Genomic DNA, 144179 nt, shown 5'->3' on the forward strand with positions numbered 1-144179 from the left:
AAGCCCTCGTTGCTTTGTATTCCTAAAAATAAAAAAGTTAAGGCTTTCACGATATGATGCAAAAAATGTCTTTTTTTTAATTTTTTTTTTTTTTTTTGTTCAAAAGTAATCAAACAAAAATTGATTATCACTGAAATCATATCAACTCTTTAAATAAAAGTGGATCTTTATCCTAAACAATGGATGGCAAAAAAATGCAGGAATTACTGTTTTTTAGTTTTTTTTGTTTTTTTTTATTTTTCCTACCCAAAAAAGTAATAAAAGCTGATTTTAAGTCTTAGGGTATGTGCACACATAGAATGATCCTCTGTGGATTTTTCCGCAGTGGATTTGATAAATCCGCAGGGCAAAAACTGCGCGTTTTTCCTGCGGATTTATTGCGGATTTACCGCGGTTTTTGTATGGATTCCACTGCGGTTTTACACCTGCAATTTTCTATTATGGAGCCAGTGTAAAACCGCTGCGGAATCCGCACAAAGAAGTGACATGCTGCGGAATGTAAACCGCTGCGTTTCCGCGCGTTTTTTTCCGCAGCATGTGCACTGCGGATTGTGTTTCCCATTGATTTACATTGTATTGTAAACTCATGGGAAACCGCTGTGGACCCGCAGCTGCGGAAACGCTGCGGATCCGCAGCAAAATCCGCAGAGTGTGCACATAGCCTTATATACCCAAAAATAATACCAGTGAAAACTACAACATATCGCTCTAAAAATAAGCCTTTATGGAGGTGTTGATAGAAAAATGTTTAATTTATGATTCTCAAAATGTAATCACACAAAAACAGATTTTTTTTCAGAGTAGTTATTATACAAAAGTCATAAAGCATAAATTGGGTATCACAGTAATTACGCTTACCCACAGGGTAGAGTTCGTACCTTTTTTGTGCAAAAAATGAAAAAGTGAAAAACTTGAAACATGTTAAAAAGCAAAACTATATATATATATATATATATATATATATATATATATATATATATACACTCACTGGCCAATTTATTAGGTACACCTGTCCAACTTCTTGTTAACACTTAATTTCTAATCAGCCAATCACATGGCGGCAACTCAGTGCATTTAGGCATGTAGACATGGTCAAGACAATCTCCTGCAGTTCAAACCGAGCATCAGTATGGGGAAGAAAGGTGATTTGAGTGCCTTTGAACGTGGCATGGTTGTTGGTGCCAGAAGGGCTGGTCTGAGTATTTCAGAAACTGCTGATCTACTGGGATTTTCACGCACAACCATCTCTAGGGTTTACAGAGAATGGTCCAAAAAAGAAAAAAAATCCAGTGAGCGGCAGTTCTGTGGGCGGAAATGCCTTGTTGATGCCAGAGGTCAGAGGAGAATGGGCAGACTGGTTCGAGCTGATAGAAAGGCAACAGTGACTCAAATCGCCACCCGTTACAACCAAGGTAGGCCTAAGAGCATCTCTGAACGCACAGTGCGTCGAACTTTGAGGCAGATGGGCTACAGCAGCAGAAGACCACACCGGGTACCACTCCTTTCAGCTAAGAACAGGAAACTGAGGCTACAATTTGTACAAGCTCATCGAAATTGGACAGTAGAAGATTGGAAAAACGTTGCTTGGTCTGATGAGTCTCGATTTCTGCTGCGACATTCGGATGGTAGGGTCAGAATTTGGCGTAAACAAGATGAAATCTTTGGGATGTGGTGGAACGGGAGATTCGCATCAGGGATGTGCAGCCGACAAATCTGCGGCAACTGTGTGATGCCATCATGTCAATATGGACCAAAATCTCTGAGGAATGCTTCCAGCACCTTGTTGAATCTATGCCACGAAGAATTGAGGCAGTTCTGAAGGCAAAAGGGGGTCCAACCCGTTACTAGCATGGTGTACCTAATAAAGTGGCCAGTGAGTGTATATATATATATATATATATATATATATATATATATATATATACAGTATATATGTAAACTTCACATAAAGTGTTAATAAGTTAGTTATTATGTTGCATTCATTTCAAGATGGTGACAAGGACAAGTACAAATGAAGCTGTAGAAAATAAGCAGTTGAAGAAATGGCTCCTTTTGAAGTACAGAACAGAAAGAGGTGTAGGGATTAAGGCCTTAAAAGGGGTGCTCGGCAGTAGCTTTCTGCAGATGATTCTTCTACAAATCTGGGTCGGATTTTTCCGTCTGTACAAAGAATGCGCAAGGACAGATATTTGGGAGCGCTATGTACCGTAATTTGTGTTTGCTGTATTTAAAAGTTGGCATTGCAGACTGGTATGAGAAAAACCCAAGATGAACAATTTACTAAACGTTCCTTTGCTTAATAACATAGAACATAGTGTGTAATGTTTTTCTTATAGCAGAATAACTTTAGAAAAGCTAAACTTCAGTGTGCGTATAATGAATGAGGAGGACGTTGTTCTCACAAACTAGAATGTGGAATGTCACTGATTTTCACGCACTAATTACTGCTTGTCTTACAACACGTCCCACCTGTCGGCATCATATAAGTACGGGGAGCAGCCCCCTCACTAATCATCATAGCGATGACTGAGAGGAGATCTCGCAGTTCTTCCAGAGAGCCCCCTCAAAAACAGAGGGACTCCACTGGCCGGGGGTCTAAAGGGCAAAGGAAACTAAATCAAAGCTCAGGAAGATCCAGAAGCGAAAGGGTCAGAGAACCCTCAAAGAATACGGCTAAGGTATCTGCTGTCGTTGATGTGGACAACGTAGTGGCCTCAGATGAGGAGACCGAAATTATGGCTCTTCTGGAGGGCGAGCAAAAGGATGAAGGTACGGATTATGATCAATCTGGTAACTGAAATCATGAAGAATAAATGCAGGTTTGCTTTACACGGCACTGAATGCAGAGGGTCAAATGTAGTGGTTACTGCACAGTCATAGCGGGGGTCAGATAAGACAGTATGTGCACATTGACTGCTTATTGTTAACGGCCACAAGGTTGCTGCCAGCGGCTATAAATTCCACCCACTATAACAGATGATCTATAACTAAGGTTGAGTATGCTAGTTATAGCCCTGGGAGAGCATTTGGCCAAGATGTTGCCTCATCAGGACATGAGCAGCTTTTCAACTGATGAGAAATCCTCATTGCCTTCAATATGTCCAGTTCACATTTTGTATTATAAAAGTGCTGTCCCCTTTTTTTTTTATAGGGCTAAACATAATTTTAGCAATTGGTCTTCATGAAACATTTTTCGCCGTTTGCCTTTGTGTAGCACTGTCTATTACTTTCTACAAAATCCGTTAGTGAGCTCGTTCTGACAGTCTGATAGGAGCGTTTATAACCCTTTTATCATTTTCTGAGCTCCTCTCGGCTGATTTATGGCCACAGACCACATCAAAGTTGAATGTGCACATACAAATCTAAAAATGCAAAGGGAGCACCATGTTTAATTAAATCTAATTGCAAAAATAAATTCAAGCCCGAAATACATGCATTTAAGCCCCCAAAAATTGAAATTACTGGTTCTCCAATTACCGTATATCCCCCTTTTTCATTCAGGGTTTTTGAAGTCAAAACTAGGAATAGATCTGTAAGCCAAAGTCTGACAACGCATTATATTATATATTGCTGCTTCATGTAGGATGTACATGTGATGTAGATCTAATGTTGTATAGCTGATATGTACCTATAGCATCCATGCCCCTCTGCTTACATTCTGCTACCTTCATTCCTCCTATCATTGTGTATTTCCAGCTGTGAAGCCTACAGGTCTCGGACTATGTGAAGTGTTGCTCACATTCTGCTGTGTGCTGCTGGTCACCCTCACCCTCCCTCTCTCCATCTGGTTTTGCTTTAAGGTGAGAGTTAATAGCGGTGCTAGTCCTACAGATTTCAGGACATTTTTGCATTTCATCATTCAACAAAATTGAATCCCAGTATATATGACACCGTGTGCATTTTTTACTTAATCGTCCTCTGTGAACTGCTGCAGCCTAGAGTAGGACTCCCACCGAACCAGTATTAATGGTGTTTTTGGGGGTCCTATGTTACCAATAAAAGGGATAAAAAAAGCTGGTATAATTCGAAAACAGACCACACTGCTGTATTTTTGTGTATGTGTGTGTGTGTGTATATATATATATATATATATATATATATATATATATATATATATATATATATATATATATATATATATACAGTATATATACAGGTCCTTCTCAAAAAATTAGCATATAGTGTTAAATTTCATTATTTACCATAATGTAATGATTACAATTAAACTTTCATATATTATAGATTCATTATCCACCAACTGAAATTTGTCAGGTATTTTATTGTTTTAATACTGATGATTTTGGCCTACAACTCCTGATAACCCAAAAAACCTGTCTCAATAAATTAGCATATCAAGAAAAGGTTCTCTAAACGACCTATTACCCTAATCTTCTGAATCAACTAATTAACTCTAAACACATGCAAAAGATACCTGAGGCTTTTAAAAACTCCCTGCCTGGTTCATTACTCAAAACCCCCATCATGGGTAAGACTAGCGACCTGACAGATGTCAAGAAGGCCATCATTGACACCCTCAAGCAAGAGGGTAAGACCCAGAAAGAAATTTCTCAACAAATAGGCTGTTCCCAGAGTGCTGTATCAAGGCACCTCAATGGTAAGTCTGTTGGAAGGAAACAATGTGGCAGAAAACGCTGTACAACGAGAAGAGGTGACCGGACCCTGAGGAAGATTGTGGAGAAGGACCGATTCCAGACCTTGGGGAACCTGAGGAAGCAGTGGACTGAGTCTGGTGTGGAAACATCCAGAGCCACCGTGCACAGGCGTGTGCAGGAAATGGGCTACAGGTGCCGCATTCCCCAGGTAAAGCCACTTTTGAACCATAAACAGCGGCAGAAGCGCCTGACCTGGGCTACAGAGAAGCAGCACTGGACTGTTGCTAAGTGGTCCCAAGTACTTTTTTCTGATGAAAGCAAATTTTGCATGTCATTCGGAAATCAAGGTGCCAGAGTCTGGAGGAAGACTGGGGAGAAGGAAATGCCAAAATGCCTGAAGTCCAGTGTCAAGTACCCAGTCAGTGATGGTGTGGGGTGCCATGTCAGCTGCTGGTGTTGGTCCACTGTGTTTCATCAAGGGCAGGGTCAATGCAGCTAGCTATCAGGAGATTTTGGAGCATTTCATGCTTCCTGGCACCTGCTCACAGTGCCAAAACCACTGGTAAATGGTTTACTGACCATGGTATTACTGTGCTCAATTGGCCTGCCAACTCTCCTGACCTGAACCCCATAGAGAATCTGTGGGATATTGTGAAGAGAAAGTTGAGAGACGCAAGACCCAACACTCTGGATGAGCTTAAGGCCGCTATTGAAGCATCCTGGGCCTCCATAACATCTCAGCAGTGTCACAGGCTGATTGCCTCCATGCCACGCCGCATTGAAGCAGTCATTTCTGCCAAAGGATTCCCGACCAAGTATTGAGTGCATAACTGAACATTATTATTTGATGGTTTTTTTGTTTGTTATTAAAAAACACTTTTATTTGATTGGACGGTTGAAATATGCTAATTTATTGAGACAGGTTTTTTGGGTTATCAGGAGTTGTAGGCCAAAATCATCAGTATTAAAACAATAAAAGACCTGACAAATTTCAGTTGGTGGATAATGAATCTATAATATATGAAAGTTTAATTGTAATCATTACATTATGGTAAATAATGAAATTTAACACTATATGCTAATTTTTTGAGAAGGACCTGTATATACCATACAACATGTGAGCTTGATACATGCGGCATCTGGCAGCATTCATCTTTTATTTGTCACTACAGTTTAAAAAATAGAGCACAATTGGGAATAGTAGTCACAAACAGCTATGATACTCTCACATTCTCATGTAAATGGTTTGTTTGTCTCTGCATCGTATATATATATTACAGTACGACCCGCAGTGATCAACATTTCAACGTTTCTCTGCCCCTTACAGGTTTTGAGAGAATATGAACGTGCTGTAATTTTTCGACTGGGACGCTTGCTGCAAGGACGGGCCAAAGGGCCTGGTAATAAAGCCTTCCTCTTATTATTTACCATACATTGTATCACCGCACTTACTGTTGTTACAGTATGTGTTATATGTATAATTCTTACAGTGCCTGGGTGGCCAGGAATCACCATGTAGAAGAGAAACTCTTCGGCTTCGCTCACATGAGCGTATAACACGGCCGAGTGCTATCTGATGTTTTATTGGATAGTACCGTATTTTCCGGCGTATAAGACGACTTTTTAACCCCTGAAAATCTTCTTAAAAATCGGGGGTCGTCTTATACGCCGGGTATCGCCTTGTACGCCGGTGTATATATGGTGGGTGGGGGGGGAGTGGGCCTGATGACGACGAGGGGGCGTCTCACAGGAAAGTGAGTATCCCCCATTACCTCATTGTATCGCTGCAGCGTGGGGTCTCTGCTGGGAGCGGCGGCTGTGCTGTGGGGCGGCGGCTCCTCTTCTTCAGTGTGGGGCCTCTGTGCTGCTGGGCGGCGGCGGCGGCGGCTTATCTTCAGGCAGTCGGGGCTCCTCCGGTATCTCCTTAAAGCCCGGAGGCCCCGCTGGCAGCTCGGTACAATGCGGTGGCCTCCGGGAACATGGCCGCTGCTCAGATTCAGATCTCGTCCCTAGATCTCGGGAGACGAGATCTAAATCTGAGCAGCGGCCATTTTCCCGGAGGTCACCGCATAGCAGCAATGGAGCTGTCTCCGGGAAAATGGCCGCTGCTCAGATTTAGATCTCGTCTCCCAAGATCTAGGGACGAGATCTGAATCTGAGCAGCGGCCATGTTCCCGGAGGCCACCGCATCGTACCGAGCTGCCAGCGGGGCCTCCGGGCTTTAAGGAGATACCGGAGGAGCCCTGACTGCCTGAAGATAAGCCGCCGCCCAGCAGCACAGAGGCCCCACACTGAAGAAGAGGAGCCGCCGCCCCACAGCACAGCCGCCGCCGCCGCTCCCAGCAGAGACCCCACGCTGCAGCGATACAATGAGGTAATGGGGGATACTCACTTTCCTGGGAGACGCCCCCTCGTCGTCATCAGGCCCACTCCCCCCCCCCCCCCAAAAAGGCACAAAAGTCACCGGCCCTATAAGACGACACGGTTTATAAGAAGACCCCCGACTTTTAAGAAGATTTTACATTTTAACTGGAAAAGTTGGGGGGTCGTCTTATACGCCCAGTCGTCTTATACGCCGGAAAATACGGTACTTGGCCCAGTTTTATAGTATGGGACCGTGCAGATCTGCAATTATTTTCTCATGCCGTTTCGGCATGATGGGACAACCGCAGCATGCTTCAATTGGCAGCGAGACTCTGCTCACACACACTCATAGAAGTCTATGGGTGTGGGTGAAACATCGGATTGTACTCGGATATAATCCCAATGTAGTCCAATATACGCCAAGACAGGCAACGGAGTAGATGGAGAAATTATTTTCTCCATCGCCTCTGCACCAAATGATATACGCTAGTGTGACTCCAGCCTTAAAAGGATTATCTGCACAAAAACATATTGATGATCTGTTGGGGTCCGACTCAGCTACACCTATTGTACTTTCCAGCTCCATTCACAATATTTACTTTCGGCCGCTGCCAGAGTAAATAACAACTGATAGGTAGGAATCCCTGATATCTGACACCCATGATCGGATATTGGTGAAACCTTACTACCCTTTGGATGACCTTTGGATAGGTCATCAATATGACCTGCTTGAATAACTCCTTTAGGGGGATGCAGCTCTACACCAGGTCTGCATCCCCTTTATGCACAGGATTCATGAGAATCCCAGAGGTGAGAAAACAACAAGCCACACTTTATAAGAAAAAAACACTTTAACAAAAGTCGTCATTAAGGTTTAATTTGTGGCATTTCTTGTCTTATAAATGGGGTTGAGACCATCAGTTGTGTTGTGCAGAAGTCTGGTGGATACACAGCTGATAGTCCTACTGAATAGACTGTTAGAATTTGTATTATGGCAAGAAAAAAGCAGCTAAGTAAAGAAAAATGAGTGTCCATCATTACTTTAAGAAATGAAGGTCAGTCAGTCTGAAAAATTGGGAAAACTTTGAAAGTGTCCCCAAGTGCAGTGGCAAAAACCATCAAGCGCTACAAAGAAACTGGCTCACATGAGGACCGCCCCAGGAAAGGAAGACCAAGAGTCAGCTCTGCTTCTGAGGATAAGTTTATCCGAGTCACTAGCCTCAGAAATCGCAGGTTAACAGCAGCTCAGATTAGAGACCAGGTCAATGCCACACAGAGTTCTAGCAGCAGACACATCTCTACAACAACTGTTAAGAGGAGACTTTGTGGAGCAGGCCTTCATGGTATAATAGCTGCTAGGAAACCACTGCTAAGGACAGGCAACAAGCAGAAGAGACTTGTTTGGGCTAAAGAACTCAAGGAATGGACATTAGACCAGTGGAAATCTGTGCTTTGGTCTGATGAGTCCAAATTTGAGATCTTTGGTTCCAACCACCGTGTCTTTGTGCGACGCAGAAAAGGTGAACGGATGGACTCTACATGCCTGGTTCCCACCGTGAAGCATGGAGGAGGAGGTGTGATGGTGTGGGGGTGCTTTGCTGGTGACACTGTTGGGGATTTATTCAAAATTGAAGGCATACTGAACCTGCATGACTACCACAGCATCTTGCAGCGGCATGCTATTCCATCCGGTTTGCGTTTAGTTGGACCATCATTTATTTTTGAACAAGACAATGACCCCAAACACACCTCCAGACTGCGTAAGGGCTATTTTACCAAGAAGGAGAGTGATGGAGTGCTACACCAGATGACCCGGCCTCCACAGTCACCAGACCTGAACCCAATCGAGATGGTTTGGGGTGAGCTGGACCGCAGAGTGAAGGCAAAAGGGCCAACAAGTGCTAAGCATCTCTGGGAACTCCTTCAAGATTGTTGGAAGACCATTTCCGGTGACTACCTCTTGAAGCTCATCAAGAGAATGCCAAGAGTGTGCAAAGCAGTCATCAAAGCAAAAGGTGGCTTCTTTGAAGAACTTAGAATACAAGACATAATTTAAGATGTTTCACACTTTTTTGTTAAGTATATAATTCCACATGTGTTAATTCATAGTTTTGATGCCTTCAGTGTAAATGTACAATTTTCATACTCATGAAAATACAGAAAAATCTTTAAATGAGAAGGTGTGTCCAAACTTTTGGTCTGTACTGTATATGTTTGGCATTTCTGTACTTGTACTGACCTAGAGAATCATAATGGGAAGTCAGTTTTAGCATTTAGTGAGCATGGTAAAAAAAAAAGAAAAAGAAACAATTGTGGAATTGCACTTTTTTAGCAATTAATTCGCACTTGGAATTTTTTTCCCATTTTCCACTACAGTATATGGTAAAACAAATATTGTTCAAAAGTACAACTCGTTCTGCAAAAAACAATCCCTCATACTGCCATATTGACAAAATAATTTAAAAAAGTTATGTCTCTTGGAGGGGAGGAAAAAACGAAAGTGCAAAAACAGAAAATGGCGACGTCACGTAAGGGTTAATTTGCACCTGTTCCATGTCAACATAGCCATAGGCTGGTTTTCAAACACTTTCTCTGAAAACGACTACATTTTTCATGACCTTTTCATAGTGTTTTTAAAAGTGTTTTTTTTTATTTTTTATAGGAAATACTGTACTTCTTCAACAGTCATTATAACTTTATATATCATTTTATTCCAGAATACCTTTTTATCCGTGTCTCCTGGTACTATGAAGAAACTATTGACAACTGTAATATAATATGATATACAATATAATTTCCTAGTAATGGAAGGCGGTGTCACCATTTTTTTCCCCAGGGATCTTCTTTTATCTCCCTATGTTGGACAAATTTACCAAGTTAGACTTCCGAATAAAGACTTTTGAGGTTCCTTTTCACCAGGTAAGTCTTTGTTGGCACTTTGCTTAGGATATATATGTATACATGGCAGTTTTTGGTAACATTTCTAGAAGTTGTCTGCATTGTTTATATTTGCTTTGTGTTTGCTACCCGTTAAAATGGTTTGTTAAAGTGGATCTGTTACCTAAATATGCAGTGATGGGACAAAATACTACAAGAAGACCATTGTGCTGTCCGGGCATCAGTGGTGCCTGAAGGATCCTCTTGGGTATAATGAGGCCCACTGTGTTTCTGCTGTGGTGTCATTATACTTTTTTTCCTGCTTTGTTTGACAGAATCTGTGATGGCGCCTTCAATTCAAATCTGAACCTGCAGGGGTAGTAAAACTCCTTTTTTTTTTCTTCTATCAAACCATTTGTCTAAATGTTTTGGGTTTTTTTCCTGTTGTTATTAGATTCTCACTAAAGATCTCGTCACCTTGGAGGTGGATGCAATTTGCTACTATCGCTTAGAAAACGCTGCTCTGTTCTTAACCAGTGTGAGCAATATCTCCAGTGCCCTGCGGCTACTCATCCAGAGCACTACAAAGCGTCTCCTGGCACACAGGGCTTTCATAGATATCTTACTGGAAAGAAAAAGCATCGGGGAGGAAGTGAAGGTGAGAACATCATCTATAGGTTATACTAAACAGATCCGGCATATTAATGTCATAAGGAAAGTAAATCTGCACACTTAGATTCCTGCATTTCCTGTCTTTATGGGAAACGTGGCCCATATTCTAACACACAGATAACTATGGATTTGTGACAATATTTAATACAGGAAAGATATATATCTTGGTACCGTGTTAGCCAATAGATAGAAAAATATTTAGAATTGAGAGTCTTCAGTGGTTGATACCTTTTAATGGCTAACTGAAAAGATGGTAACTAATTGCAAGCTTTCGAGACTACTCAGGGCTCTTCATCAGACATAGCCTAAAAGAAATTCTGGAGAATCACATATTTATGCACAAAACATCACAGAAAAAAAAAAAAACCAGGGCAGAAACTGAGAACAAGAATGAATTCTCACCACCATACAATAAGAGAAAAAAGAATGGATCTTCCTGTGGCAATACATTTTTGTCTCCACAATCATAACATTATAGACATGAAATTACTTGTTTTAAAAGGTAACTTCAAATCTCAAAGACACAGAAGAATATGGGAATATAAACTGATGATGACCTTTGACAGTCTTAGTGCAGGAATGAATGTGTCGCATGGATTTATATCTTTTTTACATCAACTAAGGAACTAAGGAATTTGCCCTTCAGACCATGTGGGTCATCACAACAGAACCAGACCTCAATCAGAGGACAATAAAACATTCCCTATCTAAGAACTGGTCCAATATTTATGGACATAACTGTTTATCCCCCATGGTAATTCTGCTTCATGTCACCTGTCTTATCCATGTTGTTTTTTTTTGTTTTTTTTCTGTGATGTTTTGTGCATAAATATGTGATTCTCCAGAATTTCTTTTAGTCTATGCCTGAGGAAGAGGCCTGAGTAGTCTGGAAAGCTTGCAATTTGTTACCATCTTTTCAGTTAGCCATTAAAAGGTATCAACCACTGAGGACTCTCAATTCTACATATTTTTCTAACAATATTTTAAAAAGTTTTACTTTAGCTTCTTGGAAAGGGTGTTTTAAGATTCAGAGTAAATGTGTTTTTTTTTTTCAAACTAGAGCTCTGTCAGGTGCCATGTAGATTATATTATACTTGAAGGGTATAGATGATGGCGGAATGGATGGAAAGGAGCTAATAAAGCATTTAAGTGAAAAGAGCTGAGTTTCAGAGCCAGATACATCAGTAAAAAAGTGATTCAGCACTGCTGTGTATAGAGAAAATCACAATGTCCTATGAGCGCCAGCCACGGGCTGGGCTTTTACAGGAGTATCATAATGACAGGCATGGGGGTTATCTGCAGACCCCCAGCTGTCATGACAACCAATCGGTGCCCTGCGATCACGGAATGACGCACCTCCCTGACGAGGCATGTTGAAGGCCGCTGTCAGAGCTCTGCTCCACTCGTGGCTGTTAAAGGCACATAATGGCTGATTAAATCAGCCATCATCTGCCAGGAAAGATGCATATGAGGCAGGGTTACATATGACATACATGTATGTGGTGAGGGGGTTAAAGAGTAACCATCGTTTTAAATTCAATATCATGTGAAAATATGCAATGTCTGTAATGTATCTTATCAAAGAAATTTGCCTCTTTCTCCTCCTGGATTGATCTTTCATCATCAACATTTGCAAGAGTAAAATGTGTCTTCAATAAATACAGATTTTCCAATTATTGAGATGACAGTTAGTGCTTATAAAGTTCTATGTAGAGCTGGAACTGTTGTTTCAGAAGGACTTGCAGCAGAATGTCTGTGCAGCCTCTAGCTCCTCCCTCCTCCTAGCTGCATAGATTTGTAAAAGCACCAACTGTCATCTCCATCGTCTTCCATCCTTTCTGCCACCATCTATACCATTTGTAAGTAAAATGCATATTGCATGTCATCTGACAGGGCTCTGGATGTAAAGGCATGGATGCAATAGACACATCTGCAACTTCCCTGTACTCTACTGCACAATCTTTTAGAATAAAAAAGAAATTCTGCAGAAATATCACTTTATGCCTAGAAGTGCAGCTACTCACTATTGAAGACTTACAGTAGTGTGAAAAAGTACGGTATTTGCCCCCTTACTTATTTAATTCATTTTGGGATGTATGTTACACTTAAATGTTTCAGATCACCAAACAAATTTAAAGACCAAGAAAACACAAGTAAACACAAAATGCAGTTTATAAATGGAGGAAATCATTTTCATGTGTAGAAAAGTTATCCTCCCCTTTAAAACATAAATTAACTGGTTTATCACATCTTTTGGAAGCCGAGTCCCAAAATTCCCTAGCTATACCCAGGCCTGATTACTGCTACACCTGTTCTCCATCAAGAAACCACTTAAATAGGACCTGCCTGACAAAGTGAAATAGACCATAAGATCCTCAAAAGCTAGACATCAATCCAAAGGAATTCTGGAACAAATGAGAAACAAAGTAATTGAGATCTGAGTGTGACAGACATGCAAGAGAATAAGAAATCAGGAAGGGGCAAACACTTTTTCACACCACTGTATCCTTTGCTTTCAGTATCTTGTGGGAAGAATGCCATTTTAAAGCAGAAATAGATTACAATGGTGTTGAGAATTAGGAGTAAGGCTATGGGCACACGTTCAGGTTTTTTTGCGGTTTTTAGCTATAAAAATGCTATAAAAACTCATTAAAAACGCATACATTATGCATCCTATCATTTAGAATGCATCCTGCATGTTTTGTGTACATGATGCGTTTTTTTCGTGGTAAAAAAGCAGCATGTTCATTAATTTTGCGGATTTTCCGAGTTTTTCCCGCTATTCTATGCATTGGGAAAAAACGCAAAAAAAAAAACCGCACAAAAAACACGAAAAAAACGCATGTGGATTTCTGGCAGAAATGTCCGGTTTTTGTCAGGAAAATTTCTGCAAGAAATCCTGACGTGTGCACATACCCTAAGCTTAAGTCACACATTGTGGTAATTATATAAGTTTAAATAACTTGTGGGAAAAAAATGATGTTACCTCCTTACAGGTAGCACTGGATGCTGTGACTTGTCGTTGGGGGATCAAAGTAGAGAGAACAGAAATGTAAGTGTGAACAAGGGAAGTACTGGGGAACAAAAATAAATGTTAAAACTCCAGAGGGGATTACTAGAAGCCAGGAGCAGGCCATACCTCCTGAACTGTGACATTTTTTGTGAATTTGTAAAGGATTGAATGGCCATCCATCCCATTAAATGTTTTAATAAAAGTAGATATTCAGTGAAAACATTTTTCTCTCTAGTTGATAATTAGTCCGGACAAATTTGCAGAATTTACATAGTAAAAAAATTAATTGAAGGGAAACAGTCTTACTGAAAATGCAAATGACAAAAAAACTGACTGGCACATCCAGACTAGTGTGAAATGAATAGGTGTATACCAGGAGGAGGTCATTTATATGTTAAGGTACCTTCACACTCAGCAACTTTACAACGAGAACGACAACGATCCGTGATGTTGCAGCGTCCTGGATAGCAATCTCGTTGAGTTTGACACGCAGCAGCGATCTGGATCCCGCTGTGCCATCGCTGGTCGGAGCTAGAAGTCCAGAACTTTATTTGGTCGTCAGGTCGGCGTGTATCGTCATGTTTGACAGCAAAAGCAACGATGTCAGCAATGTTTTACATGGAGCGAACGACCTGTGAGAACGATAAGTGAGTCACCGTTACGTCACAGGATCGCTCCTGCATCGTTGTGGAGCTGCTGTGTTTGACGTCTCTACAGCGACCTAAACAGCAACGCTGCAGCGATCGGCTCGTTGTCTATATCGCTGCAGCGTCGCTGAGTGTGACGGTACCTTTAGTTTACTGACTGAGCACTCCGCCCTTCACCAGGTGGTGATTTTAATTACAGCAGGTCCCTACTTACCCATAAAAGCAGGCATTGCTGAGAGAGGTGTCCATATTCACGCAGTAATTCGGATACTAACCGCCAAGAGCAAGCGACACTACTCTGTCCTCCTTCTCTTGGACCTGTCTTTTGCCTTCAACACTGTCGACTATTCCCTCCTGCTACAGATTCTTTCATCTCTTGGCATCACAGACTTGCCCTATCCTGGATCTCATCATATCTAACAGACTGAACATTCAGTGTCTCCCTCTCCCACATCACCTCCTTACCTGTCTGTCGGTGTTCCCCAAAGCTCAGTCCTAGGGCCCCTGCTCTTCTCCATCTACACCTTTGGCCGGGGACAGCTCATAGAATCCCATGGTTTGCAGTATCATCTCTACGCCGATGACACGCAGATCTACCTATCTGGGCCTGACCTCACCTCCTTACTGACCAAAATCCCACATTGTCTGTCTGCTATTTCAGCTTTCTTTTCTGCTCGCTTTCTAAAACTGAACATGGACAAAACAGAATTCATCATCTTTCCCCCTTCTCACTCTACCCCTCCAGGAGACCTATCCATCAATGTCAATGGCTGCTCACTTTCCCCAGTCCCGCATGCTCAGTGCCTCAGGGTGATCCTCGACTCTCCCTCTCTTTCAAGCCTCATATCCAAGCCCTTGCCTCCTCCTGCCGATTCAAACTCAAAAATATTTCCCGGATCCATGCATTCCTTGACCATGAAACCACAAAAACGCTAGTGCACGCCCTTATCTCCCGCCTCGATTACTGCAACTTCCTACTCTCTGGCCTCTCCTCTAGGACTCTGGCACCACTCCAATCCATCCTACACTCTTTCTCCCCGTTATTCCCCAGCCTCTCCTCTCTGCCAAGCCCTTCATTGGCTTTCTGTTGCCCAGAGGCTCCAGTTCAAAACCCTAACTATGACATACAAAGCCATCCACAACCTGTCTCCTCCATACATCTGTGACATGGTCTCCCGGTACTTACCCACACGCAACCTTCGATCCTCTCAAGATCTCCTTCTCTACTCCCCTCTTAATCTCTTCTTCTCACAATTGCATACAAGACTTCTCCCGTGCTTCACCCATACTCTGGAACTCTCTACCCCAACACATCAGACTCTCGCCTACCACGGAAACCTTCAAAAAGAACCTGAAGACTCACCTCTTCTGACAAGCCTACAACCTGCAGTGATCCTTTGGTCTGCTGAACTGCCGCAAGACCAGCTCAACCGTCCCCAGTGTATCCTCACCCATCCCCTGTAGACTGTGAGCCCTCGCGGGCAGGGTCCTCTCTCCTGTACTTTTGTGTGCCTTGTTTTGCTCATGCTTATTGTGCCTGTCTATATCTACCCCTTTCACATATAAAGAGTCATGGAATAAATGGCGCTATCAAAATGTATAATAATAATATCAGCCTTAGAGAGGTATTCACACACGTAGGGATCCATCAGACTTTGAGACCACCTTGACAATGGTTGATGGGAGATAGAATTTGGCCAAATGTTATGCTAAGCGTCTCATATTTTTCCTAATACTCAAAGCTGTATTGAGATTCAAATTTCACATATTTCACATTGACATGCTTTAGCACGATAGAGTGCAACCCTTTTTTTCTATCACTGAAAATGCAGTCTAATTTTCAAGCATTATGTTATAGAGCAGGTGGAAGCAGGGTAGATTGTTTTCTTACAAAACTACATAATCAGTCACTATAACCTGTGATTTAATCATTTACACCTCTGCTGTTTCTGGGCTTTTCAGTCCAGTGGGCGGTCCTATCAGTGACTGACAGCTACCTCTGCATGCACACTTGTACAAAATAGCTGTCAGTCACTGGTAGGACCAAAAAACCCAGCGAAAGCTGAGGATTAAATTGTTTAAACACTGGATATACTGGATGTCTTCTTAAAAAATATGTATCGATCTGTGCAGCTCCCCCCTGCATGGGTCCTGCAGATTGGTCTGCATTTTCATAGTGACGGGTTCCCTTTACATTTTTCCAGTACTGAATATTAATCTTAAACAAGTATTTACCATAAATGTGTTCTCAATGTAAAAAAAAGAATGAAATACAAAAACTATGTTTTAATATTGATTATTTGTCAAAATGTATAAAATCTATTAAAATTAGAAAGGTTCTTGGAAAGAAAAAAAGGGAACATATTCCAAGGTACGCCATACATATAGTGGCAGGTCACAGTTTACTATCCAAACAGTTCAGGAAGCAGTAAAGGTATTACCTATGTAGATACCTGTAATAAAGTGCCAACAATTAGTGATGGGTTTTCCCCGAGCACCCTCGGGTGGTCTCCGAGTATTTGTGACTGCTTGGAGATTTAGTTTTCCTTGCCGCAGCTAGATGATTTGCGGCTACTAGACAGCTTGATTACATGTGGGGATTCCCTAGCAACCAGGCAACCCCCACACGTACTCAGGCTAGCAGCCGTAAATCATGCAGCTAAGGCAAGAAAAACTATATCTCCGAGCAGTCATAAATACTCGGAGATCACCCGAGCATGCTTGGGAAAACCCAAGCAACGAGTGTACTCGCTCATCACTACCAAGAATCCTTCGCAAAGATTAACCTGCCCAATTCCAGCCTTTCTGAAGCATCCCCAGATCAACACCTGGTCGTCTAATGGTTTGGAAAAACAGTTCATTCCTTCTGCTCAGGCAATGTTCCCCAACTCTGAGAACTGTTTTTTCCAGCAGGACAATGCGCCATGCCACACAGCTAGGTCAATCAAGGTGTGTATGAAGGACCACCACATCAAATCCCAGTTATAGCCAGCCCCTCTCCAGACCTGGACCTCATTGAAAATCTCTGGAATGTAGTCAAGAGGAAGATCGATAGTCACAAGCCATCAAACAAAGAACTGCTTACATTTTTGTACTAGGAGTGGCATAAGGTCACCCAAAAGCAGACTGGCGGAAAGCATGCCAAGATGCACGAAAGCTGGGAATAAAAATCATGGTTATTCCACAAAATATTGATTTCTGAACTCATCCTGAGTTCAAACATTAGTATTGTTGTTTCTAAATTATTATGAACTTGTTTTTTTTTGCATTATTTGAGGTCTGCAAGCAATGCATTTTTTTGTTATTTTGATCATTTCTTATTTTCAGAAAATAAATACAAAATTTATTGCTTGGAACTTCGGAGACATTGTCAGTAGTTTATAGCATAAAAGAACAATTTACATTTTACTCAAAAATATACCTATGAAGAGAAAAAACAAACTGAAAATTTTGCAGTGGTCTCTTAATTTTTGCCAGAGCTGTATTTCCCTATAATATTTTGACATTTTTGCTCCTGTCTTTAGTAAAGATATTAACCTTCCTGAAGACGTTAAGCAGTCGCTGGCTTCAGAAGCTGAAGCACAAAGAAATGCTAAAGTAAAGGTAAGGAAAATGAGGACCAATGAAATGTACACATTTTGCATAGTCCTTATTTATATTAAAAACTTTTTTTGTGCGACAGATTCTTGCAGCAGAATGTGAAAAAACTGTGTCAGAGTCTCTGAAACTTGCAGCAGAGAGTTTATCGGGATCGCCTACAGCAGTTCAGCTGCGGTATCTTCACACATTACAATGTATGACATCTGAAAAACCCGCCACCTTCCTTGTACCGTTTCCTTTTGACCTCATGAACCTCAATATTCTGCCAAACTTGCAGGCAAATAATGCGAAGACAGATTTGCCTAAGTCTGACACTGATGCAGACCAGGATACTAAGAAAGATTCTCCAATGCTCTAAACCAAGGAAGTAATTTAATATTTAGGGACCTGTAAAGAAACTAAAGCAAACAGCGGAGGCGCTGAAATGAAATCCGTTTTTACATATTGTTATTAATAATGCCTCCGCCTTTTTGTCTTGCAAGTTGATGCGACAGTCTTATTCTTGTCTAATTTTTAATTAAAATATATATTATATACTGGTGCTTCTCACAAAATTAGAATATCAAAAAGGTAATTTGTTTCAGTTCTTCAATATGAAAAGTGAAACTCATATCCTATATAGAGTCATTGCAAACACAGTGATTCTCTATGGGGTTAAGGTCAGGCGAGTTTGCTGCCAATCAAGCACAGTGATTGTTGTTTTTACACCAGGTATTGGTACTTTTGGCAGTGTGGACAGGTGCCAAGTCCTGCTGGAGAATGAAATTTCCATCTCCAAAAAGCTTGTCGGCAGAGGAAAGTATGAAGTGCTCTAAAATTCCCTGGTAGACGGCTGCTCTGACTTTGTTCTTGATAAAACACAGTGGACCTACACCAGCATATGACATGGCTCCCAAACCATCACTGATTGTGGAAACTTCACACTAGACCTCCAGCAGCTTGGATTGTGGCCTCTCCACTCTTCCTCCAGACTCTGGGACCTTGATTTCCAAATGAAATGCAAAATTTACTTTAATCTGAAAACAACACCGTGGTCCAATGAGCAACAGTCCAGTTCTTTTTCTCCTTGGCCCAGGTAAGACGCTTCTGGTGGTGTCTATTGGTCACGAGTGGCTTGACACAAGGAATGTGACACTTGTAGCCCATGTCCTGGATATGTCTGTGTGTGGCGGCTCTTAAAGCAATGACTCCAGCAGCAGTCCACTCCTTGTGAGTCTCCCCTAAATTTTTGAATGACCTTTTCTTAACAATCCTTTCAAGGCTGTGGTTATCCCGGTTGCTTGTTCACCTTTTTCTACCACACTTTTTACTTCCACTCAGCTTTCCATTAATATGCTTGGATACAGCACTCTGTGAGCAGCCAGCTTCTTTAGCAAAGACTTTTTGTGGCTTACCCTCCTTGTGGACTGTCAGTGACTGCCTTCTGGACATTTGTCAAGTCAGCAGTCTTCCCCATGATTGTGGAGCCTACTGAAAAAGACTAAGGGACCTTTTTAAACGCTTAGGAAGCCTTTGCAGGTGTTTTTTGTTAATTGTTCAAATTTACTGAGATAATGACTTTTGGGTTTTCTTTGGCTGTAAGCCATAATCCTCAACATTAACACAAATAAACACTTGAAATATATCACTCTTTTGTAATGACTCTATATAATGAGTTTCACTTTTTGTATTGAAGAACTGGAAAATTAACTTTTTGATTATATTATAATTTTGTGATAAGCACTTGTATGTCATCAATCTATACTTGTTTTATACTGAGATTTTGAAGGTTATATAATTTGTCTGTTACTATCAGAATTTTACTGTATACACACACACAACACTTCAGCAAAACCTTTCCTTGAAAGGCTTGTCCTCTCCTGCTGGATAATACAATAAAAAAAGTTCTGCACCTTCCTGTACTTCACTTCCTAGATGGTTTCAAATTCTCAGTTTGCTTTCAGTAAAGGGAACATTTTCCAAATCACAGACATGTGAACGACACTATTCACTATTACAGGTACGAGTGCTGTCCATAAAGAACACAGATAGCATTCGTATGCACAAAAATAACGTCTGAATGAGCCCTTAGTCTGTGGATGCAGCCACTGCTGCAGGGAGCCTTGGTTCTTCTATTCTTCCAACCTATCAGACCTACTGTATGTCATATACTCTGGTTATGCCATAATTGATAATAACCAATTTAAAAGCTTCAGAAAATACAAACAAAAAGTACAATTTATCACATACAATTGTTATATTGTACAACCTATTTAATAGGTAAAACCTTTTAAGACATTTCTTAATACAGTTGTTTTCAATATCAATATTAATTACCGTAATTGTAAAGTTGAAACCCTTGTACTTTACAATGATACAGAACAGTACTTGTGTGTTATCTTATACAAATATGTACAGTTCCAATCAAAATGATTCAAGCCCCGTTGCAAATTAGGTTTATTAGCAAAACTTGCAAATATTCAGCTGTTTGTTATTGTTTTATTGGTTTAATGCAATGTAAATGGTCACTGCCTGTTCAACAAATTGCTTAAATAAATATTCCAAGCAAATGTAAGAAACTTAGTAATTTATCTTAAAAAGCAACTAATTTATGTTAGTAAGGTCAGGTTCACATTGCGTTGGTACAGTCCGTTCATTGCATGCGTTAAACGGATTGCACCAATGCTAGTGCCTTTTAAAGATCGCGTTATGCAATCGCGATAGCGCAGGTGCTCACCTACGCTCTCGGTGACGGACCCGGAAACGCTGCAGACTGCGTCCATGGGTCCGTCACAGAATGACGGCACATCGCTAATCCATGCCGATTATGACATGCGTTAGCGATGCGCTACATAATGGCAGTCAATGGATGCGCTAACGCATCCGTTTCATAGCGTTAGTGCCGCTGTGTAACGGATGCCGTCAGCGCATTCCTATTGACGCAATGTGAACCTTGCCTAAAAGTAAGATGGACTGCAACCACTTTCTTGAAATCCCATAGAAAATGTGACGCCAGTGAAGAATATGCCAAGACGTCTTCTGAAATGAGGCCTCGGTGGACTTTGAGGTTTGATTGGGATCATCTTCCTGTTGCAAGATCAAATGTCATGCAACCTTCAGATTTCTCACAGAGGGCATGAGATTTCCTGATACTTGAGTAACTCCATCATGCCCGGGTCATATAATATAGCTGATAAGATATTACAAGGTTTACTATATTTACTGATTTATACAAAATTAGTTGAAATTCTAGTTCCCATTTCAGGACTGACAATAGGATTACATTACACAATTTATATCAATGCAAACATGTAATCTTATTCAGGATAAAAGGATTATTCTAATATTCCTTAATTATGATCGTTCTGCGAATATAAAGAGAGGGGTGAAGGCCAGGCGCGTTCCAAGGTATCGTGTACACACCTACTGATGCCACTAGAAGCTCTTGTATCATTTGTGATGCTTTGCTTTACTTGATTTGGGTCTCTTTTTTGTTGGTACAGGGAGACTTAGTTGTTCACTTTGAACTTCAATGTGCGCTGGAGTTTCTATTAAGAAGAAAATATATGTGTTATGGATACTGGGTGGTACCAGAATCACAGTCAGGTACATTATAGCTTATTTATACAGAATGAGCAATATATACACAGTATCTTGGGGATTGTGTATAAGGGAGTTTTGGTTTTGAAACCCCTCAATAAACAGTAATGTAAGAATAGCTGACAGGGCCTCTTTAAAAGGAACCTGTCATGTCGTTAATTCTATTAACCTGTAGATATAGGCTTAATCTGCAGGTTATTAGCATCACAAAGCTGTCCGGCTGCCTTACTAAAAGTACAGCTATGTAGAGAAAATAAACTGTATTCCTCTCGAGAGCCGCCGGCTTTAAGTCATAGAGGCAAGCTAGGAGTGTCTGCAGTCATTGCTCACAGCATTGTGAGTGGAGTCTACAAGCATGATCTGGCACTTTAACAGCTTGCTTTGCACAGATGTGCTGCAGAGCGAGCTGTAAATTAACATAGTAACATAGTTATTAAGGTTGAAGGAAGACTTTAAGTCCATCTAGTTCAACCCATAGCCTAACCTACATGCCCTAACATGTTGATCCAGAGGAAGGCAAAAACCCATGTGGCAAAGAGTAAGCTCCACATTGGGGAAAAAAATTCCTTCCCGACTCCACATACGCAATCAGACTAGTTCCCTGGATCAACGCCCTAACAAGGAATCTAGTGTATATACCCTGTAACATTATACTTTTCCAGAAAGGTATCCAGTCCCCTCTTAAATTTAAGTAATGAATCACTCATTACAACATCATACGGCAGAGAGTTCCATAGTCTCACTGCTCTTACAGTAAAGAATCCGCGTCTGTTATTATGCTTAAACCTTTTTTCCTCCAGACGTAGAGGATGCCCCCTTGTCCCTGTCTCAGGTCTATGATTAAAAAGATCATCAGACAGGTCTTTGTACTGTCCCCTCATATATTTATACATTGTAATAAGATCACCCCTTAGCCTTCGTTTTTCCAAACTAAATAGCCCCAAGTGTAATAACCTATCTTGGTATGGCAGACCCCCCAGTCCTCTAATAACCTTGGTCGCTCTTCTCTGCACCCGCTCTAGTTCAGCTATGTCTTTCTTATACACCGGAGACCAGAACTTTGCACAGTATTCTAAGTGTGGTCGAACTAGTGACTTGTATAGAGGTAAAATTATGTTCTCCTCATGAGCATCTATGCCTCTTTTAATGCATCCCATTATTTTATTTGCCTTTGTAGCAGCTGCCTGACACTGGCCACTGAATGTGAGTTTGTCATCCACCCATACACCCAGATCTTTTTCAATTAATGTGCTGCGTCGTGTTTATTGCCACCACTTACTGTGTACTGAACGGTGACTGAATCCGCATCTCTATGACTGAAAGCCGGCGGCTATAGGGAAGAATAAAGTTAATTTTCGCCTTGTAGCCGCACTTTTAGTAAGGTGTTTGGTTGGGCAGCATTGTAGTGGTGTTAATATGCAGATTAACCCCATTTCTGAAAGCTAATAGCCATTTGGAGACATTCAAATAATTGTGGAGAACCTAATCCTTTGTTATTCCTCCCAGAAGTTTATGAATAAATTGATAACTTTGTTACCATTCCTCTTTCAATGGGAAATATCCCCTACACAGTCTGACACAATTACTGCTGATACGGTTTATTTTGTGGTAACTGCAATAGTTTACAAAAATGGACATATCAGGACATGACAGGACCTCTTAAAGGGGGATTTTCTGAAAATTAAAGTTATGAAATATATCAATTGGAAATATTTTAAATATGTGATCATAGGAGGTTCCAGCTATGAGACCCCAATGCAGTCAACTCATCGTCCGGAGATCTGTTAAGTGTTACGAGTTTTTCCTGTTTATAAAAGTTGTCCTAAAATTAGTTATCAATATATATATATATATATATATATATATATATATATATATATATATATATATATACTGTGTATATATATATATATATATATATATATATACTGTGTGTGTGTGTATATATATATATATATATATATATATATACTGTGTGTGTGTATATATATATACTGTATATATATATATATATATATAATATATATATATATATATATATATATATATATGTCATGGTTCAAATGCTTCCCAAGCCTTCATCAGAAATCTCCGGTCCAGGAAGGTGCTGTGCTGATTGTGCCTAAAATATACAGAATTTACCATTTCAAGCAAATACTCAGAGCCAAGTGTGAGGGGGGCTGTCTGACTGCTCATTTCAATACCTAAGCCTGTCACAGCTGATCAATAGACACTGTGCAGTTACTGGGTTACATATTGAAATGAGCAGTCAGAAAGTCCCCTTCACACATAACATCGGTAATGTGCTTGAAATTTCAAACCCAGTACTGTATTATTTCAGAACCCAGAAAGGGCTCTTATAGGTGAAGATTGGGAGCACATTTGAGACATGAAATATATTAATAAGCTGAGTAACTTACTAATTTAAAGGGATTTTCTGAGAAATAAGAAAAATAAATTAGACCTTTACATTTTAAACATTTTTCTAAATATCTTAATTTACGGTAGCAAAAAGCTATGCTTTACCTAGTAGGTAATTTCATAGTGGCACCCTGTTTGCTGGAGACAGGTCACAACAGAGCGGCATCCTGTCTGCTGGAGACAGAGGTCACGACAGAGCGGTGTCCTGTCTGCTTGAGACAGAGGTCACGACAGAGCGGCGTCCTGTCTACTGGAGACAGAGGTCACGACAGCGGTGTCCTGTCTACTGGAGACAGAGGTCACGACAGAGCAGCGTCCTGCAGGCTGGAGACAGAGGTCATGACAGAGCGGTGTCCTGTCTACTGGAGACAGAGGTCACCACAGAGCAGCGTCTTGTCTACTGGAGACAGAGGTCACCACAGAGCGGTGTCCTGTCTACTGGAGACAGAGGTCACGACAGAGCAGCGTCCTGTCTACTGGAGACAGAGGTCACGACAGAGCAGCGGCCTGTCTACTGGAGACAGAGGTCACGACAGAGCAGCGGCCTGTCTACTGGAGACAGAGGTCACGACAGAGCGGCGTCCTGTCAGGCTTCATGAACGCACATTCCACTGTCCAGTCAGCCTGACAGAACACAAAGTACAGCGGATTGTAGGAGAAGATAAACCTTTTCTTTAGCCCAACGTACTGTGTTTCTTCTGAAATCTAGGACGGGCTGCACAATGATGTATGGCAGGTGCCATCTTTGAAATCTTGAAAGAGTGCACTAGATAAAGCATAGCTTTTTTACTAAATAAAGGTATTTAGAAAAAATTTTAATATTTAAATGTGTATTTTATTACATTTCCCAGAGAACCCCTTTAAGCACACTTGAGGCCTTTTTTTTTTTCCTATTACACAGTAAAACGTAAATAAGTTACTCTTGTACGTAAGTAGGAAGTTTATGCTACTTTGTTAAAGGGGTTTCTCTATTGTTTCACTGGGGGACACTGCTTCTTTGTTAAAGGGGTAATGCCAACTTCCAACAATCAAAGCAGTGGCACATCCTAGTGATAAACCATCACTATCAGATAGAAAGACCCTTTTAATGGAAAGCTGTACAAATCAAACTAGCACTGAGCTCCCATTAAATGGTGTCCAATATTTGGGGCACTGTCTTGTACAAATCTACTAATCTAAGTTATCTCCTGTATCTTGGGAGAAGCAGTATAGCAATCTCTCCATGTTATTTAGTGATCTTCTTTAGTGATGAGCGCGTAAAATCGTTGCTCGGGTGATCTCCGAGTATTTGTTAGTGCTTGGAGATTTAGTTTTTGTTGACGCAGCTGCATGATTTACAGCTGCTAGCCAGCCTGAGTACATGTGGGGGTTGCCTGGTTGCTAGGGAATCCCCACATGTAATCAAGATGTCTAACAGTCGCAAATCATCTAGCTGCTGCGACTAAAACTAAATCTCCGAGCACTAACAAATACTCGGAGACCACCCGAGCGAGCTCTGGAAAACCCGAGCAACAGTCTACTCGCTCATCACTAATCTTCTTACCATCAAATTCCTCTTTGTTCTCTTTTTCTACGGAGGATTTTACTTCTCGTTCCTGTATCTTTTGCAATGCTGCTTTCAGTTCTTCCTCGAGACTTTCGGACCTTTCTTCAGATTTCTGAGCTCTCAGTTCTGCTTCCCTAGCAAGGGAATCAGGCTTGTAAATATTGAAATAAAAACAGTTGGTAAAAGCATACACTGACATCTTATTATTGTCCCTGAACGATTTCATTGCTGGCTGCTGTGGTAGTGAAGGATTGTTCTCGCAGGACTGTTGAAAAGCTATTGGAAGGTGAGAATAAAATACTGCATAGTAAGATCACTTTAAAAATATAAGTGTCAAATAGTTTTATTTTTATCAATTAACAAAATACAATGTGAATAAAAGCGAATTCTACATCAAATCAATATTTTGTGCTATCAACCTTTGCCTTCAAAACAGCATCAGTTCTCCTATGTCCACTATAATAATAATAATCTTTATTTATATAGCGCCAACATATTCCGCAGCGCTTTACAGTTTAACTAGCACACAGTTTTGAAGAAACTCAGCAAGGATTTGAGATCGAGGCTCGGTGGGTTCATATCAACACTTTCAGGACTCCTTGTTCTTTACGATGATGATGGTTCTTAATTCCATTGGCTGTATGTTTGGGGTCTTTGTTCTGCTGCAAAGTTGTAACACACCTGTGCAGGGTATCCCGGGCTTCGTTTCCTTCACCTGGATCTGCTGCTCTCGGCTCTGCATCGAGTTTTGCAAGTTGTCCGGAGAGGATCAATGACAATCTCCATAGCCTTTTTAAGGAAAATTTAGACACACACACACCTTGTTTTGGTGTGTTCCACCTTCTGTCCTGGTGGTGTTTGTGCTTGTATTCATCCCCGCAGGGTTCCACTTCATTTGTCAGGTGCTCCTTAGATTCTTGTGTGTGTCAGATCTCACATGACTTCCTGCATCAATACACAAGGTTCGTGTGTCCACCTGGAACTAAGGCTTAGAGGATTCACCTCATCTCATGAGTCTAAGGGTACCGTCACACATTGAAATTTCCATCGCTACGACGTTACGATTCGTGACGTTCTAGCGATATCGTTACGATATCGCTGTGTCTGACACGCTACTGCGATCAGACACCCTGCTGAGAATCGTACGTCGTAGCAGATCGTTTGGAACTTTCTTTCGTCGCTTGATCACCCGCTGACATCGCTGGATCGTTGTGTGTGACAGCGATCCAGCGATGTCTTCGCTTGTAACCAGGGTAAACATCGGGTAACTAAGCGCAGGGCCGCGCTTAGTAACCCGATGTTTACCCTGGTTACAAGCGTAAACGTAAAAAAACAAACAGTACATACTCACCCGTCGGTGTCCTTCATGTCCCTTGCCGTCTGCTTCCTGCTCTGAGTGCCGGCCGGAAAGTGAGAGCAGATCACAGCGGTGCTGCGCTCTGCTCACTGTACGGCTGCACTCAGAGCAGGAAGCAGACGGCAAGGGACATGAAGGACACCGACGGGTGAGTATGTACGGTTTGTTTTTTTACGTTTACGCTGGTAACCAGGGTAAACATCAGGTTACTAAGCGCGGCCCTGCGCTTAGTTACCCGATGTTTACCCTGGTTACCCGGGGACTTCGGCATCGCTCCAGCGCCGTGATTGCAACGTGTGACCGCATTCTACGACGCTGGAGCGATGATTATACGACGCTGCGACGTCACGAATCGTGCCGTCGCAGCGATTAAAATTTCAATGTGTGACGGTACCTTAACAAAAATAAATTTTGGGCCAACGAGATGCCTCGCTGATGGTATTTCATGATGGAAAAGTATCTGCTTGTATTTATTAGCATTGAAGATATCAGTCTTGACCAAATCCCAAACCCTTTTTGCAGAATTGCAGCCCCAACTTACTAAGAATGTACACCATGCTTCACGGTTGCCTGCAGACACTCATTATTGTACTGATCTGTAGCCTTTTTGTGAAGAAACTACCTTCTTTTACAGCCAAAAATGTCACATTTTGACTCCTCAGTCCAGAGCACATGCTGCAATTTTTCTGCATGTTTTTATGAATAGTTGACTCAGTTGGCTTGTTTCTGTGTCAAAGGTATGATTTTTTTTACCACAATATTTCCATGAAGACCACTTCTGGCCCGTCTTCTCTGAACAGTAGATGGATGTAGCTGGGCCCACTGGTTGCAGCCAGTTCTAAGCTGATGGCACTGCTGGACATTTTCCGATTTTGAAGGCAAAAAATCATAATGTGTCTCTCATCTGCTGCACTAAGTTTCCTCAAAAATCTTGAAGAGCACATATTGATACCCCAGTCTACTTTGAAATCTTAGCCTAGGAGAGACCTTGTTTTTGTAGTATAGCTACCTTGTGTCTTGTTGCTGCTCAGTCTTACTATGGTATATAACAAAGTCATGGAAGTGATGACATAGCCCCCACAGAGCCCTGATGTCAACATCACTGAGTACTATTATACATGAATAAATAGTCAAAGATTTGTGCAAGCCGAAATCCACAGAAGATCTGTGGTTAGTTTTTCCAAAATGTTTGGAACAACCTCTCTGCCGGGTTTCTTTAAAAACGGTCTGCAATTATTCCTAGGATTGAACCTTGTTAATTGATAAAAATAACACTTTAAAATGAATAAATGTAATAAATCATAAAAATTGTGGTATTTTGTAAAATGTGGGCAGAAACTATCCTGATTTTTTTTTCTTTGTAAACCATTTATCACAAAAAAAAACAAAGAGTACGTACAGGAGACGCTTTTCCAGTTGCTCCAAAGATGTCAGTGACTCAAATGCTTGTATGGAGCGTGGGGTGCTGGGCCGGCTAGCTGTGAGGACACCCTACATTAGAAAGAGTTACTGTCTATTAATTGCACAGCACTGATGCGTAACACATGTACAGTTAGGTCCATATATATTTGGACAGAGACAACATTTTTCTAATTTTGGTTATAGCCATTACCACAATGAATTTTAAACAAAACAATTCAGATGCAGTTGAAGTTCAGACTTTCAGCTTTCTTTTGAGGGTATCCACTTTAAAATTGGATGAAGGGTTTAGGAGTTTCAGCTCCTTAACATGTGCCACCCTGTTTTTAAAGGGACCAAAAGTAATTGGACAGATTCAATAATTTTAAATAAAATGTTAATTTTTAGTACTTGGTTGAAAACCCTTTGTTGGCAATGACTGCCTGATGTCTTGAACTCATGGACATCACCAGACTCTGTGTTTCCTCCTTTTTGATGCTCTGCCAGGCCTTCACTGCGGTGGTTTTCAGTTGCTGTTTGTTTGTGGGCCTTTCTGTCTGAAGTTTAGTCTATAACAAGTGAAATGCATGCTCAATTGGGTTGAGATCAGGTGACTGACTTGGCCATTCAAGAATATTAAACTTCTTTGATTTAATAAACTCCTGGGTTGCTTTTGCTTCATGTTTTGGGTCATTGTCCATCTGTAGTATGAAACGACGAGCAATCAGTTTGGCTGCATTTGGCTGGATCTGAGCACACAGTATGGCTCTGAAGACCTCAGAATTCATTCGGCTGCTTCTGTCCTGTGTCACATCATCAATAAACACTAGTGACCCAGTGCCACTGGCAGCCATGCATGCCCAAGCCATCACACTGCCTCCGCCGTGTTTTACAGATGATGTGGTATGCTTTGGATCATGAGCTGTACCACACCTTCGCCATACTTTTCTCTTTCCATCATTCTGGTAGAGGTTGATCTTGGATTCATCTGTCCAAAGAATGTTCTTCCAGAACTGTGCTGGCTTTTTTAGATGTTTTTTAGCAAAGTCCAGTCTAGCCTTTTTATTCTTGATGCTTATTAGTGACTTGCACCGTGCAGTGAACCCTCTGTATTTACTTTCATGCAGTTTTCTCTTTATGGTAGATTTGGATATTGATACGCCGACCTCCTGGAGAGTGCTGGTCACTTGGTTGGCTGTTGTGAAGGGGTTTCTCTTCACCATGGAGATTATTCTGCGATCATCCACCACTGTTGTCTTCCGTGGGCGCCCAGGTCTTTTTGCATTGATGAGTTCACCAGTGCTTTCTTTCTTTCTCAGGATGTACCAAATTGTAGATTTTGCCACTCCTAATATTGTAGCAATTTATCCGATGGTTTTTTTCTGTTTTCACAGCTTAAGGATGGCTTGTTTCACCTGCATGGAGAGCTCCTTGGACCGCATGTTTACTTCACAGCAAAACCTTCCAAATGCAAGCTCCACACCTCAAATCAACTCCAGGCCTTTTATCTGCTTAATTGAGAATGACATAACGAAGGGATTGCCCACACCTGTCCATGAAATAGCCTTGGAGTCAATTGTCCAATTACTTTTGGTCCCTTTAAAAACAGGGTGGCACATGTTAAGGAGCTGAAACTCCTAAACCCTTCATCCAATTTTATTGTGGATACCCTCAAATGAAAGCTGAAAGTCTGAACTTCAACTTCATTTGAATTGTTTTGTTTAAAATTAATTGTGGTAATGTCTATAAGCAAAATTAGAAAAATGTTGCCTCTGTCCAAATATATATGGACCTAACTGTATATGGCTAAATGTTTTTTTACTAGGGTGTAAAATACAAGTGTTCATGAAATACATGACTGACCTGTGCAAAAACGGCAATTTCCTCTTCCTTCAATGCTTTCTTACAAATGTTGCCATCGTAACCGATGATCCTCACGACGTCCTGGGCAGACGTGTCTGTAGTGTGAGACTTCCGGAGCCGAGCGCTAAACTAGAACATAGTAGACACAAATTGGAATGTAAGATGCTTTTGTGGTCTCCAACTGATTCGTCGACTACGATCTTATGCCCCTCTGAAAAGATGGACACTGCCACAAAGGAGCACAAACGAAGTCCATTAATCACTCCTGTCGGCGATTCAGCTGATCCATGTCAACAGAGCATCTCCTTTTCATCAAGGCTGCTCTGTCGATAGCCAACATCATGCTGATTAACAGCCAGCTCCCCACAGTTAGGCGGTGGGGATCCTGGCTGTCAATCAGCATGACGTAGGCAGTCGTGGCCTGTCAATAGAGCAGAAGAGAAGCTGCTGGTCTGTCGACATGAGTCCAGCGGAAGCTCCTGAGAAGTGGTCAGCGACAGATCTGTACCGGCAGAGGTCGGCTGTGTCGGGCACAAAAGTCAGGTAGGTAGCAACTAGCTGTCAGTTTTTAGGTCCATAGTGAAATTGAAAAAATAGTCCTGGATAAAGTCTTTATGCTTGGAGCCCCAGTCTTTACAAGTGCAAAATGTATCCTAATGGTAGATCCTGCAGGACACATAAATCATTTATTTTAATTGTATTTTGCGCCAAAACCAAGGCTAGTCTATAATAAATTAGTATAATTACCAAAGTTTACCTAATAAGGTATGAAGTGACAAGAAATAGAATAAAACAATTTTTTATTAACAAAAATGTTTAAAACAACTAATTTAGTAGAAAAAGACAGGGAGATGGAAAAGGACTTGTAGGACCTCCAAAGAACTAACCAGGATGTGACACACGAAGGTGGTAATTTTTCGATAATATGTCTGCTCCCAGAAAGTGTTCTCCAAAGGAGGTTGAAAGGGTATATCACAGAAAGGTGATGGACGCCAAGACGTCTCAAAAGTTTCACCTCATAATCCTCTATCCCACGGAGAACAAGGAAAAGCCTAACACCACAGGTATTAGCCTAACACCACAGGTATGCAATTTAAAATTGCTGACAACAGCTCACAAAAAGATGAAAAAATGAAAGAACTGAAACGAATCACAATCTATATTAGAACATAGAAATATCCTGTGGACTGTAATTACACGAACAACCACCAGATGGCAGGCACGTATAGGATAACATGCAATGCATAGAAAATCTAGGATTCGGAGACAAGCATGATGTAATTGAGCTGATAAAACATGGTCAAAGATTACCTGGGTCAAGAGGCTGGAAAGGAATGCAGCATAAAGATGTGGTTGCATCAGTGTCCTGACGAGCGCCGTTTCGTGTTTACCGCTTCTTCATAAAGGGGGGGGCGTGATATACCCTTGCAACCTCCTTCGGGGAACACTTTCCGGGAGCAGACATATTATCGAAAAATTACCACCTTCATGTGTCACATCCTGATTAGTTCTTTGGAGGTCCTACAATTCCTTTTCCATCTCCCTGTCTTTTTATACTAAATTAGTTGTTTTAAACATTTTTGTTAATAAAAAATTGTTTTATTCTACTATTTCTTGCGTCACTTCATACCTTATTAGGTAAACTTTGGTAATTATGTATATTTTAAGTATTACCGCCATTTATATGTCGGACCATGGGATTAATTAAATAATATAATAAATTAGTGCTGCTTAGCAATGTGTTTTCCTCTATATTTATGTACAAATCTGAACGCAAGAATAAAAGTGATGTACGTCTATTTATAACTATGACCCACTTAACTTTCACACAATGTATGACATTTTTATTACACATTTAATTTGAATTCTTAAAATAAAAACCTAAATCTGTCACCAGGTTTTTGCTACCCCATCTTCGAGCAGCATCATATAGGGACAGAGACCCGTTTCCAACAATGTATCACATATTGGGCTATTTACTGCAGTGTAATATAATCACTTTTATCTGCTGCAGATCTAGCAGTTGTTTGGCGGAAGGTTTGCTAGTCCTCTAGTGATAATCTCCTGCTGATAAACCTGTTATTTTATCAAAACTATAAGAAAGCAGCTCGGTAAGTGACACATCCCTGGAATCAGGGTTTCTATCTCTACTTTATGCTGCTTTCAGATTAGTTTGAAAAAACCTGGTGACAAGTCCCCTTTAAGTTCTATTTATTTTTTTAGCTAAGTTTTCTCACATGAGCTGAAGAACATATTGCTTGAAAACAGGTACCGACTAATACCGCTATATACTGGTAAATAATACAGGGAGGTTTTAGTTTGCAACTGCAGTTCCCTTTGCCAAAAACTGTCTCTGCTGATATTCTTTCCCTATGTAACAGTTTCACTGTATTTGCTGAGTAGTCTCAAGTACATGATGTGTAACCTCTTTGTTTTCTGTGTTTTGTGATTCTTCGGATATCTCTGTTGGAGCAGCATAGTCTGTAATGTTTGTGAGAAGCATCTGGCACGTTTCAATCCATTCACTGCAAGAGGTCTGAAGGACAAAGTGAAAGAAAATTTTCCATTATGGTTTTGGAATGGAACCTGCAGGATGTATAAAACTCAAGAGACCAATTATATTTCACTGTGTTAAAGCAGATCTGTAGCCAGATTTCACAATATAAACTGCATAAATTATTAAATGTAAAAATTAGACCTGACAAAGCTGGTGTACTTACTTTGAAATTCCATGTCCGAATATATAATTCTGATTTGAAAATGAGCATTTTTTTTTTTTTTTGGAGAGACCAGGTAAAAGCAAGAGCTGGACTCATAAAATGTCCATCGTAACAGGCTGGAAAACTTTCAAGGGGGAGCTATTTTGACAAAGACAGCTAAAAAGTGTTTGTATTTTATACCCCACAGTCAGCTTCTTTAGTGATTGAGAATTGCATTAATTTCACAAACTTTTCAATCATTTGACAAAAGAGTACAGTGTTTCTCCAAGTAAAGACTGGATGTGAAGTTGCATAGTTAGGATGGTTGGAAAAGACACATGACCATCAAGTTCATCTGAGGAATGGGAGAAGCTATAGGCAAGGGGTATAGGTACAACCATAATGCATGAACCATGTGTGTAACCCCTGACGAAGGAGAGGAATTTTCCGAAACGTACGTAGGGTGTGCAGGAAGAGCCTATTGTCCCCCCAGGTATTTATGCATGTGATATTGCTGCAGATATATACTTTTTCAAGCACTCCCTCTTTTTTTCACATTGGTATCAGGTTGGGTCTTATACTGCTGAGTGAGCAACCAACACCTGAGTGTGTGACACTATTTGCACTTTAATATGCTCCTTATAGGTTGTTTGGAGCTGGTCTATTGAATGATTCTTTTATAAATTTATAACTTTGATGCACTTGGTCACTTTTATGTATCATTAATTCACATTTTTTAACCATTTATAATTTTTATTTTACATGTATTATCATATTGCAGCAATAACTTGCAAGCATTTTTTCGCATTTTTATGGGGACTTAGCTAGTATTTGAGTTCTTTACCCTGCGGTTTTAATATTTATGTATATTTTAATAAATTTGTTTAATAATATTGATTCCAATAAAAGATATATTTCACAATTCCCATGGGTGTATAGTTGTCTCTATCTGGTATCCACTCTGTATTGCTTTGTTTTTCATGTGTGTATCCAGGGTACTACTGTCATTGTGAGCTCATATAACAGAACAGCTATTTAGCCCTTATTTCTCCTTAATGTGCATTACTCCTTTTCATAGCATTTTTTCTCTTCACTCACTGAGGCTGTACATGCTTTCTTCCCTGTCCATACTATGGAGATCTGGGTACAACTCCCACCCTAACCCGTTGCTGTCTCTAAACTGAGAGAAGATCCTGAGAAACCAAAGAGAACCAGGAACTCTGCCAGATTTGTAACATTTATACAAAGCACTCAGCTAGATAATGGATTTGCAGATCCTCTGCAGCAGGAAATTGGTAAACAAATAATGAAGACTATTTAGAAAGGAAATTAAACAATAAAAAAGGATGAAGACCTAGATTAGTTGCTACTGCAATTCCATCAGTAGCCATGGCAATAAATCGCCAAGACTTTCAGCCTGTAAAGTACTGACGTTTCTCAGTATGCTCTATCTTGTTTCAGTTTTTAGCGGATCACAGGGGGGGATTTGTCTACAGTTTCTCCCATCCTAGATGGAAACTACTGCAACTATTTTAATTAATAAATGTTCAATAGAAAAACCATATTAAAATAGATTTACATTAATCATATAATTATTTATTTATCCTTTAGTAACCTGACAGCTGATAATTGCTGCCCGATCAAGGGCAACGGGTGGGGAGAAAGCGCAGGGGACTGAGCTGCACAGGAACACTAGTTGGACAGGCAAATCCGCGGCAGCTTCTCCCTACCTGCTGCTCTTGATTGACAAGTCTCTCTCTACATGTGTGTATAGGGAGAGACCTGTCACTCCACGGCAGTGGGCGGGGCAGAAGATGCTAGGGAACCGCCTGTCTGACTAGTCTCAAGTGCTGCTCGGTCCCTGACAGTTCTTAAAGTATGCATTTCTCTGAAAAGCCGCAGTATGCCTGGCTGAGGTCACACAGCCAGTGTCTGCTACATGATGTCCTTGGCTCTGGCACCATGGATCCTGTAGTATAGGACACCGTTACCTTAATTGACTGCAGCTGTCTCAACTCATAATCATCTTCGTCCACTATAGGGTTGTGTTCCACCAACTCCTGGCAACATCTGTGATAGCGAGAGAATTATTGCTTTACATGCTGCCATCTGTAATACAGTAATTTATGCTAGTTACCATATACTTCCACTCACTTTATAATGTAAAAAGAGAAACTGTTCACTTTTTCAGATAAGGAAAAAGCATCTTTTTGCATTTGCTGCAAAGTAACTGGACCTGAAAACGCTCCTTCTTCAAACCCAGCAGCAATCGTGGTATCCAAAGGGTCAGAATCAGAAGGGTAGTCGGGCGACAGCAGCATGAGGACATTCACCATGTACTGCACCATTGCTGTATGGAGACCTGTGACCTGCGGTAATAGTACAAAGTTCTACAATGTTGTAGTATAGTAAGTGTAAAGTATATTCTCATGATAACTGCTCCTTCACCCCAATCCCACTGCCACCCTCTGTTACCCTCCCTTCCTTTGAGGTGCACTCTGTGCGCATCTACTCCCCCTCCAACCTCCAACTGGCTGTCATTTACCGCCCCCCAGGGCAAGCCACCACCTTCTTTGACCACTTTACCACCTGGCTACTTCATTTCCTTTCTGCGGACATCCCCACTATCATCATGGGCGATTTCAACATCCCCATTGACACTTCCCTCTCAGCTGCCACTAAACTTCTATCTCTCACTTCCTCCTTCGGCCTCACTCAGTGGTATTCTGCAGCCACTCACAAAGATGGTCACACACTGGACCTCATCTTCACCCGCCTCTGCTCCCTATCTAACCTCTGTAACTCACCTCTTCCTCTCTCTGACCACAACCTTCTCACATTCTCATCTCTCTCCACTCCATGTCTACAATCCCCACCCCACAAACTTTCACACCCTCGCAGAAATCTTAAACATCTTGACCTACATTCATTCTCTGAATCCCTCCTCCCTCTCACAGACATAAGTTCCATACACAATGCGGATGACGCTGCCGCTCTATATAACACCACAATAGCTGTAGCTTTGGAATCTGCTTCCCCACTTACACATACCAAAGCACGCAAAATCAACAGACATCCCTGGCACACCAGCCTGACCAAAGAACTGAGGCGAGCTTCCAGGGCTGCTGAGCGCAGATGGAAAAGATCCCAATCCAACGACCACTTCATCGCATTCAAACAGTCCCTCACTACTTTCAAGACCGCACTCGCCACAGCTAAACAGACCTACTTCTCATCTCTCATATCCTCCCTGTCTCACAACCCTAAACAGTTATTCAACACCTTCAATTCTCTCCTCCGTCCCCCAGCACCTCCTCCCTCCCCACTTATCTCTGCTGAAGACTTTGCCTCATTTTTCAAGCAGAAGATTGATAGCATCAGAGACAGTTTTGGTCAACAACCCCCAGAGCCCTTCCTCCCGACTTCCCTACCCTCCACCTCCAAATTAACTTCTCCACCATTACAGAAGATCAACTCGCCACTCTACTCTCAAGATCGCATCTCACCACCTGTGCACTTGACCCGCTCCCATCCCACCTCATCCCAAACCTCACCACAGTCTTCATCCCAACCCTAACCCATCTCTTCAACCTATCACTAACAACTGGTGTTTTCCCCTCAAGTTTTAAGCATGCCTCCATCACACCTATCCTCAAAAAGCCCTCTCTTGACCCATCCTCTGTATCTATCTATCGCCCTATATCACTTCTCCCTTATGCCTCAAAACTACTGGAACAACACGTCTACCTTGAACTGTCCTCCCATCTCTCTTCTTGCTCCCTCTTTGACCGCTTACAATCTGGCTTCCAGTCACACCATTCCACTGAAACTGCCCTAACTAAGGTCACCAACGACCTCTTAACCACCACGAGCAAGTGACACTACTCTGTTCTCCTCCTCCTCGACCTGTCGGCTGCCTTTGACACAGTGGACCATTCCCTATTATTACAGACCCTCTTATCCTGGATCTCCTCATACCTAAGAGACCGGACATTCAGCGTCTCCCACTCACACACCACCTCCTCACCTCGCCCCCTATCTGTCGGAGTCCCACAAGGTTCAGTCCTTGGGCCCCTGTTCTTCTCCATTTACACCTTTGGCCTGGGACAGCTCATAGAATCTCACGGCTTTCAGTATCACCTCTATGCTGATGACACACAGATCTACATCTCTGGACCAGATATCACCTCCCTACTAACCAGAATCCCTCAATGTCTGTCCACTATCTCATCCTTCTTCTCCGCTAGATTTCTCAAACTTAACATGGACAAAACAGAATTCATCATCCTTACCCCATCTCACGCGACCCCCCCAACGAACCTAACCATTACAGTAAATGGCTGCCCACTCTCCCCAGTCCCACAAGCTCGCTGCCTCGGGGTAATCCTTGACGCTGATCTCTCCTTCAAACCACATATCCAAGCCCTTTCCACTTCCTGCCGACTTCAACTCAAAAATATTTCACGAATCCGTTCATTCCTCAACCAAGAATCTGCAAAAACCCTAGTCCATGCCCTCATCATCTCTCGCCTTGACTACTGCAACCTCCTGCTCTGTGGCCTCCCCTCGAACACTCTCGCACCCCTCCAATCTATTCTAAACTCTGCTGCCCGACTAATCCACCTGTCCCTCCGCTATTCCCCGGCCTCTCCCCTCTGTCAATCCCTTCACTGGCTCCCCATTGCCCAGAGACTCCAGTACAAAATCCTAACCATGACATACAAAGCCATCCACAACCTGTCTCCTCCATACATCTGTGACCTCGTCTCCCGGTACTTACCTGCACACAACCTTAGATCCTCACAAGATCTTTTTCTCTGCTCCCCTCTTATCTCCTCCCACAATCGTATACAAGATTTCTCTCGTGCATCACCCCTACTGTGGAACCCTCTACCACAACATATCAAACTCTCGCCTACCATCGAAACCTTCAAAAAGAACCTGAAGACCTACCTCTCCCGACAAGCCTACAACCTGCAGTAACCACCGATCCACCAAACCGCTGCACGAGCAGCTCTACCCTCACCTACTGTATCCTCACTCATCCCTTGTAGATTGTGAGCCTTCGCGGGCAGGGTCCTCACTCCTCCTGTACCAGTTTTAACTTGTATTGTTTAACATTATTGTACTTGTTTTTATTATGTATACCCCTCCTCACTTGTAAAGCGCCATGGAATAAATGGCGCTATAACAATAAATAATAATAATAATAATAATGTCAGAGCAGTATATTTAACCCCTTAATGATGCGGCCAATTTTTGTTCTTTCCACTTTCTTTTCCCCTTGCCTTCTTCCAAGAGACGTACGGTAACTTTTTAATTTTTCCTGTTTACATAGCGATATGGAGTCTTGTTTTTTTTTTTTTTGCGGGTCGAGTTGTAGTTTTGAGTGACACCGTTCATTTTAACAGAACTGGAAAAAAAACTAAGGTAAATGCAATTCCGCCATATTTTTTTTTGTTTCATTATTACGGCATTCAATGTCCAGTAAAAATGATCTAGCTACATAATTCCACAGGCTCGCTATGATTACAATGATACTAAATGTGTACAGTTTTTTTTTAATTATTTTAGTAGATTAATAATTATGAACTTTCCTCCCCCCCGAAAAATCGGTTCGTGTCACCATTTTAGGAGACCCATTAGTATTAATTCTTCCTTTGTTCCATAACCCCTTGAAAAAGCGAACTGCGAAACATGAGTAGGGATTGGATTTGTGATCTGGTGTCTTGTCCTTGAAGGGGGTTTCCAGGACATAAATAAAACTAAATGAAAAAATGCATTATTACAAAAAAAAATCATAAGTACTTCTAATTATTTATTTACGCTTGTCTTAGGGGGTAATAAAAAGGTTTTTCAAAATAGCTCCTGTCACATTACTAAACACAAAGCCTGTCCTAACGAAACAGAAGGAAGACAGGAAGTACTGACCCCGATTCATTACTTGTTTTTTGTCTAATTTTGTGCCTAAAAATACTGTTTTATATGCGCTCGCCCTTTTTGTTTTCCGCTTTATAGGCGGAGGTTAGTGTTTCCAAATGTTTTCGTCTGACTCATCGATTGCAACTTTTTAAAAAAAGTTGCCAAATTTGGCGTAATGACAGCAAAGAAGTCATTTGTTTTAACTTTGTGCCAAATTTGTAAAGCTTATGTGCCATTTTGATGAATTTGGTGCAATAAACATCAGCAAATACCTATAGACAGAAAAAATACGTGGCCTCAAAAAAAGTGCAAATGATAATTTGGGACTACTGTGTGCATATCAAAGCTGAGATAACATCTCAGCTGAAAGAGGTTGTCCACTTCTTTAACATCAATGACCTATCCTTAGGTCAGCAGTGTCTGATCAGTTGGGGTGCAGCACGCGGTACTGCCGCCCATCGGCTGTTCCCAGTGTCGGCTGGAACTGACCAGTTACAGAGGTGCACAGCACATCACCTGTATAGAGTATTCAAATCAATAGAGGCTGGATGTGCAGTACCTGGCTGTGGCCACTAGACAGGGCTGCGCTGTGCAGGTCCGTAACTGAGCAGCTCTGCCCGACACCAAGAACAGCAGATCAGCGGGGGTGCCGGGTGCCGCACCTCTTGATCAGACATTGATCACCTACCCTAAGGATAGGTCATCAGTGGTAAAGTAGGGGACAACCTCTCGAAGCACAGGCAGTTACGTTGGAAGTTTATGAGGAGAGAGGTGGAGCGACAAAACAAGGCGAGTAGCAGGCTGTAGGACATGTTGTTTTCTAACAGAGTTCTACTGTCTCATATAAACTATTAATAAAAAACAACATCTCCCAAAGTCTTCATCTCGTGCAGTCCGTCCTCTCTCCTCTTGATTACCCTTTAGGGCAGGTGCAGATGACTGTAGATCTGAGAAAACAGGGTTGAATACGCATCTGACACTGATCAAACTCTGGTCGGAGTGTGATTGTAGTGTGCTCCAATTCTCTCGGATGAGGAGAAGATGGAGAAAAAAAATGTTTCTGCCTTCTCCATTCTGTCAGTCCACGACCATCGGACAGTATTCAGATGCCATCTGAGTGCAGTCCAATGGTTTCCACGCACTCATTGACTTGCATGGCAGAGTGCAATCTGAATACCGGCTCAAACTTGGGGATGTTGCGATTTTTTTTTTTCTCTTAGGGCAGGCTCTGTCCAAACCAGGAGCAGCAACAGAGACTTAGTACTGGACCAGGGGAGGGTGAGTGTTTTTTTTTTCCAACAAATTGCAGCCACTGGACATGAGTTTTCTGAAATTGGAAAAGCCTTTAACATGTTGGACATCACTTCTGACGGCCATCAGCTCCAATGTGCAACATGATTTTGGGGTGCTGACTGACTGTTATGACAACAGGGTGACTACTGAAGGCCTCAATGTCTGCCATATTAGAACTAATATGTAGTCTCCAGCCTGTGGTTGGACGTCATAGGAGATTGTCAATTTCATAATACACTGCAATACAATAGTATTTCTATGAGAAATATAAGAGTTATGGGTGTCAGAGGATGGTGACACAGGACAAATTTTGTTATGTGTGCAACCTGTAGAAACATGTTGACAGGTCATTTTTACCAAACGAAGAAAGTCGATAAAATCCTAAATAGAAGAGTGTGGAGGGTGGGATGGGGCGGTCACCATTTCACCCCATCTGATTTTTTTTCTTTACAGTTTTTCAGTATATTAAATAATAAAATGAGTGTTATCATTTGAAACTACAACTTGATCTGCAAAAAAAAATCACCATGTAATAGTAATGGGGTATTATAATATTGAAAACATAACTTTTATTCAATTCCTTCCACAAAGTAGACCAGGTGGAAAGCAAGCAAATATAACAATAAAATACTCTAGCGCTAGTGGAGACCTGCTGAGTTTATAGCTCCGGCTGTCCTTGTGGGATCGCGCCTGTGGTGGTTCTCCTCTTTAGGCCTCATTCACACATCCGATTTTCTCAGCTGGTTTCTATTCCTGATTTTTACATATAGAACATGTTCCCATCGTAATCTTTCAAACTGTCCATGTGCCCATGATTTTTGTGGATATGGAGACCTGTCCGTTTTCCATCCATGTGTGGAATAAAAATTACCCAAGTCTAAGGGCCAGTGAAGGTCAAGAAAAGCACATGGACGGTATCAGTGTACAATCTGCCTGCTTCCATGACTAATGGATACAGAAGCTCTGGAATTCATTTATTTTTACATACATGAAAAACACTGATGAAACAGTGACTGTAAAATGAATACATGGACTCTGATCCAAAACACTGATGAAACACAATCTGTGTCTTTACATATGAGAGAAATCAGGAACATCTGAATGAGGCCTTAGATTTCAAGTTTCCATACTATGTGCTATATAGAAGCTGAAGTATAGCTGATAACTAGACATGGAGCATGAGATATTCATTGTTTTCCTCTAGATTGTACTAAGCATTCGGACCTCTTGTGTGAGCTGCAGATCGTCTCTCTCTGTTCCGCTCGTAGTGGTCAGTACCCAGTGCTGCAGCAGGCCCAGGACCTCTTCCATTTCCACTCTGCATAGATACAAGTGACCGTACTTAATCACAGGAATAATGAATGTTTCTAAACAGATCTTAGAACTAGAGTTGAGCAAATATGTTCGGGTTCCCTCTTATTCAGCAAGCTATAGCACTTACCGAATAATCTGCAGAGGGAACCCGGCTTCCTGGATCGCGCCGATCAGCTGTCTGGCGCCGATGTCACAGTCACAGCACACGCATGGAAAGCCCAACATACAGGCTCTTCACCCCTGTATTGTGCCTGTGACACAGCTGCGACACATGCAGCGCCGATCAGCTGATCCAGGAAGCCGGGTTCCCTCTGCAGCTTATTTAGCAAGTGCTATAGCTTGCAGAATAAGAGGGAACCCGAGCAAATTTCGCTCATCTCTACTTATAACACTCTGCCATGCAGACTATTCAGATTGGTACTTTTAAATATCCAAACAAAGGTAGATGTGCACAGGTGTAGCAAAGCTTACAGGGAATCTGTCAGCAGGTGTGTGCTATGTAATCTGAGAGCTGTATGATGTAGGGGCCAAGACCATGATTCCAGCGGTGTCACTTGCTGATCTGCATGCAGTGATTTTAGTACAATAACTATTGTCTCTGCTACACGCACTATACAGAGAAGCGTAGAAAGGCATTGACAAAAGCAGTCCAACCCTCTTAGTCTGTTTCTTTTATACTTCTATGTGGCAATGTGTAAATCAATATATATTCGTGTGCTGCTCTTACTTTCTAACTGTAATCTCACTCGATGCTTCCTCCGATTCTGTGTTTCCAATTAGGTCCAATATCCTTTCCGCATGGGCTGTCCATTCAGGAAACATATGATAGAGGTTTGACCAATCGGATTCCTTTATTTCATTGGGGGGGTGTTTGAGAGGATGCATGGGCAATGACCAGCTCTCCAAACTGCTTAGAAAAGACGTGAGGCCTTTGGCGACTCCTGTTGACCAAAGTGATGGGGAAAAGCATAAAACAGTGACTATATAATAATATACTGGATTCCTTCTAAAGTTACTGATGACCCACTCCTTGAATAGATCAAGATTGAGCTCTGACACCCGGGACCCAAACCAATCAGTTGTTACAGGCTTCACCCGAGGCCGGATGCAGCTCCTATTAAAGCAAATTTTAGCTGTTCTGCCACATCCGTCTGCTGCTACACATTGAAAGGATTTATTAAACGAGCCGTTCTACGTTATCCGCCACCGGGCGCACCACAGTTCCGCATTACTGCTTCACTATATTGCATTTCCATCTTGCCACCGCTGAAGCTTATAACAGCTGATTGTTGGGGGTGTCGGGCCCCCCACCAATCTGATATTGATGACCTAACCTTAAGGTAGGGAATGTGTCAACAGGATTTGACTCCCTCATATTATTTCTATGCTGTTGTAACTTGCAAAGACAAGTACCTTTAGCTAGGAAGCCTGTTCATTCGTTAGCGAGAAATCTGCAACTGAATCGATAAAGAAATGAGACTGAATTGCTTTCTGCTAATGGAGGCACTCTCCAACCATCTACTCTCCACATCTCTCTTTCCTACCCAGCGCCATCTTCTTCTGCATGATTGACAGGTCCTTTTCCTTGAAGTCACACAGCAAAGGAGTGATCAAGTCAAGCAAGAGGAGGCGACGCTGGGCAGGGAATAGAGCTGGAGTGACAGAGGCTTGTGAAAAGCCTCCATACGCCGAAAGCACTTCAGCTTCAATTTAAACACAGATTTCTCGGAAATGGAGCAACGGACTGTCTCGCTAAAGGTATGGTGAGATATGTCTTTGCAAGGACTTATAAATAGTATGAAGGGAGAAATGCTGCTGATGGGTTCCCTTTAGAGCTCAGTTTTATTTTTGCTTTATTTAGATCCAAAATAAAACAAAACGTTATCACATATCAACAGGAAGAACTCAACGTAACTGGGATACTATGCCATAAAAAGTATAGATCACAGTAATACAGGTATGGACAACACAAATATGGTAACGTTCGACTGGAAATAGCAAACTGGAGGACGTCTGATAGACAAAAAAAATGTGAAGGTTTGGTACTTTAAATACATTCTGATCGTATCCCAGGCTGATATAGCTTGTGCCATACCAGAGAATATTTCTGGTATTATCAGATGCAAATAGTCATTTACGGAAATTTCTGTGATTGTTCCATTCATCTGAAGGCTGTAGAAATCCAAGTGCTCTCCAATAAAATTCCTTCATTCATTCAACTCCAATCACAAGTGAATGCATCCCTACTTATTTTCTTTACTTTTCTAAATCCGTTTGATTATCCGGCATCTGTTGATTAAACTTGTACCGGTATCGTAGAGTCACTCACCGTTTTCCCCCTCGGCTCTTCGTCGGTGTTGCTCACTGACTTCCTCTATGGTGTTGTTCAGGTCTTCCATGTCTTTTTGCTCCGGAGCTGGGCTCCCATCTAAGCCTTGATGCCTTTTTAATAATTTCTCTCCCAAATGAGACCATTCCTTCTGAATATCAGAGGCAACTTTAAGAGATTCCTGACTGTTTAGGACATTATTTCCTTCAAACCGTTGTTGTTCTTCAGCAAGCATCTACAGGTATATCGAAAGCAGAACGGTAAAAGAAACCTTCTCACTGTGCTAAGGTAACTTACTATTGCATGTTCTTAGTTTGTATGAAAGCTGTTGTAGGAAATAGAGCAAAAATAGGGTCTTATCTGAGAGATAAATGGTTAATACAAAGAATTGCACTCACCAGACGTAGCTGAGATCAAGCAACGAGAAGATTCACTGCAGGAGATCCACAGGTCCAAAAAGGACCGACCATTAGAAATAAAATTGGGAGAACGTGGTCCTATTCTGCGCTGCTGAATAACTGATAGTCCAGACGTATTAATAATTTTGGTTTTTATTCAACGCGTTTCAGAGATTCACAGAACTCCTTCATCAGGAGGTGAACAAGACTTTCTTGCGGTATTTCCTGATGAAGGAGTTTTGTGAATCTCTGAAACGCATTTAATAAAAACCACAATTATTAATAGGCCTGGACTATCAGTGATTCAGCAGCGCAGAACACGACCACGTTCTCCCAATTTTTATGTTCTTACTTTGTAAAATGCATTGCTTTGCAACGATTTCCAAAATCACGGCAAAAATTGTTGCAGTTTTACCACAATCGCGGAAACATATGAACGCACCATTATGATAGATGGAACCAGTGAGGGTAAAAAAAAGTTTTAATCAGCAAGTTAGCTTAGGGGCTAAAAGCAGAGCATTACGTTGATCAAACGATGGAAAGTTTTCAGTGAGCGTTTCAATTTATGCAAGAGGTATTAGGTTATGTTCACAAAGGACAGAATTGCTGCAGAAATTCTCTGCAGCAATTCCATCACAAACCATAAGTAAATAAATAGTACGTTTAAATTGAACAGGGTACCTAGTTGACACTATTTTGATCAGAAAAGTGTAAAAACCATCCCATCCCACTATGGCAAGCTGCACCCAATCTGGATGGTCTAGGGCAGGGGTCCCCAGCCTGTAGCTCGGGAACCACATGTGGCTCAAGGTCCCATGAATTGTGGCTCGTGGCTGTCTGCCAGCTTGGTGCATTAGCTCCAGATTTATTAAACTGGTATGAAGAGCACATCTCAAAATGGTGACCTTTGTGAGTAGCCCGGCACAGAAGAGCAGATTTGGGTACACTTCTACTGGTCTTGGGGGTTTGGAGATAATTTAAGTATGGTACGCTGGAGACAGGATGATACTACCGGTTAGAGGAGGTGCTTGAAGATGGATGTGACTGTGGTGGGAGTGCGTGATGGGAGAATGCTGAATGTGGTGGGGTGTGGTGGGAACCCCTGGATCTTGGTATACTGCTTCGGGGTGATTTGTGTGGAAAAGCTTTGGTTATCATTATACCCGTAATGGGGGCTTTGGTTGCCACTACTGTGAGGGGGTGGGCAGTAGCTGGATGTGGCTCGCGACCCTCTTGCAAAGCTGAATGTGGCTCTCAAGGTAAGAAAGGTTGGGGACCACTGGTCTAGGGACTTCAATATCTCACTTCTGTAAGTGCCAGCAGGTCTCAATACAGACGGAGGTTTGGGGTGGCAGATCAGGACCCAGACTTGATTATTTTACATTTGCCATGTAGACAAGATGCACAGCCCAAAAAGGAGAAGCTACACCCCTGTATGTACAAGGAACTAAAGCAAAACTGAAGAAATAGACCGGTACACTTTTTTGATCAAAATACTGTCAACTAAGTACCCCATGTTATTCACATGTACTATTACTTATTTATGTACTGCAGGGTATTTGCTCATTGTTTTTATCCTAGGTTTTGTATGTTCATCACTTCAGCAAATTCCACTTTGGAAAGCCACACTTTATTTCCACTGAACTTCGCTGGAGCTAATCCACAAGTTGCAGTTAGAAATCTGCTGCAGAAATCCTGAGCTTTCTGAATATCCACAGCTAAATGTGCCACTTCATATTCTAAACGTGACAGTAACTTAATGGCCATAAACAATACACTTGCCTAGATGAAATATATTTAGTTAATTCTTATCATGCACATTAGAAGAAAAACAAACTTCAGCATTTGGGTGAGTTTCCTCCCACAGTTCAAATACATACTGATGGGGTATTTAGATTGTGAGCCACAACGATGCTGTAGAATATATAAGTATAAGCGATCATAATAGAATAAACAAAATAATTAACAGTAGCTGGATACTCTAAAATATAGGCTTTCTGAGTCTGGTTTGAGTATCTAAGAGCATACACCCCAAAATATAGTTTACTTCTTCAGAGCTGGTGTTGTAGCATCACTTTTCCCCACAGAAATAACCGAGCAGAATTTCTACTTTTTAACAAGAATTTATGTAACATTATTACATCTAAAATTCATTTTAATAATAATAACTAATTTGGGCATTTAGAACATTAAACAACTAAAAAAACACGCACTGTATAACTTTAAGACACATTTTATGTAATGGTCAAACCTTCGTACATTTTCCCAGTTCTTCACATCCTGTAGTATCGCTAGTGTGACTTCTTCTTGCAGCTTATAGTAATGGCAATCCACACTGGTATAAATAAAAAGAAAAGTTAAGAAATTAATTACTTAGGGTAGTTCTGCTTTACATATTTTTACAAAAATTTCTGAAGGATTTCTGTAATGGTGTAAAGATTATAAAAAGGGCCAATTCTGCAAAATTGGAGTTAGGGCATTTGAATGTTAAAGGTTTCTCTCTAATTAAAGTGAACCTGAGAGCTGACTAATGCTGCCCCAATCAGGGTTAGTATGTATCAGATATTTGCTGTAGCATTTCACCCAGTTTTGGTTTATTCTGAAAAACTGCGGCATTTCAGAGTAAATTGTAAATGTAAAAGCTGTCCGGTGACCATGCTGCACAGGTGACTACTCCAAGAGGCCGATCCCTCGAAGCTTCTCCCGCCCGCTCCTCTTGAGTGACAGGTCTCTCCCTAAACACAAACATTTTTTACATAGATGTCCGTATGTGTTGTTCCGGTGTCTTGTTAATGTGCTGCACTTATCATGTCACGTTGTGTGAGATGGACTCAGAATTGAAACATTGCTAATTTATTTTTTTGATGAAAGAAAACATGTTTTATCTTCTGGGATGTTGCAGTAATCTTTTCTTTTTGGAGTATATGCTTGAGGCTGTTTTGGGGATGGAGCGTGATACCGCGACACGTACACCCGATTTGCATGACTGATAACTGGACTTTCATGTTTTAATGCAATGCGTTTGATTATTTATTTTTCTATTCACACATAGGGAAAGAGCTGCCACTCAGGGCTAGTGCGTGGGGTGAAACAGCTGGGGACTGGCCCTTTAAACTTGCAGCATCATCTAGTGCAGAGGTGTCAAACTGCATTCCTCGAGGGCCGCCAACAGGTCATGTTTTCAGGATTTCCTTAGCATTCCACAAGGTGCTGGAATCATTCTGTGCAGGTGATTAAATTATCACCTGTGCAATACAAGGAAATCCTGAAAACATGACCTGTTGGCGGCCCTCGAGGAATGCAGTTTGACACCTCTGATGTAGTGTCTGATATATGCTGTCCATGGTTCAGGCAGCATGTATCAGCAGTCAGGTTCCCTATCATGGAGGCCTGTAAGGCTGGCCATACACATGCAATAGTTGTCAGCCGTATGCTGACATCTACCATATGATTGGATATAAAGTACCAGATGTGATATAGCCTGCATATAATGATAACAGTATATAAGAAACAAACATACAAAACGTTTTCCTGAAAATGTAGCTGCCACTTTTTCATGTCTGTGCGGATAATCTGCAGCTTCTCTCTGCTGGACTCCTCACTGCGCCGCAGCTCCAGGTGAAAGCGAGACATGTGATCTCGCCATCGCTCCGTAATCTGCTGGATTTCAGAGAGGTCTTTTGTGTCCTAAAGTGGGATGATAATCCATGTGATACATTATTTTACATGACAATGAAGGAAAATTTTACAAATGATTTCTACTGAGGCTTATGATCTTTTTTTCAGTGTATTTTTTTTCCCTCTTTTACATTTTATAGCCTGCCGGCCTGCTGGAAACCAGTGTCCAATGCTAGCTTCTAGTAACATAGCAAATGAAAGACAGAATAGGAAGGCTAAACTGAATTGTAGAAATCGATGAAGTTTCTGTTGTAACAGTATAGTGATTTCACACAGTATTTTTTGGGGGAAAAGATTGCAATGTTTAAAAAAATCAAAATTGCAAAGTAGATCCGGTATGAGAAATGCATGTCCTCCTTTATGCAGTGTATCGAAGAAATATTGGGACACGTCTTAATCATTCAAGACAAGTTTTTCATTCAGTCCCATTTCTCCTGGTTTATAAAATCAAGCCCCCAGGACTATTAAGAAAATCACTGATACCAGTGCAGCCCTTAACAGAAGGTCACCATGGTAACAAGTCAGTTCATGACATTTCTTCCTTTCTAAATAGTTCAAACCTCCTCTGAGGATAACTGTGTTCTGGGAGTTTCATTTCATGGGTTTCCATGACTGCGCAACTGCAACCAAGCCTGATATCACCAAGCACAATGCCTAGCATCGGATGGAGTGGTATAAAGCCGCCCCTAGACTGTTGAGCATTAGAAATGTGTTCCGTGGAGTAACAGATCTTCCTGACAGTCTGATAGAGTAAGCACTGGTTTTGGCAACAGCCACCAGGAAAACATTACCGGCCAGACTGCATTGTGCTTGTGCCAACTCTAGAGTTTGGTGGAAAAGGAATAATGCTTTGAGGATCAGGAGTCAACCATAGCCCCTTAGTTCCAGTGAAGGTAAATTGGCATATAAGACATTATGGAGCTTCCATCTTCATGAGAACAGTTTGAAGAAGGCCCTCCATTGTTCCCCATGACTGTGTTCAGTCCAGAGTCATGTCCATAAAGACATGGTTGGGTGACTATGGTGAAGAAGAACATGACCGGCCACAGAGAGCCTTGACCTCAATCCCATTCAACAACTAGAACTTGAACTAGAGCACAGATTGTGAGCCCGGCCTTTCCTTCAAAATCAATGTTTGACCTTTTGGATGAAGGGGCAAAAATTCCTACAGACTCCTTCAAAATCTTGTAGAAAATCTTCCCAGAAGAAGATGTAATAGCTGCACGTCTACAGTGATGCCTATCAATTGAGAATGGGAGATCATAATAGCTCTTGTACATGTAATGTGGAGGAGTCCCAGTACTTTTGTCCATATAAAGTATTTCTCCCTTGTTTACATTTACTTCTGGTTTTGGCTCAAAAAATTAAAGGGGGGGGGGGTTGTAAAAACTGCAGTTTTAGACAAATGGAATAAAGAAAAAAAACATACGTTAACCTCTTCCTGCCAAACAAACTACCATTACATCATGCAGCTGGTGCGGGTGAATGAATTGGGCTCAAGGGCTGAGCCCACACTATACCCGGCATATGCCGGCTGTGCCATGCAGCCGGCATCAGTGTTAGCAGCAATTGGAGATATGTTCCGATATCTGCTTAAATGCCACTGTAAATCTCTGTTCCGGACACTCATTGCCCCTTCGACCCCAAAACCGCAAAGCGATTGCAAGTTGCCGAAAGTTTGTAATCGGACAAGTAAAAGCCCCCATGTCAGTACTCTTCTTACTGCTCAGATGGTTTTACTTCCTAAAACTAATTGCAGTATGTTCTATAAAACTTACATTTGATGCGAGGAGGACAATGAAATGCCGGACAATCTTGGTCCAGGTCTTCTCACTGATGTACAACCTGCGAGCCAGCTGCAACTGATTCTCTTCTATAACCTAATAGAAAGGTCATAATAAGATTTGTTATGGAACTAACAGCTCTCCTCCGGTGTACAATCCTACATTACAAGGATGTCTTTTATGTTCGCCCATTTTACTTTTTATATAGTTTTAGAGCACCTGCTGGATTTTAAAACTATTCCACTAGTTTTATTTTCTTAAATGGACCAATGGTGGTCTTAAAATAATTAAAAACTATGGTATGTAGAAAACTATGTTTTCTTCTAAACCCCGGAGCGATTCAGGAAAAAAAATATATACCTGACTGTAGTCCTGCAGCGAGGATCTGATTCATGCTGACCATGGTTTGATTAGCATGAATCAGATGACACGTTCCCTTTAAAATTAAGAAATAATCCTTCTGAAATGCTGATGGTTTTGTAATTAGCAGCAATCAACTCACGGATTCAGTAAATCTGCATAAAACATGCAGCGTTTGCTAACAAGCCGTACCTTTCTTGCCAATCTGTAGGTTGCAGAATTCCAAATATCTCTTTCCTCAGTGAGGTGAACTAATTGTTTCTCCAGGCGACATCTTTGTAACTCATACAACTCACGGTACTCTTCTAAAAGACTGAACAAGTCAGCAAATATTTGATTACACTATAGACATGTGTTTATATAGCGATGTCAAGATTTATTCGTTTTTCTTTTCTGGCATTTGTCCACGTTAGTTATAATAAATATATTTTGCGGAATAACGATTATTGCTTGTATGAAAAATTAAATGGGAAGCTCTCCATCAAGTGCGTGTAGTTGATCGTTAAAGTGTGTCATAAGAAAAAACAACATTGTTTATGTTACATGTATGTTTTGCAATGTTTGTTTTTCCTTTCATATTACAATTTTTATTAAAAAACGAAATTAGTAATTGTCTAATTTTTGCACTGACCACCGGGGTTGTTTTAGACTCACTCTCCCTGTCTTTTCAGGAACAGTTTTCAGCAGTTTCATTATCATCAGAGGTATCATTGCAATGACTGGTAATATCTCTGTACACAGCTGATAATACAGAATCTATAATTCACAATAGGTGATGGCACGGCTCCCGCTACTCCCCCTTGTGTCACAATGACTGTGGATTTTTTGAAACAACAGGAAATTAAGAGTCTAAAAAGGCCCCTGTGGCCATCACGAATTTCTAATTTTCATTTTTAATGTGTTATGGAGTGCTCATAGACTATCAAAGCAAAGCAGTCCACACTTTCCTCTGCACTGACTTTATAAAATGTCAATGCAGTGTAAGCAGCTTGCAGTGTATGTAGTCAATGCAGTGTAAGCATTGTCAGACACAGCCAGACTCCTCACAGAGAAGATAAACAGGTTTTATTACCATGATTGCTTTCTACATTGTTCTATAAACAAGCTGAACTAGGGCTTGTGTATACAGATTAAGAAGCATTAACAAGGTCATGTGATTGCAGGCTGTAATGAGGGAATAGGAGCTGCTGGGTCCTAGGTCACCCAGTCAGATCTGCTATTCAGCCAGGAGGCTGCACTTTCACTGTAACTGGGACTAATATACCAGCTCTAGTTACAGGGGAAATCAGCAATAAAAATTATTAACTTGCATTGAGAACTCGTGACGCAACTTGGCTTTTTACAGGTTCAGATTGTTGACCCCATTGCTACAGTGGACAATGCTGTGTACGACTGTCTTTAGAGAGAATAGTTAGGTGGTGTACTCTTACTTGGCGTTCTTCTTTGCATTGTTCAAGGCCTTAGCCAGTTCAGCCTGTGCTTGCTTTGCGTCTTTGCTCACACGTAGGTCATGTTCTCGTACTTGATATAACTCACTGAAATACACAACAACATTACAGCGTTATACAGATTGCAGTAACATCAGATTCCACAATCCCAGGGTATAAGGTCACTACAAAGAAGCTATAAGGCAAACATCCCAAAGTGATACCTGGAGGTACAGCTCATGATTCCCAGACCAAGGAGTTATGTGCAGAGCATGTATAGAGGGGGCTCTAAACTAAAAAAGGGCTTGGCTCAAAATTATTGATGGATGCTGATATCTATAAAATTAAATACAGACCAAGGAAACATAGTGAGAAGCTTTATTATTGCCCTTTGACACTTTATAATTAACATTTAAGCATAAAGCCAGACACGGTTAAATATAGAAACTGAAAAAAAAGACACTTATGGGAATTGTCCCCTACTCGGACAACCCCTTTTGAATCACCATATTTCCCCATGAATAATAAAAACATCTTATACCTCTATACAAGTCACTAGTGCGACCACACTTAGAATACTGTGCACAGTTCTGGTCTCCGGTGTATAAGAAAGATCTAGCTGAACTGGAGCGGGTGCAGAGAAGAGCGACCAAGGTTATTAGAGGACTGGGGGGTCTGCAATACCAAGATAGGTTATTACACTTGGGGCTATTTAGTTTGGAGAAACGAAGGCTAAGGGGTGATCTTATGTTAATGTATAAATATATGAGGGGACAGTACAAAGACCTTTCTGATGATCTTTTTAATCATAGACCTGAGACAGGGACAAGGGGGCATCCTCTACGTCTGGAGGAAAGAAGGTTTAAGCATAATAACAGACGCGGATTCTTTACTGTAAGAGCAGTGAGACTATGGAACTCTCTGCCGTATGATGTTGTAATGAGTGATTACTTACTTAAATTTAAGAGGGGACTGGATGCCTTTCTGGAAAAGTATAATGTTACAGGGTATATACACTAGATTTCTTGATAAGGCGTTGATCCAGGGAACTAGTCTCATTGCCGTATGTGGAGTCGGGAAGGAATTTTTTTCCCCAATGTGGAGCTTACTCTTTGCCACATGGGGTTTTTTTTTGCCTTCCTCTGGATCAACATGTTAGGGCATGTTAGGTTAGGCTATGGGTTGAACTAGATGGACTTAAAGTCTTCCTTTAACCTTAATAACTATGTTACTATGTTATACTGTCCTAAAGTGCCGGCACTATTCCAGTGTCATCGATGCCGGGTCTCCTGGGGCTTCAATCAGCAAGCGCTAATGGTCCGCTTTACTATTGCTTCCTTTGGACGTAACTAACATGAGAAGTCAGAGAGAGGCAGCAGCTCTCACTTCATCTGTGTTTTTATTCTAAGTATTGTAATTGAGATGGGGTTGTCCGTGCAGTGGAAAACCCATTTAAAGAGAATCAGTCAGCAGGATTTTGCTATTTAGGCCGGCGTCACACTGGCGTTTTAAACGGCCGAGTGCAATGTGATAAAAAATCGCATTGCACTCGGACCAATGTTAAGCTATGGGGCAGCTCCCAGCAGCCGACTTTTTGTCGGCCGTTTTCTTCAGTCCGAGACAATCGCAGTATGCTGCGATTGTCTCGGACCGAGGAAAACTCTCGGCTCACTCGCACCCATATGAGCCTATGGGTGCGAGTGAGACAGCGCACATCACTCGGATATCATCCGAGTGATGTGCGTTAAAAGCGGACCCCGGCAATGGATGAGATGGAGAAATTCATTTCTCCGCCTCCTCCGCAGCTGTGCTCCGATCCTCCCTGTGCGAGAGAATCGGAGCACAAACGCATGACACTCGGCTCCTGCTCTGCTGTGAGCAGGAGCCGAGTGTCATTAGCATATCGCATCTGATGCTCTTGCATCGGATGCAATACGCTAGTGTGACCCCAGCCTTAATCTGAGAACAGCATAATATAGGGCACAAGAGCCTGATTCCAGGAATATGTCACTTATTAGGCTGTGTGTTGTAGTTTCAATACAATAAGTATTTTATCAGCAGGAGATTATCACTACAGGACTACATCTGCAGTCCCAGGCAGTCAGGCTAATCTATGTTACCACGCCCCCACCACTGATTGGCAGCTTGCTGACAACTCACACATGACACTGCCAGTCAGGGGTGTGGGCGGGGTTATACACAGCCCAAAACTCTTAGCTCTGCTTCATTTACATCAGGCAAACAAGGATTCCACCAAAACTGCATCAGGCAGTCCAGTAAGTGATACATCACAGGCTTTCTTGCCCTATATTATCTCAGATTATATAGTGATGATGTGTCGTAAATGTACATGAGTGCTGCAGCCAGACACTGGTCTCAGTGGGGATGCTTGCATTTACAGAACAAGTCCGCTTAGGGTAGTGATTGGGTGTAGCGGTCATTTAGATCTACTTGACTTCCATAGCTAAAAGATCAGTGGAACTGCCCTGTTAGGGCTATTGGCATTGTATTTATTAACGTTCCTGCTATTTATATTTTTAAATCTTAATAATGTGTAAATATTACATCAGAATGGCTTTTCCACTCTAAGAGTAGCGAGAACATGTAACTCTGTGTCATGGCTAATTCATTCAAAGTATTTATTGGAGTTTTATTTTGCTCTCCTATATATAGCCATTGATTGCACAGCGTCTTACAAACATCATTGTTTGAAATTTATTCCAACTACCTCAATCATCAGATTATTGTAAAACAAGGAAATCTTTATTTCTACACTATAGGGGACATCTATTGTCAAAGGCAGGAAGTTGATTGAAACTTTGGATGCAAAAAGCCAGTCCTGTACCATTATTTATTTAAGCAAGTCTCTCAAAAAATTTCAAAATAGAACCTGCAAACATTTTTTATATAGAACTCTTAGACCTGATGAGACTGGTTTACTTACTTTGAAAATCCATTTTAGAATGTCAGTATAATTGTTTTAATGTTTTCCACACTTTAAATTATTCATTCTCTGAGTCCAGATTTAGGCCTATCAGGATTCTATATGTCATTGTAACATGGATTTTCAAAGTAAGTACACCAGCCTCTAAGATATTTATTCAATAGTGTATGCAGTTTAATTAGTAACTGGTGACTGATCTGATTGAAGGTGATATTATTTTCCAGATCCAGCTGCTTTATCTTCAAACGTAGCATATCTTCTATACTGGAGAGTAGATTCCTATATTCAGATGGTGCAGTGATCATGTATGTGTAACACAATTTCCAGATTCATTATTGTGACCGCCATTTGTCACACATACATCATGTTTACCTCCTTACATCTGCTGTATCTAATCGAAGAGAACCAAAGGAGACTTTGTTTTTTTATAAAAATAGTTAACCTTTATTATAACAATAAATATATAAAAACCAACTAAAAACTATCAGCATATGACATGGTAATGTAAATGCACAACACACAAAAGTGCAATAAAGACACCAGAAAAAAGTGTAATGAGACACCCCGTATGGATTAACCGTATCCTATATCCGCATAATGCCATTATCCACATGGTTGAGACATGTTGCTCATATAGATGTGTTCAGAGAGTATGGGGAGCAACTGCTCTATGATGTCCATAAGTCCATTGGAGGGGTTTCTGCTCACCACAAGTATGGCAGAAATTATTTGGGGCACCTAAATTTACTTATGCTATAGCTATAACTACACTGCGGGATTTATTTACATCATAGAGCAGTTGCTCCCCATACTCTCTGAACACATCTATATGAGCAACATGTCTCAACCATGTGGATAATGGCATTATGCGGATATAGGATACGGTTAATCCATACGGGGTGTCTCATTACACTTTTTTCTGGTGTCTTTATTGCACTTTTGTGTGTGGTGCATTTACATTACCATGTCATATGCTGATAGTTTTTAGTCGGTTTTTATATGTTTATTGTTATAATAAAGGTTAACTATTTTTATAAAAAAACAAAGTCTCCTTTGGTTCTCTTCGATTAGATGATCATGTATGTGCAGTACAGCTCCATTCACGATCAATGGCGGTCCAATGGTTCAGACCATTGGCAATCATATGCTTATACATTCCTTAAAAGATAAAAGTACTCACTCCGTTAATTCTCCTATGGAATTCTTAAAATAAATGATCTCTTCGGTGAGACTTCGGTCTAATGCCCGCTGAGCCAGCAAGTCATTGTAGAGGCTAAGTACTTGATGTGGGATCTTATTCAACAACATTACATATCGTTGTCTGCAAAAAAAAAAAAAACAGTAATAGAATATATTTGACTTCACAAATGAATCCAGAGCACACAGAAGTGACAGAATCTTAGACATACAGTGCGTGTTCAAGGCTCATTTACTTTGCTGGTTGCACCGCTATGCCACTTTTCTTTTAAAAATATAGTAAATTATATAATGGGCTGATATTTTTGTGTTGTCCTATGGAGGACTGTGATCATAAATGATGTCTTCAACTTTACAGTGGAAATGGATGCATCATACATGTTGCGGGGGAGGGATATACATTTGTCCTATACTTGGTCTGTAGCAGATAAATACATATATGTCAGTCTCTGGGGGCTTTCGCAGCACTACATCAGCCAGCTTTGGATGGGAGATCACGCCATTATCCCAGCCTCTATACAGAGATTTCTGGCTATGATTCTGTTGCCAATATCTTCCTCATTCTTCCATACAAATGAAAGCTCTTGTTGGGTTTCGCACATTTATCAGGGGGTAACATAGACAGATAGACACGGCACTCATGTCAACCAGCGTTCAATTTTAAAGGTAGAAAATGCACGGAATTATGAAATCATCAATAATAAACATTGAGATATTGCATTTGAGATCGACCTGAGCTTAGCTAGTAGTTCCCCTCTCTCCGCACATTCTACGCTGACCTGTCGAATCAACTCATGAAACACGATGTTATAGATGTTTTGTTCTATCTTCAGCAATTCCAGCAGATTGTGAACCTAAGTAACCAGAGAGGAAATAAATCACATACCCATTATATAACACAAATTTGGAGCAAATTAATCAAAACAGGTGTACAATCGAATTTATTACTTATCCCCAAAACTGGGTTCCCCTGATCCCCAACCCATTCAACTGTGAAGGGAGAGGTGGTCCTGCATTCATGGCTCTCGTCAGTCACTTCTATGGACTTTACAAAAACAGTCAAGCATAAGAGTCCTCCCTTGCATTCACGCAGGGACAATGATCAGGTGACCCACATTTTGGAGATACGTGAGGGTTGCCGAGTTAGGACCTGCATCTATCAGACACGTATGGCAGATCCTGTGTATATACCACTATTGCCCAAGGAATTCTCCTCCAAGTGCTCAAAATTTCACTATTAAAGGGGAAGAGATCCTGACTAAACAGGTTTTCCTTTTTTAACTAACCCTTTAGTCTAGGAATAACACTAAAACTATATTTCATCCCCTTCAAGATCGTCCTTTTTTGTGTGTATTTGTTCCCCCTTTTCATCCAAAAACTGTAACTTTGATATGTTTTCAATAACATATCCATATGATGGTTTATTTTTGATAAGTAAGATATCGTTTACAATTCCAGCATTCTCTTTACCATAGCATGTACTGCAAAAATAGGTAAAAAAAATCCAAATGGCGCAAAATGGTGAAAAAACACAATTCCGCCAATGTTTTCTCTTTTTTTTTTCTTCATCTTTACAGTATTTATTTTGTGGTAAAAATGCCTTGGCAATCTGATTCTTCTGGTCAGTATGATTACACTGCTATAAAACATTACATTTTAGTGGCTAAAAAGAAAATTCAGAACTTTGTAGAAAAAAAATGTATCACCATTTTCTTTTTTTATTGTCCCATTTTGAGATACGTAGACATTTTGCCACATTAAATTGCATTTTTGGGGAGAAGTGAAATTATATTAAATGGTAATTTGATTATTTTTCTGTTTGTTTACCTTTTGACATATAGGTTAATTATTTTTTTGTTTGTTTTTTTATAGATCGGACTTTAAGGGTGAAAATTGTAACAAATATGTTTATTTTTTTTTATTTTTCGTTCTTGATGATATTTCGGTCTGATATGTTTACCTGAGTTGGCCCTTCCAGTTTTACATCATCTTCATCGATACCTGCTTGCTTTAGCATGGTGTCCATCACCTTCATCAACTGAATAACCTCGGCTCTTCCACTTGGTTTCCTGCAGTCAGTACGGCAGATTTAATGTTATTAAACCTATCTATTAACATGGCTTTACAATCATTGTCGGATAATGAGGGTACAATATACTTACATAGAAGGAAACAAGCGCAGCTTTTCATCATCTTCTAGCAGGGTGGTGTACTTACTAAAGGTGAAATGTTAAGACAGTAAAGTAAAAACTAAAATTTTGTGTGTTTACATTTTTTGTCACTTAAGCTGTGTAAGGGCTTGTTTTTTGCACGGCGAGCTGACATTTTTATTGATCCCATTTTGGGGTACATACAACTTTTTGATCGCTTCTGATTGCATTGTTGGAGTTGCAGCAAGAAAAAGAAACACAGTTCTCGTGTTTCAATTTTTTTTTACAACTTTTACCATTTGGGTTACGGTAATTTTACATTTAATTTTATACTGACATAACAGGCCAGCTGTGGAAGCCCTGCACAGTCAGAATCTGCCTTTACTAGTAACAATCAGAGCTCAGATTGCTGCTGTTAACTGCTTAAAGGGAATCTGTGAGCAGGTTTTTGCTACTTCATCTGAGAGCAGCATAATGTAGGCAAAAAAGAAGCTGACTCCAAGGATGTATCACTTAGTTTACTGGGTGCATTCTGACACAATCAGAGTTTTTAGATTTAGCAATGAAGCACAGCTGAGGAAGCTAACCCCTCCCACACTAGGCTTTGTATATACAATGTCCATAGACAGTGAGCTATCTATCACAGGAGGAGGTGTGCCGGATTAGCGTACAAGCAATGATAAGCTCCTCGTGCTAAAACAATCATTGCAAGAAAACAAAACCATGGAAATTGATAAGAGAGGCAACCATGAAATCTGTGTTTTACCACCTACCTCATGCTGCCTTCAGATTATATAGCAAAACCTGCTGACAGATTCCCTTTAAATTGCCATAAATGTAGAGAAAAACATTGACTGCACATCCAAAAACCACACATTCATCTATTGCTGCTAAGGAAAAATTTACAAAACTGAACATGAGATTTTTAGTTTAACATATTGGTCAGAGTGTTTAAAGCCCACTGCCACGTCACGGTGAACTTCTCAGTGGATCCCTAACCATTTCCTAGCCTTAAAGGTGCGGCTCTGTGCGGTGTTGGTGCTGTGTGGTGGCCATTGTTTCTTTCATGATGATACTGTGGGGTGAGGCGGCCTGTAGTCATGGGGAGGCACCAGGTCACCCGCCCCCCTGGTGCACTGTTGCTGCCGCAGTGGTTGGTGCTCATCTGATCAGAATGTTACACTAAGAACCTTATTTTCAGTTTTGTCAATTTTTGCTTAGCGGCATTAGATCAAAGTATGATTTTTGGATGTGCAATCCATGTCTTTCTCTACAGCTATGGTACAATCCCTTAAAGGGGTTGTTCTCTTTCAGGACAAGTTCATCCCTGGGTGGAGGCTATTATAAAGAAACAAAACACCCTGTGCTCACCTTTTCCGAATCCATCAGTGAGTCTCCAAGCTTAAACCCAGTGAGGTCATTGAATGGCTGCCTCGCATCACAGGCAAAGCCAGACACTAGAAGCGGTTTGTTTCTTCATGATATCCTGCAACCAAGGACGAACTTTTAAAAGTGAACAACCCCTTTAAATGCTGATGTCAATGTCTAACAGAGATTAACAGCAGCATTTAAAAGGTTAACAGCTGAGCTCTGATCACTGCTGTTAGAGGCAGGTGCTGACTTCTGAGCCCGCTCCATACACAGGCAGCTGACATTGGACAGAGCGGAACATCCAGCTTCAGTAAGGGGTTAAAAAGAGAAAATATTTTACTTACTCTTCATAATACTCAAGTCCCAAAACACCTTTATTCTTCACGATGTAAAACTCGTTTGGAATAAGACTTTCCTCAATGCTTCGTTCCTAGAATAATACAAGTATTAATTAGAGATGTGACAGACAGGCCACCAACACTCCATAACATGACATCTGCTACTGTCACCAGGCGCTGCCATATTCACTCTACAGGCAGCATTGGTAATAGGAGAGACATCAGAAGCCAAAAGCTGTGGATCACACAGGCTCAGTCCAGCCACTTAGTGTAGGGTGACTGGGACCTGCAGTGCCGTCCAGTCTGACAGTATGAGTGTGTTCTGTCCAACTGGAGTTATCAGCGCCTTGCTTCAGCTAATTGGGAAACACCACACGTGACATTACTAAAGCTTCCAGCTTACTGCTGGAGGCAGTCAGATATAGCCTTGTGCTCCTCTGGTTAGGTCCTGTCTGTTTCTGTTCCTGTGTAGTGTATTTGTTTCCTGTTTTGACCTTGGCTAGTTTTACGGACTATTCTTGCATCTTCTGATTTTTACTTTTCCTGCCCTCTTGATTCTCACCCAGCTACCTGACCAATCTTGCCAGCCAGTACCACCATAGAGCAGGTTTATCTGTGTCTCCCACCCAATGGTCCCCTGTTGAAGCCCAGATCCCTTTACAGGGGGTTAAAGGGTGAAGGCCAAGGCAACCCTTGGGATCTGGTAGGCGGAGTGGCATGTGCTAAGCCTGTCCATGTTAGCTATTTTAGAGCTATAAGGTGACTATTCTAGAGATTTTTCATTCATAACAGGTCAGTGAGGGGTTTGATATCTGGTAGGCCCACCAATCTGTTACTATTAGCTTTTGTGGCGGCCAGTATTTAACACCGAACGGAGCTGAACAGCTGTTGGGCACTGCAGATCATCTCATATTTTCTTAAGGACAGCCAGGAGCTAAGGATAAGACATTAGTATCATATGCATGGACAACCCCTGTAAGTGATGTTTCACAAAATTAGGAAGTGTGTAGTAGATAAGAGATAGTTTGCAATAGGGCCCGGCTGCTGGAGGGGGGAAAGAACAGTCGGCGCTCACTTTTCCCAAATATTTCTGCCTTGAACTGTCTAAGAGCCAGATTGGAAAGCTCTTTAAAGGTTGGGTTGTAGGCCGCATGTTCATGGTTAATGATTGTGCATTCTATTGTGCCGCTATGAAGGGCCTTACCCTAAATAATGTGTTAGCAGCTCAGTGCTGTATGTATCGGAAAGACACGAATTGCCAGCACACATATTCCAGTGGTATGTGTAGAATAGACACTGGGCCTCATTCATCACTGCTTTCACGCCAGAATTCTGCCATAAAAGCATGAAAAGTTGCCAAATTTAGGCGCAACTCAGAGTTGACCTAAATTTTGCAAGTTTGGGCATCTTTATGCCAGTTTCTCCCAGCTCTGCAGAAATGGGCATAACTGTGGCGGGACGGGGACATCACAGATGCCCTAATTCATGATGAGCTGTGGTGTTCTCTACGCCACGTACTGGAGTGAGATTTCTGGCGTAGCGCATGGAGGCGCACACTACTTGTCAGACACTCCAGATTCATGAAACACAAAGTGTAGACAGCGTCAGATGCAGGATGTTGGGTTTATTCTGCCATAAAAATAACATTTCGAGCTAAAATGGGTCTTTTTCAAGTACATTCTGGGTCAAAACATTGTTATTTTATATGGCGGAATAAACTTCATCTTTTTAAATTCAACCCCCCTGGATTGGACGTTGTCTACACTTTTGTGCTTGCTGCAATATTTCCAAATGGGTTCGTTGGTCAAGATGGACATGTTCCCTACACTGTGTAGGGAGCACGTCCATCTTGACCAACGAACCCATTCGGAAATATTGCAGTGAGTGCTGCCAGCCGCTTTGTTTGATGTGACTCCAGGTTCATGTAGCATGCACCTCATCATGAATCGGGAGCATCTGACTGCACCACGACCCCTCATCTAGACTGGCATGAGCAACGCCGGTCTTCATGATTCAGGCCATAATTGTGTAGAGGTGCTGGGCAGTACGTCTAGAGCCTGGTAGCAAAAGGTGTTATTATTTTTAGGTAGTGACCAGCTGCTCTAGGATTTATTTTCTACCATGATTATGCGAAAATTGCTTTAGAGGCATTTTGCCCATTTATTAACAAATCTGCCCTCAGCTGCCAATACACATAAAATAAGTAAAAAATAAAAAGAATGCTCGCTCATTGACTGACCCAATCACCAGTTCTAGTGGTCTTCTGCCATATACTGCTGAGGCCAGTGATTGCCTGCAGCGGTCATATGGGGTACATGGAATGCCACCCCTGCAGCCAGATTGACAAAGGACCATCAGGGTGGAATGGGAATGTGGAGGTGGAACAGCAAGGGTTATATGGATGATTACCTTTTTTTTTACTTTTACTGTATGTGTTAGTGGCTGGGGACAGACATTTTTTTTTAAATGTGGAAAAGCCTTTAAACGCGTGAGATGGAAGAGAACAAAGTCAGCTATGGGAGCTTAAATTCTTCACATGTCAATCATCTTACCTGGAAGTCGGCGACCGGTGAGATGGTTTCTCCTGAAAAGCTTACAGTATACAAGCTCCTGACATTTTACTATGTGTGAAGGGCAATATGTCACTGCAGCTTTATGTAGGCAAAACAGAACCTGATCCCCGAATACACAGGGGTGTAACTGTAGAGTGTACTGGGGCTGCAGTCACACCAGGGTCCTAAAGCTTAGGTGGGTCCAAAAAGTCTCTTTGATCCATATGAGAAGACAAGCGATAGTTGGGGCCCTGTAGGAAATTTTGCACTTAAGCCTATGAGCTTCATATATTTTATCTATTTCACATATTTGCCGCTGGAAATACATAGATGACAAAGTGTCATGTTATTTTGTGTCAATTATTTTAGCCGGACAAAAAAGGTTGCACTTCTGTGTCTGGCTAAAAAAAATAAAACTAAACTGATCGCTGCTGGATCCTCATGAAAGGATCAGTTTTTCATCAAGTTTTAAACAGAGTTAGGATTTTCGTTCACTGGATCCGTTTCAAAGAGACGATCACTGGACTTGTGAGATCGATCACTGCTGACAAGGGAAACGAATGCTTTTGTATGGGGCGTGCGGGCACAGACATACCATTGTTCTTGGTGTCTTATCACTTCCACTTGTCGATGGTATGACTGCTGTGTTCTTTTTCTCCGTAACTAAAGCATCGCAGAGGAATGAAATATCCCTGAAATGTCAACATAGAAGGCTTTATTGTGCCAAAATCTCATTTCACCACAAAGATTAGTAACAAATTCCATCTCAGTCCACTATTATCATGCTGTACTATACCAAGTTTTGGAAACCATAGTCAATGACTACATGATGAGGGTTAGTCTTGGCATACCAACCCTATTCTATACTACGGGGCGTGGGAACACCTGCACGTGAAAACCATCAGACCATACATCACTAAAGTGGAGTAACTTACTCAAAAAATGTACGCCAGCCCCCGCTGGGTAACGAATGTGCCTGATTTATTAGGTGGCACACGCCACTTAATACATCAGGTGACTATACCCCAGTGAGGACTTCGTTAAGACTTCATAACGCCCTGTGAATAGAGGAATCGGGAGAGATAGCTGCCAGCCAAACCATCAGCTGAAACTATTATTTGACCAACAGCTGTCCTTTGTGTATGAGGCCACTTACTATGGCCTGCGGAACAAAACATGCACCGTGTTCATGGAAGACAGATAGGGGGCACTATTTTATTTTTGAGGTCTATTTTCCAGAGCCCCATCTCTTGTATGTTCTTCCTTCCATGTTTCTGGTACATTCATGAGATGCAGATTTTTACATGACTGTTGTGTTCATAGACAACGTTCTTTATAAATGTGAATCATCGTTGCAGATAAAAAAATCATTTTCCGACTCTCTTACCTCCCAGCACCTGTCAGACAGACTGGTTGGTCAGTCAGATGCTTGAACCTGTTCCTACGTAGAGGATGATGCCAGACCTGATCTGTGCCGCGGACACAAACCTAAAGCAAACACAAATCAGCATCGAATTTAGCAGCCGACAATGAAGTTATAAACTTCCATATACAGAATACAGTGCGTCGTCTGCATCAGAGGTACTGGAGATGTGAACTCTCCCTCTCTCCACCTATGGAAACCATAAAAACAAATCTATAGGAGCTTTAGTACAGCGGCGTGATCCTCGATCCTGGCTGTTGGAGCAAATTGACAGCTGTAAGTTATAATCTATAAGTATCTGTTACAGATGGTTTGGGCACAGCTCCCAGGCCCATGCCGTACCCGCACCAATAGAGGTGGGGTGACAACTACTGACTGCCCATGCTGTACAATGGAATTGAAGATGCTTTTAGCAAAAAACCAAAACAGTTCTATCTCTAGGAAGATCTGCAGGCTCTTATTATCTTTACTACGTTGTATAAGCAGAGCTCATTAAAAGGATTGTCAGCACAGAACGACTGTTCAAACCAAGCACAGGCGCTCGGTGCACCCTTAGGCCAAACTTTCAAATACATCTTCACACCTACTTGTTTTCCCTCTATCTACATGCAGCGCCCCAGAGTCCTGGTCGTTGCAGTAATGTCACTCTGCCACTAAGGGGAGTGATGTTACGTCTGACTGCACTAAAGGAGTTCACCTGACCAGGTAACACTCACACTACACTTCACACTCCGGCCACCAGGGGGAGTGGTTCTATCTAGTAGGCCACTCCTCACACTCTGGTAAAACTGGGGGTTGGACAGGAAGACAGAGAGAAGTAACTAGGAAGAGCTAGAGAGAGGACCTGTCAGGGATGGGATCCTGACAGATTCCTAAGAAAGGACAAAAAGAGAGAAAAACGGGAATACAGCAAAGAGGCGATAGGACCAGAAGGAGTCGTGCTGTAAGATCGAGGCAACATCCTTCTGAGGCGCAAACAGTCGGTGGCCGGAACGCCGAGAAAGTAAGAGACTTTAAGCATTACTTCAAACCACGGCAGGGCAGCCAATTATAGGTTGGCTGTCTCACTAAAACACCTAAGCAGACAACGGAGGCAGCTGTGGGAGAGGGGCGACTCTAGAGTCCCGGAAGAACTCCAGGCCTACCCCGTCATACGGGTGCGTCCTAACCATATCATCTGGGGGACGGAGAGAGAACGAACATCAGAGACAGACAGAACCAGTTGTGAGGACTATCCTGGGGAGCTCAGCAAGGAAGGACTACAACACACAGGCGCTAGAAGGTAGACACTGATTCCCACCTGCAAAGGGAACTCTGGATGTGCCGTCGGACCGGCCGGTCTCAGCCAGCCCTGTTAACAGTGCTCTGGATTGGGTACCTCCAAACCTTCAGTAAAAAGGTAAAGAGACTGCAACCTGGTGTCCTCGTTACTTACTGCGACCTGCACCGCACCACCACAACATCATCACCATTCCCTCCACCTTCATTGTACGCCCCTCAGCAGGGTCACGGACCGGGTCTAGCCACCGTGACAACCCCAGAGCAGAGACTCAGAGGCCCGGTACCGGGTACCCCTCGGCCCTGCGGCAGTGGGGGCGCTGCATACACCCTTCGATGGCCCTATAAAGCTAGAGCTGTCAATCAAAGAAGAGGAGGGTGGAGATAGAGGGAAAACAAGCAGGTAGAAAGGTGCATATAAATGACTGGCACCGCCGTGGTGCACCGAGCGCCTGTAATTGGTGTGAACAGTCATTCTGTGCGGACAAGAGTAGCTTTAAGTGCTGCAGATAAAATGATGAAGCAGACAAAACGCAAGCCTTCTAGAGATGAGCAAGTCGATTCGCAGGGCCCTGGCACAGAGGTCACATCCGTGTTTTGTGGCCACCAGACAAGACCCTTACAACCACCTCTTACTTGCTGCGATCCTCGGCTCAACTCTGAGTTAGTTGCCGTGTGTTACACACCACAATGATGACATCAAGCCAGGCCGGCTAATCAACAGAGGAGCCATGGATGCCGGCAGGTAGGAGGTAATTTGCAGAGCTCCCACGTCCGGCGGACATGGAACACTGAGGGTCCTGCAACTCAATCCACTCATCTCTATGTCTGATCAATTTTGAAGACTGACCCTCAAGATGCAGCTTTTATTATGTAAAAACAACGTATTTTTGCCCAGCACTGCAATATATTGGGGGAATATGCACCTTGGCCTCTTTAAGATGTCGGGTTTTCTTTACTTGAACCATTTCAGGCTTCTCTATTCCTCGTGCCGCTGAAGTAAGAGCTTGAATAATTTCTTCAGGGATAAAGTCGCTCTGTTCATATAGTTCTAGGGTGTCACATTTGTCCTGGACATGGACTAAATCTACAGAAAAACACAAACAGGTTAGAAAATATTATTTGTCATAAAAAGTTCATCAGATTTTACCTGCAAAATCCGCATCAGATTCCTGGAGCAGAGAATGTGATGTTACATAATCTCACCTGCGAGCTGAGGACGTCGGGAAGGAAAGAAATATATATGCAAAATGAAGATTTAACAATCAGCACCATGCGGCTTATGTGACAGACTTTCAAAGCAGATTTCTCCTCTTTCAGTGTAGCCCAGTGGAATTCTTGATGAATTTGCAGATTTTGTATTTTAGTGAGATCCGGGGAAAATTCAACTTAACAAGACTTTTTAAATAGGTTCACAACAGACAAAAGCTCCAATTAATGCTACAAAGAAGCGATTAGGTGCTTATTCCAATGGAGCAGACCGCATTACTCACTGCTTCATCAGAAAATAATATTCTATGAAGGAATAACACTCCGAGACTAGGCACAACATGGAATGGTTTTTGGATTATTTTAATTTTCTTCCCTTATTTCCACATAACGTTATTACTCCTCAGGGTGACGTACAGCAGCGTTCCGGGTAATGCACCCTTCATCGGTCGTGAACAGGGCATGTGTGGAATCTCTTTCTTGGGCAAAAGAAAAAAAAATCTACTTGTACCAGAATATGAAGGGATGGAATCACTGGGCTGTCTAGGAATCCAGAGAACGTGAAAATAACTATTACCCGAAGGAGAAGGAACCTAGCTGTACAACAAGCAGTGGCCAGAGAAGAATGTGGTGTGACCTCTATATCTACTCAATGTTGTACCACCGGGTTCCTTGTACTTTGTACATACAGGGGTAGGGACCCCCTTTTTGAGCTGGCAATTCATCTACATAGCTTCACCTGGACCGGTGTCTGACCAGTCAGGCCCGATCCTGCTCTGCCCTTATTCACATTGAGGTCGGCTGACACAATGTTTGTTTTAATCCTAGAGACAGGATAAGACGTCCCGATGGGTTCACCTTGTCGTGGTGGGATGGCTTTTATACTTTTTTGATCAAAATAGTATTAAGCACTGTATGTTATTTGCATGTCCTATTACTATTTACCTTTTACGTACTATAGGATATATGCTCATTTTATTTTTTCTTTTCTTTTCTATATTGAGGTCGGTTAACACAAGGTGAGATTTTAATAGTAGAGACAGGATAGGACGTCCCGATGGGTTCACCTTGTCGCGGTGGGATGGCTTTTATGCTTTTTTTTAAATCAAAATAGCGACAATTATTTAGCCTATGTTATTTACCTGTACTATTACTATTTACCTTTTTGGTTACTACAGGGTAAATGCTCTTTTTTTCTTGTTTTTTTTTCTTTTAATTCTCTGCAACTTGACTGCTTTACTTACAGAAAACACATCTCTAAAATAATCATGTGTCAGAAGCTGCACAAATGCTTGTGTAGTGTAATTTTTCAGTGAATTGGTGTTGAGCAGCACAAACATCGTGTAGCCTCCATCTTGACAGTGCGGGCTACACAGAGCCCCCATAACAGTGTCAGATACCACAGGACCCCCATTTATATTTATCTGTCCCTGTTCTCAGTTGCTGTCCAGCTATATTACTGGTGCTGCTGTAAATGCTGGAAGCCAAGTCAGTAAATTACAAGACCTTCCCATGAGTTTAGTTACTCGGTGTTATCCAAGGTCATCCATAGGCTGCCGTCACACTAGCAGTATTTGATCAGTATTTTACATCAGTATTTGTAAGCCAAAACCAGGAGTGGGTGATAAATGCAGAAGTGGTGCACATGTTTCTATTATACTTTTCCTCTAATTGTTCCACTCCTGGCTTTGGCTTACAAATACTGATGTAAAATACTGACCAAATACTGCTAGTGTGACGGCAGCCATAGACATAAGACTGTTATAAAGTGACATCTCATCGTGATACGAAGGATCAGGGCCACTAGTAATGGCTTATTCAGAAGTCAGTGATTCTTTACATATGCAAAAAATGGCTCAAGGTTTATCAGTGTCTGGTCGGTGCGTCCATTTTTCCCATCTGTGTTTGGTCAGTTTTCATCAGTGATTTTCACGTATGAAAAAACAAATTTGAAAACTTCTACTCATTGCAAAATTAATGACGGATTGCAGACTGCTGAGATTAGTGCTGTTTGTGATTTTCACAGACCCATAGATTGTCAAGAATGGCTACATTTTCTACCCACGGAAACCACAGTTCTGACCAGCGTGTGCATGAGGACCGTGATGCATTACATAGGAGGTTTAGATAACGTTGGAAAAAAAAATGTTTTCCTATAAAACTCTACAATGGCTGGCAACTCTGGCATTTCTTTGGGAAGAGTCTTGTTTTACTACCCAGACATATTGCAACAGTTTATCAAAGAGATGCACAAATGAATTACAAGACACAGGTGCACAATGGGAACCGTCATGGCTAGAGATGAGCGAACACCGTCGGCTCCCTCCATATCCGAACAGCTATAGCGTTTACCGAAGAAGCTGCATTGGGAACCCGGATACCTGGAGCGCTACCGATAATCAGCTGTTCAGCGCCGCGGCTGTGTGACAGTCACATGCATGGAAAGACAAACACACAGGCTCTCTGTGCATGTGCGGTGACTGTGACACAACCGCGCTGAACAGATGATTATTGGGATCGTTCCAGTTATCCAGCTTCTTTGGTAAGCGCTATAGCTGTTCGGATAAGGAAGGAGCCGACGATGTTCACTCATCTCTACTCATCTCTAGTCACGGCACCTATACGGTGTCAGGGAGCTAAGTGATGTAGCAGATTGTAGCCTCCCTGACCATGACAGGCCACGACGTAATAGTGTGACAGTGTCAGGGTCTACAGAGAGCCTGTGCCACACAATTATCGTGTTTTAATTGCGTGGGCACACCAATTTAGCCTTATGGAAAAGAGTCACGGCCCTGCTGTAACACAAAGTCACGGCCCTGCTGTAACACGAAGTCACGGCCCTGCTGTAATACAAAGTCACGGCGCTGCTGTAACACAAAGTCACGGCACTGCTGTAACCCAAAGCCATGGCGCTGCTGTAATACAAAGTCACGGCGCTGCTGTAACACAAAGTCACAGCTCTGCTGTAACACGAAGTCACGGCCCGGCTGTAATACAAAGTCACGGCGCTGCTGTAATACAAAGTCACAGCTCTGCTGTAACACGAAGTCACGGCGCTGCTGTAATACAAAGTCACGGCGCTGCTGTAATACAAAGTCACAGCTCTGCTGTAACACGAAGTCACGGCGCTGCTGTAATACAAAGTCACGGCCCTGCTGTAATACAAAGTCACAGCTCTGCTGTAACACGAAGTCACGGCGCTGCTGTAATACAAAGTCACGGCTTTGCTGTAACACGAAGTCATGGCGCTGCTGTAACACAAAGTCACGGCGCTGCTGTAATACAAAGTCACGGCTTTGCTGTAACACGAAGTCACGGCTCTGCTGTAATACAAAGTCACGGCGCTGCTGTAATACAAAGTCACGGCTTTGCTGTAACACGAAGTCACGGCTCTGCTGTAATACAAAGTCACGGCTTTGCTGTAACACGAAGTCACGGCTCTGCTGTAACACAAAGTCACGGCCCTGCTGTAATACAAAGTAACGGCTCTGCTGTAATACAAAGTCACGGCTCTGCTGTAACACGAAGTCACGGCGCTGCTGTAACACGAAGTCACGGCGCTGCTGAAATACAAAGTCACGGCGCTGCTGTAAAACAAAGTCACGGCCCTGCTGTAACACAAAGTCACGGCGCTGCTGTAACACAAAGTCACGGCGCTGCTGTAATACAAAGTCACGGCCCTGCTGTAATACAAAGTCACGGCGCTGCTGTAACACAAAGTCACGGCACTGCTGTAACACAAAGTCACGGCCCTGCTGTAACACAAAGTCACGGCCCTGCTGTAACACAAAGTCACGGCCCTGCTGTAATACAAAGTCACGGCGCTGCTGTAATACAAAGTCACGGCTCTGCTGTAATACAAAGTCACGGCGCTGCTGTAACACAAAGTCACGGCCATGCTGTAACACAAAGTCACGGCGCTGCTGTAATACAAAGTCACGGCCCTGCTGTAACACAAAGTCACGGCCCTGCTGTAATACAAAGTCACGGCCCTGCTGTAATACAAAGTCACGGCGCTGCTGTAATACAAAGTCACGGCTCTGCTGTAATACAAAGTCACGGCGCTGCTGTAATACAAAGTCACGGCGCTGCTGTAATAAACCGAGAGATCCCCGTGATCTCCAGCATTTAACCTCTTGTATGCCACAATCAAACTAAATCACATTGTACAAGAGGGAAGCAAAGGAGGGACCCGGGACAGGACTACATCACAGGGGCGTCCTCTGTCGGCAGCGCCGGCAGTTCAGGATTCCTAGGGCTTATTGCACCTGAGCAAGAATCATATCTGTGTATTTATATGGACTTTACATAATACAAACAGTGAGAAAAAAGTAAAAAAAAAAAGAAAAATATCAGTAAAAAAGGGCAAAAAAATTCTCATACATTTCATTATATAATGGCTACGAAGTAACGATCGTAACAACCTGCATTTTATAGTAACTGGTGAATAATGATGTAAAAAAAACACAAAAGGTAATATATTTATTATATTGATCAGGTTAAACCCTGCTACGGTGCGCAGTGGTGTGAATGGCGCGGTTCCGGTACCTGCACGGCGGTCCATGGCTTCCTCCAGATTGTCACCGCCAACCTCTCTGTGTCCTGCGGGCCCCGGCCCCACAGATAGTGGGGGTCTCTCAGACACTGACATGGTGGGCTGCAGCTCTCCTGCCTGTGCACATCAGCACCCAGATTCCAGCACACAACTCACTGACAACTCCTCCAACGCTACAGTCTCCATGACAACGTTGTCATAGTTACCACAACAAGCAGCTCGCTCAGGAAGCGCTTCACACTGCTGCTGCATCTCTGACTATCCGCCGCCCGGAGGAACATTATTATCCTCCGAATATTCCAGCCCAATAATTCCTTTATAAATAACTGGAGCACAAAGTATAGGGGGCGATCCCTGCAGAAACTGTGCAAGAGCGGCACCTGGTGGCGGAGGACGGATACTTACGTGCATGCTGCATATTATATATTTTCAGCTCGCCACCTGCTGGCAGAAACTAAATAGTAACTATATTTATATTTTACAGCTCATAGATCGCCACCTGCTGGCAGAAACTGAATAGTAACTTTATAATATTTTACAGCTCATAGATCGCCACCTGCTGGCAGAATCTAAATAGTAACTTCATAATATTTTACAGCTCATAGAGCGCCACCTGCTGGCAGAAACTGAATAGTAACTTTATAATATTTTACGGCTCATAGATCGCCACCTGTTGGCAGAAACTGAATAGTAACTTTATTTATAATATTTTACAGCTCATAGATCGCCACCTGCTGGCAGAAACTGAATAGTAACTTTATAATATTTTACAGCTCATAGAGCGCCACCTGCTGGCAGAAACTGAATAGTAACTTTATTTATAATATTTCACAGCTTATAGATCGCCACCTACTGGCAGAAACTGAATAGTAACTTTATAATATTGTACAGCTCATAGAGCGCCACCTGCTGGCAGAAACTGAATAGTAACTTTATTTATAATATTTTACAGCTCATAGAGCGCCACCTGCTGGCAGAAACTGAATAGTAACTTTATAATATTTTACAGCTCATAGAGCGCCACCTGCTGGCAGAAACTGAATAGTAACTTTATAATATTTTACAGCTCATAGATCGCCACCTGCTGGCAGAAACTGAATAGTAACTTCATTTATAATATTTTACAGCTCATAGAGCGCCACCTGCTGGCAGAAACTGAATAGTAACTTTATAATATTTTACAGCTCATAGATCGCCACCTGCTGGCAGAAACTGAATAGTAACTTTATTTATATTTTACAGCTCATAGATCGCCACCTGCTGGCAGAAACTGAATAGTAACTTTATAATATTTTGTAGCTCATAGAGTGCCACCTGCTGGCAGAAACTGAATAGTAATTTTATTTATATTTTACAGCTTATATAGCGCCACCTGCTGGCAGAAAGTGAATAGTAACTTCATTTATAATATTTTACAGCTCATAGATCGCCACCTGCTGGCAGAAACTGAATAGTAACTTTAATTATATTTTACAGCTCATAGATCGCCACCTGCTGGCAGAAACTGAATAGTAACTTTAATTATATTTTACAGCTCATAGAGTGCCACCTACTGGCAGAAATTTATATGAGTTTTACTTATATTTTATATCTTATAGGGCGCCACCTGCAGGCAGAAACTGAATAGTAACCGTATTTATAATATTTTGTAGCTCATAGAGCGCCACCAGCTGGTAGAAACCAAATAGTAATTATACTTATAATATTTTAGAGCTCATAGAGCGCCACCTGCTTACAGAAACAGATAGTAACTATCCTATAGTGGGTATCTGGGGAATCTGACCGTTAACCCCTTCACCACCTTGGGTTGTTCGCTTTTATGAGTTTTTCTTTTTCGCTCCCCTCCTTCCCAGAGCCATAACTTTTTTTTCCGTCAATATGGCCATGTGAGGGCTTGTTTTTTGCTGGACGAGTTGTACTTTTGAACGACACCATTGGTTTTACCATATTGTGTACTGAAAAATGGGAAAAAAATTCAAAGTGCATTGAAATTGCAAAATAAATGCAATTCCACAATTGTTTTTTTTGTTTGTTTGTTTTTATCTTGTTCACCGAATGCTAAAACTAACCTGCCATTATGATTTTCCAGGCCATTACAAGTTTGTAGATACCAAAATATGTCTAAGTTCTTTATTATCTAAGTGGTGAAAAAAAATCCAAAGTTTGTAGAAAAAATAAGGTTGCCATTTTCTGACACCTGTAGTGTCTCCATTTCTTGTGATCTCGGGTTGGGTGAGGGCTTACTTTTTGCGTGCTGAGCTGACATTTTTATTGATATCATTTTGGGGCAGATACGATCTTTTGATTGCCCGTTATTGTATTTTATTGCAATGTTGCAGCAACAAAAACACTTATTCTGGCCCTTTGATTTTTTTTCTCGCTACGCCATTTACCGATTGGATTAATTATTTTTATACATTGATAGAGCGGGCGATGCTGAACGTAGTGACACCAAATATGTGTATTTTGTTTTATTGTTTTATTTTGAATGGGATGAAAGGGGGGTGATTTAAACTTTTTTTTTTTTTTTTTTAATATTTTTTTTACTGGCTTCAATAGTCTCCATGGGAGACAAGAAGCTGCGATCATTAGTGATGAGCGAATATACTCGTTATTCGAGATTTCTCGAGCATGCTCAGGGGTCCTCCGAGTATTTTTTAGTGCTCGGAGATTGTTTTCATCGCCGCAGCTGAATGATTTACATCTGATAGCCAGCATAAATACATGTGGGGATTCCCTAGCAACCAGGCAACCCCCACATGTACTTATGCTGGCTAACAGATGTAAATCATTCAGCTGCGGCGATGAAAACTAAATCTCCGAGCACTAAAAAATACTCGGAGGATCCCGAGCATGCTCAAGAAATCTCCAGTAACGAGTATATTCGCTCATCACTAGCGATCATCCGATCGCCTGTGCGGCACATACCAGGGATTCAGCATCACCGGAGCCTGCATCAAACAGGGGAGGCAATCTTGGATGTACTTATATGTCCAAGGTCGCAAAGGGGTTAAAAAACGAAGCAGAAAAAGAGAGGAGGAAGGAATAGAAAGAGTGAATAAGGTGAAAGGGGAGAAACTGACTAAGAAGATACTCAGTGACTGACATAAACAGACCGCAGCTCATTCATGGCATTTTAGCAGGTTTTGTTCCTTGTCTTTCTGTTCCATTTACTTTTTGCTTCTTATACATACTAATAAAATGTATTTGTCCTTCTCTTTCCTCTCCTTGCCTTTCCGTCTTGCTTATACACACTTTTTCAAGTTGATGATGTTGTCACCTGGCCATATTGCTGTTTCTGCGCTCCCTTTTGCCAATTACGTTTTCTAGTTATACTCGTATCCTGGAGCTGCACCTTTTCTTCTGTGGTTTGTGTTGATGGAGAAGCAGGTGTGCTTCCAAACATGTTGACAAACAAATAAAGAAACGCATTTATACCTTTGTGTTTTTTCTACTGCATCTTTTACAGTTGTCGGCCCGGGTTTATCTCTTTCTCCAGTTACACGTCTTCTTCTGTGGATCTGCAGCAGACAATTTCTTTCAGCCATTAGAGGATTTGTGTCTTTCACAAACCTTGAAGGTGAGAATATTCTTTGCTTTACTTTTTGTTTTTAACCTGGATAAGACCCTATTGTACTCATTATCTTTCCAGTTTTCATCATAATTGCAGAAATAACTTGTATGAATTGTTTCCCAGGTTATAGTCTGGTGCATGAATGTATATACCATATTTTTTAAGATGGACCAGACCATAAGAGGCACCTTGGTTTTAGAGGAGGAAAATACAGAAAAAAAATGAAGCAAAAAATGTGGTTATGATGCACTGTTATGAAGGGGTGGGATCTGCTGTTAACACTTCTATAGGGGTAACATCCTCCATCCTCATATATATATAGAGAGAGAGCTCTGGCATAAATAAAGAGACCACTGCAAAATGTTCAGTTTGTCTGATTTTTCTCATTATAGGTATATGTTTGAGTAAAATGTAAATTGTTCTTTTATTCTATAAACTTCTGACAACATGTCTCCAAATTTCCAAGCAAGAAATTTTAGATCAAAACAAAAAAAGTCCTTACATATAGAGATAACCCATCAAATACGGGCAGCACTTCATGAACCAATAAACCACCTTATTTTTTGCACATTCCATCAAATCTGGGTACAAAAAATGAATTGAAGTGACTACAAAATTCATATAAAACACATTTTTATTAATTCTTACAAAATAATTTTGGAGCATTCAACACGTAATCTACATTTTTAATTTTTCCGTTTCCATACCTTTTAAAAAAGTTTTAAAAAGTTTTTCTCTATCGCCCATATACGTGTTTGTTTTATTTATTTTATTTATTTTATCTTACCCACTGTCATAATTTTCAGCACATGAAAATATAGGGAGGTTTATAGAATGGGTATTCTCAATTTACTTTGTATAATGGAATATATATTTTTAATTCAGCTTCTCAGCGTAATGCTTTTAATTTATTTACTAATAAAAATGGTTTTATTATCAATATATTTCTTTATTTTAATTTCCATTATTATTTTATTTTTATATTTATACGCAAATATGTAACCACTGGCCCACCAGATATCTCTAATCCAGCTCAAATATATAGGATCTGTGATGATCTAATCAATGGGTCTACACCTTAAAACTACAAATTGAGATCTACATATTAGGCCGGTTTCACACGACAGTTTCCTCACGTACCGGAGACACTGACACACGTAGACCCATAAAAATCAATGCATCTGTTCAGATGTCATTGATTTTTTGCGGACCGTGTCTCCGTGTGCCAAACACGGAGACATGTCAGTGTTCGTGGCAGCGCACGTATTACACGGACCCAATAGAGTCAATGGGTCCGTGTAAAACACGGACCGCACACGGACATTCTCAGTCTGGGGTCCGTGTGCGTGCAGGAGACAGCGCTACAGTAAGCGCTGTCCCCCCCACATGGTGCTGAAGCCGCGATTCATATGTTCCCTGCAGCAGCGTTTGCTGCAGAGAAAATATGAATAATAGTGTTTAAAATAAAGATCTATGTGTCCGCCGCCCTCCCACCCCCTGTGCGCCCCCCCCCCCCCCCCGCTGGTCAGAAAATACTTACCCGGGTCCCCCGTCGTCTGTCGCTCCTTCCTGGTCTGGCCGCGGCTTACTGTATGCGGTCACGTGGGGCCGCTCATTTACAATCATGAATAGTCGGCTCCGCCCCTATTGGAGGTGGAGCCACATATTCATGAGTGTAATCGACCGCATACAGTAGAGAAGCCGCTGCCAGACCAGGAAGGAGCGACAGCCGACGGGGGACCCGGGTAAGTATTTTCTGACCAGCGGGGGGGCGCACAGGGGGTGGGGGAGCGGCGGACACATAGATCTTTATTTTAAACACTATTATTCATATTTTCTCTGCAGCAAACGCTGCTGCAGGGAACATATGAATCGCGGCTTCAGCACGATGCAGAGTGGGTACCACACGCTCCGTGTGGTACCCACTCGCCATACGGGCGGCACACGGACACGGATAACTCCGGTACTGATTTATTCCGGTACCGGAATTATCTGGACATGTGGGACAGCCCTTAGGAGTCAAGGACAATACTGAGGCATTACCATGATAATTACATTATTAGCAGTCAGCTTTTTTAGGTGTTTTCATCAGCTTGAGTCATCGGCAACACATATTGTTGCTGCATTGTAGCCTTCACTCTAATTAACTACATATAGCAGCCAGCGATAAAGCAATCACAGCCTGGCAGTCTCAGCTCCATCCACAGATGGCTAATTCACAGTTAAGGGTTCCTGTGTGTGTGTGACCAATTAGTGGAATGCTTAGCAGCTATTTAAAGACTGGTGCCAACAACGGAGACATAGCTCTGATGAAGAGGGGAGCCACCCCTCGAAACGCGTTGGCAGCTTGTCTCTCTCGCGCACCCGTCTTAGTTTTTTTGTGACGTCACGCTAACTCCGCCCCTAATTTTTGGCGCCGCGTCCTCAGCGTTTGCTTCCGGCTCGAGCACGCGAGGTGCTGGTGCTTCTCCGCTACTCTCTGGACCGCCACTGTCACCATCCAGGAACCTCAGCCGCAGGCAATCACTGCACCACAGTCCACTAGGTTGAGCGGCTCAATTAGTACCGCATCCAGCAGACCGCCTTGCCACCTTCACCGCAGGTATTCCTTTAAGCAGAATATGGTGAGTGCCCGTTGATATTCTATTAACATGACTGTGATTATTGAGCACTCATTGATTTAGAGTGCGACTTGCAATACCACTCTACCCTTATTCATATATTTATCCATATTTATATTTATCAGCATCTGTCTGTGGAAATAAAAGAAAGGAAAAGGAGAAAACACCAGAGCCCATATATGAACATTGTAGGTGCTCTCTATCCAAATCTATAAATGGAGTAAGTGGATCCAAGGATTATCCTTGTTTAAATCCCTGAAAATTTATTGGGACACTCTAGTTAACATAGTATTTTGCTGTACACTTTACCTTCCAGTATTGGTTTTCCACACTGTGAATAGTACAACTATAGAAAAACTATCAAAATCTACATAAGAACACCTCAGGTACAGACTGTACAGCCTCTTGAAAGGAGTAAGTGCATTCAATTGACACCCCTGATAAATGAATAAATAACTTTGCATGGTTAAAACAATATATCCTTCTGTTATATATTTTACCTTTCAGTAAACTACCAAATTGGGTGTGCCCCTTTACTCTTAAGGATCTCCACACAACACAGAAACAGCTTTATTATAAGTAAGTATAGTGATACTCCTACCTCAGGTTAGCGCGGTGGTTATTAGCGTTATTATTTAGTCGATTATTTTTTACAGAGTCCTGCACAGAACCTGTTTTAACCACACGCAGCTTCCGTGGTCCTCGATCTCATCCTTCCAGGTGATTTAGCGCCAGTGTATATACGTTTTGATTATATAATGTTGCCTTACATGGGGCAGCATCGGCCAATCGAAAAAAAAATTACACTTTTTAAAATGCCCTCCTTTCACCCCCACAAAACTCACTGATAAAACCACCATCTTTTCCTGTGAAAGCATGGAGCCAAAATGAATGTGAGACTAAAGATGGCCATACATATTAGAGGATTGTCAGATGAATGTTGTATTGGTAGATCGTTTCACCAACAGCAATCTCAGCCGTCTCTCCGATAGTCAGCCAAGCCCTCCTGTGTTCTCTAGGAGAAGAGAAAGCTGCCAATTGTCACTTCAGCCAAAACCTTACCTCCAGGAGAACAATGCAATTGTCAGTCCGAAATTGGGCATGCGGGTTAGACATCTCTCCCGACAATCAGAGGACTATTGGTCCCATACATATTAGACAGTCAGTCAAATCCCTCAATACTGGTGTGTGTGGCCAACATTAGTATAATGGGTATGTGGTTCTTACTGCCTACAGTACGTTGAATAAATTGAACCAGTAGGTAAGCTTGGACTAACTGCCCAAACACAATGTGATCATAAGGTCCTATAATCATCAGTAGTTGCTTCAGCAGAGAATCTTGAAAGAAATTGTTTTATTGCTGAGACTCCAACAGGTAAGTACAGATATTTGAGCCAACATTTTGAACTAAAAAGTTATTTTTCAAGGCAATCTGTGAAAAAAGAAGCCGGTGCTGCAGAGCGATGCTGATTTAGTGGCCCTGTGTTATGGTCTCTCCAGATGAGTTTATTCTGATTTTGACTTTGGTCAGTAATTCATCAATCTTTCAAGGCTGCCTAGTGGTGAAACTGAAGAGGTATCTGACCACTACATGTGCACTATATTTAGTTTCAATATGGTGGTAATTTTCCATTATAATGTGGTGATAGTTTTGGCATTCCCATGTTTTGTATTCAGTAGTATAGATGTGTTATTATGTTGCTGGTATTTATGATATGGTGGTGTTATCCAGAGAAGTTTTGTTGGCTTTTCTATTTACCATATGGTGGCGTTATGATGAATAGTGGTAATTTGTAGTGACTGCACCTATTATTTTTGGATACAGCTAATCCTTATATACAGATTCCATGTTTTGGCAAACTGCAATGTGCAATGTATTTCCCTATAGACCTTATGGATCTTAAGGAACACTGTCCAGAACCTTGCTGTGTGCTGGGCAGCAAAGCCCAGTGTAAATGTAGCTGTGATTGGTATCTACATTTTTCATTACCATTAATCAGACAGTCTTACGTGTATAGATATATAGAAGGGTAACAATAGAAGGCTCGCTGAGAAAAAAAAAAACCTTTAAAATATAATGTTTACTTAGTTTTGTTAAAAAAAAACTAATAAAACCACAACAAGGTAAAAGTGCAATGTGCAAACAAGATATATAAAGATGGTTGTAGGAAGCTAATATAGTCAGAATGTAGGCTGGTAAAATGCATAGAAATGTAGCTCAGTGACCTTCTGTAAATTTCAGTAGCATACTTACCGTAGTTTGCGGATTATAAGACGCTCCGGATTATAAGACGCACCCCAAACTTTGAGGAGAAAAACAGGAAAAAACTTTTTTTAATAAAATGGTAGTGCTTCTTATTATCCATGCATCTCATTGCTTACCGGGGGGTGATGGCTGCGGTGAAGCGGGGGGCTCAGGGTTGCTGCTGGAGGAGGAAAGAGTGGAGCGTTGCTGCAAGCCACAGGCTGGAAGGAGGGGGTGATCCGATGTGCGGCGTGCCGCTGCAGGTATCCTGTGCCACTGCGGGGGTCTCCGGTGCTGTGGGGGCTCTGCCGACATTCTGTGAAAGGCCAGAGCCCCCGCATTTACATAGTTTCCTATGCAGTGAACTCCGGGAAAATGGCTGTCAGGGGGCGGTGCATGCACAGAGGGAGATCTCGGCACCAAAATCTTGGGAGATGAGATTTCAGCGCTGAGATCTCATCTCCTGAGATCTGCATCAACACATAGAAAGCACAGCATCTGTTATGCTCAGCATACTAGATACATTTTTCTACTGGCATAGGTAATTAAGGCAGAATAAATGGCATACTGGGTAGAGTATAACCCCTGGCATTAAACATATACATAGATAAGCAATCTGCTAGCTAAAAAAAACATGTATGGGCACCATGTATAACAGCAGTAAACATTTGTGTCACAATCAGTTGGCCTGACTAAGGGAATAACCCTGCAATAAAATACATAGGGTCACAATTGATTGCTTATCTGTTCAGACGTGGTGCTCCAAATGCACAGATAAATGCCGAAGTCAATCTCGACGCTTTTCCCCCATGACTGGGTTCATATGGAGATACAGATGCACATATGGCAGAGGATCAATGTCCCGTGGATGAGGCTGCAGCCTTCACCCTGGTTCCCTCCAGATTAAATACCTCAGCGTGCACACTGCGCATGGCTGTAAATCACAGACACTAGAGGTTGTGATGCAGAGTGCGAAGCTGTGCCGGACTGACGTACCTCTTAGTCCTCTACATTGGGCATGCGTGGTGTACTGAGAACACCGCCCCCGGTCACATGAACACATGTAGAAGTGTTTTCCATATTTCACCATTGCGCATGAGCCAGGGGGACTGTTTAACTCTGCCTCAGGCCTTCTACATTGCGCATGCGCCGGGCGGCGTACTTAGAACACTGCCCCTGGTTACATGGATATGGCTAGGAGTGTTTCCCATATTCCATCATTGTGCAGGCTCCGGGAGGACTGTTTACAAATCCGCCTCCGGTCGCTCAAGTGCAGGTACATCCTAAAGATATCAAGCATCTACTGCGCGTGAGCAGAATATCTTCAGCATCGAGTCATAAGACCTTATCCGAGTATTCATACCTACTGTATAACTCATGCTACATAATAAAGACATGTGCAGGGTCCCATAGAAATGCCTGCCACAAGATAGTGGAACAGCCAGTTGGTAAATTAACTATATAATTCATAATGGAAAAATCCCAAGTGCAGGATAGCCAGTAATGTTAAGTGACCATGAATTGGAGATTGTGTATCTAATATACAATAAAACCATATAGACATCAAAAACTTATATTGTAGTAGATCTATGTATTCCAACAGATACAATGAGAGCGGGAACTTTACTGATATAAAGATATTACATATAAGATTATACCGGTTTACAGAATATATACCCCTGTGGGTGGTCACGTGAGGTAATGTGGAGGAAAAGGAAAGGGGGTACATCTAATATATAAAGCTGAATGTGTGTATGTGTGTGTGTGTATGTATGTATGTATGTATGTCCGGGATTGGCATCTGAACCGTCGCAGCTACAGCCACAAAATTTTGCACAGTCACACGTCTGGACCCCGAGAGCGTCATAGGCTATGTTGTGAGGTGAAATTTTAACCCCGCGCTTTCCAATTCACCAAACAATTTTGCCCCTATCTACATAATGGGGAAAAAATGAAAGGAAAAGTGTTGGAGGCAAATTGACAGCTGCCAGATGTGAACAAGGGGGACTTAAAGAGTGAGAGCGATGGCGCCAAAGAGTATATACTGTACAGTTGCTAAGGTGGGGCCCCAACATGGGATAATCACCACACCACCACTGGGATATGAACACACACACAAAATGCGCCACACACTACCACGTGCTCGAACACATATACCACCCTCAGCGCACATTTCACCACACATGCACCAACCTCGCCACATAAAAGTAGAAACACAAAAGTCGCCGCTCAAAACTCGCCACGCGCAAAACTCTCCACATGCAAAACTCGCCACACGTGCAAAACTCACCTCATGGAAAACTCGCCACACGCAAAACTTGCACACGCAGAAAAATTGCCACACGCAGAAAAATTGCCACATGTACAAAAGTTGCACCACATGCAAAAGTTGCCTCACACAAAACTTGCACATACTCAAAACGCACCACACATAAAACTCGCCACGCGCAAAACTCGCCATGCACAAATCTTGCTGCACACAACTTGCTACACTAACCTGTCACATGCAACTCGACACACAAAAAGTTGCTACACGCATGTCGCCACACAAAACTCATCTCACAAAAGTCGCTACATGCATGTCGCCACACGCAACTCAACACACACAACTTGACACATGAAACTCGCCCTAAAACACACACAAGTCTGGTATTGTCCTTCAAAAATAAAAATCTGATTAATAAGCAGACAAACTACAAGAGCAACAAATGTACCATATAGGAAATACGGCAGCTGTCAGTCACATGACCTGTCTATTATGTGTATGTGTGAGCTAATATATACTGCCAGGGGGGAGGGCTTCCTGTTGGCTGGGGATTTATCAGGCTGCCAATAGCAACCAATCACAGCTCAGCTTCTATTTTGCTACAGTTAATTAACCTGAGCTCTGATTGGTTAATATAGGCAACAAAGACATTCTCAGTATAACAAAGCTAATATATGTTGTGAAATTCTTCTATTAGCTTAGTTTTTGCCTTTTAATAATTACATTTCTATCTACGGTATTTGTTTTGTGGTTTTTGTGTGCAGAATAAATTTTTGTTAACACATTCTATTTTGCTAACAGCAGTCATTAACCCGGGCGAAGCCGGGTAGTACAGCTAGTATAGTTATAAAAAGATAAATGGCACATAGTGTATATTTATATAAATGATTGTTCGACTGCTGAGCACACAACCAGTGTTGGCAGTGGCCACTGAGGATGGTCATAAGGAATCAAATAAAGCAACTATAATTTTGCTGCTAATTGAGGCCAAACGGCACAAGAGAAGGAGCCTGTTCCAATCCCCACCCTGTATGTTTTGCTGCACCACCTCCAAAACACAAAAAGAAATACACCTCAGGTTGTTTTGATGGAATTTTCTAACATGCCTAGCCATAGGTGTGTCTCTGCAGTGTCTGATATCACCCAGATGCTCACCCAGGCATCTTCTGAGTTCCCTTTTAGTTTTTCCAATATAATTTCATGGGCATGGACAGGTTACCATCTAGATCACCCCCTTTTTTTTTGCAGTTTGCAAAGTCCCTAATATAAAAGACTGTGCCAGAGGTGGTTCCTGAGAAGGTTTTACGTGTTCTGACCCATGGGTAATACTTGCAGTCACTACACCTGAAGGTTCCACAGGGTTTATGATCTAACCAAGTGCCTAGTAGAATGGGTCTTTGATACAAACTGTGGACCAGCAGGTCCCGGATTGATCAGCCCTTCCTACAGGAGATTTTAGGAACAGGTGGAAAACAGTCCCTAAGTTCAGGGTCAGCTTTAAGGATCCCCAGTGTCTCCTAAGTACATTATAAACAGCACTGGACTTGTTGTCATATGTACCTATAATCCTAGTGATATCAGGTAAATTGTCTTTAGGTCCAGGATGAAGAAGGTTCTGCCTGTTACGGCTTGCGGCATTATCCCAGGCTGTATTAAGGATATCCACTGAGTATCCCCTCTTACAGAACCTGTTTCTCATCATCGGCCTCTGCAACAAAATCACGATTGTCTGAACACTTTCTTTTAAAGCATAAAAACTGACCCTTTGGTATACCTTAGAGGTCCCGGATGATGACTTTTCCATCGGAGGAGACTGTTGGTTGCTGTTAGTTTCCTGTATGTTTTAGTGGTGTTTTGTGCCTCAAACCCCTTACTAATAGAAAGATCAAGAAAGGATATTGTTTCTCTATGAATCTCCGATATGAACCTCATGTCGATGTCATTTTCATTGAGGCAAGATGAAAAGATGAAATTCATCCATTGAGCCCATCCACAGGAGGAAAACATCATCTGTAAACCTATACCAAAGGAGTATATTCGAGAACCACCAAGTGTCTTCCAGGAACACCACAGTCTCCTCCCACCAGCCCATGAAGTGATTTTCATATCATGGGACACAGGGACTCCCCATCACAGTCCACCTAAGCTGGTGGTTTTTCCATTGAGCAAAAAATATTTATGAGTCAGAATGTAGGTTAAAAGATTACTGACAAATTTATTATGCCTGGTATACTGAGTAGCCCTTGTATTCAGAAAGTATTCTGTTTGCTTGATTCCTGCCCAATGGGGGATGCTACTATAAAATACTCAACATACTCTACATCAATAGATGCTAAATAGGTGTCATCATTGTTGCTTATCCCCTGCAATTTGACCAATAGGTCAGAGGTATCCCTTAAATAAGATGGTAAAGAGGTCATAAAGGGCCATAGGATCTTACCTACATATATGCCTATATTGTGCCCAATCAAGTCAACACCTGATACAATTGGCCAACCCTATAAGGAACTCACTAACATGAATTTTGGTAGATCATCGAAGGCAGGAATCAAGGGAAAGGATGGTAGGAGAAACTCAAACTGACTCTTTGTAATAATTCTGAAGTCAAGTCCCTCAGTTAGTAGGGAGATAAGGACACCAAGATACTATGGTGTAGGATCCTCCTTCACAATCTCGTAAGTGTCCTCATCTGATAGTAAGGACCCACACATAGTAAGATACTGTGTGTGTTTCATAAGTACCAAGTTTTCAATGTTGTGAGGGGCCCAGCCCTCTGTTGTATTCGTTCTCCTCCAAGACATCAGCTAGTGTGGTAACAGCTGTCAGGTCTCATTCCGCAATACCCAGGCCAGCACATAATTCCCTGTCCTTGTTGGCATAAAATTTAAAATTGAGATTGACTTTGGCATTTATCTGTGTATCTGGAGCACCACGTCTGAACAGATAAGCAATCAACTTTAACCCTAATTATTTTCTTGCAGGATTATTCCCTTAGTCAGGCTAATTGATAGTGATACAACTGTTCACTGCTGTTATTCATGGTACCCATACATATTACGCCAGTTGAAAAATGTATCTAGCATGCTGAGCACAACAGTGTTTTCTATGTGCATCCATTTTGTGGCTAGTATGCATGAATGTGTGCTTGCCCTTGTGTGCTATCAATTCAACATCTAGCTTCCTGCCTCCTGCCCATGTTCTGTTTTTATTTTCCTCCCCATCAAGTTAGATATCGTACCTACGACAGAGAATATTATCAGTAAGATGTACAGACCAACTGGCCCTCTGTTTCATCCTATACGTCTGGTTACGGGCTATACAGGAGCATAGGGGCAGCCGACACACGATTGGGGGCGCCACTTCTCACCATTTTAGGGTGCCAACCTCCGCAAATAGGTAGGTGAACAGCAGGTGTGGCATGTAGGGTCAGTTCACTGCTTTCTACACTTTGGCTGAGTATAATTGACTATCCAAGTTAACACAGTTACTGTAGACATTCGAACAGTAGGATATATTATAACTTTTTATAATATACTAGCTGTACTACCCGGCTTCGCCCGGGTTAATGACTGCTGTTAGCAAAATAGAATGTGTTAACAAAAATTTATTCTGCACACAAAAACCACAAAACAAATAGATAGAAATGTAATTATTAAAAGGCAAAAACTAAGCAAATAGAAGCATTTCACAACATATATTAGCTTTGTTATACTGAGAATGTCTTTGTTGCCTATATTAACCAATCAGAGCTCAGGTTAATTAACTGTAGCAAAATAGAAGCTGAGCTGTGATTGGTTGCTATTGGCAGCCTGATAAATCCCCAGCCAACAGGAAGCCCTCCCCCCTGGCAGTATATATTAGCTCACACATACACATAATAGACAGGTCATGTGACTGACAGCTGCCGTATTTCCTATATGGTACATTTGTTGCTCTTGTAGTTTGCTTATTAATCAGATTTTTATTTTTGAAGGACAATACCAGACTTGTGTGTGTTTTAGGGCGAGTTTTATGTGTCAAGTTGTGTGTGTTGAGTTGCGTGTGGCGACATGCATGTAGCGACTTTTGTGAGATGAGTTTTGTGTGGCGACATGCGTGTAGCAACATTTTGTGTGTTGAGTTGCATGTGACAGGTTAGTGTAGCAAGTTGTGTGCAGCAAGATTTGTGCATGGCGAGTTTTGCGCGTGGCGAGTTTTATGTGTGGTGCATTTTGAGTATGTGCAAGTTTTGTGTGAGGCAACTTTTGCATGTGGTGCAACTTTTGTACATGTGGCAATTTTTCTGTGTGTGCAAGTTTTGCATGAGGTGAGTTTTCCATGAGGTGAGTTTTGCACGTGTGGCGAGTTTTGCGTGAGCCTAGTTTTGCATATGGCGAGTTTTGCATGTAGCGAGTTTTGAGTGGTGACTTTTGTGTTTCGACTTTTATGTGGCGAGGTTGGTGTGTGTGTGTGGTGAAATGTGTGCTGAGGGTGGTATATGTGTTCAAGCACGTGGTAGTGTGTGGCGCATTTTGTGTTTGTGTTCATATCCCCGTGTGTGGTGAGTATCCCATGTCGGGGCCCCACCTTAGCAACTGTACGGTATATACTCTTTGTCGCCATCGCTCTCATTCTTTAAGTCCTCATTGTTCACATCTGGCAGCTGTCAATTTTCCTCCAACACTTTTCCCTTCACTTTTTCCCCATTATGTAGATAGGAGCAAAATTGTTTGGTGAATTGGAACGCGCGGGGTTAAAATTTCACCTCACAACATAGCCTATGACGCTCTCGGGGTCCAGACGTGTGACTGTGCAAAATTTTGTGGCTGTAGCTGCGACGGTACAGATGCCAATCCCGGACATACACACATACATACATACACACATTCAGCTTTATATATTAGATATACCTGTATGTAATCTCCTGTATATAGTATATACCTGTGTGTCATCTCACCTATATATAGTATATATCTGTGTGTCATCTCCTGTATATAGTATATACCTGTATGTCATCTCCTCCTATACATAGCATATACCTGTGTCATCTCCTCCTGTATATACTATATACCTGTAGGTAATCTTCTCCTGTATATAGTATATACCTGTGTGTCATCTCCTCCTGTATATAGTATATACCTGTATGTCATCTCCTCCTGTATGTAGTATGTACCTGTATGTCATCTCCTCCTCTATATAGTATATACCTGTGTGTCATCTCTCCTGTATATAGTATATATCTGTGTGTCATCTCCTCCTGTATATAGTATATACCTGTGTGTCATCTCCCCTGTAAATAGTATATACCTGTGTGTCATCTCCTGTATATAGTATATAGCTGTATGCCATCTCCTCCTGTATTAGCCCTCGTTCACACGTTATTTGGTCAGTATTTTTACCTCAGTATTTGTAAGCTAAAATGGCAGCCTGATAAATCCCCAGCCAACAGTAAGCCCACCCCCTGGCAGTATATATTAGCTCACACATACACATAATAGACTGGTCATGTGACTGACAGCTGCCGGATTCCTATATGGTACATTTGTTGCTCTTGTAGTTTGTCTGCTTATTAATCAGATTTTTATTTTTGAAGGATACCAGACTTGTGTGTGTTTTAGGGCGAGTTTCGTGTGTCAAGTTGTGTGTGTTGAGTTGCGTGTGGCGACATGCATGTAGGGACTTTTGTGAGATGAGTTTTGTGTGGCGACATGCGTGTAGCAACTTTTTGTGTGTCGAGTTGCATGTGACAGGTTAGTGTAGCAAGTTGTGTGCAGCAAGTTTTGCGCATGGCGAGTTTTGCGCGTGGCGAGTTTTATGTGTGGTGCCTTTTGAGTATGTGCAAGTTTTGTGTGAGGCAACTTTTGCATGTGTTGCAACTTTTGTGCATGTGGCAATTTTTCTGCGTGTGGCAATTTTTCTGCGTGTGCAAGTTTTGCGTGTGGCGAGTTTTGCACGTGTGGCGAGTTTTGCATGTGGAGAGTTTTGCGCGTGGCGAGTTTTGAGCGGCGACTTTTGTGTTTCTACTTTTATGTGGCGAGGTTGGTGTATGTGTGGTGAAATGTGCACTGAGGGTGGTATATGTGTTCGAGCACGTGGTAGTGTGTGGCGCATTTTGTGTGTGTGTTCATATCCCCGTGGTGGTGTGATTATCCCATGTTGGGGCCCCACCTTAGCAACTGTACAGTATATACTCTTTGGTGCCATCGCTGTCATTCTTTAAGTCCCCCTTGTTCACATCTGGCAGCTGTTAATTTGCCTCCAACACTTTTCCTTTCATTTTTTCCCCATTATGTAGATAGGGGCAAAATTGTTTGGTGACTTGGAAAGCGCGGGGTTAAAATTTCACCTCACAATATAGCTTTGACGCTCTCAGGGTCCAGACGTGTGACTGTGCAAAATTTTGTGCCTGTAGCTGCGACGCCTCCAACACTTTTCCTTTCACTTTTTCCCCATTATGTAGATAGGGGCAAAATTGTTTGGTGAATTGGAAAGCGCGGGGTTAAAATTTCACCTCACAACATAGCCTATGACGCTCTCGGGGTCCAGACGTGTGACTGTGCAACATTTTGTGGCTGTAGCTGCTACGGTTCAGATGCCAATCCCGGACATACATACATACATACACACACACACACATTCAGCTTTATATATTAGACTAGCTGTACTACCCGGCTTCGCCCGGGTTAATGACTGCTGTTAGCAAAATAGAATGTGTTAACAAAAATTTATTCTGCACACAAAAACCACAAAACAAATAGATAGAAATGTAATTATTAAAAGGCAAAAACTAAGCAAATAGAAGCATTTCACAACATATATTAGCTTTGTTATACTGAGAATGTCTTTGTTGCCTATATTAACCAATCAGAGCTCAGGTTAATTAACTGTAGCAAAATAGAAGCTGAGCTGTGATTGGTTGCTATTGGCAGCCTGATAAATCCCCAGCCAACAGGAAGCCCTCCCCCCTGGCAGTATATATTAGCTCACACATACACATAATAGACAGGTCATGTGACTGACAGCTGCCGTATTTCCTATATGGTACATTTGTTGCTCTTGTAGTTTGCTTATTAATCAGATTTTTATTTTTGAAGGACAATACCAGACTTGTGTGTGTTTTAGGGCGAGTTTTATGTGTCAAGTTGTGTGTGTTGAGTTGCGTGTGGCGACATGCATGTAGCGACTTTTGTGAGATGAGTTTTGTGTGGCGACATGCGTGTAGCAACATTTTGTGTGTTGAGTTGCATGTGACAGGTTAGTGTAGCAAGTTGTGTGCAGCAAGATTTGTGCATGGCGAGTTTTGCGCGTGGCGAGTTTTATGTGTGGTGCATTTTGAGTATGTGCAAGTTTTGTGTGAGGCAACTTTTGCATGTGGTGCAACTTTTGTACATGTGGCAATTTTTCTGTGTGTGCAAGTTTTGCATGAGGTGAGTTTTCCATGAGGTGAGTTTTGCACGTGTGGCGAGTTTTGCGTGAGCCTAGTTTTGCATATGGCGAGTTTTGCATGTAGCGAGTTTTGAGTGGTGACTTTTGTGTTTCGACTTTTATGTGGCGAGGTTGGTGTGTGTGTGTGGTGAAATGTGTGCTGAGGGTGGTATATGTGTTCAAGCACGTGGTAGTGTGTGGCGCATTTTGTGTTTGTGTTCATATCCCCGTGTGTGGTGAGTATCCCATGTCGGGGCCCCACCTTAGCAACTGTACGGTATATACTCTTTGTCGCCATCGCTCTCATTCTTTAAGTCCTCATTGTTCACATCTGGCAGCTGTCAATTTTCCTCCAACACTTTTCCCTTCACTTTTTCCCCATTATGTAGATAGGAGCAAAATTGTTTGGTGAATTGGAACGCGCGGGGTTAAAATTTCACCTCACAACATAGCCTATGACGCTCTCGGGGTCCAGACGTGTGACTGTGCAAAATTTTGTGGCTGTAGCTGCGACGGTACAGATGCCAATCCCGGACATACACACATACATACATACACACATTCAGCTTTATATATTAGATATACCTGTATGTAATCTCCTGTATATAGTATATACCTGTGTGTCATCTCACCTATATATAGTATATATCTGTGTGTCATCTCCTGTATATAGTATATACCTGTATGTCATCTCCTCCTATACATAGCATATACCTGTGTCATCTCCTCCTGTATATACTATATACCTGTAGGTAATCTGCTCCTGTATATAGTATATACCTGTGTGTCATCTCCTCCTGTATATAGTATATACCTGTATGTCATCTCCTCCTGTATGTAGTATGTACCTGTATGTCATCTCCTCCTCTATATAGTATATACCTGTGTGTCATCTCTCCTGTATATAGTATATATCTGTGTGTCATCTCCTCCTGTATATAGTATATACCTGTGTGTCATCTCCCCTGTAAATAGTATATACCTGTGTGTCATCTCCTGTATATAGTATATAGCTGTATGCCATCTCCTCCTGTATTAGCCCTCGTTCACACGTTATTTGGTCAGTATTTTTACCTCAGTATTTGTAAGCTAAAATGGCAGCCTGATAAATCCCCAGCCAACAGTAAGCCCACCCCCTGGCAGTATATATTAGCTCACACATACACATAATAGACTGGTCATGTGACTGACAGCTGCCGGATTCCTATATGGTACATTTGTTGCTCTTGTAGTTTGTCTGCTTATTAATCAGATTTTTATTTTTGAAGGATACCAGACTTGTGTGTGTTTTAGGGCGAGTTTCGTGTGTCAAGTTGTGTGTGTTGAGTTGCGTGTGGCGACATGCATGTAGGGACTTTTGTGAGATGAGTTTTGTGTGGCGACATGCGTGTAGCAACTTTTTGTGTGTCGAGTTGCATGTGACAGGTTAGTGTAGCAAGTTGTGTGCAGCAAGTTTTGCGCATGGCGAGTTTTGCGCGTGGCGAGTTTTATGTGTGGTGCCTTTTGAGTATGTGCAAGTTTTGTGTGAGGCAACTTTTGCATGTGTTGCAACTTTTGTGCATGTGGCAATTTTTCTGCGTGTGGCAATTTTTCTGCGTGTGCAAGTTTTGCGTGTGGCGAGTTTTGCACGTGTGGCGAGTTTTGCATGTGGAGAGTTTTGCGCGTGGCGAGTTTTGAGCGGCGACTTTTGTGTTTCTACTTTTATGTGGCGAGGTTGGTGTATGTGTGGTGAAATGTGCACTGAGGGTGGTATATGTGTTCGAGCACGTGGTAGTGTGTGGCGCATTTTGTGTGTGTGTTCATATCCCCGTGGTGGTGTGATTATCCCATGTTGGGGCCCCACCTTAGCAACTGTACAGTATATACTCTTTGGTGCCATCGCTGTCATTCTTTAAGTCCCCCTTGTTCACATCTGGCAGCTGTTAATTTGCCTCCAACACTTTTCCTTTCATTTTTTCCCCATTATGTAGATAGGGGCAAAATTGTTTGGTGACTTGGAAAGCGCGGGGTTAAAATTTCACCTCACAATATAGCTTTGACGCTCTCAGGGTCCAGACGTGTGACTGTGCAAAATTTTGTGCCTGTAGCTGCGACGCCTCCAACACTTTTCCTTTCACTTTTTCCCCATTATGTAGATAGGGGCAAAATTGTTTGGTGAATTGGAAAGCGCGGGGTTAAAATTTCACCTCACAACATAGCCTATGACGCTCTCGGGGTCCAGACGTGTGACTGTGCAAAATTTTGTGGCTGTAGCTGCTACGGTTCAGATGCCAATCCCGGACATACATACATACACACACACACACATTCAGCTTTATATATTAGATAACAATTTGTTGTTTGGAAACTGAGGAAGCAATGTGTTTTTTTAAAATTCCATCCAAAGATTTTCCCTTCTCTGAGTTTCAAACACTATATGTTTCAATGTCTAGCTGCTTCATTCCCTGGCCCTGCTTTTATACAGGCATGAATGATAGTCTCTCTTGATTGTCTGCATTTGATTGTCTGTTATGATAGTTGGTAGCCATTATGGGGAAGTCTGTCTGCCTGTGACTAAGGTTGTGTTATGGCAATCCAAAGTTAGTAGTCAGGGCCGGTTTTAGACAATGTGGGGCCCTAGGCAAAAGTTTAAAATGAGGCCCCCAATGCTCACATATTGCACCATGACTCTCAAACATTTTGGTTGTATTGACATGAGCTGAGTTCAGGCCGTTCAATGCGTGTGATCTACAATATTGAAGTCGTTTGGCTCTTGTTTCTCGGCCTCTTTACACTAATGAAGAACGATGGGGACAGAACACTAGTAGATTAATCTGTCCCCATATAGTTTCATGTTATAAGCAGCAGGGCTGGAGAGTCGGAGTCAGTGTCCATTTTGGTGTAGTTGGTATCAAATGGACAGACTCTGTCTCCTTAAATACATTATACAATACATTGGGTGTAGGATGTGCTGTAATTTTTTCATAATAATGTGGGAAAGTTATGAAATGTCCTATAAATGAGCATTTTGCTCATTTGTTGCACGATTGCCAACATGTTTATATATATACGAACTCTCGTCTGTTCTTCAGCCAGTATTTAAAAATGTGCATGACACACAAACACACACACACCACACTCACACGCTATCACTGTGTGTCTATACCCAGCCATCTACATATACTAACATATATTCAAGTTAGAGTAATGCAAAAAATGTATATATATACACATACACATACCTACACGGCACATGCTTATACACACATACATACATGTACAAGGCACATGCTTAGGGCTGTCCCACACGTCCAGATAATTCCGGTACCGGAATAAATCGGTACCGGAGTTATCCGTGTCCGTGTGCCTGGGAACTCACGGAGGCCATACCTGCGGCACACGTGTGCCGCCCGTATGGCGAGTGGGTACCACACGGAGCGTGTGGTACCCACTCTGCATGGTGCTGAAGCTGCTGAAGCTGCGATTCATATCCTCTCTGCAGTAACGTTTGCTGCAGAGAAAATATGAAGAATAGTGTTAAAAATAAAGATCTATGTGTCCGCCGCCCCCCCACCCCCTGTGCGCCCCCCCGCTGGTCAGAAAATACTTACCCGGGTCCCCCGTTGGCTGTCGCTCTTTCTTGGTCTTGCCGCGGCTTCTCCTGCATGCGGTCACGTGGGCCCGATCATTTACAGTCATGAATATGTGGCTCCACCTCCCATAGGGGCGGAGCCGACTATTAATGATTGTAATTGATCGGCCCCACGTGACCGCATACAGTAGGAGGCGCGGCCAGACCAGGAAGGAGCGAGTAAGTATTTTCTGACCAGCGGGGGGGCGCACAGGGGGTGGGAGGGCGGCGGACACCTAAATCTTTATTTTTAACACTATTCTTCATATTTTCTCTATAGCAAACGCTGCTACAGGGAAGATATGAATACCGGCTTCAGCACCATGTGGGGGGGACAGCGCTTACTGTAGCGCTGTCTCCTGCACGCACACGGACCCCAGACGGAGAATGTCCATGTGAGGTCCGTGTTTTACGCGGACCCATTGACTCTATTGGGTCCGTGTAAAACGTGCGCTCCCACGAACACTGACATGTCTCCGTGTTTGGCACACGGAGACACGGTCCGCAAAAAATCAATGACATCTGAACAGATGCATTGATTTTTATGGGTCTACGTGTGTCAGTGTCTCCGGTACGTGAGGAAACTGTCACCTCACGTACCGGAGCCACTGACGTGTGAAACCGGCCTTATACACACACACACACACATGGCACGCACTTATACACACACACACACACACACATACATGGCATGTACTTATACACAAACACGCATGGCACATACATACATGTAAATGGCACGCACTTATACACATACATGGCATGCATTTATTCACACACATACATACAAACATGGCACACATTTATACATACATACATACATACATGACATGCACGTATATACACACATGGCACGCACTTATATACATACACATGGTACGCACATATACACGCACTTACAGTATATACACACACGGCACGCACTTATATACACACACACACACGGCACGCACTTACAGTATATACACACACATGGCACACACTTATATACACACACATGGCACGCACTTACAGTATATACACACACGGCACGCACTTACAGTATATACCCACACATGGCACTTACAGTATATACACACACATGGCACGCACTTATATACACACACACGGCACGCACTTACAGTATATACCCACACATGGCACTTACAGTATATACACACACATGGCACGCACTTATATATACACACACGGCACGCACTTACAGTATATACACACACGGCACGCACTTATATACACACACACACGGCACGCACTTACAGTATATACACACACATGGCACGCACTTATATACACACACATGGCACGCACTTACAGTATATACACACACATGGCACGCACTTACAGTATATACCCACACATGGCACGCACTTACAGTATATGCACACACATGGCACGCACTTATATACATACACGGCACACACTTATATACACACATACACCTACACACACACACACACATACACACAGATGCGGCACAACAAATGCTCTTTTGATACATATGATTCACATAAACACACACACAGAGCTCACAGACAGCACACACTATACAATGCACACACCTTAGATACATGCTTTATGCTGGAGGGAATGAGATGTTCCACACTATCAGCTGCAGCCCTCCTGCTCCCAGCAGCACTGTCCCAGCAGACACCTTCCTGCCCTCTCCTCTGCTGGGACTGCCGACAAGAGCAGGAGGAGCTGACAGCAGGACAGGAGCCATTTCCACCAGGAGCAGCACACACAGTGGGACGGTGCACTTCTACTTATCTGCCAGCTCAGGTTGGTAGCTGCCATCTCTAGCTCCCCCTCAGAGGCTCCGTGCAGGAGGAGCTGACAGAAGGACAGGAGCAGCTCACACAGTGCTGCACTGCTTACCTCACAGCTCAGGTTGGTAGCTGCCATCTCTAGCTCCCCCTCAGAGGCCCCGTGCAGGAGGGCAGGAGCACTGGCCAATGAGCGCTTCTATCACTCTGATGGGGGAGGTTCAGTGGCCGCTGCTCCTGTGCTTCATTGCACGCTCCTTTTTCACTGCAGAAACATCCAGTCCCTGAGTACATGGCCTGTGGTGACATCACGGTCACATGGCAGGTCACCTGATCGTGATGTCACTACAGGTCCTTAACCACTCTCTACATCGGAAGCTTCACTGATAATGCTATTATTATCAGTGAAGCGTCTGCTGTAGATGCTGGGGGCCCCCAAGGGGCTGGGGGCCCCAGGCAGCTGCCTAGTCTGCCTGGCCCTAACGCCGGCCCTGTTAGTAGTAGATCCAGTACTTCAATAAAATCTAAAACTATGCATACTATGTTTTTGTTTGGAGGCCCTTGTGATTTGTGATTATCCCTATTTGTGACATAGGCTATTTTTTATAGTACATTTTGTTTCTGCTTCCAACTGGCAACAGTTAAATTTGGGAAGAGACTAAAACTGAATATTTAGCTTATAGTATTCAGATAATTTTGCCTTAGGTTAATCTCCCACGATTACTTTTTGGTGAGCTTTTGAAGATGTGTATTTTTGCTGCACTAAAAACGCAGCGTCTTCCATGTCCAGCAAAGTGGATGGGATTTATAGAAATCTCCTGCGCATTGTACTTTTTTTTTTACTCAGCGTAAACTGTGGGAAAGCCACAAGATGTCAATTTCTCAAGTTCTGTTGCGGGTATGCTGAGTTTAATGTGTGGATTTTCCGAATCCGAGATAAAAAATGCATGTAATCCACACACGACTGTATCAATAAAGTTTTGTCAAAGTCAAATACCAGAGTATCATAAATAAAACAGCTTAATTTAAAACACGACATCCCAAAAAGAGACAAAAACCGCAGTAAAAAAACAAACAAAGCATGTAAATAAGGTCAGTAATGCAATGAAAAATGCAAATAAATGAATTTAAATAGGTGGAGAAATGGTGCAGAAAACCTGCAATATCAAAAACTCACCAAATACTCATCGTAAGAACGTAGCCTTAATTGAGGTTTTTTTTGTCAGAATACCTTAATTTTGTTTGGAAAACCTGTAAAGATCTAGCATATTTTTGGTATTGTTGTACAATGAAGTTTGGAAAGTTTTACCCTTTAAAATATATAGTAACTTAGGCTTCTTTCACACTAGCGTCGTACTCGACCCATCGCAGAGCGTCGGGCCGATGTACCGACGCTAGCATTGTTTGCGCCGCATAACAGGTGCAGCGGATGCTGTTTTTCCCCGCATCCGCTGCCTCATTGTGAGGTGCAGGGAGGTGGGGGCGGAGTTCCGGCAGCGCGTGCGCGGTCGGAAATGGCGGTCCGTCAGCAGCAAAAAACGTTACATGTAACGTTTTTTGCAGCCGATGGTCCGCCACAACACGGCGCAACCGTCGCACGATGGTTGCGACATGTGGCAAAGCGTCGCAATGTGACGCTAATGCTAATCAATGGTGAAAAAACGCATCCTGCAAGCACTTTTGCAGGATGCGAATTTTCAACCAAACGACGCATAGCGACGTGCAGTGCACGACGCTAGTGTGAAAGTAGCCTTAGACCACACGGTTTAAAGGGAACCTGACAGCTGATACCTGCTGCACGATACATGGCAGCTTGTGTCAGACACTGGCTGCATGATTTCTGTTCATGTGTTCCCCTTCTGTGACAGGTCTCTCTCTATATGGGAAGAGATCTCTCACTCCAGTGGAGTGGGTGGAGAGAAACCGCAGGGGATGCGCCTGTCCAACTAGTCTCTTGTGCCCACAGCTATTAAACTATGCTTTCTATGTTTCACAGTTAAACATACAGTGGGTACGGAAAGTATTCAGATCCCTTTAAATTTTTCACTTTTTGTTTAATTGCAGCCATTTGGTAAATTCAAAAAAGTTCATTTTTTTTCTCATTAACATACGCTCTGCACCCCATCTTGACTGAAAAAAAGCAAATGTAGTAATTTTTGCAAATTCATTAAAAAAGAAAAACTGAAATATCACATGGTCATAAGTATTCAGACCCTTTGGTTAGTATTGAGTAGAAGCACCCTTTTGAGCTAGGACAGCCATGAGTCTTCTTGGGGATGATGCAACAAGTTTTTCACACCTGGATTTGGGGATCCTCTGCTATTCTTCCTTGCAGATCCTCTCCAGATCCGTCAGGTTGGATAGTGAACGTTGGTGGACGCCATTTTCAGGTCTCTCCAGAGATGCTCAACTGGGTTTAGGTCAGGGCTCTGGCTGGGCCAGTCAAGAATGGTCGCAGTGTTGTTCTGAAGCCACTCCTTTGTTATTTTAGCTGTGTGCTTAGAGTCATTGTCTTGTTGGAAGGCGAACCTTTGGCCAAGTCTGAGGTCCAGAGCACTCTGAAAGTGGTTTTCAGCCAGGATATCTCTGAACTTGGCCGCATTCATGTTTCCTTCAATGACAACCAGTCATCCTGTCCTTGTAGCTGAAAAACACCCCCATAGCATGATGCTGCCACCACCATGTTTCACTGTTATGATTGTATTGGGCAGGTGATGAACAGTGCCTGGTTTTGTCCACACATACCACTTAGAATTATCACTGGTGATGAGCAAGTATACTCATTACTCGAGATTTCCCGAGCATGCTCGGGTGATCTCCGAGTATTTGGATGTGCTCAGAGATTTAGTTTCTGTCACCATAGCTGCATGATTTGCGGCTGCTAGACAGCCTGAATACATGTGGGGATTGCCTGTTTGTTAGGAAATCCCCACATGTATTCAAGCTGTCTAGCAGTCGCAAATCATGCAGCTACGGAAACAGAAACTAAATCTCCGAGCACATCCAAATATTCGGAGATCACCCGAGCATGCTCGAGTAACGAGTATACTCGCTCATCACTGATTATCACAAATAAGGTTTATCTTCGTCACATCAGGCCACAGAATCTTATTTCTCATAGTCTGGGAGTCCTTCATGTGTTTTTTAGCAAACTCTGAGGGCATTAATATGGCTTACACTGAGGAAAGGCTTCCGTTGGGCCACTCTGCCATAAAGCCCCGACTGGTGGACGGCTGCAGTGATAGTTGACTTTGTGTAACTTTCTGGCATCTCCCTACTGTATCTCTGGAGCTCAGCCACAGTGATCTTGGAGTTCTTCCTCTCTCACCAAGGCAATTCTCCCACGATTGTTTGGCTGGTCTAGGAAGACTTCTGGTGGTCTCAAACTTCTTCCATTTAAGGATTATGGATCCCACTGTGCTCTTAGGAACCTTGAGTACTGCAGAAATTCTGTTGTAACTTTGGACAGATCTGTGCCTTGCTACAATTCTGCCTATGAGCTCCTTGGCCAGTTCCTTTGACTTCATGATTAGAGATGAGCGGTGTTTGAGACAAACTGTTTGCCAATTTCAAATTTGAGCTGTTTTGGGCGGTGTTCAAGTCGTTTGACGAACTCGAACAATTTGGGCTTAGTAGCAGTGTCTGCACGTCAGCGGAGTAGACTGCCTGTGAAGCTTCACCGCCTGTGTATCTAAATTTTTACTGCATTTAACCCAGTAAATAGTTTTGGGCCTAGGAGTAGTGTCTGCACGTCAGTGGAGTAGCCCGCCTGTGAAGCTAGCTACACCGCCTATGTATCTTAATTTTTACTGCATCTAACCCAGTAAATCGTTTTGGGCTTAGCAGCAGTGTCTGCACATCAGCGGAGTAGCCCGCCTGTGAAGCTAACTACACCGCCTGTGTATCTAAATTTTTACTGCATCTAACCCAGTAAATCGTTTGGGGCCTAGGAGCAGTGTTTGCACGTCAGTGGAGTAGCCCGCCTGTGAAGCTAACTACACCGCCTGTGTATCAAAATTTTTACTGCATCTAACCCAGTAAATTGTTTTGGGCCTAGGAGCAGTGTCTGCATGTCAGCGGAGTAACCCGCCTGTGAAGCTAACTACACTGCCTGTGTATCTACATTTTTACTGCATCTAACCCAGTAAATCGTTTTGGGCCTAGGAGCAGTACCACAGTTTGGCCACTCAGCTCTGCTCGGTTTCTATCCATAGTTTTTTGTGCCAACAACTACAGAGTTGCCAATTAGTAAAGCACCAAAATGAGTGGCAAAAGGCCTGCTGCTGGTGGAAAGGGAAATAGGCATGTTGGAAAGGGAAAAAAACGTTGTGTCCGTGGGGTAGGTGGTAAAGCAACAGTAACATCTGCAGAAGAAAGACCATCTTCTAGCCAAAGTAAGATGTCTACTTCTTTTCGTGGACAATCTGATATGATCCCTTTCTTACGACCATCGCTACGAGCATCGCTACAAATTCCAGATGAGGCACAAAAACAGCAGGTGCTTGAAAGAATATCAAGTGCTCATTCAAGTGGGCTCTCCTCCACCTCAACTTCAACATCACAAATACTTCAGTCTTCAGAGGTGTCACCCCAATCGCACTTGCTTCCTCACAGCTCCCAAGTCTCCAGCTGCCCGTCTGAGTATGGGGTAACACAGATGGTTGAGTCTGCAGAGCTGTTTACTCATACTATAGCCTGGGAATCAGAGGTCTGCTCCAGAGCTTCTGTGAATCCAGATGAGGAAATGATCTGCACTGATGCCCAGAATCTTTGTGAGTCAGATTCAGGCCCAGATAAAGAAGGTTCTGAGCATAATGTAGACCCTCGTTCCCAAACTGTTACTCCTGTTGGTGGAGACAATGAGGAAGATGATGATGAGACTGAGATACCTGATTGGAATGAAAACTTGACTTTTCGGTCAGGGCAGGAAGAGGTTGGCTCTGAGGGCGATGGGTGCGAGAACACACAGGGTGATGATGACGAGGTTGGAGACCCCACTTACTGTCAACCCACAGTCCGCCAGTCCATGAGGTCAGCAGAGGAAGTGGAGGAGGATGCTAGTGACGAGCCTGATGATGAGGTTAGGTTGCGCCTTCCTGGACAGAGACGGAGTACTGGAAGCACGTCAACAACTGCATCCTCAACCACAACTGTGCCTCTGAGCACAAGTCGTGGTGGCTCTTTAGGTCGCATGGGCTCTAAGCTTTGCATAGCCTGGGCATTTTTTTGAGATCGCAAAGGATGACCCAACTCATGTTGTCTGTAAGATTTGCCACCAAAATCTCAGTAGAGGCCAAAAAATGAACAGTTTGAGTACTTCATGCATGAACCGTCACATGGATATGAGGCATAGGTTGCAGTGGGAAGCTCACTGTGCTACAATGCAGCCTAGTGGGCAGGGCCAACCACCGTCTGCCCCATCAAGTGCATCCATGGCCTCTTTATCCTCTGTGACTGTGGGGACAGCAGTGGCACATGGTTTTGGATGCAGACCTTCCACCTCTTTACCCGCAACAGCCAGTGTGATTGGCAGGTCGTCAGTAAATTTGCAAGTGGAAACATCTGCTGGTGTTGCGCACTCTCCGACATCGAGACCACCACATTTTGATCAAGGCAACATAATATCTCCGCCTGCACCTTCCTCACAGACCAGCAGTTTGCTGGGGACACCCTACTCAACCCTGTCTAAGCACGGCAGCCAGCCCTCGGTCCCTCAGATGTGGACAAGTAAAAGACCATTTCCTCCTAGCCATGACAAAGCTAAGAGGTTGAATTTCACCATCTGCAAGCTGTTGGCTACAGAAATGCTGCCTTTCCACCTGGTGGACACAGAGAATTTCGAGACCTTATGTCCATCGCAGTGCCCCAGTACCAGATGCCCACTCGCCACTACTTTTCAAAGAAAGCTGTGCCTGCACTACACCAGCATGTCGCACACAACATCACCGCTTCCTTGAGAAACTCTGTGTGTGACAGGGTGCATTTCACCACAGACACTTGGACGAGTAGACATGGATGGGGCGTTACATGTCGGAGACTGGGCACTGGGTAACTATGGTGACATCAGGAGAAGGGGCTGCTGTCCAAGTCTTGCCGTCCCCACGAGTTGCGCGTCGATCCTCTGTATCTCTAAGTTCCTCAAGTGCTTCTGCCTCCTGAACCTCCTCTCGGTCCTCCACCTGTACCCAAAGCCTGTCTGGTAATGCCACCCGTGTTATAACTGCGCAGAAGGAATCCTGCACTCCTCCTTACTATGCTGTCACCAGAGCTTAATGGCATCAGGCGGTGTTTACCTTGAAATGTGAGTCACACAGCTGAGGAGTTGTGGTCAGCTCTGGAGGCCGAGTTCCATAAATGGTTGTCTCCACTGAACTTGCAGCCAGGGAAGGCCAATGCTGCAAACCTGGGTGCAGCCCTTCGCCGGGGCAATGTCACATACGCGCCTTGTATGGATCACGTTTTGAACCTGATTGTCCAGCAATTTTTATCCCACTATCCCGGACTAGATGGGCTTCTGCAGAGGGCACGGTAGCTGTGTGCTCACTTCCGCCGTTCGCATCTCGCATCTCTACAGAAGTCGTTGGGCCTGCCAGTTCACCGGCTGAAATGTGATGTGCCCACACGGTGGAATTCAACTCTGCACATGTTGCAGTGACTGTGGCAGCACCGACGAGCCCTGATACAATACGCTATGACGTATAGCCTGGGCCAACAAGATCCAGAGGTGGGTCAAATCACACTGCAGGAGTGGTCTCAGATCAGGGACCTATGCACCCTTCTGCACAGTTTTGAAATAGCGACGAAGATGTTTAGTGCTGACGATGCCATTATCAGCATGACTATGTGAAGTGACAAATTAAGAAAGATTCTCCTTTTTGTGTTTTTGACTCCTTTTTCTTGTTGCTTAAAGATAAATTCTGTTAATTAGGTAAAAGGTTATTGCTGCCATGAAGTAACTTTATCTTGTTGTTCACAAGCCTGTTGTTCAACTAGGCTATGGTTCATAATTGGTATAAAGACCTTGAGTCTTCTGACTCGAGCCAGATAAGGGACTCGGGGGTGTATCGCTATCCACCTGTTAGTATGTCGTTTTTATGCCAAAAAGACACGACCATATATGTAGTTTCCGGTTTTTCTGTATTCTCATGGGTTAAGTTTTTCCTGCATTCTTATAGGTTAAGAACTGTGAGCGTGTTCTTATGCTGATTGGTTGAAGTATAATTTCTATGATTATGAAAAGCGATACACAATAAAACGGGGGCCAGAGATTTGCTCAATCCCCCATACAGAGGCACACGTCTCCGTCTGGTCATTTTCAGTTGCCGGCAACGCCCTGTAGATTAATTTGGAAATCACTAAGTTAACCGTGAAGGATCAATTTAGATCCTCCCTCAACAGTTGGCGCCCGCAAACATGGGGCCCCAAACAGGAACGCCTCTGCCCCCCGGAGGACAACAAGACAAAGGACCCTCGGACCGGACACAGGCACTGGAAAATTGGGACTGATCATCCCCCACAACAACCACGGTAAGTTGGCAGTTATACTGTCCAGACTGACCGTTTGGTGTGGTTTTCCTGTGTTTGTTGCTGCAAAGAGGATCTGAGGTTTGTCCCCGATGGTGGGGTGATTTTTGGGTGGAATCATATAGAGGTGTAGTTCCGTTGGAAGCCCAGTGCTCGAACCGTACCTCATAAGGGACGGACACCCCGGATTGACCAGTGATGTAATTCTCTTTACAGTCAAAATATCCTGAATTCCTGATCACTGTTAGAATCAGGCGCGGTGAGGTGATCAAAGATTGGGTAGGATACGTAACTCAGGAATATATAGAAGTATACAGTATATATATCCAGAGGTGTCCGGAGGGAAGTCTAAGATGCCCTCCTCCTTTCACTGAGTACTGCATTTTTGGGTTGTCCCAGCGGGGGACAGAGAGACCCAGTGGAATAGACTATACGGCCGCTCTAGTACTATGCACGACAAAGTAAGGATATTTAGCTCTAAAGGAGAATCAGTTTCCGTGGAAGATATAGAAGACTTTGAATTTGTGTGATGAATCTGAAATTGTTAGCCCAAAGATGGGGAAAATATTCTCAATCATAGGTTTTTCTAAGGTGGTCTGGCACGTGAATTGTGTGATGAAGGTTTTGTAGAAATTAATTAAGTCTGAGAACTGCTGTATTTTGTTTCTGTGCGAAACCATGATGGGAGGGGTCAAACAGCTGCGTTATTGCTTTCTCCTTTCTGTGCTGAGGAATGCTGTGATTTTTCTTATCTCGACTGTGTGTCTGGTATGGAGGGGGCACGTAGCTGTGTTCTAAGTTTCTCTATATTTTCTGTCGCGCTGGGAGATTTGTGTTTAAACAATAGTACAAAATAGTTGAAAGTGAAATATGGTACCTAGTTTTAGAAGGAAACTTGTAAGAGATTGTTTTATTATCAGTGTAATTGAAAGATTGGTAAAAGATTCACCTGCTTCAAGTTGACTGGTTGATATATAGCAAATTGAGGATCAACAGAGGAAGTGAATTATGTTGAAGAAGGAAAGTTGTCTATTACTATGACAAAAAAAAACCTGGATGTTTTGTGGTGCAAGAAGTAACTGAGAAAGTGATTGAGAATAATGTGTCGGGAAAGCAAACAATCAAAAATTTGGGACAGGGGGTCTCCCTGCTAGATAATATGGTCCCTCCCCAGGAAATTAAGCCTCTACTCCCGACTGTAAGCCCTATGCCCCTTAACCCCAAGGCACCAATATATCCTGGACTGCCGAGAAGTTCTATGGGCGTCTTATGGTAGTATTTAAAGATCTGGGATTCTCATAGTAAAATAAAGCCCATTCACATATTTTTGTGGCAGCTTTAATGTCCGGCCTTAAATCTGAATTGAAAGAGGCAATAATGTCAGTCAGACCCGATATCGAGACTTCCACTCCGGATGATGTATTGAAAATAGTAAAGAGTTTTCAAAAGAACTTACCCCACTCTGCATCAGCAGGGAAATTAAAGGTTAAATCAGTGGCCGCAGTGATTCCTACTCCAATCTCAGCCCCCCCACACACACAGCTGCAAGGACGCAGCTCTGTTCCTTATCAGTGGCCCATGTAACAGACTTCAGCTCCTGCCCTCCCCACCTTACACACATCCAATATCCCTTTTAACAGTATGTGTGGGAATCTCCCTCCCAAGCCCCGTCATGTCAATTCTCAGATCAAGAGCTTGTTTTAATCGGTGTAGATGGCAGTGTTGCAGAGTGCGTCTTCTTGCAGTCACCACTGTAGTTACAGAGAGCTTCAATAAGCAAGATATCTTGAGTAAACAGTATTTACTTCATACTGGATAAACATGAGATATAATTCAGTGTCACACAATCCGTGCACTGAGGCATATACATTCATGAAGAAGAAGGAATAATCAGGAAGTAAGAAAAACAACCAACAACTGAGAGCTTCCCTCCCCACATTACAGCAAGTATATAACTTTACACACTATCGCCATCTGCTGTCTGGTTAGTATAAAGTCCTCCTTTCACTTATAATAAGTCCTAATCTGTTGCATATGCCAACAGGCAGACCCAATAAATATACTCTTATAAAACCTATCCCTGTGGGGCCCTTTCCCTGAAGCCACGGCTCAGTTCGTAATCCCTCCTATATGTCCGGTAAATTTACTGGGGGCAGATTTATTATCACAGTTCCGCTCCAGAATATAATTCCAAGATGATGGTCAGATGGTCCTTACGTTATATAACCCCTATGCAGATGAACACAATGAGATCTGTATCCTACATGCCTTTCCTACAGTGATGATGGCCCTGATAGGCCCAGATCCACCCCCAATAATGCCTGTAGAACCAGTAAAAGTGTTATTCAAACCTGGTACCCCTTTTCCCAAAGTCCATCAGTACTCTTTGAAACATGATCAGGAGTGGGGCCTCAAGGGGCAAATACAAACGTTACTCGATAATGGTGCCCTGGTATCCTGTGTTTCCCCATGTAACATGCCGTTGTTTCCCGTTAAGAAAAAGACCTCACCCGGCCAACCCCCTGTGTACCGGCTGGTACAAGATCTATGGGCAGTTAATGCAGCTACTGTTATGGAAACTCCAGTGCCTAATCCACATACTCTTTTGTCCCAGATACCTCAGGATGCTGTTTGGTTCACAGTCATCGACATTGCCAATGCCTTCTTCAGCATTCCATTACACCCAGATTGCCAGTTTCTGTTTGCATTCATTTATCAGGGATGACAATTGACAGGAAGCCATTGCTGCCACTGTTTGCCTCCTCAAGTATCTGGCAGATCTGAACTGTCGGGTTTCGGCCTCGAAACTTCAGTTCTGCTTTGGTCAAGTGATATTTTTGGGTCACTGTCTCCTTCAGGGTGTCAGGCACCTCATAAAAGAAAGAAAAATAGCCATCAGCTCCCTTCCTTTACCAAAAGATGAGACTGAACTCCAGGGTTTTCTTGGACTATGTACTTATTGTCGTCAGTGGATATCGGACGCATCCCGCATAATGCCACCTCTCTACAATGCCCTGAAAGATGGTTCAAGATGTGCTGATGATTTTGGCAGATTCCACACCGGATACGCTGTTCCTACGGAAGATACTGTAGTGCACGGAGCTGCACTCCCTCCCTCACAGTCAGCACAAGAAGTAGAACTTCAGGCTCTGTCTACTGCATGTGTTCTGGCCAAAGACAGGCGGGCTAATATATACACGGACTCACAGTATGCATTTGGTATTGCTCATGATTTCGGAGCCCTATGGGTCAATCGAGGGTTTATTACTACCGCCGGAACTCCAGTGAAAAATGCTGAAGCTGTTAAAACCCTCATGGACTCAATCAAATTACCTACCCAGGTGGCCATTATCAAAATTAAGGCGCACGGTCCTAGGAAAAGTCCACACTCTGTTGGTAACGCCTTTGCGGATATGCAAGTAAAAGCTGCTGCTCTCCTACCCATTGAAATGATCATATCAGCTATGGTGACCACACGCTCTCAGCGTAAACAGTTACAAGAAACATTGACTCTACAGGAACCTGATGATCAACGACAGACTGAGGTTTTCTGTCGGACCCCGCGAGACCGCTTAATGACGATGCAGAGAATGTTTCCAAAGGAAGAAGTGAAGCAGTGGAAGGCTGATGGAGCATGTATGGACAATGGTCTCTGGAAAAAGGACCAACTTGTGTGTCTCCCTAAGCGGATGTACCCTGCTATTGCCAGGTGGGCACATGGGCCCACACATCAAGGAAAAAAACAGGCCCTTGCCCTGGTACAAAAATTCTACTCTGCTCCAGGTATTTCTACAGTCCTGACAGCACTCAACCATGCATGTAATATCTGTCAGACCTACAATCCCGGTCAACTTCAACGTGTACCCCCAAAGCACCTTGCTAAGCCCGACTATCCTTTCCAAAGGCTCCAAGTGGACCTCATCACGTTGCCCAAGTCTGGAAGGTATGAAAATTGTCTGGTGGTTGTCGACATGTTCTCCAGTTGGCCGGAAGCATTCCCCGTTACCAACATGACTGCACAGACTACAGCGAAGAAACTGGTGATGGAAGTTATATGCCGATTTGGTGTTCCAGAAGTTGTCGAAAGTGACCAAGTTCCAGCTTTTTCTTCTCATGTGTATCAGGAGGTTCTGACAATGCTTGGATCCACTGTAGCCCTCCATACTCCGTACCATCCACAATCCAGTGGGAAAGTTGAGAGGCTGAACGGCACACTGAAGGGACAATTGACCAAAATGATGCAGGAGACTACAGCTCCAAGGCCAGAGCTCCTACCCATTGTACTGTACCACATTCGTACTACCCCTAAGGCAAAACATGGCCTGTCCCCATATGAGATATTGTTTGGTGCTAGGCCCCCAGTTACAAATTTCCAGTCTCAACAGTTATCAGAGGAAACTGACCGTGCTGTTCAATATGTTATTCAGCTTAGTAAAAATCTTGCTAACACCCATGTTTTAGTTTCTTCTTCCCTTCCAGATTCAGCAGAAACCGACACTTGTCACAACTTGAGGTCTGGTGGTTTTGTGGTCGTGAAAAGCCATGTCAGAAAACACGGACTAGAACCCTTGTATGACGGTCCCTACCAAGTCCTCCTCATTACGTCAGTAAAGCTAGAAGGAAGGTCAACGTGGATCCACGTATCGCACTGCAAGCTGGTCAAACAGACTAGTAGCAAATAAGGGGACATAATGTTTTGGTTTTTCGTATTTCTATATAATAATATTGGTAACCACATGGGACAGCCTAAATTCCCCAACATCCTTGAATAATAAGTTTGTACAATATCATGAAAGATTAGTAGTACAGATGGGTATAGCCAATAAAATTGTCAGTTCTATTTTCATCTACCCTATGATTACACAAATGTTGGATAAATTGGTTAGGGCCACAGATTATCTAGATGATCAAATTTGGGATATATTGGATATACTTAATACTACTGTTGTTGTCCAAAACCAACTCATCATAGTCACTAATCAATATACTGTAGTACTGTATTACTTAACAGCAGCACAGGGTGGTATGTGTCAGGTTATTGGACCCGGTTGCTGTTATTATACAGATCCCAATAGCACTATGAAGTTAAAGTTAGAGGATATTCAAAGACTCAGAGATTAATTGTTGTGGATTCCGCTCTTGGGCTCCCTCCGGTGGTTGTAAGTGGCATTTTTGTGAATTCTGTTCTTGGGCTCCCTCCTGTGGTTTTGAGTGGTATAGCTGCTTCTGGGATTTAGCATCAGCAACTGTTTTCACTGATCGTCTTTCTGGCTCGGCTATATTAGTCTGGCCTGTTCCCTCATTCAATGCCAGTTGTCAATTGTTCTAGCTGGGAATCACGGCTCTTGGATTTCCGTGACACTCTGACCAGTTCAGCAAAGCTAAGTCCTTGCTTGTCCTTTTGCAGTTCACTTGTTGTGGACTTTATTGTTCAGCACTTTCTATGTTTTGCTCATTTGTCCAGCTTATCAGTATGGATCTATTCAGCTAAGCTGGAAGCTCTGGGCAGCAGAGTTTGCCCTCCACACCTTTAGTCAGGTGTGGAGATTTTTGCATTTCTCTGCGGTGGACTTTTTCTAGTTTTTATTACTGACTGCACAGTGTCTGTCCTGTACTAATCTATCTAGCTAGAAGTGGCCTCCTTTGCTAAATCTTGTTTCATGCTACGTATGTCATTTCCTTCTCCTTTCACAGTCATTATTCGTGGGGGGCTGTCCTATCCTTTGGGAATTTTCTCTGAGGCAAGATAGCTTTCCTGTTTCTACCTTTAGGGGTAGCTAGCTCTCCGGCTGTGACGAGGTGTCCAGGGAGTGACAGGAACATCCCACGGCTACTGCTAGTGTTTGTGTTAAGATCAGGAACTGCGGTCAGTATAGTTACCACCTGCTCAGAGCTAGTCGCATGTCGCTCCACAATCACCAGACCATAACAGTACAACTGGCCAAAAATGAGCTGAATGCATCTCAAAAGAAGGAAAAGAAAAAGAGTTCTGAGCCATTTTTTTTTTCTTTAGTCTGTTTTGTCTTTTTCCTTCCTCTTAATCTCTGGGTGATTCAGGATTTGGATGCGGGCATGGATGTTCAGGGGTTGTTTTCTCGTGTGGATCAGCTTGCTGCAAGAGTTCAAAGTATCCAAGATTATGTTGTTCAGACTCCGGCCTTAGAGCCTAGAATTCCTACTCCGGATTTGTTTTACGGGGATAGATCTAAGTTTTTGAACTTTAAAAATAACTGCAAATTGTTTTTTGCTCTGAAACCCCGTTCCTCTGGTGACCCCATTCAGCAAGTTAAAATAGTTATTTCTCTGCTGCGTGGTGACCCTCAGGACTGGGCATTCTCCCTTGAGTCAGGGGATCCGGCATTGCTTAATGTAGATGCATTTTTTCAATCGCTCGGATTATTGCATGACGAACCTAACTCTGTAGAGCATGCTGAGAAAACACTTTTGGCCCTGTGTCAGGGTCAGGAAGCGGCAGAATTATACTGCCAGAAATTTAGAAAATGGTCTGTGCTTACTAAATGGAATGAGGATGCTCTGGCAGCAATTTTCAGAAAGGGTCTTTCTGAAGCCCTTAAGGATGTTATGGTGGGGTTCCCCACGCCTGTTGGTTTGAGCGAATCTATGTCTCTGGCCATTCAGATTGATCGGTGCCTGCGCGAACGCAAGGTGGTGCACCATATGGCAGCGTCCTCTGAGCAGAGACCTGAGCCTATGCAGTGTGATAGGATTTTGACTAGAGCGGAACAGAGGGGATACAGACGTCAGAATGGGCTGTGTTTTTACTGTGGTGATTCTGCTCATGCTATTTCTGATTGCCCTAAGCGTATTAAGAGGGTCGCTAGATCTGTTACCATTAGTACTGTGTACATCCTAAGTTTCTCCTGTCTGTGACCCCGATTTGCTCATTTTTCTGTCATGGCATTTGTGGATTCAGGCGCTGCTCTGAATTTAATGGACTTATAATTCGCCGGCCCTGTGGCTTTTCTTCGCAGCCTTTGCAGAGTCCTATTCCCTTAAGGGGTATTGATGCTACACCGTTGGCCAAGAATAAACCTCAGTATTGGACTCAGCTGACTATGTGCATGGCTCCAGCACATCAGGAAGATTGCCGTTTTCTGGTGTTGCATAATTTACATGATGTTGTTGTACTGGGTTTTCCATGGTTACAGGTGCACAATCCTGTGCTGGATTGGAAATCGATGTCTGTGACTAGTTGGGGTTGTCAAGGGGTACATAGTGACGTTCCTTTGATGTCAATTTCCTCTTCCCCCTCTTCTGATGTTCCTGAATTTTTGTCAGATTTCCAGGATGTATTCGATGAGCCCAAGTCCAGTTCCCTTCCTCCACATAGGGACTGTGATTGTGCTATTGACTTGATTCCTGGCTGTAAGTTCCCTAAGGGCCGACTTTTCAATCTGTCTGTGCCAGAGCATGCCGCTATGCAGAGCTATGTCAAGGAGTCTTTAGAGAAGGGGCATATTCGGCCGTCTTCGTCACCATTCGGAGCGGGATTCTTTTTTGTTGCCAAGAAGGATGGCTCCTTGAGACCCTGTATTGATTATCGCCTTCTTAATAAAATCACGGTCAATTTCCAATACCCTTTACCCTTGCTCTCTGATTTGTTTGCTAGGATTAAGGGGGCTAGTTGGTTTACCAAGATTGACCTTCGAGGGGCATATAATCTTGTTCGTATTAAACAGGGTGACGAATGGAAAACTGCATTTAATACGCCCGAAGGCCATTTTGAATACCTGGTGATGCCTTTCGGGCTTTCTAATGCTCCTTCTGTATTTCAGTCCTTTATGCATGATATTTTCCGCAATTATCTTGATAAATTCTTGATTGTGTATTTGGATGATATTTTGATTTTTTCCAATGATTGGGAGTCTCATGTGAAGCAGGTCAGGATGGTATTCCAGATCCTTCGTGATAATGCTCTATTTGTGAAGGGGTCTAAGTGCCTATTTGGAGTTCAGAAGGTCTCTTTTTTGGGGTTTATTTTTTCTCCTTCATCTATAGAAATGGATCCTGTTAAGGTCCAAGCCATTCATGACTGGATTCAACCCACATCTGTGAAGAGCCTTCAGAAATTTTTGGGCTTTGCTAATTTTTATCGCCGTTTCATTGCCAACTTCTCTAGTGTGGTTAAACCCCTGACCGATTTGACGAAGAAGGGCGCTGATGTGACAAATTGGTCCTCTGAGGCTGTTGAGGCCTTTCAGGAGCTTAAACGCCGATTTACTTCTGCCCCTGTCTTGCGTCAGCCAGATGTTTCTCTTCCTTTTCAGGTTGAGGTTGACGCTTCTGAGATTGGGGCAGGGGCCGTTTTGTCACAGAGGAATTCTGATGGTTCCTTGATGAAGCCATGTGCCTTCTTTTCCCGAAAGTTTTCGCCTGCGGAACACAATTATGATGTCGGCAATCGGGAGTTGTTGGCTATGAAGTGGGCATTTGAGGAGTGGCGACATTGGCTTGAGGGAGCCAAGCACCGCATTGTGGTCTTGACCGATCATAAGAATCTGATTTACCTCGAGTCGGCCAAGCGGCTGAACCCTAGACAGGCTCGGTGGTCCCTGTTTTTCTCCCGTTTTGACTTTGTGGTCTCATACCTTCCGGGATCTAAGAATGTTAAGGCGGATGCCCTCTCTAGGAGTTTTTTGCCTGATTCTCCTGGAGTCCTTGAGCCGATTGGCATTCTTAAGGCAGGGGTGATTCTGTCTGCCATCTCCCCTGATTTGTGGCAGGCGCTTCAGGAATTTCAGGCTGATAAACCTGACCGCTGTCCTGTGGGGAAGCTGTTTGTTCCAGATAGATGGACAAGTAAGGTAATTTCTGAGGTCCATTGTTCTGTGTTGGCCGGTCATCCTGGGATTTTTGGTACCAGAGATTTGGTTGCTAGGTCCTTTTGGTGGCCTTCCTTGTCACGGGATGTGCGTTCTTTTGTGCAGTCCTGTGGGACTTGTGCCCGGGCTAAGCCTTGTTGTTCCCGCGCTAGTGGGTTGCTTTTGCCTTTGCCTGTCCCGGAGAGGCCTTGGACGCATATTTCCATGGATTTTATTTCGGACCTTCCTGTGTCCCAGAGGATGTCTGTTATCTGGGTGGTTTGTGACCGGTTCTCTAAAATGGTCCATTTGGTGCCTTTGCCTAAATTGCCTTCCTCCTCTGATATGGTTCCATTGTTTTTTCAGCATGTGGTTCGTTTGCATGGCATTCCGGAGAATATTGTGTCTGACAGAGGTTCCCAGTTTGTTTTCAGGTTTTGGCGGGCCTTTTGTGCTAAGATGGGCATTAATTTGTCTTTTTCTTCGGCGTTCCATCCTCAGACAAATGGCCAAACTGAGCGAACTAATCAAACCTTGGAAACCTATTTGAGATGCTTTGTGTCTGCTGATCAGGATGATTGGGTGGCTTTTATGCCGTTGGCCGAGTTTGCCCTTAATAATCGGGCCAGTTCGGCTACTTTGGTTTCGCCTTTCTTTTGTAATTTTGGTTTCCATCCTCGTTTTTCTTCAGGGCAGGTTGAGCTTTCTGATTGTCCTGGTGTAGATTCCGTGATGGACAGGTTACAGCAGATTTGGACTCATGTGGTAGACAATTTGACGTTGTCTCAGGAAAAGGCTCAGCGCTTTGCTAACCGCCGTCGGTGTGTTGGTCCTCGGCTTCGTGTGGGGGATTTGGTCTGGTTTTCCTCTCGTCATGTTCCTATGAAGGTTTCTTCCCCTATGTTCAAGCCTCGGTTTATTGGTCCTTATAAGATTTCTGAGATTATCAATCCAGTGTCTTTTCGTTTGGCCCTTCCAGCCTCTTTTGCCATCCACAATGTTTTCCATAGATCTTTGTTGCGGAGATATGTGGTACCCGTTGTTCCATCTGTTGATCCTCCTGCCCCGGTGTTGGTTGAGGGGGAGTTGGAATATGTGGTTGAGAACATTTTGGATTCTCGTTTTTCGAGGCGGAGGCTTCAGTATCTTGTCAAGTGGAAGGGTTATTGCCAAGAGGATAATTCTTGGGTGGTTGCCTCCGATGTCCATGCCGCCGATTTGGTTTGTGCTTTTCATTTGGCTCGTCCTGATCGGCCTGGGGGCTCTGGTGAGGGTTCGGTGACCCCTCCTCAAGGGGGGGGTACTGTTGTGAATTCCGCTCTTGGGCTCCCTCCGGTGGTTGTAAGTGGCATTTTTGTGAATTCTGTTCTTGGGCTCCCTCCTGTGGTTTTGAGTGGTATAGCTGCTTCTGGGATTTAGCATCAGCAGCTGTTTTCACTGATCGTCTTTCTGGCTCGGCTATATTAGTCTGGCCTGTTCCCTCATTCAATGCCAGTTGTCAATTGTTCTAGCTGGGAATCACGGCTCTTGGATTTCCCTGACACTCTGACCAGTTCAGCAAAGCTAAGTCCTTGCTTGTCCTTTTGCAGTTCACTTGTTGTGGACTTTATTGTTCAGCACTTTCTATGTTTTGCTCATTTGTCCAGCTTATCATTATGGATCTATTCAGCTAAGCTGGAAGCTCTGGGCAGCAGAGTTTGCCCTCCACACCTTTAGTCAGGTGTGGAGATTTTTGCATTTCTCTGCGGTGGACTTTTTCTAGTTTTTATTACTGACCGCACAGTGTCTGTCCTGTACTAATCTATCTAGCTAGAAGTGGCCTCCTTTGCTAAATCTTGTTTCATACTACGTATGTCATTTCCTTCTCCTTTCACAGTCATTATTCGTGGGGGGCTGTCCTATCCTTTGGGAATTTTCTCTGAGGCAAGATAGCTTTCCTGTTTCTACCTTTAGGGGTAGCTAGCTTTAGGGGTAGCTAGCTCTCCGGCTGTGACGAGGTGTCCAGGGAGTGACAGGAACATCCCACGGCTACTGCTAGTGTTTGTGTTAAGATCAGGAACTGCGGTCAGTATAGTTACCACCTGCTCAGAGCTAGTCGCATGTCGCTCCACAATCACCAGACCATAACATTAATGTGATAAAGACAATGACCGTAATAAGGACAGTTGGTGGGCAGACACCTTCTCCTTTCTTAATCCAGCCAATTGGTTTGAGGGACCTGGGGGCTGGATAGCTGGAATCTTGTAAAGTTTGTTACACATCGCTGCCTTTATCCTTGTCATGTATGTAATACTAAAACTTGTTCTTTAGTGTATTTCTGTATGTATTAGGAAATTCTGCACTAAGACAACTAATGATGATACCAAAAGCGTTGCCACCCCTGCTCTTCTCTACACCGATTTCACAAAGTTACCTGATGAAGATGTTGGAGCCAAGCGCATGGCTATCTTCAAAAGATCCCCACCACTGTTATCAACAATTGTTATTCGTAAATTCTAGTATACAGGGGGGACGGGTACTCCGCAACAGCCATGGCTGGTAACATGGCACCAGTCATGTGAAGACCAGTACCCCTCGAGCTTAGAGCTTGGGATAGTACCTCTGATGCTGGACATTAATTAACAAAATTTATCTAGGGGGGAATGTGAAGGGACAAATTAAGAAAGATTCTCCATTTTGTGTTTTTGACTCCATTTTCTTGTTGCTTAACCCCTTTCTGCCAGCTGACGGAATAGTACGTCATCTGGCAGAACCCCCGCTTTGAGGTGGGCTCCGGCGGTGAGCCCACCTTAAAGCCGCGACATGTCAGCTGTTTTGTACAGCTGACATGTGCGCGCAATGAGCGCGAGCAGAATCGCGATCCGCCCGCGCCCATTAACTAGTTAAATGCCGCTGTCAAACGCAGACAGCGGCATCTAACTACCGCATCCGGCTGGGCGGCCGGAAATGACCCCATCGCCGACCCCCGTCACATGATCGGGGGTCGGCGATGTGTCAGGAAGGTAACCATAGAGGTCCTTGAGACCTCTATGGTTACTGATCCTCGGTAGCTGTGAGCGCCACCCTGTGGTCGGCGCTCACAGCACACCTGCAATTCTGCTGTGTAGCAGCGATCTTATGATCACTGCTACATAGCACAGCGGATCGGGTTGTGCCTGCTTCTAGCCTCCCATGAAGGCTATAGAAGCATGGCAAAAGTGTAAAAAAAAAGTTAAAAAAAATGTGAAAAAAATAAAAAAAACATAAAAGTTTAAATCACCCCCCTTTCGCCCCAATCAAAATAAATCAATAAAAAAAAAATCAAACCTACACATATTTGGTATCGCCGCGTTCAGAATCGCCCGATCTATCAATAAAAAAAAGCGTTAACCTGATCGCTAAATGGCGTAATGAGAAAAAAAATCGAAACGCCAGGATTACGTTTTTTTGGTCGCCGCGATATTGCATTAAAATGCAATAACGGGCGATCAAAAGAACGTATGTGCACCAAAATGCTATCATTAAAAACGCCAGCTCGGCACGCAAAAAATAAGCCCTCACCTGACCCTAGATCACGAAAAATGGAGATGCTACGAGTATCGGAAAATGGCACAATTTATTTTTTTTTTTTGCAAAGTTTGGAATTTTTTTTCACCACTTAGGTGAAAAATGACCTAGTCATGTTAGGTGTCTATGAACTCGTACTAACCTGGAGAATCATAATGGCAGGTTAGTTTTAGCATTTAGTGAACCTAGCAAAATAGCCAAGCAATAAACAAGTGTGGGATTGCACTTTTTTTGCAATTTCACTGCACTTGGAATTTTTTTCCCGTTTTCTAGTACACGACATGGTAAAACCAATGATGTCGTTCAAAAGTACAACTCGTCCCGCAAAAAAATAAGCCCTCACAGACCTTGAGTCTTCTGACTCGAGCCAGATAAGGGACTCGGGGGTGTATCGCTATCCACCTGTTAGTATGTCGTTTTTATGCCAAAAAGACACAACCATATATGTAGTTTCCGGTTTTTCTGTATTCTCATGGGTTAAGTTTTTCCTGCATTCTTACAGGTTAAGAACTGTGAGTGTGTTCTTATGCTGATTGGTTGAAGTATAATTTCTATGATTATGAAAAGCGATACACAATAAAACGGGGGCCAGAGATTTGCTCGATCCCCCATACAGAGGCACACGTCTCCGTCTGGTCATTTTCAGTTGCCGGCAACGCCCTGTAGATTAATTTGGAAATCACTGAGTTAACCGTGAAGGATCAATTTAGATCCTCCCTCAACAACTATGCCAGTCATTTACATGCTGGAGCACACCTTAAACAGTATTCGGAGTCAGGTGGTGGGACAAAAGGAGGAGGAGGAGGAACAGGAGTAGTTGTATGCGGAAGGGATAATATCTCTAAGTTCCAGCCTGTCGGCAGCACCAAGGCGGCTGGCATTGGAGGGTGGGGGAGAGGGATTACCAAGGGCGCATGCTAGCAACCAAACTGTTGAGTAAGGTGCAGGAGCCGACGAAGAAGTGGAGGACGAACTGGCGCTGGGCATGGAAGACTCATCAGATGAGGGAGACCATGATCAAATTTCTGTTGTGTGAGGTTGGGGGGAGAGGGCAGAGGAAGGAAGCATGATTCTCACCTCACCGCCACCAAGACAACAAGGACTTGGTCCTCCTGGATGCGCAAGACACATGAGTGCCTTCTTGCTGCACTACCTTCAACATGACCCTAGGATTGTCAGAATCTGAAGTAATGCCGACTACTGGGTTGCCACACTCTTAGATCATCGGTACAAAAGTAAATTTGGTGAAATAATTCCTGCCATAGAAAGGGATTTACGCATGCAGGAGTATCAGCAGAGACTGTTACAGAATCTTACATCTGCTTTTCCACAAAACACCAGTGGTGCACGTAATGAATCTCTGAGTTCTAATTTGCCAACCGTGGGAATGTCGAGTCATCAATCAAACCGTAACAGTAACATCGTATCTGGTGGCATCAGCAATTTTTTCCAATCGTTTCAAGAATTTTTTAGACCATCTTTTGCAAGGCCACAGGAGACAAGAAGTCTCACGCACAGCCAACGCCTAGAGAGGATGGTACAGGAGTATCTCCAAGTTAACATCGATGTCATGACTGTGGAACTGGACCCTTGCTCATTTTGGGCTTCCAATCTGGAAAAATGGCCAGAGCTTGCCACTCACGCCTTGGAGATCTTGTCGTGCCCCGCAACCAGCGTTCTCTCTGAACGTATGTTCAGCGCTGCTGCTGGTGTGCTGACAGATAAGCGCACGTGGCTGTCCAGTGACAATGTAGGCAGACTAAAGATCATCAAGATGAACAAATCCTGGATCCGCAAGGACTTTTCTACCCCTGTGTCATCCTGGGGAGACTAAAAGCTTGATGATTTTTGAAAATCACCTCACCAACCATTTTAAGAAACTCTGGCGAAATTGATGCCACTGAAGTGGTGACTATGTCCAAATTTTTGGAAAAAATGGAGACTCTTTTTGGAGTCCCCTTGCTGTGTTTTACATGACGCTGGCATCGTCAATTCCAGGTGGGTAGGGTCGCTCCCCCCTCCCCCCCCTTTTAACCTTTAGAAACGACATACACTATGGCTTGGGGTAACACAGATGGTTGAGTCTGCAGAGCTGTTTACTCATACTATGGCCTGGGATTCAGAGGTCTGCTCCAAAGCTTCAGTGTCTGCTAGTCAGCAGAGTACCCCACCCATTAAGCAAGCTACACCGCCTGTTTATCTAAGTACTAATTTTTAACTGCATCTAGCCCAGGAAATCCTTTTGGGCCTAGTAGCAATTTCTGCTACTCAGCAGAGTACCCCTCCCATGAAGCAAGCTACACCGCCTTCTTCCTTTCTCAATGTAACCCCTCGGCTCTGGGGTGTCCGCTCTCCCTCCAGCTCTCTCCTTCTCACAGGTGGACTACCGCGTGTATTCACACTGTGGTGAATCTTTTGGGCCCAGGCATAAGAAGTCGTCGAGGTAATGGATAATATGTGCCCTCTTAGAAACGTCCATGACGACCCATTCGAGGAAGAAAATAAACGCCTCAAATAGTGAGCAGGATATGGAGCACCACATGGGCAAACAGCGATCTATGTAGTATGTTCCTTCACAGAAGCAGCCCAATAGGCGGACACTATTCAGAGGCACAGGTAGTAACCGGAACGCCCCATCAATGTCTGTTTTGGCCATTAGGGTGCCCCTTCCCAACTTCTTGACCCACCTGATTGCCTCGTCAAAGGAGGTACAGTGTATAGTACTGTTCTTGGTTCCGCATCTATGTTGTCGCTTACTGACCTGCCCCTTGGATATGAGAAATGGTGGATTAGTCTGAATGTACTGGGTTCCTTTTTTGGCACGACTCCCAACGGGGATACCACTATGTCTTCTAAGGAAAGTGTTCTGAATGGACCTGCCATTCTACCTAAAGATATTTCTTTAAAAAAAAAATTTTGTCACAACGTCTGGGTGTTGGTAGGCTGATTTTAGATTTTTACTCCAGCCTTTCTTGATTTTAGAAGGGCATGACATCCCTATATCTGTGTCTCGTAAAAAAGGCAGCACACTGCAGCGCTAAGACATGCAAACATGAAACATGAAACATGAAAACTGAGCTGCAATACTGCACTAGAAATATGAAAAATGAGAGCGTTTAGCGCATAAAAATGGCCAATTTTATGTGTACCTGATAGCCCCTTTACGGCATCTCTCATATATCAGGTCCTACGCTTGCCTACCTCGCTGAGAATAAACGTCTCCATGTGAATGGGTACCTGTGAAAACCTCTGCCTAGACTCATATATATCTGTGTCTCCACCTCCTTTTACTCCTCCACCTCTTTTATTATGACTATATGTACTTCTGACTTTTCCATGTGTTTGTTGTGTCTTCTGAGCAGTTTGTCAGCTTTTGGACACCTTTTAAGGTGTTTTCTATGTGTTTGTGTTTGCCTGCCATTGGTTTCAATGGGGTTCGACGAACATTCGTCGAACATGCCCCAATTCGACGAACCGAACTCAAACACTAGGGGGTGGCTCAACACTAGGGTTGAGCGACCTTTACTTTTATAGGATCGGGTCGGGTTTCACGAAACCCGACTTTTTCAAAAGTCGGGTCGAGTGAAATCGGCCGATCCTATAAAAAAGTCGGGGTCGGGGTCGGCCGAAACTCGAAACCCAATGCAGTGCATTGGGTTTCCAATGGTTCCCAGGGTCTGAAGGAGCGGAAACTCTCCATCAGGCCCTGGGATCCATATTTAAGTGTAAAATAAAGAATTAAAATAAAAAATATCGCTATACTTACCCTCTGACGGGCCCTGGTACTAACCGGGAGCCTTCCTTCCTTAGAATCAGCCTTCCAGGACCTTGCGGTGACGTCGCGGTGACGTCGCGGCTTGTGATTGGTCGCGCGGCCACCCATGTGACCGCTCGCGCGACCAATCACAAGCCGCGACGTCACCGTGACGTCACCGAAGGTCCTGGAAGGGCTGATTCTTAGGAAGGAAGGCTGCCGGAAAGAAGCAGGGCGTGTCCGAGGGTGAGTATATACCTAATAGGAATATATTCACCCTCGGCTTCGTTCCGGCAGCCTTCCTTCCTAAGAATCAGCCCTTCCAGGACCTTCGGTGACGTCACGGTGACGTCGCGGCTTGTGATTGGTCGCGCGAGCGGTCACATGGGCGGCCGCGCGACCAATCACAAGCCGCGACGTCACCGCAAGGTCCTGGAAGGCTGATTCTAAGGAAGGAAGGTTCCCGCTTAGTACCAGGGCGCATCAGATGGTAAGTATAGTGATATTTTATATTTTAATTCTTTATTTTACACTTAAATCTGAATTCCAATACCAATTCCCGATATCTTAAACATATCGGGAATCGGTATCGGAATTCCGATTCCAGATTCAGAAGATCGCCGACCTCATGGCCGACCCCACACAGGGGTCGGGTCGGGTTTCATGAAACCCGACTTTGCCAAAAGTCGGCGACTTCTGAAAATTGCCGACCCGTTTCGCTCAACCCTACTCAACACTACTCATGATTCTCATTTGGTCTGACATGCACTGTGAGCTGTGAGGTCCTATATAGACAGGTGTGCGCCTTTCCAAATCAAGTCCTATCAGTTTAATTAAATACAGCTGGACTCCAATGAAGGCATATAACCATCTCAGGGAGGATCACAAGGAAATGGACAGCATGTCACTTAAATATGAGTGTCTGGGCAAAGGGTCTGAATACTTATGACCATGTGATATTTCCGTTTTTCTTTTTTATTAAATTTGCAAAAATTTCTACATTTCTGTTTTTTTCAGTCAAGATGGGGTGCGGAGTGTACATTAATGAGAAAAAAATGAACTTTTTTTTAATTTACCAAGTGGCTGCAATGAAACAAAGAGTAAAAAATTTAAAGGGATCTGAATACTTTCTGTACCCACTGTATATGTCTGAAATCTTGCTGCCATTGCCTGACACATGCTGGCCTTGGATTGGTCAGCAAGTATCAGATTTCAGGTTCCCTTTAAAGGGTTGTAGTTATTGCCAGCAATATTGCTTTTTTAATTTATGGTTTGGTATTACAGCATAACTTACAACTTATTGTGAATAAAGATTGAAGAGATATAGAAATAAAAAGATGAACTTGTTATGAAACTAAAGCATAGCACATCTGCAATGGTGTGTCCAATTTCTGGACTAATACATGGCAGAAAAGAATAAATTGCCTCACCATCACATAACATGTTTCTTTATAATTTGGTAATGGTGAATTTAAAAGATAGTTTCTCATGCATGACATGTAATTTCCATGGTTCATGTATGCAGGGCCGGCGTTAGGGCCAGGCAGACTAGGCAGCTGCCTGGGGCCCCCAGCCCCTTGGGGGCCCCCAGCATCTACAGCAGACGCTTCACTGATAATAATAGCATTATCAGTGAAGCTTCCGATGTAGAGAGTGGTTAAGGACCTGTAGTGACATCACGATCAGGTGACCTGCCATGTGACCGTGATGTCACCACAGGCCATGTACTCAGGGACTGGATGTTTCTGCAGTGAAAAAGGAGCGTGCAATGAAGCACAGGAGCAGCGGCCACTGAACCTCCCCCATCAGAGTGATAGAAGCGCTCATTGGCCAGTGCTCCTGCCCTCCTGCACGGGGCCTCTGAGGGGGAGCTAGAGATGGCAGCTACCAACCTGAGCTGTGAGGTAAGCAGTGCAGCACTGTGTGAGCTGCTCCTGTCCTTCTGTCAGCTCCTCCTGCACGGAGCCTCTGAGGGGGAGCTAGAGATGGCAGCTACCAACCTGAGCTGGCAGATAAGTAGAAGTGCACCGTCCCACTGTGTGTGCTGCTCCTAGTGGAAATGGCTCCTGTCCTGCTGTCAGCTCCTCCTGCTCTTGTCGGCAGTCCCAGCAGAGGAGAGGGCAGGAAGGTGTCTGCTGGGACAGTGCTGCTGGGAGCAGGAGGGCTGCAGCTGATAGTGTGGAACATCTCATTCCCTCCAGCATAAAGCATGTATCTAAGGTGTGTGCATTGTATAGTGTGTGCTGTCTGTGAGCTCTGTGTGTGTGTTTATGTGAATCATATGTATCAAAAGAGCATTTGTTGTGCCGCATCTGTGTGTATGTGTGTGTGTGTGTAGGTGTATGTGTGTATATAAGTGTGTGCCATGTGTGTGTATATACTGTAAGTGCGTGCCATGTGTGTGTATATAAGTGCGTGCCATGTGTGTGTAAATACTGTAAGTGCGTGCCGTGTGTGTGTGTATATAAGTGCGTGCCATGTGTGTGTATATACTGTAAGTGCGTGCCATGTGTGTGTATATAAGTGCGTGCCATGTGTGTGTATATACTGTAAGTGCGTGCCATGTGTGTGTATATAAGTGCGTGCCATGTGTGTGTATATACTGTAAGTGCGTGCCGTGTGTGTGTGTATATAAGTGCGTGCCGTGTGTGTGTGTATATAAGTGCGTGCCGTGTGTGTATATATAAGTGCGTGCCATGTGTGTGTATATACTGTAAGTGCCATGTGTGGGTATATACTGTAAGTGCGTGCCGTGTGTGTGTGTATATAAGTGCGTGCCATGTGTGTGTATATACTGTAAGTGCGTGCCATGTGTGTGTATATAAGTGCGTGCCATGTGTGTGTATATACTGTAAGTGCGTGCCATGTGTGTGTATATACTGTAAGTGCGTGCCATGTGTGTGTATATAAGTGCGTGCCATGTGTGTGTATATACTGTAAGTGCGTGCCGTGTGTGTGTGTATATAAGTGCGTGCCGTGTGTGTGTGTATATAAGTGCGTGCCGTGTGTGTATATATAAGTGCGTGCCATGTGTGTGTATATACTGTAAGTGCCATGTGTGGGTATATACTGTAAGTGCGTGCCGTGTGTGTGTATATAAGTGCGTGCCGTGTGTGTATATATAAGTGCGTGCCATGTGTGTGTATATACTGTAAGTGCCATGTGTGGGTATATACTGTAAGTGCGTGCCATGTGTGGGTATATACTGTAAGTGCGTGCCATGTGTGGGTATATACTGTAAGTGCGTGCCATGTGTGTGTATATACTGTAAGTGCGTGCCATGTGTGTGTATATAAGTGCGTGCCATGTGTGTGTATATACTGTAAGTGCGTGCCGTGTGTGTGTGTATATAAGTGCGTGCCGTGTGTGTATATACTGTAAGTGCGTGCCGTGTGTGTATATATAAGTGCGTGCCATGTGTGTGTATATACTGTAAGTGCCATGTGTGGGTATATACTGTAAGTGCGTGCCATGTGTGTGTATATAAGTGCGTGCCGTGTGTGTATATATAAGTGCGTGCCATGTGTGTGTATATACTGTAAGTGCCATGTGTGGGTATATACTGTAAGTGCGTGCCATGTGTGTGTATATAAGTGCGTGCCATGTGTGTGTATATACTGTAAGTGCGTGCCGTGTGTGTGTGTGTATATAAGTGCGTGCCGTGTGTGTATATACTGTAAGTGCGTGTATATGTGCGTACCATGTGTATGTATATAAGTGCGTGCCATGTGTGTATATACGTGCATGTCATGTATGTATGTATGTATGTATAAATGTGTGCCATGTTTGTATGTATGTGTGTGAATAAATGCATGCCATGTATGTGTATAAGTGCGTGCCATTTACATGTATGTATGTGCCATGCGTGTTTGTGTATAAGTACATGCCATGTATGTGTGTGTGTGTGTGTGTGTATAAGTGCGTGCCATGTGTGTGTGTGTGTATAAGGCCGGTTTCACACGTCAGTGGCTCCGGTACGTGAGGTGACAGTTTCCTCACGTACCGGAGACACTGACACACGTAGACCCATAAAAATCAATGCATCTGTTCAGATGTCATTGATTTTTTGCGGACCGTGTCTCCGTGTGCCAAACACGGAGACATGTCAGTGTTCGTGGGAGCGCACGTTTTACACGGACCCAATAGAGTCAATGGGTCCGCGTAAAACACGCACCTCACACGGACATTCTCCGTCTGGGGTCCGTGTGCGTGCAGGAGACAGCGCTACAGTAAGCGCTGTCCCCCCCACATGGTGCTGAAGCCGGTATTCATATCTTCCCTGTAGCAGCGTTTGCTATAGAGAAAATATGAAGAATAGTGTTAAAAATAAAGATTTAGGTGTCCGCCGCCCTCCCACCCCCTGTGCGCCCCCCCGCTGGTCAGAAAATACTTACTCGCTCCTTCCTGGTCTGGCCGCGCCTCCTACTGTATGCGGTCACGTGGGGCCGATCAATTACAATCATGAATAGTCGGCTCCGCCCCTATGGGAGGTGGAGCCACATATTCATGACTGTAAATGATCGGGCCCACGTGACCGCATGCAGGAGAAGCCGCGGCAAGACCAAGAAAGAGCGACAGCCAACGGGGGACCCGGGTAAGTATTTTCTGACCAGCGGGGGGGCGCACAGGGGGTGGGGGGGCGGCGGACACATAGATCTTTATTTTTAACACTATTCTTCATATTTTCTCTGCAGCAAACGTTACTGCAGAGAGGATATGAATCGCAGCTTCAGCAGCTTCAGCACCATGCAGAGTGGGTACCACACGCTCCGTGTGGTACCCACTCGCCATACGGGCGGCACACGTGTGCCGCAGGTATGGCCTCCGTGAGTTCCCAGGCACACGGACACGGATAACTCCGGTACCGATTTATTCCGGTACCGGAATTATCTGGACGTGTGGGACAGCCCTAAGCATGTGCCTTGTACATGTATGTATGTGTGTATAAGCATGTGCCGTGTAGGTATGTGTATGTGTATATATATACATTTTTTGCATTACTCTAACTTGAATATATGTTAGTATATGTAGATGGCTGGGTATAGACACACAGTGATAGCGTGTGAGTGTGGTGTGTGTGTGTTTGTGTGTCATGCACATTTTTAAATACTGGCTGAAGAACAGACGAGAGTTCGTATATATATAAACATGTTGGCAATCGTGCAACAAATGAGCAAAATGCTCATTTATAGGACATTTCATAACTTTCCCACATTATTATGAAAAAATTACAGCACATCCTACACCCAATGTATTGTATAATGTATTTAAGGAGACAGAGTCTGTCCATTTGATACCAACTACACCAAAATGGACACTGACTCCGACTCTCCAGCCCTGCTGCTTATAACATGAAACTATATGGGGACAGATTAATCTACTAGTGTTCTGTCCCCATCGTTCTTCATTAGTGTAAAGAGGCCGAGAAACAAGAGCCAAACGACTTCAATATTGTAGATCACACGCATTGAACGGCCTGAACTCAGCTCATGTCAATACAACCAAAATGTTTGAGAGTCATGGTGCAATATGTGAGCATTGGGGGCCTCATTTTAAACTTTTGCCTAGGGCCCCACATTGTCTAAAACCGGCCCTGCATGTATGTAACAATAAGAACTTACCAGGTCAGACATTAGCACATCATAGTCACATGGGAGGTCTTCTTCCTGTCAATTAAATATTGTTTAAGATAAATGAGAAGCCTACGGCGATAGTTTGATAAATCTACTAACTATTTTAATTACAGTTCCCACAAGTCACACATTTGGCTGGCCATGTAACATTTGCCCTTACTTCGCAGCTACCTGATTTTAGAGGGCAGTTCTGAATAAGGGCCCACCTTCAATTAGATCTAATCAAATTACTTTAAAGAAACACTCCTCCCATCAAAAATTTTATCCTCTTAATATATTACAATCATCTTATTGTATAGCACTGTGTACTTACAATTTCTCATTTTGCCTTTCTACCCAACTAATCTTTTTGTCCCTGCATTAATCATTCCCCTCTTCAACTCGTGACCCAGCTACTCCTTCCTTCCCCCAGCCAGGAACTTTTGCAGTAACACTTGACTCATACAGGGAAAATTAATCTCCTGTTTCTACATAGAGCTTAGAAGGATTCAGATAGTCAGTTTTTAATCATGTGATGTCATAGACCTAATGGAAAAGAGAAAAATTAGCTGGGTAGAAAGGCAAAAGGAGCAATTGCAAGTACACAGTGCTATATAATATGATGATTGCAATATATTAAGAGGATAAAAATGTTGATGTGAGTGCTTCTTTGAAGGAAAGTTAAATATAGAAAATACACACAAAAAAATGAAATTTCAACAACATAGAATATCTCTTAATGAACCATTTCCCCTTTGCCTTTTTTTACCCCATTTGACTATAAAGGCGATCGGGTGCCGGTGTCAGCTCTGTGTGAGAGCTGACACCCCGCAGCAATGCCCATAATCGGTGCTAGGACCAATCGCGGGCATTTAACCCCTCTGATGCCGCTGTCAATAGTGACAGCGACATCGAAGAGATTGCATACAGGGAGGGGGCTCCCTGAGTGCTCCCATCAGAACAATGTGATGCGTTTGCGTTGTCCTGTTGGTTTCCATGGAGACCCAGAGCCGCAAGATGGCAATGGGATCCTTCGTGGTCCTGCAAGGAAGGTGGCTTTTGAGCGCCTGCAGGGTGCAGTAGCTGACATGTCTCTTTCTCTGCCTGTCAGATGCTGACCTAATGCTCTGCAGTGCAAAAGCATTGCAGACTATCAGAGCAGCGATCTGGTGCTATACCGTGATATCCCAGGATGGGATAATGTAAAAAAGTTTTTAAAAAAATTATTAAAAAGTGTAAAAATATATTTTAAAAATCCACAAATAAATGAAAAATTTTTTTTTTTCCAATAATACATTTATTTATGTAAAAAAAACACAATAAAAGCACACATATTTGGTATCGCCGCATCCGTAATGACCTGCTCTATAAAACTGTTCGGCTAGTTAACCCCTTCAGTGAACACTGTAAAGAAAGAATAAAAAACAAGGCAAAAAACAACTCTTTATCATCATACCACCAAACAAAAAGTGCAATAAAACGCGATCAAAAAGATGAATGTAAATAAAAATGTTACCGCTGAAAATATCATCTTGTCCTGCAAAAAATAAGCCATAATACAGCTTCATCAGCAAAAAAAATGAAAAAATGATAGCTCTCAGAATAAAGCGATGTAAAAATAATTATTTTTTTCATAAAATAGTTTTTACTGTGTAAAAGCGCCAAAACATAAAAAAAACTATATAAATGTGGTATCGCTGTAATCGTACTGACCCAAAGAATAAAGCTGCCTTATCAATTTTACCACACGCAGAACGGTATAAAAAAAAGAGCAATTCCTGAGTTGCTGGTTTTTGTTCATTCTGTCTCCCAAAAATCAGAATAGAAAGCGATTAAAAAATGTCATAAGCCCGATAATGGTAGCAATAAAAAAGTCAGCTCGTCCCGCCAAAAAACAAGCCCTCGCATGTCTCTGTCAGCCGAAATATACAAATATTATAGCTCTCAAAACATGGTAATGCAAAAACTAGTTTTCGTAATAAAAAGTGTCTTTTAGGGTTGTGACAGCAGTCAAACATAAAAACCCGATATAAATCTGATATCGCTGTAATCACACCGACTCGAAAAATAAAGTCGCCTTATCACTTATACCACACAAGGAATGGCGTAAAAAATATATAAAACCAATTCTTCACATGCTGTTGTTTTTTTTTCATTCTGCCTCCCAAAGATCACAGTAAGGCTCGGCACACATTTGTCCTGTGCTCTGCACTGAGCGCTTGCACCAGGGTTTCCATGTAAATCTCTGAAATACCCATGACAGAACTCCCGGCAGAAGATTCCCTGTAATGAAGCAGATGGAGGCACTGTGGACGCCGTATGACCTGTGATCTGGCTTTGTCAGTCTTTTTAGGATTGCATAAAAGTGCCGTCGGCCACAGTTTTGTGCATTTCTGAAAAGGACATCGCTGAACAGAGACAATACGGAGTCAAGAGTAACTCTACTGCCTCATTATAGTGAATAGATCCATCTGGGGTTTCATCTGTCACGTCACTCAGAGATTTAGATGGAAACCCCAAAGTAAGTGCTCAGTGTAGAGCGCCAGATAAATGTGATCCCAAACATTATGTAAACTGTTCCCAATAAAACCTTCAACTCAATCCACAAAAAAGCAAGTCCCCCACATAGATCTGTCATTTATTAATGGAAATATAGGGGGCTTCCACGTTACTGGTAGCACAAAGGCTCTAGAAAAGCTAAATGGCTCCTCACTCCCTGAAAGATATTCAGTAATTTCTCCGATCCCAAATACAAATGCCCCCCCCCCCCTTCCTTCTAAGCCCCAGTGTGCCTAAACAACATTTAGTGCCCACATGTTTGGCCTTTCTGTAGTGATGAGAGCCCACCTAATTTCCACCTAAGCCCACCCAGTTTGCAATTTTCACTCAGCAACATCTACTACTGCCTGCTCCTGGAAAACATTGAGTAAAAATCGTTGCTACATCTGTAGATAAATTCTCAAAGGGTTATAATTTCCAAAATAGAGTCACTTGAGGGGGATTCTGATTTTCTAGCACTTAGGGCTCTTTTTATGGAATCCACAAACTAGTCTAGGAAAATCTGTGCTCCAGGAGGCAAATAGCGCTCTGTCCCTTCCGAGTCATATGTATGGCATATTTGCCGTATGGCAAAGTAGTACTGTACAGCCACATATGGGATAATTCTACATTTAACAAATTGTGGGACAAATACTGTTGCCATTTTTATCCATTTCCAAGTGTGAAAATGTAAAACTTGGGGCTAACACGCAATCTTGGTGGTAAAAATGTAAATTATTTTTTCTTCACTGCCCAATGGTATAAAAGTTTGTGACACATCTGGGGTGTCAAAATAATCACTGCACCTATAGATGAATTCATTAACAGGTTTAATAGGTAAAATGGGTCACTTATTGGGGGTTCTGCTTTGTTGGCACCCCAGGGGCTCTGCCGATGTAACATGGTATCCTCAAACAAGTGCAGCAAAATATGCACTGTAATATGGCACTACTTCCCTTCTGAGCCTTGCACTGTGCCTAAAAAGTAGTTTTCAACCACATATGGGGTATTTGTGTGCTCAATACACATCTAGATAGGGTCCCAAAGGGGTCTAGTTTCCAATGTGGTGTAATTTGTGGGGGATTTCCACTGTTAAGGCACATCAGGAGCTCTCCAAACGTGACATTGTATCCACTAATTATTCCATCAAATTTTGTATTCAAAAAGTCAAATGGCACTCCTTCCCTTCCAAGCCCTGCCGTGCGTCCAAACATTAGCATTCCCCAACATATGGGGTATCAGTGCTCTCCAGAGGAAATGCACAACAAATTGTATGGAGCAATTTCTCATGTTACCCTTATGAAAATGCAAAATTTGGAACTACAAAAGATTTATTTTGGAAAAATTTGATTTTTTTATTTCCACGGCTCTACGTTATAAACTTCTGTGAAGCACCTATGGGATCACGGTGTTCAATACACATCTAGATAAGTCCCTTGAAGGGTCTAGTTTCCAAAATGGTGTCACTTATTGCTGGTTTCCATTGTTTATGCACATGACAGACTCTCCAAATGTGACATGGCAACCGCTAATTATTCCAGCATATTTTACATTCAAAAAGTCAAATGACACTCCTTTCCTTCCAAGCTTTGCTGTGCGCCCAAACAGTGGGTTTTCCCCCACATATTGGGTATCTGCGCACTCAGGAGAAATTGTGCTACAAATTCTGTGGTGCAATTTCTCTTGTTACCCTTATGAAAATGCAAAATATGTAGCTAAAAAAGATTTATCTGGGAAAAATTTGATTTTTTTTTTATTTTTTTTATATTCATGGCTTAACGGTATAAACTTCTGTGAAGCACCTATGGGTTCAAGGTGCTCAGTAAACATCTAGATAAGTTCCCTAATGGGTCTAGCTTCCAAAATGGGGTCACGGAGGTTTCCACTGTTTAGGCTCATCAAGGGCTCTCCAAACATGACATGGTGTCTGCTAACTATGCCAGCAAAAAGTGAAATGGTGCTCCTTCCTCCTTCCCTTCCGAGCCCTGCCGTGTGCCCAAACAATAGCTTTCCTCCACATATAGGGTATCCGCATGCTCAGTTGAAATTGCACAACAAAATGTATGGTCGATTTTCTCCTGTTACCCTTGCAAAATTAAAAAAAATTGGGTCTAAATGAAAATTTTTGTGAAAGAAAAGTAAATGTTTATTTTTTCCTTCCTCACTGCAAAAATTCCTGTGAAGCACCTGAAGGGCTAATAAACTTCTTGAATGTGATTTTGAGTACCTTGAGGGTTGTAGTTTTTAGATTGGTGTCATTTTTGGGTATTTTCTGTCATATAGGCCCTTCAAAGTCACTTAAAATTTTGTTGTAAACATCGCTGGTCAACTTTTAACCCTTATAAATTCCTAACAAAAAAAATTATGTTTCCAAAATTGTGCTGATGTAAAGTAGACATGTGCCAAATATTATTTATTAATTATTTTGTGTGATATAACTCAGATTTAAGAGCATAAAAATTAAAAGTTTGAAAATTGCGAAATTTTCTAACATTTTTGCCAAATTTCCGTTTTTTCACAAATAAATGCAAGTCATATCAAAGAAATTTTGCCACTATCATAAAGTACAATATGTCACTAGAAAACAGTCTCAGAATCACTGGGTTCCCTTGAAACCGTTCCAGAGTTATGACCTCAAAGTGACAGTGGTCAGAATTGTAAAAATCGGCCTGGTCAGGAAGGTGAAAACAGGCTTTGGGGTGAAGGGGTTAAGAATGCATGAGTGTGCACGCACAGGAATAAGAATAGGAAGCAGGAACCGGAGCATGTCGGGGACCAAGACAATGGCTGGGGTGGTGAGTAAGAGAGCATCCCTGCATGGAGGGAATAGGGAACACCATGCAGGGGTGCCGGTAGCAGTCCTACATCTGCTGTCTACCAAAAAATCCCAAAGGAAAATGTTTGGCCATCTGTTCGTGACAACAAGCTGATGCGCACTTGGGTTATGCAGCAGGACAATAATCCAAGACACACCAGCAAGTCCACCTCTGAATGTCTTAAGAAAAAAAATTAAGACTTTGGAGTGGCCTAGTCAAAGTCCTGACCTTAGTCCAATTGAGATGCTGCGGCATGACCTTAAAAAGGCAGTTCATGCTTGGAAATCCTCCATTGTGTATGAATTACAACAATTGTGCAAAGATGAGTGCACCAAAATTACTCCAGAGCATTGTAAAAAACTCATTGCCAGTTATCGCAAATGCTTGATTGCAGTTGCTGCTGCTAAGGGTGACCCAACCAGTTATTAGTTTCAGGGGGCAATCCATTTTTCACACAGGGCACCGTAGGTTTGGATTTCTTTTTCCCTTAATAATAAAGACCTTCATTTAAAAAATGCATTTTGTGTTAACTTTGTCTAATATTTAAATTTGGTGGTTGATCTGAAACATTTAATTGTGACAAACATGCAAAAGAATAGGAAATCAGGAAGGGGCAAACACTTCTTCACACAACTGTGTATATATTGTAGGGCTTTGTAATCACTGTGGTGCAGTTGAGTTAGGCACGGGAAGTGATTTCATGAAAATGTCCAGGCAGGTTTATTAAGACTGCATAAACCACTCAGGGAACCAAACAAAAGAACAGCCTTTTCCTGAACAAAGCGGAAACACAAAGTTAAAAGTAAATAAAACATTGCAAGTCTGTCTGCTCAGGAAGTGTCTGGTTCTTTACATCTTCAGACCCAGACCCTAAGGCCGGAGACACACTGGTGCGAGATACGGCCGAGTCTCGCTGGTTAAAAGCAAGTTGTGGCACCGGCACTCCGGAGCGGAGCGTGCAGCCGCACAGCAATACATGGAGCCGCACGCTCCGCTCCGGAGTGCCGGTGCCACAGCTTGCTTTTAACCAGCGAGACTCGGCCGTATCTCGCACCAGTGTGTCTCCGGCCTAAATGAGACACTCGGGGCCTCCATTTTATCTGCCAAACCACTCCCCTGGGGGATATGTGAGCAGGCATTCCCACCCATCTCTTCTCATCTTTCTATATATATATACACTCACTGGCCACTTTATTAGGTACACCATGCTAGTAACGGGTTGGACCCCCTTTTGCCTTCAGAACTGCCTCAATTCTTCGTGGCATAGAATCAACAAGGTGCTGGAAGCATTCCTCAGAGATTTTGGTCCATATTGACATGATGGCATCACACAGTTGCCGCAGATTTGTCGGCTGCACATCCCTGATGCGAATCTCCCGTTCCACCACATCCCAAAGATTTCATGTTGTTTACGCCAAATTCTGACCCTACCATCCGAATGTCGCAGCAGAAATCGAGACTCATCAGACCAAGCAACGTTTTTCCAATCTTCTACTGTCCAATTTCGATGAGCTTGTGCAAATTGTAGCCTCAGTTTCCTGTTCTTAGCTGAAAGGAGTGGTACCCGGTGTGGTCTTCTGCTGCTGTAGTCCATCTGCCTCTAAGTTCGACGCACTGTGCGTTCAGAGATGCTCTTAGGCCTACCTTGGTTGTAACGGGTGGCGATTTGAGTCACTGTTGCCTTTCTATCAGCTCTAACCAGTCTGCCCATTCTCCTCTGACCTCTGGCATCAACAAGGCATTTCCGCCCACAGAACTGCCGCTCACTGGATTTTTTTTCTTTTTCGGACCATTCTCTGTAAACCCTAGAGATGGTTGTGCGTGAAAATCCCAGTAGATCAGCAGTTTCTGAAATACTCAGACCAGCCCTTCTGGCACCAACAACCATGCCACGTTCAAAGGCACTCAAATCACCTTTCTTCCCCATACTGATGCTCGGTTTGAACTGCAGGAGATTGTCTTGACCATGTCTACATGCCTAAATGCACTGAGTTGCCGCCATGTGATTGGCTGATTAGAAATTAAGTGTTAACAAGAAGTTGGACAGGTGTACCTAATAAAGTGGCCAGTGAGTGTATATATATATATATATATATGTATATATATATATATATATATATATATATATATATATATATATATATATATATATATATATATATATATATACATTTAAATTAACACTGTTGCTTTTAATACTGGTAATAAACATCATTACACCTTTCCTTTCCGGGAAAACATACAAAACATACACAAAGAAAACCGAATGTCAGGACAGCTATGGCTATTTAAAAGAGGATACGAAATATTTTTACCATTACTATGTAAAAGTCTTTAATAAATGCTTCAAATACTGAGGAGCCATCCTATGGTAAAAACAAAACAAAAAAGTAATCAACCAAAAAATCATTACATTTGTTCAAGTAAAATTGTTCACTGATAGAATTGGCTTATCAGATTATTTGTGCCTCTAATGAATGAGCCACTTTACATATTTAACAGTGTAAAATGGAACTGGTTTGATGTACCATAGGTAGTCTTCTGTGCAAACTTTACAAACCTGTGACAAACTAGACAACATCTAACTTATAAAATAACATAATAAAATTTGAGGGAAGAAAAAGTAAATCTGAAGCTTTATAAATATGAGGTATACAGCTCTGGCAAAAATTAAGAGACCCTGCAAAATGTTCAGTTTGTCTGATTTTTCTCTTTATAGGTATATTTTTGAGTAAAATATAAATTGTTCTTTTAGTCTATAAACTTCTGACAACATGTCTCCAAATTTCCAAGCAATAAATGTTGTATTTTTTTTTTCTGACAAAGAAAAATGGTCAAAATAAAAAAAACAGTGCTTTCAGACCTCAAATAATGCAAAGAAAACAAGTTCATAATGATGTAGAAACAACAATACTAATGTTTTAACTCAGGAAGAGTTCAGAAATCAATATTTTGTGGAATATCCATGATTTTCAATCACAGCTTTCATGCGTCTTGGCATGCTTTCCACCAGTCTTTCACACTGCTCCTGGCACATAAATGTAAGCAGTTCTTCCTTATTTCATGGCTTGTGACTATCCATCATCCTCTTGATTACATTCCAGAGGTTTTCAATGGGGTTCAGGTCTGGAGATTTCGCTGCCCATGACAGGGTTTTAATGTGGTGGTCTCTTAATTTTTTCCAGAGCTGCATACTTGTGAATTCATAAACACCATATCTACTCTAAAAAATGTCTGTACACAACTATAGACACAGTTCTGTCTATAAGTGCATTAAAAATATAAGGCCAGGTTCCTATTCCTTTGGTGCAGTCCATTCAAAGTATGCGTTAAACGGATTGCACCAATGCTAGTGCCTTTTAAAGATCGCATTATGCGATCGTGATAGCGCAGATGCTCCACCTACGCTAGCGGTGACAGACCCGGAAACGCTGCAGACCGTGTCCGAGGGTCCGTCACAGAATGACGGCACATCGCTAACGCATGCCGATTATGACATGCCTTAGCAATGCAATACATAATGGCAGTCAATTGGTGTGCTGAAGCATCTGTTACATTGCGTTAGTGCCATTGTGTAATGGATGCCGTCGGTGCATTGCCATTGACGCAATATGAACCTGACCTTATATTAAAACAGCATTTACTTCCCACAATGTTCTGTTTAGTAAGCAAAAATGAATAAAAATGACTGTGGATTCCCCTGCCTAAGTCAATGCATCTGGGGTCCCTGGTGCTCTTTACTTCCTGGTCCCTCATCCATTTAATGGCCACAACCATCTCCCAACTCAGCCAGTGATTGGTTGTAATGATCACGTGTTACTTAACTGGGACATTTTGGTTGTAGCATTTTGGTAAATAGAAACTGGTGGAGGACCAGGCACAGAGTCAGCGTCACCACCCAGCTCACCTGGGCAAGAGCCAAGGCCCTGGAAAATGAGGTGCCCCACTAAGTGGCCCACCGCCAATGCAGGGAAACCATGCAACAGCAATTAGACCCGTGAGTTGGGGTGGTGGTGCACATCGTACTGTCAACTGTTTCGGCACCCTGTCAATACAGTTGAAAATAATTATGAGAAAGGGAACCGTCTACTTTCGCTCCCTTTCCCATCATTCCCCCTTCGGGTCTGAGCTCTGTTACATCTCATTGCAGAGGGCACAATTACATCACTTACTACAGCATGCCCTATGTGCCGAGCAGTGCAGAGGGTCAGAAGACCAGAGACTGCAGAAACCGGAGCAGCAGGGGGACTGGGAGAATTGAGTATTTATACCGAATAGGGCAATATATGGGGCCGATTATACTGGCTGGAGCAATATATGAGGCTCATTATACTGAATGGAGCCATATATGGGAACCATTGTACTGAATGGAGCAATATACGAGGCCCGTTATACTAAATGGAGCAATATATGGGGCCCATTATATTGAATGGAGCAATATATGGGGCCCATTATACTGAATGGAGCAATATATGAGGCCCGTTATACTGCATGGAGCAATTTATGAGGCCCATTATACTGAATTGAGCAGCATATGGGGCCCATTGGACTGAATGTAGCAATATATGGGGCCCATTAGACTGAATAAAGCAATATATGGGGCCCATTATACTGCATGGAGCAATATGTGGGGCCCATAATACTGTATGGAGCACTATATGGTGGCCATAATAATGTATGGGACACTATATGGGGCCCACTATACTATATGGAGGACTATGTGATGCCTATAATACTGTGTGGAGGACTATATAGTAGGAAAATTATTTTTGTAAAGGGTACACTGCTGAAGACAGTTTCTACTGTTAGGGTACATTTATCAATATCTTGTTTACCTCTAATGCTACAGGTACTGAAACACTGAAACCTGTGGACCCTCAATCACCTGAATCCCCTCTGCTGCATAGGATTGTAGAATTTACAATAGATATCACTCATGAAATGTAAGAAATAAGTGAAAACTTTGGCGATGTACTACACCTATATTTCTCTGCCGTATCTATGCATCATGAATCATGGTACATGTTAAAGGGGCCCACTGAAACTCTTTTGTCAGGGGCCCATGAAATCCTGGAACTGGGCCTGACTAACCACTAGGCATCGGAACGTGAGCAAAGAGTTGTGCGAGGTGAGTATTGCTTCTTTTACTTTTTTATAACTCCTACTGAGCCATTTAAAATATGAATACAGTTTTACAAAGTGATCAACCCCTTTAAGTTTTGCAGTCATATTATTTTCCATTTTCAAAGGCTGAAGAAACCGTTTATGAGAAGGGATCCAATCATAATTTCACTGTAACGTTATAGTGTAGAGTTTGAATCTTTAAAGAGTGAAGAAACAATCGCTGCCAACAATGCCCACTGAAATTGCGCTTCACTCGTGAACTCTTGGTACAGGGTTCATCAATATGTTAATAAAGAAATAGTTTTCATTCAGCTTTCTGTTTTGCCAAATATATTCTGAAATTACTTTCACCCCACTTCTTATAGATTGTAAGGAAGACAATAGTGACGTTTATCATTTACCTGTGCATAATCATACTTTGACAATAGTTTTTTAGCATTTTCAGGAACATCTGGGCCCTTTTAAAAGAAAACAAACAGAATTATGAACATATCCAATATTCACAATAAAAAGTCTGGATGTGGTCAGGACCTAATATTTTTATCAGTTGACAATTTGCTAAGTCTTCAGTCTTAGCAGTGCTCTGTGAGCTTAGAGGGATTGTTTAGGTTAAACAAAAATTCTACAACAGATTGTTTAGCTAATGTTCTAAAATAATAAATGACTAAATATTTGCTATGTTAAACTCTTATTGCTCCTTAGGGGGCCGTTCTGGTGCTCTTGCCAGTGACCACTGAGGCCTGTGATTGGCTGCCGCAAACAGGCGTCTGGAAACAGATCTCATTAGTCGTGCATCTAATTTTCAGTTCCAGACATCTCACTGGACTCAGGAGTCAGGTAACCGAAGAACAGGACATCATATCTTTGGTCCCTGCCCATGTCTAGAGGAACCTGTGGTGGGGCTATGGTCAGTGTGGTTCCAATAATGGGGTTTTCTAGAATTGAGGTTGAAATCTACAGTGACTATGTGATTGCAGATTTGTGAATCCCAACAGAGCACTGTGCATGCTGTCAGGATTCTCCAGTTCCTGCAACGTATGCGGCCTCACTCAATGTAAGTGAATTCAGCAAGGCTGGAAGGTGCACAGAAGTATCGAAATCACATATTTACAGTCACATTACTGCCCACTCCCGGCACCGACACTGGAGAATCCTGACAGTGTGCACTGTGCGCTGTGATATTCACAAATCTGCAGTCATACACTGTGACTGCAGACTTGAGCCCCAAGCCTGGACAATCCTTTTAATTAAATTAGACCCATAACTGATTGTTGGTTTGTTTCTTTTTTTAATCTGGAAAACACTTTTATCTCTTTTCTACCCTGAGTGTTTTTTTGTGTGTTTGTTTTTTACAATGTCACATTATAGGTAAGACTTCATTCACACTACATCTTGGATTATTTGTACAGATGAGCAAACTCAAACTTAAATGTTCGGGGTTCATTCTGAACACTCAGTGTCCGGTACTAATCTCCAAACAGAGTTCTTCTGAAAGTTCTGGGGGGGAAGAAGAGAGAGCAAGAGAGATGGAGGGAGTGTGAGGGAGAGAGAGTGGGAGAGAGAAAAAAGGAGAGAGAGAGAGAGATGGAGAATTTTCCAGCTCCAAAGTTCGGGTACACAATGTTTTCAATGGGGTTCAGGTTCAGGGTCGAGTTTGGGTACAGTTCTGGTACCAAAACTGAACTTTGGATTAAAGTTTGGGCCAGGTACCAGAACTTAAAGGGAATATGTCACCCCAAAAATCGTATATGAGCTGCGGCCACCGGCATCACGGGCTTATCTACAGCATTCTGTAATGCTGTAGATAAGCCCCCGATGTAACCTGAAAGATGAGAAATAAAGGTTATATTATACTCACCCAGGGGCGGTCCCGCAGCGGTCCGGGTTCCGATGGGTGTTGCGGTCCAGTCCAGCGCCTCCTATCTTCATACGATCACATCCTCTTCTTGCCTTCCTGCCATGGCTCTGTTGAGGGCAGAGCAAAGAATTGCAGTGCGCAGGCGCCGGGAAAGGTCAGAGAGGCCCGGCGCCTGCGCACTGCAGTACTTTGCCCTCAACAGGGCAGACAAAGTATGCCTGCGCCAGAGCAGCGGCAAGAAGACAAGAAGAGGATGACATCGTATGAAGATAGGAGGCGCTGGACCGGACCGCGATTCCCATCGGACCTTGACCGCAGCGGGACCGCCCCTGGGTGAGTATAATCTAACCTGTTTTTCTTACCTTTCAGGTTATATCGGGGTTTATCTACATCATTACAGAATACTGTAGATAAGCCCCTGATGCTGGTGGCCGTAGCTCATATACGATTTTTGGGGTGACAGATTCCCTTTAAACTTCCACCGGTCCGCTCATCCATTATTATTTGTTACTGGAATTTTTTAAGGTATTCAAGTAGAATGCAGACTCTTGACATGTCTGTTCTTCGATTAAACCTGTATTCTTCATGAAATAATTATTCTGAAACAATTTATTTTATAAAGGCATGCTCACACATGATGTTTTTGCAGTGTCTTTTTCTGCAGCAAAAAAGCAGAATGATGCCAGGAAAAATCCTGCTTAAAATACAATACGCACATTTTTGCCTTGTTTTATGCATTTTTATGCATTTTTGCTTGCGTTTTATCGCCATGTATTAGGATTGGTGAAAAACGTTTCCTAAACACTCTAAGAATTAACAAGCTGCAGATTTCAAACAATGGGCAACAGCTCAAAAAAAGCAAGGAAAAAAAACAAGCTTGTGCATGGTATTTTTTCAAAACTCACTCAATTTGCTGGTACTGTAAAATGCAGTGTTTTGCCACTGAAAAACACGTGAACTCACCCTAAGGCTGGGGTCACACTTGGCGTAAGACAATACGCCACGTATTATACGTCCATACTACGGCCGTAATACGGAGAAATGTTCCCAAAATATTGATCCGTAGTCAGGGTGTGTCAGCGTATTTTGCGCATGGCATCCTCCGTATGTAATCCGTATGGCATCCGTACTGCGAGATTTTCGCGCAGGCTTGCAAAACCGACATCTAATGGATTTATGTGCTCAAATGTTCGGGAAAACATATATACAGTATATATATATATATATATATATATATATATATATATATATATATATATATATATATATATATATATCATTAAGACACATATATATATATATATTCTGTATTTAGATTTCATTCAGCGCGATATCTGTGAAAAGCCGGTAATTCAATTGCCGGCTTTTCACTTCTCCTGCACAAACCCGACAGGATATGAGACATGATTACATGCAGTAAACCATCTCATATCCCCTTTTTTTTTGCATATTCCACACTACTAATGTTAGTAGTGTGTATGTGCAAAATTTCAGCGCTGTAGCTGCTGAAATAAAGGGTTAAATGGCGGAAAAAATTGGCGTGGGCTCCCGCGCAATTTTCTCCGCCAGAATGGTAAAGCCAGTGACTGACGGCAGATATTAATAGCCAGGAGAGGGTCCATGGTTATTGGCCCCCCCCTGGCTACAAACATCTGCCCCCAGCCACCCCAGAAAAGGCACATCTGGAAGATGCGCCTATTCTGGCACTTGGCCACTCTCTTCCCACTCCCTGTAGCGGTGGGATATGGGGTAATGAAGGGTTAATGCCACCTTGCTATTGTAAGGTGACATTAAGCCAGATTAATAATAGAGAGGCGTCAATTATGACACCTATCCATTATTAATCCAATTGTTTGAAATGTTTAATAAAACACACACACATGATTTAAAAGTATTTTAATGAAATAAACACAGCGGTTGTTTTAATAATTTATTGCTCTCTCAATCCATTTGCAGGCCCTCGCTTGGCAAAATAATAAACGCACAAGATACATACCTTCTGATGTCTGATCACGTCCAGCGAGGTAATCCATCTGAAGGGGTTAACTAATATTACAGGCACAAGCTGCGATAAACCACTCGCTCGTGTCTGTAATCCCCCGGGTGCTGAAAGGAAAGCTGGATCTGTACTTACATTGAGTCGCGGTGAGGCGCCCTCTGGTGGATGTTCTCATGAACTGCAGCCTGGGAACTTTTTCCCACGCTCCAGGTCATATGAGGACATCCACCAGGGGGCGCATCACCGCGACTGAAGGAAATGTAGGTCAATGACCTACATTTCATTCATTCGCCGGGGAATTACAAGCACGAGCACACAGCTGCATTAGCAGGGCTCCTGCCTGTAAAATAATTAACCCCTTCAGATGGATTACTTCGTGGGACGTGACGTTTCATCTGAAGGTATGTATCTTGTGCATTTATTATTTTGCCAAGCGAGGGCCTGCAAATGGATTGAGAGAGCAATAAATTATTAAAACAACCGCTGTGTTTATTTCATTTAAATACTTTTAAATCATGTGTGTGTGTTTTTAACCCTTTCAAACAATTGGATTAATAATGGATAGGTGACATAATTGACGCCTCTCCATTATTAATCTGGCTTAATGTCACCTTACAATAACAAGGTGACATTAACCCTTCATTACCCCATATCCCACCGCTACAGGGAGTGGGAAGAGAGTGGCCAAGTGCCAGAATAGGCGCATCTTCCAGATGTGCCTTTTCTGGGTTGGCTGGGGGCAGATGTTTTTAGCCACGGGGGGGCCAATAACCATGGACCCTCTCCTGGCTATTAATATCTGCCCTCAGTCACTGGCTTTACCATTCTGGCGGAGAAAATTGCGCGGGAGCCCACGCCAATTTTTTCCGCCATTTAACCCTTTATTTTAGCAGCTACAGCGCTGAAATTTTGCACATACACACTACTAACATTAGTAGTGTGGAATATGCAAAAAAAAGGGGATATGAAATGGTTTACTGTATGTAAACCATGACTCATATCCTGTCGGGTTTAGGCAGGAGAAATGAAAAGCCGGCAATTGAATTACCGACTTTTCACTAACACCGCTGCGTATTTCTCGCAAGTCACACTGCTGGTCCTTGTGGAATCCGTATTTTTCTCGCCCCCATAGACTTTCATTGGCGATTTTTTTGCGCAATACGCTGACAAACGCAGCATGCTGCAATTTTGTACGGCCGTAGAAAGCCGTATAATACTGAACCGTAATATACGGCTAATAGGAGCAGCCCCATTGAGAATAATTGTGCCGTATGTTATGCGAGTTTTACGGACGTAGTTTCTGCGCTCTTACGTCCGTAAAACACGCATGTGTGACCCCGGCCTAACTCTGTTTTGTAACTTTCGGTGCTGTTTTCTTTTTGTTAAAAAGTTATGGATAAATTGACAAACGAATGCCACTAGTTGAGGGTAGAGGGATGTCTTTAGACACTCTGGCAGTGTGTAATCAGTGCTAATTGTGCAAAACCGAACAGTGACCCATCCATAGATGGGTGTGTCAATTATTCATAAATATTCAGGAAAAATAACAGAAAATGGCACAACACAATGTTCAAATAAAAGATGCTCCAGAATTATTATTTCATGGGAAACGTGGTTGCCTAAAACAGACATTTCGGGTCCCCCTTAGGGTATACTATAAAGCTATTCACACTAAGCATTAGAAATGCTGCACGCTTTCTGCTGCTTTTTTTGCACAAAACCCACAGCATTTACAGTTCAAGCAAAGTGGATGTGATTTCATGAAAACTCCTGCCAACTCTGCATTGAAGACTACGGTCACACTACCAGTATTGGGTCAGTATTTTACATCAGTATTTGTAAGCCAAAATCACGAGTGGGAGATAAATACAGAAATGGTGACGTGCTTCTATTATACTTTTCTTCTGATTGTTCCTCTCCTGGTTTTGGCTTACAAATACTGTCGCAAAATACTGACCAACTACTGATAGTGTGAACGTGACCTTAAAGCGCTGTTGAACTGTTCATTTTTGGTGCATTTTTTTCCTGACAGGTTAAGTTCTCACGAAGAGTATTTTCATGCTGAAAAAAAAAACACAGAAAAGTGGATGGAATTTTAAAAACAAACCGCAGGTCAATTAAAGCTACATAAAAGAAGCTCAGTGGGCATGAGATGTCTATAAATCCCATCCATTTTACTTTATACTTTAATACGCTGTGCATTTTAGCGCAGCAAAAATATGCAGTGTAGCAAAACACACCGAATACTCATTGTGGAAACTTAACCTAAGAGGAAGATATTAAAGTAAGAAGAATACTTCTGTTTACGTTTATTTTTCGTTCTGGTATAAATCTCTACATTGTGTACAATGGATATGATTGTGTTTATATGCAGATTGCATGAAAAAGAGTTTGTTACTGTCATTGTGCCCTATAAAGCTGCTTTAGCAAATTGAATATTTGTTTAACAATTCACACAATTGTGTAACCATGTTCAGTAGAATGCAGGTGAATGTAATTAAAACTAACGTCTTTCACAAACAGTACAACATCTGCAGATTTGCAGCATGCCCATATGTGATGATTTTCTCTTAAGTTGTATAATACCTTTAAGGCTTCAAGCAAACATCCATAACCTACAAAAAAGAAGGAATCAAAATATTAATAACACATAGCATAAAACAAACGATAAATGCAATGGTTTGTCGTTTTGATTCCTATAGAAGCAAAGTCATCTTAACCCGCTGTTACTCACCACCTTCAGCGTGGCATAAAGCAAAGAGGTTAAAAGCGATCAGAATTAGAATGTCGGTCTTCATTGTGCACAGCGATGTGATCAGAGCAGTATATGTGTGAGAGTCAGCAACAGCCGCTGTTTTATACAGCGGATCCTCATATTGTCTTATGCATTTTTTTTCCAGTTCGCTGACGCAACAGAAACTTATGTAACTTTAATGCAAACAAGAAGAATTATTTTGGATCTAGACATTAGTTAAACTTGGCATGCTCATATTTCCTCGTACCTAAGAGCACGTACTCTCTTTGATTTATCTCTTTTAACTCTGAAGCAATATGGCAGAATTTTGAAAAGCAAAAAACAACATTCTAAGGGGAGTAGCAGTAATAGCACAACAGCAAACGCTGACCACTTTTAACCTGCTGACAGGTCGTCTTTAAGTCGCTCAACAAAGCTAATATAATAAGTGATTTCTCCAAATTCAACGCAAAGGCCCCGATTCATTAAAAAAAATTATAACTAAGTACCTATATTTCTTATGTTGGTTGCTATTTATTTATTTACTATAGCATGCCTACAGTACAGATGTTTTTATTCCAGTTCATATTCTAGCTTATATTTGTTTGTTACTTGTCACAGTGTATCATATTTCATTGCATGGGGTAGCACAATGGAAGACATTATTACTGTATATGGGTCAGAACTGAGTGCATTATTACTGAATGGGGGCAGAATAAGGGACATTATTACTGTATGGGAGTCAGAATGGAGGACATTATTATAGTTTGGGGTCAGAATGGAGGACATTTTACTATATATATCAGGATTGGAATGGAGGACATTATCAGTGTATACGGGTCAGAGGTGACTGCATTATTGCTGTATGGGGGCAGAATGGGGAACATTATTACTGTATGGGGATCAGAATGGGGGACATTATCACTGTATGGGGCTCAGAGTAGAGAACATTATCACTCTATAGAGGTCAGAGTTGAATGTATTATTACTGCATGGGGGACATTATTACTGCATGTGGGTCAGAATGAAGGACATTATTACTATATGGGAGTCCAAATGGAGGACATTATTACTGTATCGGGCAGAATGGGTGACATTATTATAGTATGGGGGCAGAATGGTGACATTATTACTGTATGGGGGTCCGAATGGAGGACATTATTACTGCATGGGGCAGAATGGGGACATTACTACTGTTTGGGTCTCAGAATGAAGGACATTAATCCTGTATGGGGATCAGAATTGAAAACATTATTACTGTATGGGGGGCAGAATGGGGAACACTATTAGTGTATGGGGGTCACCATGGGGGGCATTATTACTGTATAGTGGTATATTATTACTATATGGGGCTACAATGTAGAACATTATTGTCACGCTCACACCCTGACTGGTGGGCGCGAGCTCGGGGGGTTTGTGGCCCCAATGTGCCACGAACCAGACTACCCTCGAAGGGGCGTAACTATGACAGCTGCCTTGGTCTTCCCTGGAGCCTCTGATGGTGAGGTCTGACTTGTGCGGCAGGCAGCTGCCAGGTGCTACTCCAGGGTGGTCTCTGGCTGTGGCTTCTGATCCCACTTGGAGAACAGGAACACTAGGACAGATGCGGGCATCAGGCAGAACTGGCAGATGAGGACGGATAAAACTCAGACGAGTAGGCTGGCACGGTTGAGACACAGGGCTGGCAGAGACACAGGGCTGGCAGGAACGGCAGAGACACAGGGTTGGCAGGAACGGCAGAGACACAGGGCTGGTTGGTGTGATGTATGAAGGAACAGGTAGGGACCTGTTCACACTGGAGGTGCAGGTATGGATATAGTCTCAAGTATTGAAAAGATATAACAGATGTGGCACTCACCCCAATGTTGCTGAAATCAATGTCCTTTATTCGCTTTATATGGCATTAGACATTTTATGGAGAGGTGGCAGGTGAAAGTGAGGGGTGTGGGGAGACAGGAGCAGACGACGGCCGTTTTGCGCAAATGCGCTTCAACGCGCAACCCCTTTTTTTGATGTGCAGGTATGGATATGTAGTATGAAGGAATAGGCAGGGACCTGTGCACACAGGAGGTGCAGGTAAGGAAACAAGCAGAAAGGAATGAAGTATGAAGGAACAGGTTGGGACCTGTTCACACAGGAGATGCAGGTACAGAAACAAGCCAGAAGGAAAGGAGAATGAAGGAACAGGTTGGGACCTGTTCACACAGGAAGAGAACCGCAAGGCTGCGGATAGGAGCGGTAGAGCAGCAAGTGATCGTGCAGCAACAAAAGCTAAGCAGAGCGGAACCACAAGGAATGCGGAGAGGAGCTGCAGCAAGAGTCTACTGCAGAAGCTAAGCAGCGCGGAACCACAAGGAATGTGGAGAGGAGCTGCAGCAAGAGATTCCTGCAGCAACAGGAGCAGAGTAGAACGGAGCAGAACCAGAGGAGTGCGGAGCAGAGGTAAAGCTGCAAGAGAGCGGAGCATAGGCAAAGCCACAAGAGCCACAAGAGTGCGGAGCTCAAGCAAACAGAGAGGACACAAGGAAAGACACAGCAGGGAGAGAAGCCACAGACAAGGAGACAGAGGTAGGACAAAGTTCAGACAAGGCAACGGAACAAGACAAGGCACAAGAACAAAGACACAGGGACCAGGATATTCTGCCTCCTGGAGGGCAGACAACAAGATCAAAGCAAGGCAAGGAGAAAATCCTCAAGAGAGGAAGTAACACAGAGCAAGGCCTGGCAACTCAGAAGCTAAACACTAACTGAGTTTACACATTGCACAGGCCCAGTCCACTGGGTGGAGCTGCACTATACAGGAGGCCTCTTGGTAATTGGTCAGGAACAGATTAAACAGGTGTACCTGATTCCTATAAGAACCAGAGAGTTCAGGCGCCGCGTCCCTATACATACAGCCAGGAAGTATGCAGAGAGTAGAGGCACAGAATATGGAGCTGGCAAGAAACAAAAACCACATCATGACCTGGTGCAGTGGGTAAGATAGTGTGAGAGATGAGAGGCCATGCTGTGATGCCAGAAGAGTTGTTACAATTATAAATTTAGTAGCATCTTAAGGGGTGCACGCATGTGGCGTCAGGCACGCGCATCCTTGCAGCAAAGCATCACGCAGCTAAGCATCGAGACGCCGCAGTTATTTCAACGGCAGTTAGTCACGGCAGGAGTCAGGACCCCACTCTATGTATCTGTCTCTTTTGGGTATGTCTGCAGAGTAAGTACTTCTTATTACTTGGTTCTAGCTTTTCTATTAACCCATCTTACTCCTTCACCATGTTTACATATGCCCTTACAGTGTTTGCTCTACTAATCCTCTCTCTCCTTCGCTATCCACAAACCCCAGCACCCTCTAACCAAATAATCATCTCTCCTTCCCTCTTTTCTCCCCACCTGTCCTCCTCTGCAGACCTGCTTCTCAACCTCAGATCTGTTCTAATAAAACATAAAACAAGTTGGCCACTCTCCTTCTCCCACCTACTCTCCCTTTCTCTGCTTCTCCTCACTGCTGGCGACAGATCTCCCAACCCTGGACCCCCACAGCTCATACCTCCCATTACTACCCCCTCCTACCACTCCTTATCTACTATGAACTACCACAATATTTCTAACATAAAACCCATGCCCCTGATGCCCACCCCCCTGCTCCCTCTCTCTGGAGCACTCTGGAATGCCTGCTCAATCTGCAATAAGCTTCATGTGATTCATGACCTTTTTCTCTCTCACAAGCTTACCTTCCTTGGCCTCACAGAAACATGGCTAACACCCTCTGACACTGCCTCCCCTGCTGCGCTGTGCTACAGCGGCCTCCACTTCACTCACACCCCTCGCCCCAGCAACAGATATGGTGGAGGAGTGGGTCTTCTCCTTTCTTCAAACTGCACCTTTAACCCAATCCCACCTCTACCCTCCCTTATCCTCCCTTCTTTTAAAGTCCACTCTGTCCGCATCTACTCTCCCTCCAACCTCCAAGTGGCCATCATATACCGACCTCTGGGCCCGGCCACTGCCTTTATTGACCAATTCTCCACCTGGCTTCTTCACTTTCTCACTGTTGACATTCCCACCATCATCATGGGTGACTTCAACATCTCCACTGATACCATTCAGTCACCAGCCTCCAAACTTCTGTCCCTTACTTCATCTTTTGGACTTACTCAGTGATCATCTGCAGCCATCCACACAGACAGACATACGCTAGATG

The 144179-nt window shown here is 42.8% G+C and overlaps 2 protein-coding genes across 2 annotated transcripts; one reads left to right on the forward strand and one right to left on the reverse strand.

The window, feature by feature from the left end:
• Window positions 1–2519: 2519 nt before the first annotated feature.
• Window positions 2520–20022, forward strand: NPHS2 (NPHS2 stomatin family member, podocin). Its single transcript, XM_077277673.1, has 8 exons — window positions 2520–2769; window positions 3697–3800; window positions 5941–6013; window positions 9814–9896; window positions 10309–10512; window positions 13523–13578; window positions 17711–17789; window positions 17869–20022. The coding sequence occupies exons 1-8, from the start codon at window positions 2523–2525 to the stop codon at window positions 18142–18144; spliced, it is 1122 nt and encodes a 373-aa protein (XP_077133788.1). The 5' UTR covers window positions 2520–2522; the 3' UTR covers window positions 18145–20022.
• Window positions 20023–20202: 180 nt separating this feature from the next.
• On the reverse strand, window positions 20203–70450 carry AXDND1 (axonemal dynein light chain domain containing 1). Its single transcript, XM_077277669.1, has 24 exons — window positions 70165–70450; window positions 65334–65494; window positions 63094–63194; window positions 62302–62398; window positions 59161–59246; window positions 57458–57511; window positions 57256–57364; window positions 56028–56149; window positions 55279–55419; window positions 51158–51262; window positions 49920–50040; window positions 49362–49463; window positions 47426–47592; window positions 46165–46240; window positions 43508–43742; window positions 41906–42119; window positions 41089–41182; window positions 34804–35018; window positions 34641–34719; window positions 32376–32486; window positions 29951–30079; window positions 28089–28180; window positions 25330–25466; window positions 20203–21313 (listed from the first exon to the last, which is right to left on the reverse strand). Exons 1-24 carry the CDS (start codon window positions 70265–70267, stop codon window positions 21216–21218), a joined length of 2949 nt encoding a protein of 982 aa, XP_077133784.1. The 5' UTR covers window positions 70268–70450; the 3' UTR covers window positions 20203–21215.
• Between the last annotated feature and the right edge of the window lie 73729 nt (window positions 70451–144179).

Source organism: Ranitomeya variabilis, chromosome 8 (genome assembly GCF_051348905.1).
Source record: "Ranitomeya variabilis isolate aRanVar5 chromosome 8, aRanVar5.hap1, whole genome shotgun sequence".
Classification (NCBI taxonomy): domain Eukaryota; kingdom Metazoa; phylum Chordata; class Amphibia; order Anura; family Dendrobatidae; genus Ranitomeya; species Ranitomeya variabilis.

Excerpts from the sequence above, each read along its gene's own strand:
- AXDND1 (XM_077277669.1), bottom strand. The coding sequence starts at position 70,267 with ATGTCAGTGTCTGAGAGACCCCCACTATCTGTGGGGCCGGGGCCCGCA. Across the intron at positions 59,247-62,301 it reads ATAAGACACCAAGAACAATG|GAACGAAGCATTGAGGAAAG; the intron begins GTATGTCTGTGC and ends GTATTATTCTAG. Across the intron at positions 49,464-49,919 it reads CCTACAGATTGGCAAGAAAG|GTTATAGAAGAGAATCAGTT; the intron begins GTACGGCTTGTT and ends CCTTTCTATTAG.
- NPHS2 (XM_077277673.1), top strand. The coding sequence starts at position 2,523 with ATGACTGAGAGGAGATCTCGCAGTTCTTCCAGAGAGCCCCCTCAAAAA. Across the intron at positions 2,770-3,696 it reads GGGCGAGCAAAAGGATGAAG|CTGTGAAGCCTACAGGTCTC; the intron begins GTACGGATTATG and ends GTGTATTTCCAG. Across the intron at positions 3,801-5,940 it reads CCATCTGGTTTTGCTTTAAG|GTTTTGAGAGAATATGAACG; the intron begins GTGAGAGTTAAT and ends TGCCCCTTACAG.